Source organism: Microcebus murinus, chromosome 25 (assembly GCF_040939455.1).
Source record: "Microcebus murinus isolate Inina chromosome 25, M.murinus_Inina_mat1.0, whole genome shotgun sequence".
Lineage (NCBI taxonomy): Eukaryota > Metazoa > Chordata > Mammalia > Primates > Cheirogaleidae > Microcebus > Microcebus murinus.
Window position 1 is genome coordinate 16,927,248 of NC_134128.1, and position 132,753 is coordinate 17,060,000.

General features: G+C 41.3%; 2 protein-coding genes across 27 annotated transcripts in view; one reads left to right on the forward strand and one right to left on the reverse strand.

Annotated features, from left to right (window-relative positions):
- Nucleotides 1-10,198: 10,198 nt before the first annotated feature.
- Nucleotides 10,199-83,564, reverse strand: CREM (cAMP responsive element modulator). 24 transcript variants are annotated; one of them, XM_012765664.2, is made up of 10 exons: nucleotides 83,333-83,556; nucleotides 73,453-73,553; nucleotides 65,363-65,486; nucleotides 48,163-48,309; nucleotides 43,766-43,863; nucleotides 43,266-43,408; nucleotides 30,481-30,669; nucleotides 19,301-19,336; nucleotides 15,018-15,174; nucleotides 10,199-11,324 (listed from the first exon to the last, which is right to left on the reverse strand). In XM_012765664.2, exons 2-10 carry the CDS (start codon nucleotides 73,494-73,496, stop codon nucleotides 11,180-11,182), a joined length of 1,083 nt encoding a protein of 360 aa, XP_012621118.1. In that variant the 5' UTR covers nucleotides 73,497-73,553; nucleotides 83,333-83,556; the 3' UTR covers nucleotides 10,199-11,179. The 24 variants fall into 24 exon arrangements, with proteins under 24 accessions (XP_012621118.1, XP_075853633.1, XP_075853637.1 ...); XM_075997516.1 differs by having other exon boundaries at nucleotides 11,103-11,740; nucleotides 83,333-83,547; XM_075997520.1 differs by lacking the exon at nucleotides 10,199-11,324 and adding an exon at nucleotides 11,750-12,786 and having other exon boundaries at nucleotides 83,333-83,564.
- A 27,711-nt stretch (nucleotides 83,565-111,275) lies between these two features.
- CUL2 (cullin 2) overlaps nucleotides 111,276-132,753 on the forward strand; it is a 67,694-nt gene continuing 46,216 nt past the window's right edge. For 2 of the 3 annotated variants that reach the window (XM_075997679.1, XM_012765652.3), the window contains exons 1-3: nucleotides 111,516-111,697; nucleotides 128,829-128,968; nucleotides 132,249-132,351. In XM_075997679.1, the coding sequence (XP_075853794.1) occupies nucleotides 128,850-128,968; nucleotides 132,249-132,351 (222 nt within the window). In that variant the 5' untranslated portion in view covers nucleotides 111,516-111,697; nucleotides 128,829-128,849. Of the gene's footprint in view, nucleotides 111,453-111,515; nucleotides 111,698-128,828; nucleotides 128,969-132,248; nucleotides 132,352-132,753 lie in introns of those variants that run through there. The other variant, XM_075997680.1, reaches the window with a different exon arrangement.

Below are 132,753 nucleotides of genomic sequence, written 5' to 3' on the forward strand. Positions count from 1 at the left end.
AAATGCTGAAAGTATTCAAGTAATTCATGACAGTGAAAATCCCCGAGGACTAAAAAACAGCATGGTGAATCCCAATGTGCTTTAGGGGATGGAGTCTATGGCAGCTGTGGAAGGTTCTGGAGGATTTTCTGCAAAGCCTCCATGGCAACGCAATCTCCCTTCTCTATCATTGCGCTGGGTGTTCCCTGTTACTAAATGTGCGGGCACAACTTCCTCTCCCGACCTCAAACCCCCAGGATCCTGTAAGTTGTCCTGGGGCAACGGCAACCCAGCATTTAATGATGTAAGTCATGGCACCTGACTAGAAAGACTCATGGCTTAAGGCATGCTACACCCTTGATAAAGTAGATTTGTTTCCTACCCTTCAAGGTCCAAATGCCAACAAAATCCAACTGGTTACACCAATTCAGACATTTCAGTGAAAGGATAAATGAAACCATGGAAATAATACGAACCTATATATGCCAGGAAAAAAAAAATTGTACCCCCAAAAAGCTGCAACCTTTTGTGGCATCAAATTTATTTTAATACTGGCTGGTTATGTTTGGAAAAGGATAGCAAAAAAATTCTGGCTGACCAAAGAAGTGTGCATATATGTGTAGTTACTGTTAAACAGATTAATACTGAGATGGATTAATGTTCTAAAATTTGGAATTTCTAAAATTCTCTTATTATTCATAATTTCATATATCAAAAGTCCCTGAATTTTCATTGCTCAAAGGCATACAAAACCTAATTTTCATTATTCTACGTCACTAATCTAACCTCTAAACAATCACCAAATGCCATCAATGCCTTCATCTCTGATGACATTTTCTTGATCTTTCAAGCTAAGACAAATGCTAATCTTGTCATCTTCTAAGCAACAGGATATTTTTGCATTTTTTTTTTTTTTTGAGACAGAGTCTCGCTTGTTGACCAGGCTAGAGTGAGTGACGTGGCGTCAGCCTAGCTCACAGCAACCTCAAACTCCTGGGCTCAAGCAATAATCCTTCTGCCTCAGACTCCCAAGTGGCTGGGACTACAGGCATGCGCCACCATGCCCGGCTAATTTTATATATATATTAGTTGGCCAATTAGTTTCTTTCTATTTATAGTAGAGACAGGGTCTCGCTCTTGCTCAGGCTGGTTTCAAACTCCTGACCTCGAGCAATCCGCCTGCCTCAGCCTCCCAGAGTGCTAGGATTACAGGCGTGAGCCACCGCGCCCGGGTTGCATATTTTTAAAATACGAAAATATTACCGCCCTCCCACAGTTGGATGATATTTATTTTCCAGATATTGTCAATAACTTCTAGTGACATGATGCTCTTCCGATCCCCATGGGGCCAACATTTTGATAACAGGTTAAGAGGAGAACTAAAATGCCATCCATGGCCATGGGTGAGAGACACGCAGAAGTCTTTGACCTTGGTCTCATTTTCCACTGTGTTCTAACCACCTAAAGTAACCAGGCAAAAACAATTAAATCACACTTGCAATTATACTGAAAAAAGAGGGGTTCATTTTAAAGTCACTTATTAAACACATGTAAACCTGGGAGTGATGTGTGAGTCTCCTATATCGAGCAGCTCGTTCTATGTGAGGTAACTGTGTACCTATATCCTTTCAGGGACAAATCTATAGGATCCCCAAATCTTGGCAAAATATGGCCCCTCTCCCATAATACTTTCCCCAAGTCTCCCCAGAGTGACTATGAACGGATTCACTAAACTAGATCAGGGAAAACTGTGCTCACCCCCATATCCCTGTGGGCCTTTGGCATATACTTGGAGATTCCATGGCAGAAAAGAAATAATATCCATCAGTTTTGTTTGTTTTTAAGACAAGACTCTGGCTCTGTGGCCCTGGCTAGAGTGTAATGGCGTCATGACAGCTCACTGCAACCTCCAACTTCTGGGCTCAGGCGATCCTCCTGCCTCAGCCTCCCCGAGTAGCTACAGGTGCATGCCACCATGCCCAACAGGGTCTCGATGTGTTGCTCAGGCTGGTCTCGAACTCCTGACCTCAAGAGATCATCCCACCTCGGCCTCCCAGAGTGATAGGATTACAGGCGTGAGCCACCGCGCCCGGCCCACCCATCAGTTTTGAAGAGTTGTTCATGGACTAATAATGTTTCAAAGACAATAAGAATTTATAGAAAAAAAAACACGTATCGTGGAGGGAGGGCTGCGGTTGTGACATTAGACGCTGCCTTGTGTGCTCAGTACGTGCTGGGCAGGCACAGCCCTTCGAGAGCATCCATGACTTGGGGGAAAACTAGGCGGGGCCCGACCTCAGATCACATAGCTCCAAGTTCTCCAAGATCAGCGTGCTTCAGAAACACAATACAAACACCCATTTGCCTTTGCATGCTTGGTGGTGGGGGGGGAATAAAAATACCCAGACCTACTGAATCTAAACTCCAGATATATGGAATATTAAATAGAATACACAACACGCCTGTAATCCTAGCTCTCTGGGAGGCCGAGGTGGGCGGATTGCTCAAGGTCAGGAGTTCGAAATCAGCCTGAGCAAGAGCGAGACCCCGTCTCTACTATAAATAGAAAGAAATTAATTGGCCAACTAATATATATAGAAAAATATTAGCCGGGCATGGTGGCACATGCCTGTAGTCCCAGCTACTCAAGAGGCTGAGGCAGGAAGATCGCTTGAGCCTAGGAGTGTGAGGTTGCTGTGAGCTAGGCCGATGCCACGGCACTCACTCTAGCCTGGGCAACAAAGCGAGACTCTGTCTCAAAAAATAAATAAATAGAATAGAATAGAATAAACATAAACGCACACTCACGTTAGCCTCTCCCTAAATAACCCATCTTCACTAAGAGCCTCTTTATTTGGGCTACTCACCTCCTCAAAGGCGTAGTAGCAGTTACTATATTTTAAGAGGTAAGAATTTAAAAATTCATTCCTTAGTCCAGCTGAGGTCAGTCTGCCAGAAGTCAGTGCTTTCCCGGGCTCGACAAACCCTACAGGCAAGATAAGCCTTAGGAGCCATCCGTTCTAGAAAACTATTGTACCATACGTAGGGCAAGTATCCTTCGTAAACTGAGGTAGCCGAGATGCATCTGGCAAAGTCCCTGCCCCACAGGGACCAGCTGGAGTTGTGTGTATAGTGAGTGACAGGGTTTTCCTTCCAGAATTTCCAGCTATTCAGATTACAGGGATAAATGCTTCCTCAGCCCTGGTGGCGGAAAAGCTGGTTGCGAATGCAGCTTATAGGAAAACAGAGGCATGATGGTAATATAGAGATACAGGTGCGACTGGTGACACTAGTTTTGAGACCGGAGTATTCCTAGTTTCTCTATGGTCAATACTGTCAGTGTTTTAACCGAATCAACCTGAAATTCGGTCTCCTTGTCGATAAAGTTAAAGGAGTTAAATTACACCTGTGAGACCGCCTTTAGTTTTAAGATTCCATTTCCTTTTATTTTTTGGAGACAGAGTCTCACTCTTGTTGCCCAGGCTAGAGTGCCCTGGCATCAGCCCAGCTCACAGCAACCTCAAACTCCTGGGTTCAAGTGATCCTCCTGCCTCAGCCCCCCAAGTAGCTGGGACTACAGGCATGCGCCACCATGCCCGGCTAATTGTTCTTTTCTATATATTTTTAGTTGGCCCATTAATTTCTCTCTATTTTTAGTAGAGATGGGGTCTCGCTCTTGCTCAGGCTGGTTTCGAACTCTTGACCTTAAGCGATCCTCCCACCTCGGCCTCCCAGAGTGCCAGGATTACAGGCGTGGGCCACTGTGCTTGGTCAAGATTCCATTTCAAAGATTACAGCTGCAGCTTTGGGATCCCAGCAGCTCGCCCTCAAGCTGTGTATCGTTTTCTCCTGATCAGCCTCAGGGATTGGAAAAGCCCGGGAGGAGCTAACAGGTGCTCGTGTGCGTTGGAACAGGAAGGTCTGCGTGTTCCCACGCGTAACCACTGGGAGCCACGGAGGGCTCTCTCCCCAGCTGCCACCTGCTTGGGCCACTGCCAGCAAGCACTTCCTTTGTCACTTCCCTGCCTTTGGGTCCAGGCTGGGCGAGAGCCTCCAGGACGGAGGCCCCGTGCCCCAGTTCTGCTCTTGGTCCTGAGCCCTGTGACATTGGGTGAGTGACTTAGCCTCTCGGAGCCTGTCTCCTTCAGCTGCAAACTGGGAATCACAAAGCGCCGACACTCGTTGGGTTGTCATGGGAATTAAATGTGATAAAGCCCGTTATAGCACGCCATGGGGTGCGGGGCACAGGCAGGCCCGTGGTGGATGGGACCTGTTATTTCCCCTGGCCGTGACGGCATGGCTGTAGCACCCGCCCATGTGGCCCAGCATACAGCTGCAGGAAGCCCCTGAAGGTGCTGGCAAAGTCACAGCACTGCCCCCTCTCCTTCTGGAACTATCCACACTAACGCACTGGCGCTTGACGACTTGAGGGAATGAATGAACGTGCTGACTCCCACGTTTCTATCTAGAAACTCCGCATCACACAGCTCCATAGATGGGACAATTTAAGGAAACAGGTGGCATGATCAATGAATTAAAGGGATCTCTTTTTTTTTTTTTTTGAGACAGAGTCTCACTCTGTTGCCCAGGCTAGAGTGAGTGCCGTGGCGTCAGCCTAGCTCACAGCAACCTCAAACTCCTGGGCTCAAGCAATCCTCCTGCCTCAGCCTCCCGAGTAGCTGGGACTACAGGCATGCACCACCATGCCCGGCTGATTTTTTCTATATATATTAGTTGGCCAATTAATTTCTTTATAATAGAGACGGGGTCTCGCTCTTGCTCAGGTTGGTTTCGAACTCCTGACCTCAAGCAATCCACCCGCCTCGGCCTCCCAGAGTGCTAGGATTACAGGCGTGAGCCACCGCGCCCAGCCTCAAGGGATCTCTTGCACAAAAAAGAAATCAGAGCAGTGGCCGCCCTCCCAGGAGGGACACGTAGGTGACTTGGCTTGTCAAGGATGGGAGACCTACTTTCCACTCCATACCTGTTGTGAGTTTTTGGACTTCAGATATGTCTCGCCTATATCAAAAGTGAAATATTTTTAAACAAGTTAGTTGTTGAAAAAGACACAAGTTGTATTTTACAGTGATGCCCCACCTCGGGAGGGCTGGGGAGCTGACGAGCAGACTTCGCACGCCACGCAGAGCACGTGTGCGCCCCTCGCGGCTTTGTGTGAGCACACCCACGACTGCACGTCCACAACGACAAGGGCGTGGGCAGGAGTTAGAGGACAGAGAGAAAGGGAGGGCGACTCCCTTTGGTTCAAGATTATTCAGGGGACAGGCTCATGCCTGTAATCCTAGCACTCTGGGAGACCGAGGTGGACAGATTGCTCAAGGTCAGGAGTTCAAAACCAGCCTGAGCAAGGGTGAGACCCCCCATCTCTACTAAAAATAGAGAGAAATTAATTGGCCAACTAATATATATAGAAAAAATTAGCCGGGCATGGTAGCACATGCCTGTAGTCCCAGCTACTTGGGAGGCTGAGGCAGGAGGATCGCTTGAGCCCAGGAGTTTGAGGTTGCCATGAGCTAGGCTGATGCCATGGCACTCACTCTAGCCTGGGTAACAAAGTGGGACTCTGTCTCAAAAAAAAAAAAAAAAAAAAAGATTATTCAGGATCTGACTCATTTCTGCACAGAGGAATCAAAGGAATTTCTATTGTAGATTTGCAAAGGATTCATCTGACTCTCATCCCAAACCTTGCCTATAAATTATACACATACTTCATCTTATTGTGCTTTGCCTTATTGCACTTCGCAGATATTATGTTTTTTTATTAATATAACTTGAAGGGTTGTGGCAACGTCAAGCATCAGGCACACGTATCTTCATGTCTCTACTCAGGAGGCTGAGGCAGGAGGATCGCTTGAGCCCAGGAGTTTGAGGTTGCTGTGAGCTAGGCTGATGCCATGGCACTCTAGCCCAGGAAACACAGCAAAACTCTGTCTCATCAACAACAACAACAACAAAAAAACCACTGTTGAAACCTGCTCAAAAGAAAACATTCCTTTCAACATATGACTTACTACATTACTGCTCATGGACAATACACCTGGTCACCTAAGAGCTTGGATGCAGATGTACAAGGAGATTTATGTTGTTTTCATGCTTGCTAACACAGCATCCATCTGAGTCATTTGACTTTTAAGTCTTATTATTGAAGAAATAAATTCATGAGGTCAGGAGTTCGAAACCAGCCTGAGCAAGAGCAAGACCCTGTCTCTACTATATATAGAAAGAAATTAATTGGCCAACTAATATACATAGAAAAAATTAGCTGGGCATGGTGGCACATGCCTGTAGTCCCAGCTACTTGGGAGGCTGAGGCAGGAGGATTGCTTGAGCCCAGGAGTTTGAGGTTGCTGTGAGCTAGGCTGACACCACAGCACTCACTCTAGCCTGGGCAACAAAGTGAGACTCTGTCTCAAAAAAAAAAAAAAAAAAAAAAAGAAAGAAATGTCATAAGCCTATATCTGCCATAGACAGGGATTCCTCTGATGAATCTGGGCAAAGTAAATTGAAAACCTTCTGGAAAGGGTTCACCATTCTAAGTGCCATTACGAACATTCATGATTCATGGGAGGGAGACAAGATGGAAACATTAACAGGAGTTTGGAAGTTGATTCCAACCCTCCCAGGTGACTTTGAGGGGTTCCGGACTTCAGTGGAGGAAGGAACTGCAGATGTGGTGGAAATAGCGAGAGAACTTGAATCAGAAATGGAACTTGAAGATGTCACTGAATTGCTGTAGTCTCATGAGAAAACTTGAATGGATGAGAAGCTGCTTCTTATGTTCGAGCCAAGAAAGTGGTTTCTTGAGATGGAATCCGCTCCTGGTGAGGGATGCTGTGAACGACTGTTGAGATGACAACAAGTGATTCAGAATATTCCATACACTTAGCTGACAAAGCGGTGGCAGGGCTGGGGAGGATTGATTCCAACTGGGAAAGAAGTTGTGTTGTGAGTAAAATGTCATCAAACAGCATCATACGCTACAGAGAAAGCATTCGCGAAAGGAAGAACCAGTTGGTGCAGCAAACCTCATTGCTTTCTTATCTTAGCAACCACCCCCCTGATCGGTCAGTCAGGGTGAAGGGAATGCAATGTCTCAAATGTCACTGTAGGTAAGCTGCCACACAGCACCCTATGGCAAAATGCATCTCTGAAGAACAATCAATACTAGCTTAAAAATGCTTTGTGTTGAAAATGCATTTAAAATTCTAAAACATATAAATAGGAAATGAACTAAGGAGAAAACTGGATTGATGCAGAAAACAGCTACCCACAGAGCATAAAGACTAAAATCCACCATGCTTGAGTAGTTCAGGATCAGGTCAGCGTCTTCTCGATGAACTTAGGAAAAGATGAAGGGCATTTAAGTTTCCTGAAAACCGTAGGATTCTACCATAAAACAAGAGTCAGAGTCATGACGTCGTGGCTAGCCACCTGGCGACAGGTGTGCTTGCCTCACACACATGCCAAAATCGCCTGATTGTCTTTGGTGTAGACGAGAACAAGTGTGCTGGTCTTATAGGTCATCGTATCTTTTCAAGGTGTTCTTTTAGGCGCATAGGAAAGGGCAGGTACTGGATGCTTTATTATAAAACATACAGGCCGGGCGCAGTGGCTCACGCCTGTAATCCTAGCACTCTGGGAGGCCAAGGCGGGAGGATCGCCCCAAGTCAGGAGTTCGAAACCAGCCTGAGCGAAAGCCAGACCCCTGTCTCTACTATAAATAGAAAGAAATTAATTGGCCAACTAATATATATAGAAAAAATTAGCCGGGCATGGTGGCGCATGCCTGTAGTCCCAGCTACTCGGGAGGCTGAGGCAGGAGGATCGCTTGAGCCCAGGAGTTTGAGGTTGCTGTGAGCGAGGCTGACGCCACGGCACTCTAGTCCGGGCAACAGAGTGAGACTCTGTCTCAAAAAAAAAAATCAAAGACACAGACGCAGTGAGGCTCTGGGCTGGGCGCGGCGCTGGCGTGCAGGACGGGTCGATACGACAAATACTCACGCACAGCTTCAGACTCACTGCGCGCTCTGCCGAGTGAGAGGCTGTGGGCAGCGTGCTGTGAGGCTGCGAGGAGAGCTGTCAGATGGTGCTATTTCGGTCCCAAGAGCTTGGTTTCAGGGACAAATTCAACGAGCAAGAGCAAGAGAGTTCCTGTGCATCTCCCCGAGCTTGGCTCAGCCCATGCTCTCCCAAGCTGTCGCCAACTTCCTGAACAGGGTAGCGCTCGCTTGTCACCCCAGTCAGGCATCACAGGTTGCCTACACGCCACTCTTCCAATTTTATCCAGCATCGAAGGCCATCTGCTCCCTAAAAGCCTGGGACCCTCCCCGGCCCCAGGGGTTGAATCCTCATTAGCAACCTGGTGGGGTTTTTTTTGGGTTTTTTTTTTGAGACAAAGTCTTGCTTTGTTGCCCAGGCTAGAGTGAGAGCCGTGGCGTCAGCCTAGCTCACAGCAACCTCAAACTCCTGGGCTCAAGCGATCCTCCTGCCTCAGCCTCCCGAGTAGCTGGGACTATAGGCATGCGCCATCATGCCCGGCTAATTTTTTCTATATATATTTTTAGTTGTCTAGCTAATTTCTTTCTATATTTTTAGTAGAGACGGGGTCTCGCTCTTGCTCAGGCTGGTCTCAAACTCCTGACCTCGAGTGATCCTCCTGCCTCGGCCTCCCAGAGTGCTAGGATTTCAGGCGTGAGCCACCGCGCCCAGCCAGAAGTTTCTTTCTTAATCCCTGCCTGCATCTTTCTAGACTTCTAGAATTCATGTACTGACTGCCTCTGACTTTTTACATCTTGTCTGCTAATTCTGTTAGCTCCCTCTTCATGTCTACCACTCCAAGTGCACAGCTGATTACACTGATGAATGAATGAATGAATGAATGAATGAATGAATGAACAAACGAACGTGCGCGGAGCACTATTGCCCTTCAGCTGAAACCTTGGGGTTTCCTTCCCTGTTTTTCTTCCTCTTGTCTTCTTTCCTCACCTTACTCCTCTGTAGAAGAAAAGACAAAAATTGACCTAAAAGAAATTCAGGGCTCAGACTCCAAAGGAAGAATAAATATTTTTAAGGCAAGCCAAAAATGACACACCCTAGTTCCCGGGAGACACAGAGCAGGGGAAGAATTCCAGCAACCCAGGGCGGCAGCAGCGGTAGGAACCACCTCATTTGGTCCCTCCCTGCACACACTGAGCAGTTCTACTCGTGACACTGGGCGGGGACAGGGGCAGGGGACATGCTTAACAAAGCAGAAGTTACAGTAGAAAGTATAACCCAGTAGGCATTCAAGAAATGTTAGTGGGCCGGGCGCGGTGGCTCATGACTGTCATCCTAGCACTCAGGGAGGCCAAGGTGGGAGGATCACTCAAGGTCAGGAGTTCAAGACCAGCCTGAGCAAGAGCGAGACCCCCGTCTCTACTATAAATAGAAAGAAATTAATTGGCCAACTAATATATATAGAAAAAATTAGCCGGGCGTGGTGGCGCATGGGACCTGTTGTCCCAGCTACTCGGTAGGCTGAGGCAAGGAGGATCACTTGAGCCCTTGAGTTGCTGTGAGCTAGGCTGACGCCACGGCACTCACTCTAGCCTGGGCAATAGAGTGAGACTCTGTCTCAAAAAAAAAAAAAAAAAAAAAGAAATGTTAGTGACTGGGAGGTGACAGAGCATCAAGTGGTTAGGGCTTTGGGCTTATACCTTGAAGCTTTTTATTATAAAACAGGATGAAATGTGAAATGTAGATACCAATAACGACATTGCTGTCTTGATTTTTTTTTTTTTTTTTTTTTTGAGACAGAGTCTCGCTTTGTTGCCCAGGCTAGAGTGAGTGCCGTGGCTTCAGCCTAGCTCACAGCAACCTCCAACTCCTGGCTCAAGTGATCCTCCTGCCTCAGCCTCCCGAGTAGCTGGGACTACAGGCATGCGCCACCATGCCCAGCTAATTTTATATATATATATTAGTTGGCCAATTAATTTCTTTCTATTTATAGTAGAGACGGGGTCTCGCTCTTGCTCAGGCTGGTTTCCAACTCCTGACCTTGAGCAATCCGCCCGCCTCGGCCTCCCAGAGTGCTAGGATTACAGGCGTGAGCCACCTCGCCCGGCCTGCTGTCTTGATTGTAATGAACTTCATCTGAACGTGCTGGCTTGAGAGTAATTTAATCTAATGTGGACTTGAAGCTGTGCTGAAATGAAAAATAAAATTTTGCACTGTTTTTTGTTTTTATTTTAAAATCCCCGTGGGCAGGAGATCTCCAGACCACCTACAGAAAGGCCAAGTCCATTTCCAACGATGCATCTCTGATCACTGCCGTGCTCTGGCGTGCGCAAAGCTCTGGGCCATCCTCCTCACACGGCAAGAAAAGCATTTGCAAGGATCACGACCTGGTAGAGAAATCAGCTTGTACCCTTGAAGGTATTATGCAATACAATTCGAATAGGCTTTTAACTCATTCCAGCTTTTGTCACTTTCGTTAGGTAATATCAAACTGACACTAAGAACTTCTGCAAGATCTTTTATGTTACACAATAGAGTTAAAAACTGTAGCAAATGTTCAGATATTTAAATGAGCACCAAACACTACAAAGTGCAACCAACATGGTTCTATTAAAAACTCTCTTCAACGGTGGCATTCAAGGACAGCAATACAATCTTTTCTTTTACAAAGCAACTAATATAAAAATCCGCAAATGCCATAAATTCATTTCTAAGCTATTATTCTCATATAGGCATGTCATTAGATATACTTTCTTTCAGTTCTTTCCTGAGGTATGTTTTGTGGTTTACTTTTATTGTACTGCTGGATGCATTATTTCTGATCATCCTTCCCTAAAATGATTTTGAAAGACCTGCAAAAAATTTTATTGCATAGGACACTATTCATGACATAGAGGTTGGGAACTGCAAATGGGTGGCATTGGAACAAATCTTACAAATAATTGCATTTTTTAAGAATTTGTTACATACATTTTTTTTTTTTTACAGTTTGTCTCTTTTAAAAAAATTGAAGTTTATAGCTAAGACTTAACTACGTACAGTGAAGCATTTTAGGAATGTTAGAGATTAGAGAATAGATGAATGATAAAAAGGAAAAAAAAATGCCATCATTCTTGCCGGCTATATATTGTATTGCCTTCAAAAGTAACTGTACATGTTGTAATCAGTTCATAGTTAAATATTTCTACTAATCTGTTTTGGGAGAGCAAATGTCTTTCAAGGTTTCAAGTTCCTCTATAAGCTTCTTGTTCTGGACTTCCAGCACGGCCACTCGACTCTCCAGACATTTGACATATTCTTTCTTTCGACGTCGACATTCTTTCGCAGCTTCCCTGAAAAGAGTAGAAGCAAAAGGGCAAACGAAACATTTTTTTTTGCATGCTACTGACAAACAGAGTGAAGTAAGCGTGGTAAATATGATCACGGTTGCATTCCAAATCTTGGAACGACCTTCCCAATTCAATTTCAAACACTAAACCAAACTGGATTCTTAAGGGGTCACAAAGTGTCCCTTCCATAAAAGTCCACATGGCAATTAGTAGAACTGCTGCATCTCCTGCCTTGATTAGAGTTCATAGTAAACAAGGTCCAAGTCAAAGACAGTTACTCTGCTTTATGGCAATAAAGATCTTTGAGGGCCTTGAGTTCCTCAATCAGAGTCTTGTTTTGGTTTTCAAGCACAGCCACACGATTTTCAAGACATTTGACATATTCTTTCTTCTTCCTGCGACACTCCCGGGCAGCTTCCCTGGAACCAACACAAGGCAAATGACTGCAGGAACAACCTTCCAGCACAATCCAGAGTGGCTCAAATGAACTTCTGCCCCCCAGACTCAACAACCACTCGATCCTAGTAGGGTTTGCACAAAGCCACTCAACGAATGTAACCAGGCACGTGCCTTTTTGTAAGACAACAAGAAAGACTTGAGAGCACAATCGGTTTGCTCAACATTCATTGAAAATGGTGTTTTCTTAGCGCACACGGCCCATGATAACAATAACCAGAATTGTTTTTGGTGAACTACAACAATAGGACCACATCCCCAAGTAGAATTTCTACAAAAACATTTACAGATCCTTTTAATTTTCTTAATTATTTCTGTCTGCCAAGAGCCACATATTCCATCATGATGAGTTAATCTGATTTGATCAAAAATGATTGTAAGAATTACTCCTCCAGAAACTTAAATGTCAACATTGGAGATGTTTACTCTTCAAGACTAAGTCTCCGTGAAACAAGATCAATCAGGACTGCAAGACACCGTTTATTGGCTAGAAAGCACAACATGGATAAATTGTGACGATACACAGAAGAGGTACATTTTTATAAACCAAAATGAAATGCACATTGCTTCTGAAAATTAAAAAAGGAAAGAAGGGGGTTACATAACACAACACTCAATAATTCGGACAATTGAAACCCACGAATGTGACAACACCACAATTAAAATTATGAATAGGAAGCTACGGAAGAACTCAGGGGTGTATTTCAATCATCTAATCACATGCATTTAATGTCCAATATACTGAATTGTAAAGCACTGTTAAGCCCAAAGCAAAGAACAGACCAGCAGCCAAAGCAACAACACAAATACATAGATGAGTTGAGTCAGTCGTTTTCAAGCATAACCCACCAAGAACCAGTAAATATAGCCAACATTTTTCTCTTTTTTTTCAGGGTGGGATAACTACTTCAATGAACTCCTCTGTAGAAGATACACTCTGATAACAGCCTTATTTTGAAGTGTTCAATTCCATGCCTATGGGGTATGTCACCCTTCACATCAAAAAAGCCTGTATTGAAAACAGATATTATCATTCAAATATATTTTAACAAAAGTAGTGTTCAATGTCTAAATACCAGTCACTGTAATGTACAGCATTTCTGTAATCCTGAATTAGTGTGCTGCATACAGCAGATCCGGCCAATTGTTTTATTTTTAGGATAGTTGACGCTCACTAACTGGATATCTGTGTTTTCTCTATGTGGAGCAAGAGTCAGCAGAAAAGAAACCTTGAAATCCCAATGAACTGCAGGAAAAGATCCACCCCTACTTCCTAGCCAAGAACAATGCACTCGGCCTGCGAACTCACAAAAGTTCTCAGACTTCTCCACTGGTTAGCAAAACAAATAAAAAAAATGTTAAAGTGAATTGAAATGTGATACTATAGCAATTGATTTAATCTAAATGATGCACAGGGGAGAAGTTCAGAATAAATTCCAACACACCAATTTGCAAGTTTGGGAATGCAATTCGACTCTTTTCCACAAAAGAACTAAAATTCATTTATGAATACCACGGTTTTCATGATTAAATCATCTTAAATTCTAGACCTAGAAGGAAGATTGTCATTTTACAAACAAGTTATCATTCAATAGAAATTTTGCATACCTAATAGCAGTGTTGTGGTGTGTTTAATTTAAAAAATTTTATTTACCAAGATATTTTGTTGTAAATGTCCATACTTCATATTTTACATTTGTGTGTGTGTGTACACGTGTGCATGCGTGTTACCGGAGTCAGAATGTTCCAAGCACAAAGTTTTAGATGATCACATCAGTAGATGGTACATTCCTAGTATTTCTCAGCTATGGAAAACACCTGTTTTTTTCTATTAATAGTTAGCTCACTTTTCAGGCCTTGCATCTGTCTGGATATATCCTCAGCATGCAGAGGAAATACATGACAGGGCCGGGCGCGGTGGCTCACGCCTGTAATCCTAGCACTCTGGGAGGCCGAGGCGGGCAGATTGCTCGAGGTCAGGAGTTCGAGACCAGCCTGAGCAAGAGCGAGACCCCGTCTCTACTATAAATAGAAAGAAATTAATTGGCCAACTAATATATATAGAAAAAATTAGCCGGGCATGGTGGCGCATGCCTGTAGTCCCAGTTACTGGGGAGGCTGAGGCAGGAGGATCGCTTGAGCCCAGGAGTTTGAGGTTGCTGTGAGCTAGGCTGATGCCACGGCACTCACTCTAGCCTGGGCAACAAAGCGAGACTCTGTCTCAAAATAAATAAATAAATACATATATACATACATAAGAAATAAAAAAATTAAAAAAATTAAAATAAATAAAATTACAGAAATATGGGGCAAGAATAAATGAGAGAAGGGCCAGGCATGGTGGCTCACACCTGTAACTCTAGCACTTTGGAAGGCTGAGGCAGGAGGACCACTTGAGGCCAGGAGTTTGAGAATAGCCTGGGCAGCATAGTGAGACCCCATCTCTACAAAAAGTTAAAAAATTAGTTGGGTGTGGTGGCATGTGCCTGTAGTTCTAGCTACTCAGGAGGCTGAGCCAGGAGGATCACTTAAGCCCAGAAGTTCAAGGTTATAGTAAGCTATAACTAAACCACTGCACTGTAGCCTGGGCAACAGAGTGAGACCCTGTCTCCAAAAAAAAAAAAAAAAAGAGTAAGCAAGAGAAAATGAGAGAGTGGAGGTACAGACACTGTAACAGTAGGTATCTCTAAGTGGTGGACAGCCATGGTGATTGTAATTCTTTTTGTTATTATTTCATATTTTGCACTTCACTAAATTTATCAAAATAAATACGTATTTCAGCATAATAAAGAAAAAACAAGATTCCAAAATAGATAAAAGCAAACAACATGTAAAAAGCTTTCAAAATGCTTAACTCACACAGATTTGCATTGCTTATAGAAAAGCTAAAAAAATTATACTTATCGCCTACTTTACAAATACCAAATGCAAGATAAATACTTGTAATGCAGACTTTCCATCATTATTTTAAAAATCAATATATTCTTTGGACATTACCTTTACAATACAGAGGGATGTGCTTGCTGCTGATGAAATGGTTTCATGGCTAGAACTCTTGACTAGACGACAATCTAATTGGCATCACATGCAGAGCACACGCAAACCCACACGAAATGCCACATGACACTCAGCTTGGGAGAAACAGCTTAGGGAGAGTGTAATTTTTTTTTTTTTTAAAGCCCCATAGTAATTAATCGCGTGTCCTAGAAGTGGCTGCTGGCTCCCCGGGAAGCATCTTACCTGTTTTTCATTAGCCTCAGCTCTCGTTTGCGTGTTGCTTCTTCTGCTAGCTGCTGGGGACTGTGCAGGCTTCCTGGCGAGGCAGCCATAACCACTCCCTGGGGCAAAGCAGTAGTAGGAGCTCGGATCTGGTAGGTTGGCATGTCACCAGTGGCGGCTGCAGTGAAACAAAAGATTCCAAGCTTACGTAAACAATTCGCAATTTGACATTCGATACAAAAATTGGCCTGGAAATAATACACTTTTTTACATGTCATCTTATATAAGATGACTATTCTGAGCATTATAGGAATCTTAAGTATCAAAGACTTTGTTCAGTTTTGGGAGCAATGACATTTAAGCATACCCTACACATTTCAGGTAGAAAAATGTCCTAGTGTATTTCGGACAGGTTTCTATCAAAGGCTTAATGGACACAGGCTTTTCAACTGATGGTTTGCTTAGCCTTAAATCAGGGGTGTGCTGATAAATATTTAAGAAACAGCTCTTTTGGGGAGAGGGGAAGCCTTGATCTATAGTGTTTGATGATTCCATGATGTCACCACGTCCACCATGGCTAATTTCAAGCCATGCCAATGTGACTCTCCTGAATGTGGAGCTGGAAAGGGACATTGCACTAAGTAGCACTCCATGCAGACAAAACATGTAAATAACCACAGAAGCACAGATAAAATAATTAGAAATGATGAGTTTTGAGTATTGATGTTGGTTTTAATGTCATTTATTTAAGGGTTTATGTGTGTGTGTGTGTGTGTGTATATATTTAATTTTTAATAATGGTTGTTTTAACAACCAGCTCACAAAGAGGCTGAAAATGTAACAATTGGTTCTAGCAAGCCAGTGCTAGCACAGCACTGCAAAAATTTTAATGAAGCAGAACATCTCCATCCTCTGAATATTTCAGCTAAGAGATTTTTCCTAGACCCTATATCATGTCTGAAATAGTTACTGGGTGTCTTTTTTTTTTTTTGAGACAGAGTCTCACTTTTGTTGCCCTGGCTAGAGTGAGTGCCGTGGCATCAGCCTAGCTCACTGCAACCTCACACTCCTGGGCTCAAGCGATCCTCCTGCCTCAGCCTCCCGAGTAGCTGGGACTACAGGCATGCACTACCATGCCCGGCTAATTTTTTGTATATATATTTTTAGTTGGTCAATTAATTTCTTTCTATTTTTTTAGTAGAGATGGGGTCTCGCTCAGGATGGTTTCGAACTCCCAACCTCGAGCAATCCGCCCGCCTCGGCCTCCCAGAGTGCTAGGATTACAGGTGTGAGCCACCACGCCCGGCCGTTACTGGGTGTCTTTAAGTGCAAGTCCTATTACCAGAAAATGATCGGGGCACTGAGAGGAACCTAGTTCACTATAGTTTCAGTTAAAAAAAAAAAATCCCAAAAAGCAAAAAACAGCAGAGGTCTACTTAAAACTGGTTTCTCTGGGGAAAGAGAATTTTTGTCTTTCTTAGGTTTCTTGGGATAATCATACATTTCTAAATATTCATTTATTAAAAACATTTTCTCAGTATAGTATATTCATACAGTTAAACGATTTAATATTTACTTAGTATTCAGATTGAATACTAAAAGTAAGTTCTCAAAGTTTCCTAAGTTATATCCAAAATGTGTCTCTCTACTGCAATAAACATAGAAAAGACAGATGGATTTGAGTGACGAAACATGTTTCTACCACCAACGCTTCAACTTTGAGAACGTATGGTCGAGAGTTAATTTGACACTCTGATGAGATCGTACAAAATACATGCTCTCCCAACGTTAAATGCAAGAAAAAGGTTTTGTAGAAGTTATTAATCCTATAAAAATTGGTCTGAATCAAATGTCAAGGAAAAGAGGAAATACAGCACTTCCTTATTTCATTAAATTGTGTTTCACCCGTTGAGTAAGGGCTGAAATTTTACCCATGGGAGACAATGACTTTTTCACCTAAATGGGATATTATCACTGAACACAGACAAGCAGTTTAAAAAAATTAAACAAAAATCAACTGATCTATATGCTTCTATTTGGCCACATGCCAGGTTTTTCCTCCCCTAGGGCTCTAGAATTAGGTGAAAGAATAAAACAACAAGAAACATGGTTTGAGGGATACAGAATTGAAAGGTCTTCATAGAATTAATGAAAATACCATTTGTAAGGCTGCAATGCCTCTCCCATCTACATGTAATTAAAAAAAAAAAACAATGGTGATAAATAGTAACTGTGATTAATGATCACCAGCAAAATCTCTATTTAATAAACTTGGGAAAATTCCTCAATTTGTTTTTATGACTATTCAAAATGCTGTATACATCGATGTCTCAATCTATGTCAGGAAATTTCATAGCTTTGAAATATTTACGAAGGTCCTTCTAAAACTGGTTACAAACGAACTCAAGAGCTTTCTTAAATGTCTTGATCATGTTGTCAGAGGAGCTGGAGTGGAACGTGGAATAACACAGTTCTCCCCTCTTTTCTCTTTACCCACATCCAGGGAAGAGGTTATGGGATAATAAAACCTGAAACAATGGAACAGCTGGACGCTATGTGGGCGTTCTAAAATGGGAACAATAGCCAGTGACGAATGAAAAGTTCACGAGTCACTTTGTGGACATGTGCAGGCAGCATGGATGTGGACCTTGGCCCAGGGTTCTTTCCAAACATGCTCACACAGAAGTGCAATAAAATTAATAGAAAGCCACAGAGGGGTTCGTTACAGTCTCTAGTTTTTGTACACAGTTGCCATTTGCCGTAATAATGAAGTCAGAGCAGAATGCTCACATTGTATGCAAAAGCTAGTTTTCTTAAAAAATCTTTTTTTTTTTCTTTAAAAAAGGGGGTGGGTTTGAATACAGATGAAAAATAAAGTCCATTCATTGGCCTTATATTTACCAGAAATGGTTTTAAACAACTTTTGCTGTTTCCAAAAGCCACAACCACCCTCAAAGGACCAAATTAGGCACCATAAAGGATAATGGCAATCCCAAAAGAAACATTTTGAGTGATAGCTCAGAAAAAAAGATCAGTTGAAAATAACTTGGAAGGGGATGATGTATTTGGATGTATTAGTTCTGACATGTTAGATAAACTGGGTTTTATTACAGTTTTTCAGATATATCATATATTCATTTATTTCCTTCAACAAAAGTCAAAGAATACATCTCATTAGTTCCAACCAGAAATATGAATTAGTGTAAATTAGTAGGAATTAGTATAAGTTTCTGTAATATCCCAAAGACTCTACATGAGGGTACCCTACTAATGGTCAATTTGGATAAATTCCATATACTCAAATGTAATCAGATTAGTAAAATACATTAAACAGATATGGGCAAAGAGAATCTCTTGTATTTGAGAAAAATCTAAATGTCAAAAAGTTTTATTTTTGAAACACATTATAAAAAGTGTTTGACTTAATTTAGCTTCAAGTTTCCAATATTATGAATTCAGTGGTAATTCACAGCAGATTAGATGCCAAGGTTCACATTTCAAAGAACTGCTCTGCATTCTTTGATGACATGGTCTTATTCCTGTACGCTTACAAAGGCCAATTCCCGTCCCCATCTAACTACTAAAAGTGTCCAAATTATTTTTTATTCTAGAATTTCATTTTCGTATTCTGAAAACGCATGAGTCATCAGTGAGAGCCTAAAAGTCATGAGTGAAGAAAGATAATAAGAAAAAGATAGTGAATATATTCACTTTATTCTCAGGAGGGCAAAAATTTTAAGTCAGGGATAGCACCTTTTTAACCTTGGTATGCCCTAGAATCTAGCACAGTACTTGGTCTATAAAGGGTGCATCGTAAGTTTAGGTGTGCGTTACAAAATAAATTTTGAGCTTCCTAGGGTTTTGCATAAGTCCACTGTCATTTGGAATATTTAAAATAAGCGGTCCTTCTTATAGACTTGTATTATTACAGCTAAGTCTTTAAATCTTTAACGCTAAGACACAGAAAGCCCTAGAAATACTATGTCTTTAGTCACAGTGGCCTTTCTTGAAAAAGGGCATTATTTCCTAAATCTTTCCTTAGATATACTTTGGACACATCTAACATGGCATTTTAGAAGCAGAGGAGTTCTAATTATAATGTGTTTCCAACCATCTAACTCCTCACATGAATTTTTTTTTTTTTTTTTTTAGGTTCAGTATCAAATATTTCACGGGAAAGAAAATTCCTAGAACTCTCCATTCTGGTCGTTAACTTCATACCTCTCTTTGCAAGCTTTAAACACGATACAGCAGAAAGAGCATGGGATTTGGAGTCTGGGTTCTAGTCCAGCTCTGCCACTTACCGGCCATGTGACTTGGGGCAAGTTCAGTTTCCTCATCTGTAAAATGGGGATACATTATCTCATTTAATACTCACAATAAACCCTGTAATGTATGTCAAAGTGTCTAGCACAGTGCCTGGCACATGGTAGGCATTCAGAAAATGTTAGTTCCCTTCCTCTTCCCTTTCTTAAGTTCTGAAAGACAATGTTCCAAATTATGCGTATACTGTATATTACTTAAAAGGCATATAACTTAGTGTTCAAAATACTCTCAAAAAAAAAAAAGGCATATAACATCCATAAATAATATTTTCCCTGGACTTTCCCTCTTAACCAACCCAGGGAATCAAAATGTATGGCTCTAATTCCTTATTTTGTTAAAAAAAAAAATATGCCTATTAAAAGACTTCCAAAATTTATAATATATTTTGATATACCTTTAGAGAATAAATTATTAAAAGATAACATAAAATGTCCTTTCAATATATATATAATTACTTAAAATAGAACCCCAAAGGTGGAGAAGCACAAATGAATAAATGATACACTCTTTGTCAGACTGGTAATAAGAAAACTAAAAAAACCCCACAAGTTAGAGCAGGAAACAAAGAAATGAGAAACCCAGACCAATGCCTATCTTGATAGCTTCTAAAGTGAAACACGTTATTGACACCCCGAATGATGTTAATTTCATTTGCTTGTTTGGTTATTTATTTATTCACTGAGATAATCTCTAGTACTAAATGAAAACATTTTTATAGAGAGATTTCCTACCTTGAGATGTCATTTCACTATGTACCTCTAATCCTAAGTACACCTAAGTGAGCAACGGAGATAACTCAGAAGTCAGACTTAGCAGTTGGTGGCTTCTTTCCCTTAGCTCCATTAAGCTATGACATCTCCACTTGTTCTGGTTGTCTCGCTCCCCCGCCACTACTGTTCCCAACACCCACTGCCTACTTATCCCCTGCCTGGTGTCCCATACTGTCAAAAAAAAAAAAAAAAAAATTTCCCTTCTCCATTGCTCCATTTTTCCAGGAGAATAAAATCCTACATAAAAACGACTAAGCACTGAACATTTTCAAATTTGTTACAATTACTATAACACATAGACCACATAGAATTAAGTCATCAAAACTTTTTCAGCTTTATTGAGGGATAATTGACAAAACTTGTATATATTCAAGGTGTACAATGGGATGCTCTGATATATGTATACACTGTGAAATGATTACCACAATCAACCCAAGTCAGTTACAAAGAAGGGACCTGCTTAAGTCATTTATTAAGTGAAACTCTTAAGAGTCAAAATCTATATTAAAGATGGGAAATTATGAATACTGAGATTTAGTATTCTGTAGAATAGCAGATATATGCTCTATGGTCCTATGCCAGTAATAACAAATATTCTAGGAAGAAACTTCCATTTTGACTACTTAAAATGATGCTAACTTCACTGTATACATTTTATAGGCGGTGTGTGGCATGCTTTTGTAATTCATGTGACATTAGCATTAATTTATTAATGTCAGGTGAGTTTTGAGGAGCAATGGAATATGATATGAACAGAACCAAGGGTCTTTAGGCTCAAACTGGTTCACTACTTGCTAGATCTGTGAACTTGGGCATCATACGCCCACTCGGACCCGTGTTTAGTTATATGTACAATGAGGGCAACAGTATCTGTCCTCTGTCACCAAAAGTGCATGTAAAGTGCTTCTCCTTTTTCAGCATTTAAATACGGTTTCCTCTGTGAGGCTGACCCTGATCCTTTAACCTGTATTTCCTGCTTCCTGTCCATCACTCACAATCTGATAGCTTCCTTCATAGCACTTTCGCTACGACTTGTATTTATGCTTACTTGTAACATTAAGTGACTTTTTATTTTAAAGTTTACATAAATGCAAAGAATCATCATCATTATTTGATTAGGCAATGTATTCATATAGACAAATAAAGCAGGGCAAAGTGAAATAAATATACCGAATTATATCTCATGAAAACATTTTTCAAAAGTAATAGGAAAACAGTGTAATAGCAACTGTCAATTTCATTCTCTATACAGATTTGGAGTTGTACTGAGACCTAAAGTAGACAAGGGCCTTGTTATTTCCAACACGAATATAACTTGCTCTGCTACCAACTTCAAGAAGCTATCACAACCAAATAGGGGCCATTCTTCCATATGAAAATTTCTAAACAAAAATCATTACTAATAGCCTTCTGTCACAAAGCTGATATATATATCCCTGTTCTCATGTATCAAGTGTTAACTCAGATACTATTTTCCAAGTTTGAATAGTTGGAAAGTTTGTTCTTAACAATTCAGAAATCCAGCCTGAATATAACTTATTAAGACTCAGAGTCTAAGAGATATGAAATTATGCTCCTAGCATAATGAGCTTATGAATAAAAAAAATCTAGTAAAAATTTAAATTATGCCCAACAGAATCAATAAATGAATCCTGTAAGCTACAGATATTTACTTTTTATATTTGATTTCATGATCCTGTAAGTAAATGCTGCTAAAATCTTTTCCAAACAAGTCAGTCATTAGTGTTAGGAGCCCGATTTGGGTCTAGATCAGAGTTTTTCAAACTGTAAGTTGTAGACCACTAGTGGGTCACAAAATCAATTTCATGGGTCAAGAACAGCATTTTTTAAAAAAGAAAGAGGACAGAAAAGGAAATGAGTACATCACATGCAGGAAGTATTATGTTTAAAATTTGTTTCATATAAATGTACACACACATACACCCAAGTCCACTGTGTCATGATATAAAATATGGGTCATGGTCACAAAGTTTGCAAGCGACTGATCTAGATCAATTCACTTGATCTGCCAATCTACACAGTGGACTCAGAACTGAGGATCCAAAGGCCTGGTTCCTAAAGCTGCTTTGCTACACCTTTGAAAAAGTTTCTTAAACCCTGTGTTGTTCTGATTCTTTTAAAAAAAGGGAAATCAAACTTGTTATGTATTTTTTCAAATAGTACTGACTTTGTGAGAACCAACCAGATTTTAAAAAATAATGATTTCCAAAGGCAATCACAATCAGATCTTGTGAAAAAATGCTCTATATTATTTGACATTTTAAAGTTTCAGCATTTTGAAACTTTTAAATTGGAAAAGGCAAATCATATATAAGCATCACTGGTAAAAGTGTGAAAAAAACACTTCAAGGATGGTATGTTTATTCTGTAAAAAGAAATGCATAAAAATGCAACTGCTGTTGGCATGGAAAAAAATGTTCATTTATTTCTAAATGAATGGTTTAACCATTTCTAAATGGTTAAAAACACAGAGTATTTTAAAATCATTTTGTCTTTTTTTTTTTTTGAGACAGAGTCTCGCTTTGTTGCCCAGGCTAGAGTGAGTGCCATGGCTTCAGCCTAGCTCACAGCAACCTCAAACTCCTGGGCTCCAGAGATCCTTCTGTCTCAGCCTCCCGAGTAGCTGGGACTACAGGCATGCGCCACCATGCCCGGCTAATTTTTTATATATATATCAGTTGGCCAATTAGTTTCTTTCTATTTATAGTAGAGACGGGGTCTCGCTCTTGCTCAGGCTGGTTTCGAACTCCCGACCTCGAGCGATCTGCCCGCCTCGGCCTCCCAGAGAGCTAGGATTACAGGCGTGAGCCACCGCGCCCGGCCTATTTTGTCTTTTTGTAATGCTTCTCAGACTTAAGACAAATCAAATGGTGAATATAGGAATGAAAGGTTTAGTAAAGAAAGATATAAACCAGTAACTTTTAGAAAATAAACATGAAATGCACAAAAATGCCTTTTGGTTCTCAGAATCATAGGGCATGCAATGCTTGAGATGATTTTAAGTTCATCTATATTTTATCATACATTTGTCATTTGAGAACCTCTGCAATCCATAGCATCTCTACATAACTTCACAAAAACTTATCTGAGAAAAAAAAAAAAAAAAAGCTCCTCAAGCCCATTTAAAAAAAACAGCTTAATACAGGCTTTGCTTGCTGGCCACAAGCAAAGGTTTCTCTCCAGGAAGAGGGCTGGGACCCGCTCACTTTGAAGAGCTGAACTGTGGTTGGAGCTGTTTATAACCATGCGACCTTTCTGAATTCAACTGCGGACTCCAGTACTGGGTCGCAGACACCACCACTGGGTCAACAACACTGCGAGCAGACAAAGGTCCCAATCGGCAGCCAAGTCTTGCAAAATCACCACTGACTGACCTGCAACTAAGAAAAAGCAAACCCAAGTCCCCAAAATTCCTGGTTGCAAATTGAAACGCCAGAGCCCGGGGGACGCAATGACAAGACAACAGGCACTTCCAGAACCGAGCACTAGAGAGCACTGTGAATCTCAGGTTCCTGCACATCAGAACTTGATTTTTTTTTTTTTTTTTGTTTAACTGTGATGAGGAAAGAAACCCTCCAGCCCACGTAGCGTCCGGGTCCCACCGGGGCCACGTGCAGGGGCGACCCGGGCCGGGGGCTCAGCCTCCCCAGTCGCCGCACGCGAGCCTGCCGGGCAACTCCTCGTCCCGCGCGTGCAGCAAGCCCTGCAGGTTCGGAAAGTGTCCCCCCCCCCCCCCAGCCTTCAGAGCTACCATACTTACCCAACCACGAGGAGCGTCTAAAGTCAGGCGTGCAAAAGAGAAAAAAAAAGGCTGCCCGGGCTTCCAGCGCGACCTTGCGGACGGACGGAGGCGGGCAGGCGGCGGCGCCGAGCTAGTTAACTCTAGATCTGTCACCAGCGCTTGACGAAGCAGAAAGGAACTGACTAAATCACAACATGACTCGGAGCTGACGTCAATGTGCGGCTCGCTTGGAGTTTAACTTTTCCACTTCCCCTGCTGAAACGCGATTCCAGGAAATGCAATGACATCAGCCCTTTGAACTCCGGCGAAGCGGAGGCACAGACCATGCACAGCGCAGGAGGAAAGAAACAAGCGCGAGGCACACAAACATCCAGGCGACACGCAAACGCTTCCTCCTACTCGCCTGCAGCCACGTCTGGACACAGGAATGAAATCGGATGCTTTCGTCTTTGTTTTTTTTTTTTTTTTTTTACAGCGCGAATGTATGTTTAACTTGTGGCGAGACTGAATTTGCAACAGGTTGCAGATGAAGTAATAGCTTATTTTAGTAGGGCAGAATGGTGAAAGGGGGGGAAGGAGGAAGGAGGAAGAAAGAGAGAGAAAAAGAGGAAGGGAGGGAGGATTGCTGCTTTGGGCAATGTAATCCTGAGCAAAGAAACGATCACAGCAAGACGATGCCTTGATAAAGTGAGTTGAATATATAGACATATACTTTTAAAATGTTCTTACTGCTAAATGACTAGGAGAGTAACATTTTGAGATATTCAGATGTCCCTAAATGCTTCCTAAAGTTTCAAAAAAAAAAAAAAAAAAGCCTGCAGAATTAATCAAAGCCCCTCTTTAAAATTCTTACCTGTGTCATCTCCAGTGACAGCCATGACGGATTTCTGCATACAGAACTGTCTTGCTGCCTCTACCACAGTTCAACATAAAGTGTTCCCAACTAGCAAGTGTGTGCAGGGTAAGCAGGAGTACTGACATCACAGTGACATCACTAGCCTATCACTGCCATCAATTTGCTTTGTCACACACCAGCTCAATGAAACCAAAGCCCTATAAAAAAAAAAAAACACAACCTCTTCCTGTAATAAACCATCTTAATGCTCTTGTTTCTCATTTTTACATCAAAATCTGTCGAGATGGGCTCTGGCACACACACACAAAAAAATCTCATTAACCTTTAAAAGTTATAAGCTTGTTTGTATCTTATGAAGCTAGTAGTTCTTTACTGTTGTTGTGTCCAAGGTTTTTAGGTAAACAGAGGGAATAAAACCTATGTATTTTTTAATAACAAATAGGAAAAAAAATACATAGGAATTTAAACTTCGGGGATTAAAAAAAAAATTACATTGACAATCAGTACAGGAAAACTGTATATCATAGACATTTGTAAATTCGCCAAGAAAGAAATATGCAGCCACCTTTGTTCACCTAACACATTTTTTTTATTTGCTGAGCCATTTGCTACACCACCATAAAAGCCAGCTGTTCCTAAGGTGACACAAAATTTGCTAATTTCACTTCAAGGTAGAAGAAACTGAAATTTAAAAAATTTACTGTGCCAATGTAGCAAGTGCTAGATAGCATTCATCCATAACTACTAGACTGAATCATATGAACTTGCTGATATTTGACCTTTTTGGCCCACAAAAATAGCAATTTCACGTGATTCAATCTAATACATTATTTGACCAGATAAAAGCCCCTTGAAAAAAAGTTCTGTGAGTTTTAAAATTCATAAATAAATCAAAATTACTATTTGTCATTTTTTTAAAAAAAAAACATTTCAAATTTTATTTGGGCTACTTGTTCAGGACATGAGGAGCTGAATCATTACAGAAAATTTAATGATTATAAGGCCAGACACAAAACTGGTGAATGTTCAACAGTACAACAGACCATAACCTGGAAGAAAAATTATTTTGCATTTCCACTCACTGCACAAAAATAAGTGACATGTCACTGAGACCTTTTATCTCTATCAGGGTTGTTTCCCTTGTATGACTGGAATTCAACCTGACCTTATGTCAATGAATGCCATTCCACAACAGTTTTAACTTATTCAATTAAGCACCTTTCCCTAAAGGCAAAGACTTTCCACTCAGGTGCCTAGGAGGTACAATGTCAGGGAGTATCCATGTTTCTAGTAATTCTCTAGAGTTCCTAGGATGGGGCCTAGGATTTCAACAGAAGACATCACTTTCATGTGATAAATGCTTTCTGAACATTTATCATATGCCAGGGACTGTGCTAGGTACTAAGGATCCTCATCCAAATGGAACTTACCATCTAGGCAAGACAAAAGAGCCACAAGACAGCGTGACACGTGCCTAAGAAGGGGCGACGGGCACTCATGGGGGGTTGCCTAAGCCAGATTTGGAGGATCAGGGAAGGCTTTCTGGAGGAAGTGTCATCTAAGATGAAACTTGAATAATGCATATGATCGGGGAAAGTGTTCTTGTCATTCAAACACTATGTGTAAAGCCCTAGACAGGAGTCAGGGTATGATCTGTCACAGGAAATGAAAACAGAGCTGCATTATAAAAGAGGAAGACATGGAGAGGTATGTGGCCAATAAAGGAAGCAAGGCTAAGATCCAGCAAAGATGTGGGCCACATGAAGGATTCTTCTGGACTCTGTCTAATAGGTAACAGGCATTCACTGAAGGGTTTTGAGCACATGCTATAGACAGCAAGTGTCCTTCCAAATTTCCTGTGTTGAAATCCTGACCCCGACTGCAATAGTGCTGGGAGGTGGAGCCTTTAGTAGGTGATTAGTAGGTCATGAGGGTGGAGCCCTCAGGAATGGGATTAGTGCCCTTATAAAAGAGGCCACAGAGGCTGGGAGTAGAGGCTCAGGCCTGTAATCCTAGCAGTCTGGGAGGCTGAGGCGGGTGGATTGCTCGAGGTCAGGAGTTCAAACCCAGCCTGACAAAGAGTGAGACCCCGTGTCTACTATAAAAAATATAAAAAAATTAATTGGCCAACTAATATATATAGAAAAAAATTAGCCAGGCATGGTGGCGCATGCCTGTAGTCCCAGCTACTCGGGAGGCTGAGGCAGGAGGATTGCTTGAGCCCAGGAATTTGAGGTTGCTGTGAGCTAGGCTGACGTCATGGCACTCACTCTAGCCTGGGCAACAGAGTGAGACTCTGTCTCAAAAAAAAGAGTGTCATGTAGAAAGGAAAATGTTGAAGGCAGAGACGTTTGAAATATCAGTAGGTCCCAGAATCATTGTAAGGGACGACTAAAGGGTCTAGCTGAATTCTGGGGAACAAGTCCCAAAAAACTGAGCCAAGAAGGAAGCTGCTGCCTCTGGCACGATTAGGAAGATCGGGAAGCTGTTCTGCAGCTACAAGCTGGAGGGCAGCCACCTGGCAGAGACCACAGCCTGCTGTGGTAGCCCCAGTCCCAGGGATGGCACCTGGGCGACAACAGTGGGACAGCTGTTGGAGAGAGGTGAAAGAACATGTGGCTTAGCTAGGGCGCAGAATGCACAAAGTGACTTTGGGTGGAGAGGGAGGGAAGAGTAGGGGATGACACCCAAGTTTATGGAGTAAGGACTCAGGTGAGGCCGGACGGTGGCTCAAGCCTGTAATCCTAGCACACTGGGAGGCCAAGTCGGGAGGATCACTCAAGGTCAGGAGTTTGAAACCAGCCTGAGCAAGAGCGAGACCCTGTCTCTACTAAAAATAGAAAGAAACTAATTGGCCAACTAAAAATATATAGAAAAAATTAGCCGGGCATGGTGGCGCATGCCTGTAGTCCCAGCTACTCGGGAGGCTGAGGCGGGAGGATTGCTTGAGCCCAGGAGTTTGAGGTTGCTGTGAGCTAGGCTGAGGCCAGGGCACTCACTCTAGCCAGGGCAACAGAGTGAGACTCTGTCTCAAAAAAAAAAAAAAAAAAAAATACTCAGGTGAGACTGTAGCAGTCCATCACTGAAATAGGGAAAACAAAAGGAGATTCGGGATGGGAACAATGGAAGTCAAGTTTGGGGTTTGTGGAGTCAGAGACATGTGTGGGGCATCTAAGGAGCCAGGGGGAGGAAGGAGCTCAGTCACAGCAAACTGTAGCCACCAGCACAGAGGAGGTTGCCCAGAGAGAGTGCATAGATCTAACAGCAAGAGGGAAGAATAACACTAGGGAGTGGGGTAGAGGCAGGTTAGCCCAGCAAAGGGGACTGACAGAGAGGGGGACAGAGAAGAAAGAGCAAGGAGAATAATGCCATTTCAGGGAAGAGAAGGAAGCAGAAGCCAACAATGTAAAGTAAGTGGATGGATCAACCCAGATAAGCATTGAGAATTCAGAAAGAAACTGACATGACTTTTCAATGAGTGGGGAGGGTGGAAGGTGGGTAGAGAACATCACCTTTAAGTTCAGGAAGACAAGATAAGAATGCCCACTGACCTTGCTGTTTCTAACACAGAACTGGAGGCTCCTGGCCACTATCATTCAGAAAAAAAAAAAAAATAGAAGGAAAAGGAGAAAAAGAAAAACAAGGAAAAAAGATTGGAAGGAAGGAAAGAAAACATCATTATTTTTACATGGTATAAACGTTCACAGAGTATCACAGGCTGATTCACAAAGAATTAGCATATTGTTAGAAGCAATTACAGTTCCTCGAGGTTAATAGATAAAAGATCAACTTAAAAAAAATTCTCTATACCAGCAACAATTAGAAAATGTAATAGAAAAATAAGGTACCACTTAAAATTGCAAGAAAAACCACAAAGCATTTGGGAACCAACTGAACGAAGAATATACAAGACCTCCTTGGAGAAAAATTCTAAACTGCTAAAAAGTAAAATAAGATCTGAATAAATGAGATATTCTGTGGTTTGGGAGAGGTCAATTTAACAACATTATAAAGTTGGTCAACATTTATAAAGAGGTCAATTTAACAACATTATTAGTTCTCCCTAAATTAATCTAGAAATTAAATGCAATCTCATAATTGGTTTTTATTATTATTAGAAACTCAAACTTATTTCAAATGCACATGAAAGAATAATGGTTCACAAATAGCTACATTAGCACCAAAAAGAGAAAAAAGACAAAGAAGAGGAACTTGTTCTATGAGATAAATAGACCAGTATGATACTGGCAGACAGAAAAAGGAATGGTACTAGCATAAGAATTCCAAGACAGCCTATGGCCTTAGCACCCTGACCACACCCAATCTCATCTGATCTCGGAAGCTAAGCAGGGCCAGGCCTGGTTAGTACTTGGATGGGAGAATTCCCAAAACAGATCCACATATACACAACAACCTACTGTGTAATTAGGGTTTGCCCCATAAGTTAATGAGGAAAGGGCAAATCATTAATAGTAGCTCCGTATATGAAGAAAAAATTAAAAATAGATTCCCACCAAATACCATATAGAGAGGTGGTACCAAAATGTGAAAGGTAAAACTATAGAGCTAAGAGAAGACAATGTAGAAAAAATATCTTTGTGACTTGTGGAAGAGTTCTTAAATAAACCCCCCCCCCCAGCACAAACTCGTGTGTGTGTGTTACGTAAAACATAAAACCTTCTAACTTTTTGTTCAAGTATCAAGTTTGCAGTACATTTTTCCGTGTGACAAAGATAAAATGAGAAGACATGACTATTATTTAAGAGATGAAACACAACAAACAGGTCACTAACTTTACATTTAAAGAAAAACACTAAAGCATTGGGTTAAGTACTATGAATTTTTTACTCCATAAATGCTGCCAGTTTAGTTCTTCGCCCACTTTTATTATGATCCACATTAACCCCCAAAATACAAGAGTATTTATTAAGCTAATTATTAAGGGATTCATCAAATATCTGCTTTTTTCCATACTTGTAAGACTTTCAAACTAAAAGAACTGAAACTACTTTTCTTAAAATTAGTGCTGTATCATGAGTTCTCAGCAAATGGACCAAGAGGAATAGAATTAAATCAAAACACAGGATTCTTGAAAGTTCTATCAGATAGATATATTATAGTTATCATAAGTACAACTGAATGAAATGAAAATAATGTATAACCAAATTCAGTTGAAATCTTAGGTAACCCTAAAAGCTTAAGGCTATATCCCAACTGTTTTATTCTTCCCTAACAGCTAGAATGGATATCTCAGAATTCACATATACTAAAAACAGTCTGGAAAAGAAGAAGAGTGGGAAAAAAACAAAAACAAATCAGCATTTGTTTTGAAATGAATTGCTTAGAAATTAGACTTGAAGGCGACAGCTGGGAGGAAAAAAACCGAAATTCAGGGCAGCATGAACTGAATACTTAAATCCTCAGAGATTTGAGAAAAATATTATAGCATCTGTAACCCCTAAATGAAGGACTTATTAATTAAAAAATTCACTTATGTTTGCAACTCGGTTTTCCTATCATGCTACTCTGAATTTCGCTTTTCTTTAGAGCCAGTCAAACCTGCTCAAAAAAAAAAAAAAAAGTGAAAAACATATCATTTTAACTTGCTGTATTTTAATGTCCTAAAATATTTCTTCTTTAAAGCCTTTTTGAGAGCCTCCCACTCCCCACCGCCCAAATCTATCTTCTGTATATTTCAGAAAACTATAAAATCGCCACTACAGGGTGCGATAATCGGTATTCTAAACGTATTAGATGAATAAAATATACCTTGAACAACAACCTGGCTGCCTGGGACAAAGAACTGCTGTGTGCCATCAGCTGACTGCGCTGCATACTGCACAATTGTAGCACCTGGTGGAGGAGCTCCTGAATTTGTCATTGTTAATGCCTGTAGTCCCTGAACACCATCAGATCCTGGGTTAGAAATCTGGATTGTTCCACCTTGGGCTATAGCAACTTAACAGAAAAAGAAAAGAAATATTAGAGAGTTTCAAGATTTATTTTTGCATAACCCCATATCGGAAGAATATACTCTAGGTCTGTTTATTACCATGGCTTCTCCATTCTCAAGTTACCCTCATTTTCTAGGCTGAATTGATGAAGGGACACGAGACAATACACTAAAAAAATTCATACACACTGGAAAATATTTCATATTCAGAATCATTTGAAATTCACAGAGCCCGTGGAGTTTTCCTCCTCATTAGCACCCATCCAACTAAATTATTTATTTATTATTTATTTTTTTATTACTTTATTTGTTTTTAATTAATTTTTATTCTTTTTTTTAATGTTAGCTGCTTTTTTATTTTAGATCAGTGCCATCAATATAAATATATATGTGTGTGTGTATATATATATATGTATATATTTATTTTTTGAGACAGAGTCTCACTCTGTTGCCTGGGCTAGAGTGCCATGGCGTCAGCCTAGCTCACAGCAACCTCCAACTCCTGGGCTCAAGTGATCCTCCTGCCTCAGCCTCCAGATAGCTGGGACTACAGGCATGTGCCACCATGCCCGGCTAGTTTTTTATATATATTTTTAGTTGTCCAATTAATTTCTTTCTATTTTTAGTAGAGACGGGTCTTGATCTTGCTCAGGCTGGTTTCGAACTCCTGACCTTGAGTGATCCTCCCGCCTTGGCCTCCCAGAGTGCTAGGATTACAGGCGTGAGCCCCTGCGCCCGGCCCAACTAACTTGTGTAAGAGGAAGAGTAGAGAAGCAAACAGACGTGGAGAGAGTCCAGCCTCCTGGTCTTCTCCATTCTCTCAGATGTTTTTAGTTATAAACCACATTCTTTGAACATTTAAGAAATGGTTGCCCGGGTGCAGTGGCTCACGCCTGTAATCCTAGCTCTCTGAGAGGCCGAGGCGGGTGGATCGTTTGAGTTCAGGAGTTCGAGACCAACCTGAGCAAGAGCGAGACCCCTGTCTCTACTAAAAATATAGAAAGAAATTAATTGGCCAACTAATATACATAGAAAAAATTAGCCGGGCGTGGTGGCGCATGCCCGTAGTCCCAGCTACTCGGGAGGCTGAGGCAGGAGGATCACTTGAGCCCAGGAGTTGGAGGTTGCTGTGAGCTAGGCTGACGCCACGGCACTCACTCTAGCCTGGGCAACAAAGTGAGACTCTGTCTCCAAAAAAAAAAAAAAAGAAAAGAAAAGAAATGGTCAGTGAAATTGCCATCGAGTATCACAATTACAATGAATTTGTACCTTTATTTCAGCTAACTGCTTTCCTAAGTTATCAAAAGAAAGTAGCTTTTAAAGAAATATATATTATATATATATATATACACACACATATATATATATATATCATATTTTGGTCTTAACCTTAAGTCTATAAAATTGTACCCTTTACCGTTTTGACTACATCAGGAGAATATATATCCTGAAATATAAAATGTTAAGCCAGAAAGGTCCTTAAACTCTATGGAAAGGATTGTGCTACAATATTTACCTCTACCAAGTGTCTTAAATAACTACAGCTAATGGTGACAAATATGAGGTAGACGTCCTCTAAATGCTTAGACTTGCCAGCATTTATTTAAAATTTAGCTTGAAGTTTCAAAAGAATAATTGGTCAAATGTTTTGTTTTAAAATTTCACTCTAATAGACAAATAAGTACTGTTTAAAATATCTGAGGGGTCTGTGTACTTTGATATAAAGTTTAAACAGTAGATATTAAGTGGAACCAATACTGTTTTGAAAAAAAAAAATCACCTATGAACATAGTTAACTAGACTTCATAATGAAGATTTAAAAACCACATCATCAGAATAACACAACACCTATAAATCAATGTTAATGTCTTACAAGAACGTTGGAGTAGTGTTTAAAATATACTCTGAGTATTTGCAAGTCATTCCCAAACATTTTTAATGGCATCTAAGCAAAAGACCATTTACGTGATAACCTGATAGACAAACCCATCAGAACTATGGAAAGAATAACAACGAGTCTGCAGTTCATTTAAGGTTCTGCTGCCTAACACGGAAAGGTGGATTAACATTTTTAAAAAGATTTCAACCCAGACGCAGTCTCTGTGTTTTAGTTTACCAACAAGCCACTCTTGGAGTCGGTCTGACATAAACTGAAGAATCAGTTACAGAATGTCAACAGCGCTGAGGTTGAGAAACCCTGGTGTAATTATCACTTTGTCTGGCTCATCTAGACTATTATATTCCATACACATTTTCAAAACAGCATATTTTTAAACCACAGCTCTTCCAAGATTCGTGGGTCTCAGGATTCAGCCCTCACGATAAAAGGGTTTGGGAGAGATCTAACTTCTTACGAGAGAAGTATGAAAAAGGCAAGAGATACTGCTTTCTTGGCTCTTCATGGCTGGACATTAGTGCATTTTATATGTTGTCATATATTTAAATGTGTATTTTCAGTTGATAATGAGTTTGATGTCACAGAAACAGCACTTTAGAGAGAACAGCCCCAGTTGGTATAAATAACCACAATGTACTAGAAGCACAGAGCCTAGTGCCAAGCAGCCACCCAATAAATAAATGAATAAATGGCTATCACTTCCCTCATGGCAGACTATTATAAACAACTTGAGCCACTTGTGAATCTAGAAGAGTTACATGAGGTTATGTTTTCAAATCCCAATCACAGAGCTTAATTTTTCAACACCAATACAATTATCGAGCTTTTGGACTGGTTGATCTCAGGTGAGAGTAGTTTCCTCCAAGGTAAGACCCACTAAATAGGTAGATGACAAAGATCTTTCTTTTTTCTCTTCTTACTTTGTTTTTGCTTTTCTTATTTCCTTTTTTTTTTTTTTTTCTGTTTTACTGTTTTTTTTTTTTCTTTTTCAGTAATGCTTCCCCATTGTCCCAACCAAAACTTTGTTGCTTTCAAACTGTGGCCAGCTGAAATACCAAGAATCTGCTTCTCTCGTCATTTTACTTTCTGGTGAAGTCATTATGTAATTAGATGTGGAAAACAAAAGCTAAGTAAACACACACACACACACACACACACACACAAATTGGTTCTAGGGGGAAACTCTTATTCTAACCAGTCTGACACTTTAGCCTAGCTTTCATTTTTCATACCAAAGTGCTTTTGATTGTGGTGTTGTCAAGTGACAAAGGACTTCCCCATTGAAAATGTTCTCTTTTATTTAACAATAAACAAGGGTTCCCAATGCTTGAGGATCCTGGAAATAGGCTTTGTATGTGCCCGTGTGTATTCAAAGATTGGAGAAAGAAACTTACTGGGTTTCAAAATATTTAAGGCTAGCATAACATGTGTTTTCAATCAACATAAATCAAGATAAATTAAACAGTAAAAAAAAAATAAGGTAAGATTAATTGCATGACTTTAGACACATGTTCTATTTTAGCTAATTATATTTCCATGTAAACTAGTTACATTTTCATAAAAACTTACTATGAAAAATTTCCAACAAACCTAAAAGTAGAGAGAATCTTTTGGTCATCCATTTCCCCTGCCCACTCACCCTCCCCCCTTTTTTTAAATGGAATATTTCAAAACAAATCCCAGAGATCATATCTGGCTTATCATTTTGAAATAAAATGATGGGGCCATATCAAGGCCATTAGTGACCAATCAAAATAAAATACCTTTCTATTTCCCACTAATTTTAACCCTGGGAACCTAAGCTTTATGAATGAATCCTTTTCTAGTCTGACACATGCAAGTGAGGAATAAAGGTTGACACCCACGACTGCATACATTTTTGCTGGCAATGATGAAGAGCCCATATTCATACGGTCTATGAATATTAATTGGTACTCAAGCAGCAGAAAAAGTGCCTTTTTTTTTTCTTTTTTTTCTTTTTTTTTTTTTTTGAGACAGAGTCTCACTCTTTTACCCAGGCTATAGTGCCGTGGCATCAGCCTACTCACAGCAACCTCAAACTCCTGAGCTCAAGCGATCCTCCTGCCTCAGCCTCCCGAGTAGCTGGGTCTACAGGCATGAGTCACCATGCCCGGCTAATTTTCTCTATATATTTTTAGTTGGCTAATTTGTTTATTTCTATTTTTCAGTAGAGACGAAGTCTCACTCTTGCTGAGGCTGGTTTCAAACCCATGATCTTGAGCGATCCGCCTGCCTCGGCCTCCCAGAGTGCTAGGATTACAGGCATGAGCCACCACGCCTGGCCGAAAAAGTGCCTTTTAATTTTAGACAATGTGTATACTTCTTTCCACTTGTAAGAATTCTTAAAAACATTACACAAAATAAAAAATAAAATCGTTTCATCAAATAATCTAAAGGAATTAAAATGGAAGAGGTGGATCAATTAAATTCTACTTCAGTTTCCATTATTAATTGATTCAAGCCTGCTGGTAATGCTATCTGCTTAGAGTAGTGGTGGGTGGGGGTTAGGCTCTGTTGTTGTAATTGCTCTAGTAGCTATGTAAACAATTTTTTTTTTTTTTTGCTAAAGTCTCAAGTATGCTATATCGCATAATTCAGTAGGTCACTAAACACCTACTGGTTGAATGTTGGACACAATGACCTTAAATTAAGAAAGATCTTGTCTAGATGGAGTATAATTCATTAGTTTACTAAATATATTTTTACTAACTTCATTTTAGCTAGTTATTAGAAACATCTTTATATACATTCTTTTATAGTCATAATATTAGTTGCAAATCAACATTAACCCAAGTATGGTTTCTCTACCATCCAACTTACCATATTAACATGGTAACCAGGATGGTATTTTCTGAGCAATAAATTCTAAAAAAATTCCTGGCACACAAAATTGTGCTGAGGTTGAGCGCAGTGGCTCACACCTGTAGTCCTAGCAGTCTGGAAGGCCAAGGTGGGAGGATTGCTCAAGGTCAGGAGTTCGAAACCAGCCTGAGCAAGAGCGAGACCCCATCTCTACTATAAATAGAAATAAATTAATTGGCCAACTAATATATATAGAAAAAATTAGCCAGGCATGGTGGCGCATGCCTGTAGTCCCAGCTACTCGGGAGGCTGAGGCAGGAGGATCGCTTGAGCCCAGGAGTTTGAGGTTGCTGTGAGCTAGGCTGATGCCACGGCACTCACTCTGGCCTGGGCAACAAAGCGAGACTCTGTTTCAAAAAAAAAAAAAAAAAATTTGTAAACATAAATATTTAATTAATTATATTTAAAATGACCCTAATTCCAAACTGCAATCAGAATATTCATAAATGAAATCTCACTACATTAACTTTAAAGAGAACAGCAGATGGACTCTTGTTCCAATGAATTCTCAGGTTTAAATTCAAACAGTGACCACAAAAGAGAAACTACGAGTATCTGTGCCTTAAAAACCAAGAGGTGAATACAGCAAAAGGATATAGCATGATGAGAATAGCAACATCATTATAGCATGATGAGAATAGCAACACCAAAGTTAAAAAGCCAGATTTACATTAAGTCGTAATAATTTTGTAACCATTACCTTGGGGAAAAGTAAATAAAGCCACTATTAAGAATAAAAAATGGCCGGGCACGGTGGCTCACGCCTGTAATCCTAGCACTCTGGGAGGCCGAGGCGGGCGGATTGCTCAAGGTCAGGAGTTCAAAACCAGCCTGAGCGAGACCCCGTCTCTACCATAAAAATAGAAAGAAATTAATTGGCCAACTAATATATATAATATAAAAAAAAATCAGCCGGGCATGGTGGCTCGTGCCTGTAGTCCCAGCTACTCGGGAGGCTGAGGCAGGAGGATGGCTTGAGCCCAGGAGTTTGAGGTTGCTGTGAGCTAGGCTGACGCCACGGCACTCACTCTAGCCTAGGCAAGAAAGCGAGACTCTGTCTCAAAAAAAAAAAAAAAAAAAAAAGAATAAAAAATGGCCGGGCACGGTGGCTCACGCCTGTAATCCCTGGCAGTCTGGGAGGCCCAGGCGGGAGGATCCCTCAAGGTCCGGAGTTCGAAACCAGCCTAAGCAAGAGGGAGACCCCGTCTCTACTATAAATAGAAAAAAATTAATTGGCTAACTAAAAAAAAATATATAGAAAAAATTAGCTAGGCATGGTGGCACATGCCTGTAGTCCCAGCTACTCGGGAGGCTGAGGCAGGAGGATTGCTTGAGACCAGGAGTTGGAGGTTGCTGTGAGCTGGGCTGATGCCATGGCACTCTAGCCCAGGCAACAGAGTGAGACTGTCTCAAAAAAAAAAAAAATGCAACTGTGTTTACTCTAGAACGTGTAAGCCTATCATATGCCAATTCCCTTTATGAAGAAATGGAATTGGTTTATTCATGAGTCTCCTGAGAATTCTGAATTCTTTAAACAGTCCACAAAGTTCACATTTATCTTTTCACGATGGTGAATTTTGTATTGACCACTTACCTTCAGTGTATAAGCATTCCAGTAAAGATGAGTTAATAGAGACTCATTCTAGTAAGGTTCCTAATAAAATAAAGTAGGAGCAAGCAGAAACAAGAGACATTTAGAAAAACAAAAACTTGAAGTCTTGGGTGATAGTCCAATTGGTATTGATATACCAATTAATTGGTAAGGGAAGAGGTTGGGCATAGGAGGGTGGGAGATTAAAAAAAACTCTGTCTTAAGAGAAAATTTAATGAATTAAGAAACTTCAAACATTTTTTCTTTAGTTGTTTTTACAAATTCATTCATTTAATGCATATCTTAAATGTCTTATGCAGCAAGTAACATTCTTTTCTAAGTCTATCTCAAGTGCCATCTTTCAAATATATGCTCCTGAGACAAAATAGATTTTCTTTGACCAGAATCACTTAACTATTATGAAGCATACCTATCACTAAGACCTGTACTTCCAGTGAAGGTTTTGCAGATATAGCTCATTTACTTGGTATTGTAATAATGAATTCCTGCCTATTCTAAGTTATTTTTCCTACCCCCCAGGGAGTAGCCCATTCCAACTTTCACTTCATAGTTTTTGCCATAAAAAATAAGTTGAAATACTAAGGCCAACTATGTCAAATACCTTTCAACTATTAAAAATGTAACTGCTTGGCTGGGCACAGTTGGCTGACGCCTGTAATCCTAGTACTCTGGGAGGCTGAGGCAGGACCAGCACTTGAGCTCAGGAGTTCAAGAACAGCCTGAACAAGAGCCAGAGCCCATTTCTCCTAAAAATAGAAAAACTTAGCCAAGCCTGGTGGCGCAAGCCTATAGCCCCAGCTACTAGGGAGGCTGAGGCAGGAAGATCCCTTGAACCTAGGAGTTTGAGGTTGCTGTGAGCTAGGCTGACTTCATGGCACTCTGGCCTGGGTGACAGAGCAAGACTCTGTCTCAAAAATAAATAAAAAGTAACTGCTTGTATATGGGAAAACCTAAGTATACTTTATTTCATTTCTTCAACTTTGACACACATTTGGTTCTTTTTCTTTTTTCACAGCAGCTAACTCATTATACCAAATTAAAAGTAAATAAAATAATAATCTTTTTTTTTTTTGAGACAGAGTCTCACTCTGTTGCCTGGGCTAGAGTGCTGTGGCGTCAGCCTAGCTCACAGCAACCTCAAACTCCTGGGCTCAAGTGATCCTCCTGCCTCAGCCTCCATAGTAGCTGGGACTACAGACATGTGCCACCATGCCCAGCTAATTTTTTCTATATATTTTTAGCTGTCCAATTAACTTCTTTCTATTTTTGATAGAGACGGGATCTCGCTCTTGCTCAGGCTGGTCTCAAAGTCCTGAGCTCAAGCAATCCTCCTGCCTTGTCCTCCCAAAGTGCTAGGATTAGAGGCATCAGCCACTGCGCCCGGCCAATAAAATAATAATCTTTGACAAAACAAAATAAAAGCAAACTTTGGAGGAAAGTCATCCATGGATAAAAGTTGAAGAAAGAATTAAAGCTACAAAAGTTTTTATAACAAAAGGTTATGAAAGGATCTCAAAAAAAAAAAAAAAATACACAGAAGAATCTCCAGAAATTCTACTAAAATAAACTCCTCTATTCTGAAAACCAAAGGATACCAGTAATCATTTCTATTGCTAGATATTTAGATATAACATTAAAATATTAATATCTGTTAAGTTACTCCAGTAAGAAATAGGATTAATAAAAATGGATCTTGTGTTTGTATAAATATATATTTACCCTCCAATTAAAGTACATGTCTTCTAAAAAGTTTAAATGTTAATGTTCACTTCTCAAATGAATTATATGCATAAGCAAGTGTCATTAAATGTTCCAAAAATGTACTTTTTTTTTTAAGACAGGGTTCCGTTCTGTCACTTGGGCTAAAGTGCAATGTTGTCGTCATAGCTCACTGAAACCTCAAACTCCTGGGCTCAAGCAATCCTCTTGCCTCAGCCTCCCAAGAAGCTGGGACTGTAGGCACATGCCACCACACCCAGCTAATTTTTCAATTTTTTGTAGAGACGGGGTCCTGTTCTTGCTCAAGCTGGTCTCGAACTCCTGACCTCCAGTGATCCTCCTACCTCAGCCTCCCAAAATGCTAGGATTATAGGTGTGAGCCACCGCACCCGGCCCCGAAATGCATTTTTAACAAAGGCAATACCACTTTGTGTGAACCAATAAATGGCGATTTTTACCTGCAGATGCACACACAGAACAACTACAATTTCCCATTAAAAGAATTTCCAGGATCATACTGTACAGACCCCAATTAAGAAACCTAAGTAAGAAGCAAGTCCGTGACTCCTTATGACCTCTTATGGCCAAGAGATTAATGTCCAAAACATGCAGTTTTCTAGTTCTCAACCAGAACTCCTGACTCTCCTCCTCCTGTCCCCAAAATACACACAGAGTGAGGGTCAGCGTCCAGCCCCTGCTGCCGGCAGACCCCAAAGGCCCCAGGAATGAAGGCTTTGGAGCTGGTTGGAGGGAAAAGTTCAATGAACACGAATGAGACTCTGCCAGAGCGCTCTCCCTTGTCTGTTTCATGTCAATAGCAGCATGCCTTTCCCTCTACTTTTACTTGTTCTCTCCTTTATCTTCACACTAACCCCAGAGCTTGGCAATGTAGTCCCACTTGAAAGACTAAAACCTGGTATGCAAATTCAATAACGATGATCCAATCTGATCATCGAGTTCGCAAACGGCAGAAGCAGAGTTCCTTCTCCACGCTGTCCCAAGCAGGCGTCCTGCCCAACATCTCTAATCATCAGGGAAACGCAAATCAAAACCACAGTGACATATCACTTAACTCCAGTGAGACTGGCCTTTACCAAAAAGTCCCCAAACAACAAATGCTGGCGTGGATGCGGAGAGAGAGGAACACTCCTACACGGCTGGTGGGACTGCAAATTAGTTCAGCCTCTGTGGAAAGCAATATGCAGATACCTCAAAGCGATACAAATAGATCTACCATTTGATCCAGCAATTCCACTACTGGGCATCTACCCAAAAGATCAAAAGTCACTTTATGAAAAAGACACCTGCACTCGAATGTTTATAGCAGCACAATTCACAATTGCAAAGCTGTGGAAACAACCCAAGTGCCCATCAATTCATGAGTGGATTAATAAAATGTGGTATCATGGAGTACTACTCAGCTTTAAGAAACAACAGTGATATAGCACCTCTTGTATATTCCTGGATAGAGCTGGAACCCATTCTACTAAGTGAAGTATCTCAAGAATGGAAAAACAAGCACCACATGTACTCACCAGCAAATTGGTATTAGCGGACCAACACCTAAGTGGACATATAGGAGTAACATTTATCTGGTGTCGGGAAGGTGGGAGGGGGGAGGAGGGGATGGGTGTATACAACCACAACGAGTAAGATGTGCAATGTTTGGGGGATGGACACGCTTGAAGCTCTTACTCGAGGGGGAAGGGCATGGCAATATATGTAACCTTAACACTTGTACTCCCATAATACGCTAAAAATTAAAAAAAAAAAAAGGTAAATGAAGCAAATGCAAATGAAATATTAAAACAAAAATAGAATACTTGTTTTAATGAAAAAAAAAAAATAAAGCAGGCATCCTCAAAGTACAGCCTGCAGGCCACATGCGGGTGTTTTTTGCTCGTTTGTTTTTTTACTTCAAAATAAGATATGTGCAGTGTGCATAGGAGTTTGTTCATAGTTTTTTTTTTTGAGACAGAGTCTCACTTTGTTGCCCAGGCTAGAGTGCTGTGGCGTCAGCCTAGCTCACAGCAACCTCAAATTCCTGGGCTCAAGCGATCCTCCTGCCTCAGCCTCCCGAGTAGCGCCACCATGCCCGGCTAATTTTTTCTATGGATATATTAGTTGGCCAATTAATTTCTTTCTACTTATAGTAGAGATGGGGTCTTGCTCTTGCTCAGGCTGGTTTCGAACTCCTGACCTCGAGCAATCCTCCCGCCTCGGCCTCCCAGAGTGCTAGGATTACAGGCGTGAGCAACCGCGCCCGGCCTATTCATAGTGTTTTTTAAACTATAGTCCGGCCCTCCAATGGTCTGATGGACAGTGAACTGGCCCCCTGTTTAAAAAGCTTGAGGACCCCTGGTCTACAGCTTCAACAATCACTCAACCCCTAATGTGTTCACAATTTCAAATTTTTAGCCATAATCTAAGCAAATCAACACACAGCCTCCACTGCCCTTATAAAAAGCAACACTGCTTATTCAGAATTCCTAAGCAGCATTAGGATATGCCAGAGAAATGTTAAGGTGACAGCATCTTAGATCGTCCCCAAAACTTTAAGGAATTATTTCGTTAGTCATTTCCAACCGTTTCCCTATCATGGCGCAAACAGCAAACGGTAACAGGTGGACAGCCCACTGGATACATGCATGGAGCTGCTCAGGGCCTTGAGGGGCTGGCTGGCACTCGTGTGACCTGCCTGCTGGCCCGCAGACGCACACCCGCTGGCAAACTTGGACCTACAGTTCCAGAAACCACCATATGTTCCCAGTGGGCCAGACAAAAAAGCATATAAACAAGCGAGAGAATAAAAGAGAAATGACAGTGTAAACCTCAAGGTCTATTTCTTACAGACAAGTAGGGAGTTTTCTTTTCCTTTTTTTTTTTTTTTTTTTGAGACAAGAGTCTCACTTTGTTGCCCAGGCTGGAGTGAGTGCCGTGGCATCAGCCTAGCTCACAGCAACCTCAATCTCCTGGGCTCAAGCGATCCTCCTGCCTCAGCCTCCCGAGTAGCTGGGACTACAGGCATGCGCCACCATGGCCGGCTAATTTTTTCTATATATTTTTAGTTGACCAATTAATTTCTTTCTATTTATAGTAGAGACAGGGTCTCGCTCTTGCTCTGCCTGGTTTCGAACTCCTGACCTCGAGCAATCCGCCTGCCTCGGCCTCCCAGAGTGCTGGGATTACAGGCGTGAGCCACCACGCCTGGCCTGGGAGTTTTCTTTTCCTAACATTGACTTTGGACATGTCAGTGAACTGTAGAAGCTATGAACAAGCTACACCCCAGTTCTACCAGGTATCAGAGTCGGAGACTGCCCAAATAACCAAAGGAGAATTTGTTTAAGACTGCAAATCCACTACTACTATAGGAAAATCTCTAAGAAACTCCAAAAAAACGAATGACCATATAAAGTCTTCCCAAATATTAATGATTATAGCTTGTTTTACTAGCCAGGTATTAGGATTTTTTTTTCTAGGTATTGCTACTTTTTAAAGGAAAAACAGCATATGTCTACAATCTTATTATTGTAGACATCTTACCATCTTATTTGGACTAAAACAGTATTTAATATCATAAATATTCTAATACTTAAGTAGCTTTTTTTTCCTTGTCCTTCCCCCCACCTTTTTCTTTTATTTCTAGCTCTTTGTTATCTTTTGTTGTTGTTGTTTTTTTACTATTTTTATGTAAAACTATCAAACCATCATGATTTGGGAAAAAAATTAGTGCTTTAATTAGAGCAAAAAGCACAGAATTAACAGTTCATTAAAATGCACAAGACTAAATGTGAATGTATCTGTTTATTTACAGCTTTCAGTGCGTAAATTTCAAATAAAATGATCTATTCAATTGCTGTAGTTTTAAAAATGAAATTATTTGTCCATTCTCTTTTAGGAAAAACTGCAGCACAAATTAACACAGTAGAGAGTAGTGAAAACAGAATTACATTTAAAACACAGTTTAGAAAACACATGGACCTCTTTTAGATTAGTAAGTATAATATGTAATTGTTGGTAACAAAAGCCAACAAGAATAAAATACAGACATTATATCTTGCATCATAAAGACAACAAAAACAAAGTCTTAAACGTTTACTAGAGATTCATATAAACATATAAATAGGAGAAACCCTTTTTAAATGTTTACCCCAGAGTTTTCTCTTTTTACTTATTTTTTTAATAAAATTTTTTATTAGAAAAAATTTATTTTTCTTATTTTTTTTCCCCAGCTCCTCACAACTGCAGACCAAAGTTGTCTTTGAGATTCAGCAATAAAAATTTTTACTTTTCAAAAGTCTACACGACAGCTGATCAGTACAAATCTCTCGCTTCTTTAACATGCACTTTCCATTCTAGGATACACAGTTTAGGTATTAATGATGCATCTGAAAGTGGAACAATTTAATGCTCAAACCCGAGTTGCTTCAACTTAACTAGAGGAGACTTAAAGCTAGCACCGTTATCGTATGGAATTGCAGCATACATACTGTATTGCCCCGTGCTAGTCTGATATATGCTAGTCGGTACTGCCATGGTAGCGATGTTAGGTGGGGTTCCTTCTTCCTCTGACTTTTCTTCTTCAATCTTGGGAACACCAGGCACATCCGAGGAAATTTCATTCAGTATTTTTCTAAAATATAATTTAACAACGTAAGTCGCGAAGACATACGAATGAGACTTAAAGCAGAAGAGCTTTGAAGCAGGCGTCCTCAAACTAGGGCCCGTGGGCCACATGCATGCGGGGTGTACTCCTAGCACATTCATCCGGCCCTCTGGGAGTTTTTGCCGCCACTGCCTGTCCTGCTTAGCAGCCGACTCGTCCCGGGCCCACAATGCACACTCTCCAATGGTCCGAGGGACAGTGAACTGGCCCCCTGTTTAAAAAGTTTGAGGACCCCTGCTTTAAAGGAAGCATCGGTTTGATGCACAATTATTCTACCTTTTTTGGAAAAAGGTGCCATGACCGTAGGAAACTTAATTAACTTACCTATAAGAGGGTCTTCGTGAAAGGATTTCTCTACGTTTATGAGAATCAATTACACCTTCTGATTCTGCAGACTCATCTGTCTCTGCAATTGTTGCTACCTATAATACAAGATTTTCTAAAATGCATCATAAAAATATACGATCTTCTCCCTCATTCAAAAAAAACGGTGGTCAAGGGCGCAAGTGTGCAGCACTGAGCCAGGTGCTGTTGGCGGCCACCAAGCAGCGTGACACAGTGAACCTGCACCAGAGCAGCTCACCGCCTGGCTGGGGAGACGAGGCACAGACACAAACATCTGAGCTGGAAAACACGTAAGGGAACAGATGATGCTGCAGAAATGCAATGGCAAGAGTAGCTGGGATGTCACACGAGGCGTCACAGGAAAGGATGAAACGTGAAATATACAAGACCCAAGATCCTAAACCTGGAAGTGGCCTGCAGAGCCAGCAGGGAGAGATCAAGCGAGTTAGATCGCAGCTATCACAGCTGACTTGAGCCGGGTCTTCACTGCTGGCCATCAGACGGGCCCAAAGAAGGAAGATAACCAGGTCAGTAAATGAGCCTGGTGAAAGTCAGGGTTTATATTATAGAAAGTAGGTTAGGGCTTGATGGTGGTGGATCTTGAAGGTCCAGATAAGGAATTTCCCCTTAAAAGAAAGATCATGCTTTGGTTTATGTTTTTGGAATCTAGGTAAAAGAAAAAAAAAATAAAAATAAATAAAAAAAAGAAAGATCAGAGTTTTAAGCATGATTTCATTTTCAAATCAAGCCATAATACACTAATTTGATTATTAAAGAAAGTCCGGAAAACTAAAATAATCTCTTCCACAACATGACTTTTGTCAATATATTCAGTTATTTAAGTTTGAGGGTTTAGCATAGGTGAAGTTTACAAAGCTCACTTTACTTCGTATTGTCATTACATAGGAGATTGATTTGGGCAAAATCAAAAGAGCTTATTAAAATATCAACAATGCAAGCAAGAATATATACTTCTCCAAGCACACGGATGTGTGTAACAATTCACCTACGCAAGGCTATGCGTCTCTGGGTACCCCATGGGTACCCCACACACGAGCACACACTCAACAAAAAGAACTTACTGGAAAAAAGTGTTATTGCATCAGAGAATCATATTATCACCACCAATTACTTATCACTTTCCACTGGTCTTTCACACATCTGTCCTATAGTCACAGCAACTCTCTTACGTGAGGCGGGCTATGATTTTTCCCATTTTAGAGAGGTGAAAACTCAAGTTCATGCAGACAGATGAAGTGACTTGTCCATCGTCTAGCAGGCAGGAATTCTAAGACAAGATCCACCGGCCCCTATCTTTACAAAGACAACTGAATCGTTCATTTAACAAAATCCAAAAACACGAAAAGGCCATTGAATATAAGATAATACTTTCTTGCAATACCAGTCAAGTTAAAACTAAGTAGATCCGGTCTGGAAGACCAAAAAAAGGGATGAGAAGGAGACCTAAGTAGAACTATCTGCACCCCAATAAAATTCATAATACAAGAAAGTGAGTGGGAAGATTTTCTTGTTTTACAATTAGTGTCAGAAAGAGTTAGAAACTCTTGGAATCAAGGGTCATCACCAAAAAAGAAAAGAAAAAAGACAAGGATAAGAATTATTCTTTTTTTTTTTTTTGAGACAGAGTCTCGCTTTGTTGCCCAGGCTAGAGTGAGTGCCGTGGCGTCAGCCTAGCTCACAGCAACCTCAAACTCCTGGGCTTGAGTGATCCTTCTGCCTCAGCCTCCTGAGTAGCTGGGACTACAGGCATGCGCCACCATGCCCGGCTAATTTTTTTTGTATATATATTTTTAGTTGGTCAATTAATTTCTTTCTATATTTTGGTAGAGACGGGGTCTCGCTCTTGCTCAGGCTGGTTTTGAACTCCTGACCTTGAGCAATCCGCCCGCCTCGGCCTCCCAGAGTGCTAGGATTACAGGCGTGAGCCACAGCAGCGCCCGGCCCTCAGGCTGGTTTTGAACTCCTGACCTTGAGCAATCCGCCCGCCTCGGCCTCCCAAGAGCTAGGATTACAGGCGTGAGCCACAGCGCCCGGCCGATAAGAATTATTCTTATTCTTTTGGAGCAACACAGGAAAAGATAAGCATCCTACAAAGATAACAAAGCTTTTTTTTTGAGACAGAGTCTCACTTTCTTGCCCAGGCTAGAGTGAGTGCCGTGGCGTCAGCCTGGCTAACAGCAACCTCAGACTCCTGGGCTCAAGCAATCCTCCTGCCTCAGCCTCCCGAGTAGCTGGGACTACAGGCATGCGCCACCATGCCCGGCTAATTTTTTTTGTATATATATTTTTAGTTGGTCAATTAATTTCTTTCTATATTTTGGTAGAGACGGGGTCTCGCTCTTGCTCAGGCTGGTTTTGAACTCCTGACCTCGAGCAATCCGCCAGCCTCGGCCTCCCAGAGTGCTAGGATTACAGGCGTGAGCCACCGCGCCTGGCTGATAACGAAGCTTTTAATATATGCGGACTGCTCACTTCAAACATCACGTTGCTGTCCTCCTCCTTATTCTGTGATCAACTATACTCAAACACAAAGGAAAGGACAAGACTGAGCAGGTGTACCTCTACTGTCCTCACAGATTTTTTTTTTTTGGGGGGGGTCACTGATTAGGTTCAAATAATTACAGCATTTAAAAGATAATGACTTGGCTCAGTGCAGTGGCTCACGTTGTAATCCTAGCACTCTGGGAGGCTGAGGCGGGAGGATCACTCAAGGTCAGGAGTTCAAAACCAGCCTGAGCAAGAGCCAGACCCCCATCTCTATTATAAATAGAAAGAAATTAATTGGCCAACTAATATATATAGAAAAAATTAGCCGGGCATGGTGGCGCATGCCTGTAGTCCCAGCTACTCAGGAGGCTGAGGCAGAAGGATTGCTTGAGCCTGGGAATTTGGGGTTGCTGTGAGCTAGGCTGACACCACAGCACTCTAGCCCTGGCAACAGAGTGAGACTCTGTCTCAAAAAAAAAAAAAAAAAAGATAATGACTTGGTCAAGTGTGGTGGCTCACACCTGTAATCTTAGCACTCTGGGAGGCCGAGGCGGGCAGATCGAGCAAGGTCAGGAGTTCCAAACCAGCCTGAGCAAGAGCGAGACCCTGTCTCTACTAAAAATACAAAGAAATTAATTGGTCAACTAAAAAAAAAAAAAGATAATGACTTTTACTTGTAAGATTGGGTGGTAAAAAAGAAAAAAAGAGAAACGAAATATAACAATATTTTTTAAAAAAAAGATAATGACAAACTGACCTCAAAAAAGAATAGAACTAGGCTGAGCATGGTGGCTCACGCCTGTAATCCTAGCACTCTGGGAGGCCGAGGCAGGCAGATTGCTTGAGGTCAGGAGTTCGAAACCAGCCTGAGCGAGACCCCATCTCTACTAAAAATAGAAAGAAATTAATTGAGCAACTAAAAATACATATACAAAAAAAATTAGCCGGGCATGGTGGCACATGCCTGTAGTCTCAGCTACTCGGGAGGCTGAGGCAGGAGGATTGCTTGAGCCCAGGAGTCTGAGGTTGCTGTGAGCTAGGCTGACCCCACGGCACTCACTCTAGCCTGGGCAACAAAGTGAGACTCTGTCTCAAAAAAAAAAAAAAAAAAGAACAGAACTAAATTCAAAAAGAAAAGTATGCTTTAAAAAATGCCTGCTTAATAATTTACATCTATTGATGAAAAAATTGCTTTACCTTCAAGATATGTCAAAGGTTGATGACCAACCTTGAAAATAATGACTAATAAAATACAGCTCTGAGTCACAACCACAATAATAATCCTGTCTACAAAAGCCAAGGCATCATCTGAGATATATGACATACAAACATAACACCAAAGTGGCAAGAATGTCATTTTACTTTCTAGAGATTATATATACTGAATTTAAAATAAACTTATGCTTCTGTCTACCTCATGGGAATACTCACTCATGTGAGTATTCATGAGAACAGCATCGCTACTATAATAATCTTTATATTACTGTGTTTATCAGACATCTTCTCCAAAGAACCCTTCACATATTTTTGAGCACCACTGGGGAGCCTGGCTAAATAAATCGGATTTTGAGTAAAGAACAACTTGAAGAAGACAGGAACTGCCCATCGGACGACCACCCATTCTGCAAAGTAAGAACCGATAACAAAATTGCACAAAATTGCAACTCACGTCAAATCTACGTGCCAAGCAGAGCACGATGCACTTGATACTTAAAAAAGAAATTCTCCCAAATATCTAATAAAAAGATTTGAGCATAAAAGCTGCATAAAGACAAAATGATGAAAAATGAAGTAGTAAAATAAAATTAAAAAAAAAAAAAAAAAGGCTTGAGAAAGTCAAGGACAAATGACCCAGGGAGGAAGCTAACCTGAACAGTTTGTATTTGTGGTGACTGAATGACCGATGGCTGTGGTGTCTGAATTACTCCCTGGACATGTACAGTTTGGCCCGAAGGTAACTGCACTAGAGTTACAGCAGGGGAGCCTCTTCCGGTGCCTGATCCAGCTACAGAAACCTGCAAAAATGATCGGCATTGAGGATTAAAGCTGGACCTTCTTTTTTTTTTTTTTTTTTTTGGTTGTTTTTGTTTATTCTTCAGAAATACCACTTACTACGATGACTGGCCTGTTTCTCTTTTCTTTTTCCTGCTTCTGAGAAATGACAAACGAGCCCGGGGTACTTACCATTAGGAGGTGGTTACTGTCCTGGAACAGTCATTCTCTGATGTGATAGATATGAAAGAACACATGCTCCTCACTCCCATGCCCATGCTTCGTTGGCTGAGAATGTTCTAAGCACGAAGTTCCAAAGCAGTTAAACTACCTCACTACGACCTCACGGCTCCTAACAGTGAGGCCTTTTTTAGGCCAGAGTATAAACTACCCTCTCTAACTTCTTAAGAGAAAGTGGAGGTAGAACTTAAATATGGTGAATTATTTTTCAGTAACTGAAACGTTTGACATGTGATACTCTAGTCATTAGTCTAGGGCTGAGTGGATGCTTTTCTCTGTACTGATAAACATCGCAGCTGCTTTTATACCCTAATCATCACAGGCCAAAGAAATTCCAGCACCCTTCAAGCCCTTAGTGTCTCTGATCCAAAAAGAGCACATGCCTCGGAGCTGGTGAGGTCTCCGAAGTCTTTTCATCTCCTCTAGAAGCACCCTCCAGAGAAAGGGCCACAACTGTCACTTAGCCTGGGCAGAGAGAAGAGCCATTCCCCCACCAACTTCGAGAACTTTCAACAGACAGTAAAAAAAATAATACCTCTACTCTACTCCCCTGCACTCAAAACCTGCTCAATTTTCTCACTAGCAAGCAACTCTGTCCTGTAAGTTAGTATAATTTTGGAAACTTCGCCTCATGTTACTAAGATTCACTATTCACTATGACTTACTCAAAACTAAGACCTTGGAAATGAAACAAACCCCCGGTTTCTGTTACGAGTGGTAGCAGAACCACAGGGTCTAAAACAGTTTTTGAAGGAAGTCTCTGTGTGTGACCTCACTTTAAGGAACACCAATGATTTTCAATCTACTTAGACTAATCCTTCAAAAGAATGATTAGAAACTGGGTTTATAACAAATCACTGGAAGATTTATTGACATTGTTCTTCCCTTGGAAAGCAAACTTCTCTGGCCATCCAAAAGTTAAACATCTTTTACCCCTGCAAGAGAACCTATGTGTTGAGCACTGTCTTAGGTACACCCGGGTAGAAAGAATTAATAAAACTGACACCTAAAAAACAACAGCACATCAAACCGTATAGAACTAACTGCTCCATTTTATAGCCTTGAATGTCACAGGAGTACAGAATAGAAAGATCAGGACGGGCCTGAATGACAAGGGAAGGCTTTGTGCAAAAGTCAGAGCTTGGACCAGGCCTTGATCTGAACCTGGATAACAGCTGGACAGAAAGCGAGAAACCAGGGCAGAGGAAACCAATACGCGGCCCAAGGGGCACATTCAGCCCGCTTACCCCTAGAGTATTATTGTTCACCTTAAAAGAGTTTCAGGGAAAAGAAAAAGTCCACCTCCTATGGAACCAGTAGATTTAACAGCTACAAGTTAAAAAGCACTGGATTGGCCAGGCGCAGTGGCTCACGCCTGTAATCCTAGCACTCTGGGAGGCCGAGGCGGGCGGATTGCTCGAGGTCAGGAGTTCGAAGCCAGCCTGAACAAGAGCGAGACCCCGTCTCTACTATAAATAGAAAGATATTAATTGGCCAACTAATATATATAGAAAAAATTAGCAAGGCATGGTGGCGCATGCCTGTAGTCCCAGCTACTCGGAAGGCTGAGGCAGGAGGATCGCTTGAGCCCAAGAGTTTGAGGTTGCTGTGTGCTAGGCTGACGCCACGGCACTCACTCTAACCTGGGTAACAAAGCGGGACTCTGTCTCAAAAAAAAAAAAAAGAAGTAAAAAAAGCACTGGATTGGAGGCCGAGGTGGGAGGATGGCTTGAGCTCAGCGAGACCCCGTCTCTAATAAAATTAGAAAAATCAGCCAGGCATCTTGGTGTGCACCTGTAGTCCCAGCTACTCGGGAGGCTGAGGCAGGAGTATTGCTTGAGCCCAGGAGTCTGAGGTTGCTGTGAGCTAGGCTGACTACAGGACACTCTAGTTTAGGTGACAGATGAGAGTATGTCTCAAAAAACAAAACAACAGGCCGGGCGTGGTGGCTCATGCCTATAATCCTAACACTCTGGGAGGCCAAGGCGGCAGATTGCTGGAGGTCAGGAGTTCAAAACCAGCCTTAACAAGAGCGAGACCCTGTCTCTACCATAAATAGAAATTAATTAATTGGCCAACTAATATATATAGAGTGAGTACCGTGGCGTCAGCCTAACTCACAGCAACCTCAATCTCCTGGACTCAAGCGATCCTCATGCCTCAGCCTCTTGAGTAGCTGGGACTACAGGCATGCGCCACCATGCCTGGCTGATTTTTTCTATATATATTAGTTGGCCAATTAATTTCTTTCTATTTATGGTAGAGACGGGGTCTCGCTCTTGCTCAGGCTGGTTTCGAACTCCTGACCTCGAGTGATTGCCCACCTCAGCCTCCCAGAATGCTAGGATTACAGGCGTGAGCCACCGTGCCCGGCCTGCTGATAAACATTTTAATAACCAGATCTTGGGAGAGGCAACCCTGATTGGTAGCTTTTGCTGATGGTTGGGGTGTGAACATTCCTCTTATGGCTGATGTCAAGCTACCAATGGATGACACAGCACACAACTCTGGGAAAGTATGTACACAATCGGCTGTCACAAGCCAGCACAAGCCAGTTTTAGCACACCACTATAATCTGTTGATGTTTACCATGTTAGACACTAAAACTGAGAAATTTTTAAAATAGTAACTCATTTAAAAATAATAACAATGAATCTATTATATGCTAACATAAATAATATTTTATGAAAACTAATTATTTTCGGCCGGACGGGGCAGCTCACACCTGTAATCCTAGCACTCGGGGAGGCTGAGGCGGGAGGATTGCTTGAGCTTACAAGTTTGAGACCAGCCTGAGTAAGACTCTGTCTCTACTATAAATAGAAAGAAATTAGCCAAAACAACTTAAAATAGAAAAAATTAGCCAGGCACAGTGGAGCTTGCCTGTAGTCCCAGCTACTTGGGAGGCTGAGGCAGGAGGATCACTTAGGTTGCTGGCACTCTAGCCCAAGCAAGAGAGTGAGACTCCATCTCAAAAAAAAAAAAAAAAAAAAAGAATTATTTTCAAAACAAAAAATATTTAATTAGAAGAATGGCATCATTTTCATCATTTTACATTTTTACAAATTCTTTTAATGTCTGGTTTCACTGAAGACAGCTAGATTCTCATGTCTACTTCTGTACTGAATCTGTTGCAGTCTGTTGTTTTAGTTGATATATTAAGAAAATTTGGGCCTCACACATATATGTGATTAGAAAAGACAGGAGTATTATAATAGCTTCTTTGGAAAAACCTGAATATTCTTTTTTGATACTACACCAAAACTCAACAGATGGTTTCTTTTTTTATATATTTTCTCTTCCTTCCTTCCTTCCTTCCTTCCTTCCTTCCTTCCTTCCTTCCTTCCTTCCTTCCTTCCTTCCTTCCTTCCTTCCTCCCTCCCTCCCTCCCTCCCTCTCTCTCTCTCTCTCTCTCTCTCTCTCTCTTTCTTTCTTTCTTTTTTTGAGATAGGGTCTCACTCTGTTGCCTGGGCTAGAGTGCAGTGGTTCGATCATAGCTCACAGCAACCTCCAACTCCTGGGCTCAAGCGACCCTCCTGCTTCAGCCTCCGAAGCATCTGGGACTACAGACACGTGTCACCACACCCAGACAATTTTTTTATTTTTTTGTAGAGATGGGGGTCTTGCTATGTTACCCAGGCTGATCTCAAACTTCTGGCCTCAAGCAATCCTCTGACCTCAGCTTCCCAAAGTGCTGGGGCTACCAGCATGATCACACATGCCTGACAAGTAGTTGTTTTTCTTTTTTATTGATGTTATTGTTTTGTTTTGTTTTTAGAGACCAGGTCTCACTCTGTTGCCGGGCTGGAGTGCTGCAGTGCAATCATACCTCACTATAACCTTGAACTCTTGGGGTCAAGTAATCCCCCTGCCTCAACCTCCCATGAAGACAGGACTACAGGCTTGCCCCACCATGCCCAGCTAATCTTTTTATTTTTTGTAGAGGCGGGGTCTCACTATGTTGCCCAGGCTGGTCTTGAACTCCTGGCCTCAAGTGATCCTCCCACCTTGGCCTCCCAAAGTGCTGGGATTACAGGCATAAACCACCAACCTTGGCCAAGTGGATGTTTCATAAAGATAAGTTTCGATGTGGAATCTGAAATCATATCACTTACATTAAAATGCACTTATCCATTTTGGACTTTGGATGGATCTTTTACACATGCAAAACTTTGTAACATCAGGGAGTAGTCATTTCGGAAAATATTGGTTCTCTGAGCTAAGTAGATCTTCCAAATACTGATACATTTCATGACACACTGCCACATTCGCTAAATCACCACCAACCTCATCAGAAAGTTCTATAAGTATTGCCAAGCTCACAAGGGCAGAAGCAGGTTTTCCAAAATTCAAATTTTTGGCTTACAAGCTTGAATTATATCATTGACAACAAACGCTGTCAGTTGTTTTCTTTGAAGTCACGGGCTCACTTCATTTGTTTTGGAGAAAATGTCAAGTTTGAATAGCCATAGTTTGGCAATTAGTCATTCTTTTGCGAAAAAACGATGTCCTGTGGAAAAACACCCAGCTGGTTTGCCTTCCACTCAGACAATAACGCAAGTGCTTTTCCTCAAGAACACCATGGTTCTTCAGCACAGTGCACAAATGCCTTTTCTGAACATCCCACTTCATGACACAGAATATTAAGACATGTACTCAGGGTTGAGATTTAATGCAATTGATAATTTAAATTTTTTTTTTTTTTTTGAAACAGAGTCTCACTGTGTTGCCCAGGCTAGAGTGCTGTGGCATCAGCCTAGCTCACAGCAACCTCAGACTCCTGGGCTCAAGCGATCCTCCTGCCTCAGCCTCCTAAGTAGCTGGGACTACAGGCATGCGCCACCATGCCCGGCTAATTTTTTCTGGATATATATTTTTAGTTGGCCAATTAATTTCTATTTATAGTAGAGACGGGGTCTCGCTCTTGCTCAGGCTGGTTTCAAACTCCTGACCTTGAGCAATCCACCTGCCTGGGCCTCCCAGAGTGTTAGGATTACAAGTGTGGATAATTTAATTTTTACTGCTTCATCAAGGTTAGTCTTAAGAGAAACTGACTTTTTTTTTTTTTTTTTAGTTAACTGCAAGTGAATGGCAGTGAAGAATACGATAGTACAGTTTGGTGCCACTAATTTGATTTGGGATAAGCCACCACCAAAAGTTTATCACACACACACACACACGCCGTTGCTTTTGCACAACCCGTGCAAACGTCAACACAGAGAAAAAGGAAAGTAACATCTTAGCATGATTGCCAAAATAGTTTTGTCCCGGCAAACTTCCTGAAAGGGTCCTCAGGGTCTCGCTCAGGGTTCTGCGTCCCACACTTGGAAAACAGCTGCTGTAGCCCCTACCCCCTCAATGTCAGCTTTGAGAGCAGAGACAGATTTCAGCTCCAACGCAGCAGCACCGCCAAATCACCACACTTAGTGGCCCTGACAGCGCGTGCCTAGGACAGGCGAAATAGAAATGAGACTTTTTTAACTTATATAAAACAAAAGGAAAAAAGGCCCCAAATTTTTAACACAAACACAAAACGTGACTGCCCGGCTTCCATCCCATCAGTTCAGGAAAGTGAGATACAAACTTTACAACCAGACTTGTGCCCTCACTTGCCCGAAGATGCAGTGACCTGTCCCATTGCACTGTCCTTTACCTTCCAGTGTGGGCACGGATCAGCTGGAGGAAAGTAAGAAGGGTACAGATACCTGATTTCCTTTCCTCTTTATTTTATTTTATTTTATTTTATTTTATTTTATTTTATTTTATTTTATTTTATTTTATTTTTTGAGACAGAGTCTCACTTTTGTTGCCCAGGCTAGAGTGCTGTGGCGTCAGCCTAGCTCACAGCAACATCCAACTACTGGGCTCGCTCTTGCTTAGGCTGGTCTCGAACTCCTGACCTTGAGTGATTCGCCCTCCTCGGCTTCTCAGAGTGCTGGGATTACAGGCGTGAGCCACTGCGTCGGGCCAAGACTTTATTTTTTACAATTAAGGAACCCAAAGAGATACCTTGTCAGTGGCTCTCAATGTTTTACTTAAAAAAAACAGTACCCCCATAATATGCTATAATAAAAAAACAACAAAAACAAACAAAAAAAACATAGAGAAAGACAGTCAGATTCTGGAGACAATGAACTTGAAACCGTAGGAGGTAAATCCAAGAGCACTACAAGTATTCTCACTAACTAGACCTGTGGACCAAGAAGGCAGGTACCACTCACGTTTACTTTCTATGGGGAAAAGCTCTGGCTTCAAAAATTTTAGATTGTTTTGAAGAACTGAGAAACAAGTTGACAAAGGTTCACAGGTTCAAATCATGTTTAAGTTGCTTTAACTATCTTTTGCGTAAATTATTAAGCAATAGCTCTATCAAAAATGGCTTAGTGTGGGCCGGCACGGCTGTAATCCTAGCACTCTGGGAGGCTGAGGCAGGCGGATTGCTTGAGGTCAGGAGTTCGAAACCAGCCTGAACAAGAGTGAGACCCCATCTCCACTATAGATAGAAAGAAATTAATTGGCCAACTAATATATATAGAAAAAATTAGCCGGGCATGGTGGCACATGCCTGTAGTCCCAGCTACTCGGGAGGCTGAGGCAGGAGGATTGCTTGAGCCCAGGAGATTGAGGTTGCTGTGAGCTAGGCTGACACCACGGCACTCACTCTAGCCTGGGCAACAAAGTGAGACTCTGTCTCAAAAAAAAAAAAAAAAAAATGGCTTAGTGTGAACAATACCTGCTACGGAAAGGGAGCTGTACCTACTAACACAAAGTGTAGTCCTACAATTCTGGAGATGATTTCTATTCTAAAACTACAATGAAATTTCCCTATATCCAAACTCTGGGCAGTGCAAAAAAGCTCATGACACAACTCTTTCACTAAACTGCTAAAATGAAGGCTGAGTGTAGGGGGAGAAAGGGCATTTATCGAAACCTTAAAATCTGTACCCTTATAATATGCCGAAATAAAATAAATAAATAAATAAAAAATAAAATAAAATAAAATGAAGGCTGAGAACCTGCAAAAATGACATATCCTAGAGTTAGAATTCACACGTATCCTTTTAAAGAAAGCCCTCAGATCTGGAGAACCGTCATTCTATATTCGCTCTCCTTTTGCCACAAAACTGGTAAGCGACTAGCATTAACCCTGTAACTACACTGGTAGAGGTAACAAGTTAAGCTTTGCCATTATTATTCATTTAGAAAGATTCATATGGCTCCCTCCCCTTAACATCTTAGCATCAATATTATATTATCATACTGATTGCATGGGTACAACTAAATACATGGCTGCCCACAAAGTATTGTAAACAGATGGCACAGAAAGAACAAAGACAATGATTCAACTGCATGCACAGTGTTCCCCAAAATGGGCCAATAAAGAAGCATCTTTGTGCTTTTCGTAAGGTGATGGGTTCAGTTTCAGGCAGGCTGGGTTTGAAGTGATGGCAGCCAGGCAGAAATGTAACAGGCAAGGAGAATTATGAAACTGATCATGGGGTTAGAACCCAGACAGGAAATAAAAGATCCAAGTAACATTAACAAAGAAGAATCTATAAAGATATTACAGTGACTTTATTTGTAATAAAAGAACAAGCAGGGTTCTAACAAAAAGCTCTGGAAACAGAAGGGAATTGGCTAAAAAGTCTTTCCTAAAAGACACTACACTTACAAGGAGATGAAGGGAAGTTCACTTGAACTAAAATATGAATGTCACATTTGTGAATTAACTCATTCTTTCCTTCGCTGAACAAATATCTACCAGGAGCCTGACGTGGACCAGTCTAGACAGTGGCAATAGAGCAGCGAACAAGGAAAAGTCCCTGCCCTTCTAGATCAGAAGGAAACAGAGACTAGAAGAAGAAACAAATACATGATTTTAGGTGGTGCTCAATTCTCAAAAGAAAAATAAAAGCAGGACGAGGGACTCCAGAGTGACAAGGAAGGGGGAGTGTGGACGGAAGCTATTTCTGTTACGGACAGCTCAGAGGAGGAGACATTTGTGCGAAAAGCCTAAAATGAAGAGAGGAAGAAAATCATAGGAAGAGCTACAAATACACTCATCACATTCCAATAATCAAGTAAGGGAACTGCGCAAAAAACAAATTACAAACATCAACTGGATGTATTTTTATGAAATTTTGAAAGTGTGTAGGATGAACTCACAGTAGACGTAATTTACCTTTTTTTCCAGATCCCCTGAAGAATAATCCTCTTCTATAGGATGCCTGAAACATAGATTATGCTGATGCCACCACATCCACTGAAAACGCCACTATAGACAGTAGTTAATCTGAAGAAATAAGTTACGATGATGCAACCGACAGCCTCCCTTGGCTTTGCAATTCAAAAAAAAATCCTATAATGACACTTGTAACTGGGAAAACCTCACAATGTTGTGACACAGCGTTTGATGAGCACCTAGTAGACTAGCTCCAATCCGTAGCCAGGTTCCCTGACGATGGCGTTTATGATGTCACAGTACAGCTGCAATGTCACAGAGCTGCCAGGCCTGCGTCCAAGACATTTCATAAAGGAATAAAAAATGTGAATTCACAATATAGCAGATCTCTGCTGCCCGAGAAATCAAATCTCTGTATTACCTAGTTTAATTTCAAGGACGACGGTGAAAATCCGCTAACAGGCTAAGCAGGAAGTTGAAAACCATCTTGATTTCTGTGTAGTAAGACAGGATTCTCAAAAGAGTCTGTTCCCTTCTATAGGGGAAAAAGTGTTTAAAGGATACTTCAAATATTTTAAGGTTGAAAACAAGAAAATAAGAGTACTGTAGGCCGGGCATGGTAGCTCACGCCTGTAATCCTAGTACTCTGGAAGGCCGAGCTGGGCGGATCGTTTGAGCTCAGGAGTTCGAGGCCAGCCTGAGCAAGAGCGAGAACCTGTCTATATTTAAAAAATCGAAAGAAATTAGCTGGACAACTAAAAATATAAAGAGAAAAAATTAGCCGGGCATGGTGGCGCATGCCTGTAGTCCCAGCTACTCAGGAGGCTGAGGCAGAAGGATCGCTTGAGCCCAGGAGTTTGAGGTTGCTGTGAGCTAGGCTGATGCCATGGCACTCTAGCATGGGCAACAGAGTGAGACTCTGTCTCAAGAAAAAGAAAAAAAGCCTAATTACGACCATGTTAAGATTGAGGCAGGCTGCTACAATGATAAATGCAAACATTTATTGCACATCAACCGTGTGCCAAACTCTGTGCTTGTGCTTCACATAAATCATCTCATGACATTAGTATTTTCTATTTTTTAGGTAAAGAAAGCAAAGATCAAATAATTAGTCTTAACACTTAAAACTATGCATGAAAATTAAAAACATTAATTTTTAATCTAATATAAAGCATCATATTAAAAATATCTCACACCACTACTTTTTTTTTTTTTTTTTGAGACAGAGTCTGGCTTTGTTGCCCAGGCTAGAGTGAGTGCCATGGCGTCAGCCTAGCTCACAGCAACCTCCAACTCCTGGGCTCAAGCTATCCTCCTGCCTCAACCTCCCAAGTAGCTGGGACTACAGGCATGCGCCACTATGCCCAGCTAATTTTTTCTATATATATTAGTTGGCCAATTAATTTCTTTCTACTTTTTAGTAGAGACGGGGTCTCGCTCTTGCTCAGGCTGGTTTCGAACTCCTGACCTTGGGCGATCCACCCATCTCAGCTTCCCAGAGTGCTAGGATTACAGGCGTGAGCCACCGGGCCCAGCCTCCATGTATAAATTAAGGTTGCTTTTTCTAAGTACAAAGCAGTAAACAAGTCCTTAGAGAAAATAAAACGAGAAAGTTCCAAACACAAAAGGCCTGGGAAACCATCTTACACTGGCAGTACCTACCATGGTCTATTTATTAACTTATCCAACAGCAAACGTACATGTTATTACTATTTGGTATTTGATTTTACTTCCTGGGGGCTGTCATTTGCCGACGCCCTCAGCAAATATGATGTTGCTGAACTGGGAACAACAGCAAATGCTGCTTAAGGTTTTTGCCTGTTCATTTTTTGTTTTGTGATAGCCATCTACATCCTTCCTGGCCCTATTTAAGCTCAAAATGATGGATTTTTGGCATTGCTGGCGAAAACAATGAGAAATGCCATTCCAGTTTTCCACCAGATTGAAAAAGGAAATTTACAACTCATACGTTACAGCGTTTCCAAGTACCGCTTGTTAAATCATCCTCCCCGTGTCCATCCCTCACTGTCCGGGGGGCCTGCTTTATTCTGAGGTGCTCCTTGTACCCCGTGTGCATTTAGAATGCAGAGGATGAGAAAGATTAGCAGAGTATAATCTCTGAGCGACATTTCCTAGTGGCTTTCGCTGCATCCCCGGCGGCTCTTTAGTTTCCAAAAATACACGGGTCCTTGGAGAGGTTAAATTTTATATTAGAACCCATTCTCTCAAGGCAGTATTCTGACCCTGACGGTCTCCAGAGTTCTCATCCAGCTCTGTGACTCCTCTGATTCTGCTCCTTTCATCTCTCCCTTCTATCCCTGCACAAACCTTGAGACCTGGTCACTCACAAAGCAGAGGCTGACAGAGTCGAGGTGTCATGCTCAGGTCTGGAGGCCTCGTCAGAGGCTATAAGGAATTATGCTTCAGAAAGTCAGGTTTTGGGGCTTTTTGGAGACAGAGTCTCGCTCTGTCGCTCAGGTTAGAGTGCCGTGGCGTCAGCCTAGCTCACAGCAACCTCAAACTCCTGGGCTCAAGCAATCCTGCTGCCTCAGTCTCCCGAGTAGCTGGGACTACAGGCATGCGCCACCGTGCCCGGCTAATTTTTTCTATATATATTAGTTGGCCAATTCGTTTATTTCTATTTTTAGTAGAGACGGGGGTCTCGCTCTTGCTCAGGCTGGTCTCGAACTCATGACCTTGAGCGATCCTCCCGCCTCAGCCTCAGAAAATCAGTGTTAAAGTACATCCTTTCTAACGGCTCCTTTGAATGACCTCACCCACCTAGATCTTCATGACAGCGTCATCAATTCCCAAGAGACTTGGAACAAGAAGAGTTCAAAATGTCTACCCTGCTGCTTTGAGAGTAGATCACATATTGGTGAGATAAACGGGGAGATAGGGGTAGGGGTAGCATATTCCACTGAGGAATTACATTTGATTTTTATTAGGTATGATAATAACATTCGGTTATATAAGAAAATGTCCATAATTTTTTAAAAGTTGCATTCCCAGAAGTAAGTAGGAGTAAAATGACATGATGTCTGAGATCTGCAGAGCTGCTTAAAATACTTCAACGAAAAGAAGAAAAAAAGAAGATAGATAAGGCAAATGCTAACAGTTTTTTTTTTTTTTCTTTTTTTTAGAGACGAGGTCTTGCTATGTTGCTCAAGCTAGAGTGCAATGGCTGTTCACAAGCACAATCATAGCACACTACAAACTCGAATTCCTGGGCTCAAGCAATCCTGCTGCCTCAGTCTCCCAGATAGCTGGGACTACAGGCGTACACCATGGCAAAATTCGTGATAATTATTAAGTTTATAGATATAAATGGGCCCATTATTCTACCCTTGTATATGCTTGAAATCTTTCATACAAAAGAAGTCTTGACTTCCCTTTACCCATCTAAAAATTATATTATTTCCGGAGGAAGTAAGTATCCTTAATTTTAAAACTATTGGTATATTATAGTATTTTTGTTTTTCACCATTTTGGCTTCTGGAAAGGGTTTCTTCTGGGCCTGGTTATTTAAAATAGACTCTCTGGGCCAGGCGCAGTGGCTCACGCCTGTAATCCTAGCACTCTGGGAGGCTGAGGCAGGCAGATCATTTAAGCTTAGGAGTTCGAGACCAGCTGGAGCAAGAGCGAGACCCCGTCTCTACTAACAAAAATACAAAGAAATTAGCTGGACAACCAAAAAAAAAAAAAATATATATATATAAAATTAGCCGGGCATGGTGGCGCATGCCTGTAGTCCCAGCTACTCAGGAGGCTGAGGCAGGTGGATCGCTTGAGCCCAGGAGTCTGAGGTTGCTGTGAGCTAGGCTGACACCACGGCACTCTAGCCCTGGCAACAGAGTGAGACTCTGTCTCAAAAAATAAAAATAAAAATAAATTAAGATAGACTCTCTGGTTTATTACCAAGAATTTTTCCAGGGTCAAGTGCAATCTAGTCTTCTATATCAACACATATGCTTACTAAAGATACCAACTTCAATTAAAAATAAATCAATACAAAAAACAATTCAGGCAAGAATAAATCGAAGTCACAATATTAAACCCCTAAGTATTTGCCACCCCAGGGTTTAGCCATGGCAACTCCTGCCTCCAACTTTTTGACATTATTATCACTGTGATTTTACTTGCAAACACAGATAGATAGAAAGGCTCTGTTTATAAGCGGGAAGTTATAAAATAGAAAAATGTAAAACTCCAATCTCTCTGGGTACTCCTTCACCTCCCCTCAATTCACCTGCAGAACAGAGGCTTGAGAGCCAAGAGCAAGGTCAATAGTTTTCAGGTCTCTGATGATTTTCGGAGTGTACCTGCTTAGGTAGAACCTTGGGAAGGCCAGGGCAGTCAAAACCTCTAATATCAAATGATACTGGATGCAAAGAAATCAAATCCACTGAATCTTTTGGTCATACCTTTGTTCCCACACTGTGTAATGATAATCTGACCATATAAGCAAGGAAAGGAGTGTTAGAAATTCCTCTTTATACACAACTGAATTTAAATCTAAAACATCTGGGAATTTGCAATAGCCAAGTTTGAAGATATGAGACAAATGGCAAGTAAATATGACACCATAAGGAATCATTCAGAAGAGTTAGTGACTTTTGGCATACGTGGTAAGGTTAATGAAGATTTCAGTTTGACTTCCTAATACTTCTAGTTATATAATATTGTACAATAACAAATACTCAGAAATGAATAGCTTTAGGTATCACAAGAACCTAAATTAGTAATCAAGTTTGGAAAATAGTGACTGCTATGAATTGTGTTCTAATTGTCCAAAAAATCATGATCTGTGCAAGGCATGGAGGATAATTCTTAGTAAACTAAAATAATCCATGAATCAGCAGATAGATTACTTCTTTTTTTTTTTTTTTTTTTGAGACAGAGTCTCGCTTTGTTGTCCAGGCTAGAGTGAGTGCCGTGGCGTCAGCCTAGCTCACAGCAACCTCAAACTCCTGGGCTCAAGCAATCCTCCTGCCTCAGCCTCCCGAGTAGCTGGGACTACAGGCATGCGCCACCATGCCCGGCTAATTTTTTCTATATATATTAGTTGGCCAATTAATTTCTTTCTATTTATAGTAGAGACGGGGTCTCGCTCTTGCTCAGGCTGGTTTCAAACTCCTGACCTCGAGCAATCCGCCCGCCTCAGCCTGGTCCCAGAGTGCTAGGATTACAGGCGTGAGCCACCACGCCCGGCCGATAGATTACTTCTTAATCTCTTTACATTTCTAGTACGAGGAAGATAAAAACTATAGATTATTTTTATTTTTCCCATAGGACTCTGCTTGATAGTTTGTATTTGATCAAACACTTCAAACATATAGAAAACAGAAAAATAGCAAAAATCCATAAACTTGTTATCTAAATTTTATAAATATCAACATTTATTAACATACATTAATTGAAATTTTTAAAGAAGCATTATAAAAGCAAACAGGCTTTTTCTAGTTCTTCCATTCAGCCTTGTCACAAGGCCCTAGTCTATACTCTCTTCTCTTTTATTCAAAACATTCCCAACCTTCCCACACCCCACTTGCCACCCCTTTGTCTCCCAAACCTATCTTTCTCTATTATTTCACAGAAAAACTTCTTAAAGAATCTATACTTCCAATTTCCATTCTTGTCCTTTCATTTGTTCTCTACCCTACTAAAACCTAGTGTCTGTCCACCAGTCTCCTATGCAATTCCAAAACCTCATAAACTACTTTTCAGACTTCATATTTCTTGATCTCTTGGCAACTTCAGACTGAGGCTTACAGACGTGGGTGAAGGTCCCAGCCTGAAGGGCCTCAGAATTACAGATTGTCATCTTAGACAACAGGGGTCTTTTTTTCTGAATATGTGGGGCCCAGAAGTCTTGGGGCAAAAGTTGTGTGCAGAAGTTAGTAAGCCAGAGCTAAACAGGGAAGTGAAGGCAGAAAGAGCAAAATGTGCTTTCAACTACAACTTCAACAAAGAGAGGCACAAGTATCAACCAGAAATCATAGCTATAAAAATTCTGCAAGATCTCAAATTCATGAACAAATATATATCTATTCTATTTGCACAAAGTACTGAAGAATATACACCAAGATGTTAACAACAATGAAATCTGTGGATGTTAAGATTATGAATAATTTTTATTCTTCCTTTGAATAATAATTATTTTGTTAATTTTCTACAGTGAACGTGCATTTTTTTTTTTTAACAAGAAAAAGGTTGCGTTTTCATTTTCTTAAAGCAAAAGGCCAGCACGCCTGTCTTCCAAGCGTAACAAAGAAAGGGGGTTGCCAGGGAGATGCCACTCTGCAGAATACTTGCAGAAAAGCTCCAGGGAATGAGTGGGTGTTGGCAGCTTGAAAGGGGAAAGACAAGCAGGCTGGGTGCATGGGGCCCAGTCTCGGGAAATTAGAGCTCTCGCAGGAATAGCCTGACCCAACGCAACCCAAGCAGTGCCTAGTGTTTCCTGGGGCCTTCCAGCCAGCCATCGGGTCCTATCTACCTGCCTGCCTGCCTGCCTGTCTATCTATCTTTATTTAGAGACAGGGTCTTGCTCTGTCGCCCAGGCTGGAGTGCGGTGGCACTCTTGTTGCTCACTGCAGCCTCAAACTCCCAGGCTTAAGCGATCCTCCTGTCTCAGCCTCCCAGTAGCCGGGACTACAGGCACGTGTCACCATCCCCAGCTAATTTAAACATTTTTTGTAGAGATAAAGTTTCACTGTGTTTCCCAAGCTGGTCTCAAACTCCTGGCCTCAAGCGATCCTCCCACTCCCAGCCTCCTGCTGGGACTACAGGCGTGAGCCACCATGCCCCAGCCTCCAGGTCTTCTTTGTTCTCCCTTTAAGATGCCACTAAAATCTCACTACTACTCGGTACCCAACACTCACTCCACCAGGCAGCCTCATGTTGTCCCCACTGCTGGCTCACTGACTTCCAATCCCACCTCCACAAGGCCACTAGGGCCTAAACACAGTGAGCATAATGAAAATATTTCAAGAACATGTAGCACACAGGGTACTCTGAACTCTCAAATGTGTACAATCCTCTACTTACCTTCACCAGCTCAACTTCCCAGCCCAGACCCTAGGATCTGGTTAAATTCAATTCCTGTAGGTGCCTGGACACCTCAGAGTGTGGCTTTGTGCTTCTATACACATTATTCCTTCTGCCTAGAGTTTGCTTCCCTGCCCTTTACCTACCAGTAGACTCCTAATCACCCTTCATGTCTAGCTCAGATGAAAAATCCTCTGCAAAGCACCCCTGGTCAACTGGCTGCTCCCTCCTCGTACACCTTGTTCATTTTGTACATGACATTTTACAGCACTCCTTACACTATTGGAATTATTGCTAAAATATATCTGTCTACCCACTAAACCATGAGATATTTAAGGCCAGGAACTACATCTCTCCATGCATCTAGATTAGTGCCTATACGTAGTAGGTATTCAATAAATATTTGATGAACTAATAAACAAATAAATGTCTTTGATTTTACTACGTATTTTTATAGACAGACCAGAAATAAATGTTAGGATCTGGAAAACAGGTACTAACCAATACTGGTGCTCTCTGAATGAAACCAATTCAAAAGTTTAAGACCTAAATAAGGCCAAGCATGGTGGGTCACACCTGTTAATCCCAGCACTTTGGGAGGCCAATTTGGGAGGCCAGGAGTCTGAGATCAGCTTGGCCAACATAGCAAGACCTCATCTTTACAAATATTTTAAAAAATTAGCCAGGCATGGTGGCGCATGCATGTAATTAATCCCAGCTACTCAGGAGGCTGAGGTGGACTGCTTGAGTTCAAGGCTGCAGTGAATTGCAGTAGTTCAAGACTGCAGTGAACTGTGATTGTGCCACTGCACTCCTACCTAGAGACAGAGAAAGACCCTGTCTCTGGAAACCAAAAATTGAGAAATAAATTAAAACTAAATAATTTTTTTAAAAGGACCTAACCGAAAAGAAAGTAAAGATCAAGCCAAATATATACAGGGCAAATGATAAGACTTCTGCCCTCTATTAACAGCTAAGAATATTAGGACAATATCAAAGAGTAAAAATTTGGAATAAGCACACCTCAGAAATAATAGTTTGAGGATTACATATTATGTCTTTTTTTTTTTTCCTTTTTTTTAGAGATAAGAGTCTCACTCTGTTGCCTGGCTAGAGTGCCGTGGCGTCAGCCTAGCTCACAGCAACCTCAAACTCCTAGACTCAAGCGATCCTCCTGCCTCAGCCTCCCAAGTAGCTGGGACTACAGGCACATGCCACCAAGCCTGGCTAATTTTTTTTATTTTAGTAGAGACAGGCTCTCGCTCTTGCTCAGACTGATCTCAAGCTCCTGACTTCAAGCAATCCTTTTGCCTTGGCATCCCAGAGTGCTAAGATTACAGGCATGAGCTACTGCACCCAGCCAAGGATTACATATGATGGTTTTTTTTTCCCCTTTGCCTAATGGAGGTGGGGGCACTGCAGAGTGTCTGTTACAATGCAAAAGTAATTAAGAGTTACATGTAGCTTCTCTTCAAAATCAAATCAGCAAGAATGGCTGATAACCAGGGAACATGGAAAATTTAAGATCAACAGTAAGAAAACAGAAACTGCACATAATTCTCATTTCCGAATATATTAACTTCCATCAATTCCTGCCTGTTGCCTACCTGAGCTAAAGTAGGGATTGAATTTTGACCAGTCTGAGTCTGCATATGGGCAGATTTGCTTTCTGCCACAGAATCTCTTACACTTCCATCCTGCCGGGACTCAATTGTTTCCATGGTCATTTGTCTGAAAAGACAATAAAAAGGAAGAAGTATTAAGGGCCTAGCTGAAGTATTTGGAAGTACAGGTTCAGCATCCTTAATCCAAAACTCCAAAATCCTCCAAAATCTGAAACCATTTCAGTATCCAGATGACGTCAACTGGTAGAAAATTCCCCATTGGACTTCATGGGATGGGTCACAGTCAACACGCAGTCAAATCTTTGTTTCCTGCACAAAATTATTAACCCTTTGCACTCAGATGTCGAGTGTGGATAATGTCGAGTGGATAATGAGAAAAAGCAAGCGAGTGCAAAGGGTTAAAGATATTGTATAAAATTACCTTCAGGCTATGAGTAAAAGGTGCACATGAAACATGAGTGAATCTTGTGTTTAGACTTGGGTCCCATCCCTGGGGTATCTCATTATGTATATGGAAATATTCCAAAATCTGAAAAAAATCCAAAATTCTAGTCGCAAGCATTTTGGATAAAGGATGCTCAATCTGAATTGTGTTTACCTAGCTATCTGAAATTTATTTCTGACATCCAATTGCACTATCTTATTTTTTCAAGAAGCGGGTTCAATAGTAGCGTCCTAACTCTTCAAACCTAAGCCACTTTTTCTGCTCAGTGAATATGATCATTCCCAAGGGAGTACTGTAAAATGTTGGGTGGGAACTAGCTTATTTTAAAACTTAAAAAAAAAAATTATAATGAAGTCTCCTTGATAATTATTTTAAGTCTTCTGATTAGTATGAATGAGTGGTAAAATTAGCTTTTCTATTTTATATGAAAAGCATAAATATGCTATGATTCTCAAAGCCCAACATGCCTGCTTTATATTATGATGTAGTGTGAAAGAATTTCCCTGTTGTCTCAATTAATGTGTCATAATATACAAATGTGTCTTGCTTTGTTAGCACTAAGTAGTTTCTGATAAACAAGCCCTAGTTATTAAATATTTAAAGACGAGAATCTAATTTTTCCAGGAAAAACTTTTGATATGATGGTAGTTTCCCTATGAATTCAATTTAAGTTCATGATTTCTATATAGAGTCTTTCTAAAAGGTAAATCATATTATAATAAATCCTTTCCTACTAAGAGAAAATAGAAAGTTCAAACAAAATTAAAAATACTTACTTATAGGAGCTACTCTATGCTATTGTACATCTTTGTAATTGTCAATAATACAATATGTTCTTTTCACCTTAGTCTAACTAAATATCCAAAATGTATGAAGCCCATTTAGAACTTTGAATTAAAATGTCCAAATCATTTTCCAGATTTTATTAGTTGCCAGATCCTACAAATCCTTCATCTACTATTTTTCGCTCAATACCTTCTTTTGCATTTCAGTAGCCATTATCTGAATTGCAATTTTCCATTCTCAAACTTTTCTTCTATAGTCTATACTACAAAGTTATTTTAATACTCATTTCTGACCATAACAATTTGCAGCAATTATACCAAAATAAAAAACCAATAGCCTACCATGGAAAAATGTATTTCCCTTAATATTCCCTAATTCTTTATCTCTTTTCTTATTAATTCCCAGTATGGCCTTTCCAATTCTAGGTAAGCATAGGTCATGATCATGCATACACTGCTAATTCCTACTGTTCTACTTTTGCTTATGTGAGAATACCTCAGAACATATGTGTGGGACATGAAAAGATATTAACTAGAAAAAGAGAGCAGGGAAAATGCTTGGTCAAAATATTTTAAATATCAGTGATTAAAAGAGAACATCTGAGAAGCTTGAATATGTATGTCTCAAGACAGATCCAACAGGCAGCATTTTCCAGAAGTATATGATCACCAACAAACCCCTTTCCCACAAAGCATGCCCCAGCAGAGTATTTTGGAAAGAATCTTGGAAATTTTTTATAACTTTGTTGAAAGCTCTCTTAAGCTTCTGCCAACAATGTGAGTTTCAACTCAAAAATTACATGCTTCTGCTCATTCTTAGCAAACCTGGGCTGCAAAAAGAAGAATAAGGGAGAAAAAAAAAAAAAATTACATACTGCTTGGCACTCTGGGAGGCCAAGGCGGGAGGATCGCTCGGCGGCAGGAGTTCGAAACCAGCCTGAGCAAGAGTGAGACCCCGTCTCTACTAAAAATAGAAAGAAATTAATTGGCCAACTAAAAATATATATACAAAAAATTAGCCAGGCATGGTGGCGCATGCCTGTAGTCCCAGCTACTGGGGGGGGGGGGGGGCTGAGGCAGGAGGATCGCTTGAGCCCAGGAGTTTGAGGTTGCTGTGAGCTAGGCTGACGCCACGGCACTCACTCTAGCCTGGGCAACAAAGTGAGACTCTGTCTCAAAAAAAAAAAAAAAAAAAAATTACATGCCGAAAAGCCTTAGCCAATAAACTCTTGTTATTTTAGAAACCTTCATTTAGCATCATCTATATGACAGGGCCTGAAAATACAAAAGTGAGTAAGTCATGGCCCTTGCTCTGCAGGAATCCATTAACTAGATGGTCCTTGATTTCTCGAACTATGGTCCTTGGACAAGCTGTGTCAGAATTAACTAAAGTACTTCTTGTAAAAAAAAAAAAAATGCAGATTCCCAGACTCAACCCCAAACTTACTGAATCAAACTTTCTGGAGGATCTAATTTTTATATCTAAGTGATTCCAATATATGTCAAAAATTTGACAAACAGTTTATTGATAGACCAGTAATGAACAAGTAAAGTAACTTCCTAAATTGTGTGAAGCATGTTATACACCAAAAGCTCTGGAAAACACAGGAGGGAATGATTAAGTCTGCCTGAGGATAGGGACCAGGTGAGTTGTGATTTGAAGGATGAGTAGGATTTCAGCAGGTAGAAAAGGACAGGTGAACTATGAGAAGAAGGAAAGTAAAGAGTATGGTGGGTGACGGAACAGTTGGTTGGAATAGAAAATCTGGGTGAGAGGTGGGGAACCTAATTAGATGCAATGGGGAGGAGACAGGGTAGAACTAATAGAAGCAGGGCTGCAAAGGTTGGATAGAACCAGTTTAGGAATAGCTTTTAGTAAGCTTTTAATAAATACTAATACATAAAATATTAAAATAGCTTTTAATAAATACTAATTATTTATTAGTAAATAAATATTTACTTATTTTAAAGCAGAGTCTCACTCCGTTGCCCTGGCTAGAGTACTGTGGCATCAGCTTAACTCACAGCAACCTCAAAATCCCAGGCTCAAGCAATCCTCCTGCCTCAGCCTCTCGAGTAGCTGGGACTACAGGCATGCACCACCATGCCCAGCTAAGTTTTTCTATATATTTTTAGTTGGCCAATTAATTTCTTTCTATTTTTAGTAGAGACGGGTCTCACTCTTGCTCAGGCTGCTTTCGAACTCCTGACCTTGAGTGATCTGCTGGCCTCGGCCTCCCAGAGTTAGGAATACCTTTTAAAAGCTTATTCTTTCAAAAAGCTTATTCTAATAGCTTTGGGCAGAATTAGTTACTTTCTTTTGCATTCTCAAAGCATTCAATGCATTACCTCCATTGCAGCACTCGCTGAGCATACAACGAATGCATCTGTTCACGCAGTACTAACCAGTGTGAGCAATTTGGGAGGCAGGGGAGACGACATCTTAGATTTCTATGTATTCCCAGTGCCTAGTACAGTAGCTACCATAAACGTTAAATAAACCAATTAATCAGTTATTCTGGTAGACTGTCAAATGTTACTTTGTAATAAAAATAAGGTTCAGAGTGACTAAGTGACTCTCTACAGGGCACATAATAGGTAGCATGACCTATAGGGTAGGGGATGGAAAAGTGGTCTTGAGACTACAATAACTCCAGGGTTCCTTCCCTGGCCAGCCCTGAGTATTCCCGTTCAGAGAACATTTTATGTTTTTTTGTTGTTGTTTCTTTGAGACAAAGTCTCACTCTGTTGCCCTGGCTAGAGTGCCATGAGGTCAGCCTAGCTCACAGCAACCTCAAACTCCTGGGCTCAAGCGATCCTCCTGCCTCAGCCTCCCGAGTAGCTGGGACTACAGGCATGTGCCACCATGCCCGGCTAATTTTTTCTATATATATTTTTAGTTGTCTAGCTAATTTCAATTTTTTTAGTAGAGATGGGGTCTTGCTCTTGCTCAGGCTGGTCTCGAACTCCTGAGCTCAAAGGATCTGCCCACCTAAGCCTCCCAGAGTGCTGGGATTACAGGCGTGAGCCACCATGCCCGGCCAATAATGTGTTTTTTTGGTTTTTTGGTTTTTCTGAGACAGAGTCTCACTTTGTTGCCCAGGCTAGAGTGAGTGCTGTGGCATCAGCCTAGCTCACAGCAATCTCCAACTCCTGGGCTCAAGCGATCCTCCTGCCTCAGCCTCCCGAGTAGCTGGGACTACAGGCACACGCCACCATGCCCGGCTAATTTTTTCTATATATATTAGTTGGTCAATTAATTTATTTCTATTTATAGTAGAAATGGGGTCTCGCTCTTGCTCAGGCTGGTTTCGAACTCCTGACCTCAAGCAATCTGCCCGCCTCGGCCTCCCAGAGTGCTAATAATGTGTTTTTGAATATGCTGCAGCTATCGTCACAGTCTCGTTCAGGCATGCTTTGTCTTTCACACTCTACTTTCATCCCATTTGTACTCTTCCAGAGTACCGAGTAAGGTGCTCAGTACGTGTCATTCAGTACAAGTTTGAAACTAAAATCAGTTTATTGGAAGGTAAAAATCACCTACAGAAAAGTAAGCTCAACATTAGCAATTTAAATTATACACTTTCATTTTCAAGCAAGTTTCTTCTACAGATCTATATCCAACTACTCTCTAGTACAACTTCCTAAACCTACTAAAAACCAACCCCAGCACAGGGCCCAAGACAGAAGATTCAACTAACATCAAAGTGTTCAACATGGATCATGCACTGTACAAGGCATTTTTTTTTTCTTCTGAGACACAGTCTCACTCTGTTGCCCGGGCTAGAATGCCATGGCATCAGCCCAGCTCACAGCAACCTCAAACTCCTGGGCTCAAGCCATCCTCCTGCCTCAGCCTCCCGAGCAGCTGGGACTACAGGCATGCGCCACCATGCCCAGCTAATTTTTTCTATATATTTTTAGTTGGCCAATTCATTTCTTTTTATTTTTAGTAGAGACGGGGTCTCGCTCTTGCTCAGGCTGGTTTCGAACTCCTGACCTTGAGCGATCCTCCCGCCTTGGCCTCCTACAGTGCTAGGATTACAGGCGTGAGCCACCGCGCCCAGCCTGGACGAGGCATTTTTAAGTACTATCTCAGCAGAAAAGGGATTAATAGGATCTATAAATCAGCTATAAATGATGTACATACAATATTAAAAGCTATAAATCAGCCTCAGCCGCTCCAGATAGAATTTATTTATAAAATGTAAGAGTCCATAAACCTGCATTGTTCACTATATATTTTATAGCTAAATATACTAAAACTGAAGAGATGTATCATAGAATGTATTTCCCAAAAATCTCACTTTTTGTAACAGCCAAATATTAAATATAGTTGTACTAAAACTAATAGTTTTTAAATTAATTAATTATATAGTATTTTAATCTTAAATAATAATCTTTATTAGCGGGGAAAAGGACCAATTAGCAATTATGAATAACAGGACATTTTAAAATAAAAAAAAAAACAGTAAAAAACTAGAATGAATAAGTCCATTAAGCACGATAAATTAACAGCAAGCAAATACTAGCAAATATTTGGTTCCACAATTCTAAACGACAGATAAGAATTTGCTAAAGTGGGGATGCTTAAACTTACAAATGACTAAGAGCAGTAGCAATATTCTTTTCTCTTGAGGTTACATATTCCTTCTGAAATCTCCTTTATGTTATTTAGCGAGCCTTTTTCTCCTTTGATAGAAAAGCAAATATTATCCCAACCTGTTCTGAATATATTTGGACCCACTTTAATAGAATGCTAGTTTCCTGTTTTTTTTTAAAAAATAGGACCCTCCACGGCCCGGGCACAGTGGGTCACGTCTGTAATCCTAGCACTCTGGGAGGCCAAGGCAGTATTGCTTGAGCTCAGGAGTTCAAGACCAGCCTGAACAAGAGTGAGACTTCGGTCTCTACTATAAATAGAAAGAAATGAGCCCAAAACAACTAAAAATAGAAAAAATTAGCAGGGCACGGTGGCACATGCCTGTAGTGCCGGCTACTTGGGATGCTGTGGCAGGAGGATCGCTTAAGCCAGGAGATTTGAGGTTGCTGTGAGCTAGGCTGATGCCACGGCACTATAACCTAGGCAAGAAAGTGAGACTCTGTCTCAAAAAAAAAAAAAAAAAAAAAATAGGACCCTCCATTAAAACAATTTTCAAAGACTTCTAGGATGGACTACTTTTTTCTGTTATTTTCTAGGACTTATTCTGTTACTTTCTGGGACTATAATAAAACATCTGTATCTACTATAGTAACTCCCCAAAATACTATACTATTATATACAAATAGTACAGTAATATTTATACAGTAAAATATAAACAATAGGAAGACCTATAACATACTTTTGAGAAATGTACACAAAGGAATATATTCATAAAACATATTTATTACAAGGATAGAAACCAAGACAATTAATCACTAGCTATTTAGGCATACCATAAATCAGGAACAGATATATAAGCAGGAAGATAAATGAGAGGAAAAAGGAAACATTTTAAAGGAATGCTATCTTGAGTACCTAGGAAAGTTTTAAAAGATAAGTCAGCAGCAAAAAAGGGAAGAGGAAATACAGGCCAAATATATATATATATACATATATATATATATATATATATTTTTTTTTTTAGACAGAGTCTCACTCTTTGCCCAGGATAGAGTGCCGTGGCGTCAGCCTAGCTCACAGCAACCTCCAACTCCTGGGGTCAAGCGATCCTCCTGCCTCAGCCTCTCACTTTGTTGCCCAGGCTAGAGTGAGTGCCATGGCGTCAGCCTAGCTCACAGCAACCTCAAACTCCTGGGCTCAAGCAATCCTCCCGAGTAGCTGGGACTACAGGCATGCACCACCATGCCTGGCTAATTTTTTTCTATATATATTTGTTGGCCAATTAATTTCTTTCTATTTATAGTAGAGACGGGTCTCACTCTTGCTCAGGCTGGTTTCAAACTCCTGAGCTCAAAGGATCCACCCGCTTCGGCCTCCCAGAGAGCTAGGATTACAGCCGTGAGCCACCACGCCTGGCCCTCAGGCTGGTTTCAAACTCCTGACCTTGAGCGATCCTCTCGCCTCAGCTTCCCGGAGTGCTAGGATTACAGGCGTGAGCCACCACACCAGGCCCAGGCCAAAAATATTTAACAGAAAATAAGACAAAGGCAGTTTCTTAATTATAATTAACGTGTTCAATTGACTAATATACAATCTAAGTTGTATTCAATTTGCAAAGACAAAGTCCACTGCAGAGCAATTTGATTACTCTTGCAACATTTTTTCACCTCTTCTAAAAATAGAATCCAATTGGCAAAGGAAAAATTATGAAATGTGTTTCTCTTATTTTTAAATAGCTTCACAAAAAATGTCATAGAAAATTCATTTTCTCTTTAGAGCTAGAGCCAACTGATGAAACACTCTGAAAGTAATTAAAAGAAAACTTGAAAAATTCTATTTGCATTTCTGTAAAATGTTGATAGAGACTTTCTTCTGTTTTGTAAAGTTAGGTAAAGTATAGCCTAAAGGCCAAGAGGAAGAATAAAACTCTAGGGACTCTTCTGATTCTACAATTCCACTGAATTGCCCACGTACTTAAATATGATCTTCTTTCTAACTTGAAAAGGCCAGCACTTGGCATAAGCCAGATGTGGATATCCACGCAGTCCCTGCAGTGCCTAACGGAGTACATAGTGGAAGATGAATGCCTTAACTGAATGGCTGAAAAATGTGAGTACATAGTATGAAAAATACATATACACATATATGTGTGTGTACATATATACATCAATTCATTCATCATTTTAACTTTAAGCTAAGAAGAACTTTCAAAAGAACAGAAGAACATTTATCTACCTACCTTAGATTTGTCTTAATATATTTTTTCCTGCCACATTTGCTCATTATTAAGACATTTGTAATCAATGCTTTGCTCCTTTCCCGTTTTCTTCTTTGTTTATCCTGCAGTAAAATTATAATGTTGAATTGGGAGACCATAACATTTTATTTAAAAAAAATCAAAACCTCTCAAAACTAGGCTAGGAAGAATATTCTAATTTCTATAAAACTAAAAAGATTAGAAAGCTAAAAAAAATAAATCTCAGTATTGATTTTTTAAAATTTTACTTCTATATTCTTATTTTCCTAGAGAAAAAAATTTAAATGATGTACTATTTCTCAGATTATTTTCTATTAAAGAGAAAGTAGTGCTGTCTAAATCATCTAATATACACTAAATATAACTCATAGTTATCAGCCTATTATTTAAAGATAATGATCATCTAATGAACTTAATGAATTTGTCATTTTCTTAAATTTCACTCCATTGCAACAAAATTTTCAACCATCTTTCATTTACAGTCAATTCAAACTTGGGTTTTGTCAAGCATTTTAACTCCAAACGAAATATCAGCAGTTTATTCAAAACCTCCTTCTGATAGTGTTCAATCCGTTTGAAAAGCTGGTTCAGGCGCTGTAGCAATTAAACTCCCTTTTTTTTACTAATAGCTTTTTAAAATATATATTTGACATGCAGAATTCGAGGTAAAATTGGCAAAGGGGAAAAAAAACACAACTAAAGAATATCTGAGAGTCCTTAATTTATTTTGGAGGTGGAAAGAACAATCGAGCCCATCACTGAGTACCTTCTAGGCGTCTGTTCCAGCAACAGTGGTGCTCTGTCCCCTCTATATTAAGTGTCCCCTCTAAAATGGTTTCACACCATCCCAGTCAATTATGAAACTGCAGACAGCAGGCACGTTTGCCACACCTCACTAAGGGCACTACAGGTGATAGTTACTGCTGCTGCCACCTGTCCCCAGCATAGGGCTGAAAGATGGTAGGACACTTGAGCCAGGCTACGTGAGCAGAGCGCAAGGGTGGTGACATCCGCTGTGATCGAATCTTATTCTGTGATCATGCTAGCATTTTACACAGGGACATCTTATATGCCTTAGAAATTGTACGACCAAGAGTGCAGGGACCACTTACTTATTAAACAGTGACCTGCACCCAGTGTATGCCAGGCCCTCGTGCCAGGCGCTGGGCCACAGAGAGTGACTGACAGTGCTCCCCTAGGAGGCTGCAATCTAAGGAGGGGGACAGATGTGTAAACACTAATAAAGACCACAGCATCGTAGCACAGAAATACCTGCTCGTTTTTACATTTCTCTTGGGAATAGTCTCAGGTTCACTTGTTGAATAAGTAATATAACACATTCTTATGGTTCAAAATGTTAAGAGGAGAAAAAAGATATTCAATGAAGTCCAGGAACGGCCACTAGCTTCCTCTTCCCAGAGTCACCAGCACTGCACCAGCTTCCTGCCACCATGGCCACAGAATGTCAAGAGAAAAACTAGCCACATGCCAGAATGACGAAGGTAAACTTGCGCCTGACTCAGAATTATCAGAAAATGATTGCATTCCAACTTCTCTCTTAGGAAGTCATTGATGATTGCCTGCCAAATCTAAAAGGATGCTTCTGAGTCCCCATCTTCCTGAACATCTCTACGGCATTTCCTGCCCACCCTGAAATGCTGTGCTCCTTGAATTCTTTGACATCACATTCATGCTCTTCTTCCAGATGGTCTAGCCCTTCGTTCTGTCTCCTCTCTCTGTGGCCCAGCCTTTAATAAAGGTTGGTATTCCGCAGGTCACAATGATCTCCTCCACCCCATTCTCCCTGGGCTACCTCATCCTTATTTGCCGACTCTCAAATTTCATCTCCAGCCTAAGCCTCACTCCTGAGCTCGAAACCTGCACGTGTGTATCTGCCTATTAGATGTTTCCTAACGGTCTGCTCACAGATCCTCAAATCCAAAATGTTCAAAGCTAGACTAAACTGAACCTCCCTTCCTTGGCAGCTAGCTCTCTTCCTGCTGTGCTCTTATCTCAGGGACTGACACCACCGCTGACTGAGCCACCCTATCTGGCTGGGGGAGGACGACTCTGACTACATTCCCCATGTCCCTGGTCCCCAATATCTGTAGTGGCAACGTGGTCTAATAGTAACAGCAAAGTAGTGGTGTGATGTAAACAGCGCTGGCATCAGTGGCTGATCTGGGTGTGAACTTGAGTTCTATCACTTGCTAGCTTGTGTGATCTCAATGATTTAATTTCTCCAGGCATTCTTTCCTGTCAAGGGAGATGACACCAATCATGTCGTGAGGAGGAAGTGCAGTAATGAATGCAAAAAGTCTCGCTGTGCTTGCAATATAGGCTGGGAACACTGGCCTACTCAATCTCAACAATTCTACCTCCTAAATGTCTCTCAATTCTGCTCCATTCTCTCCATCCTCACTGCCACAGGGTTGACTCTGATCATCTCTTGGCACAACTAAAGCAATAATGGTCTCTATCCTTAATTACTTTACCTTGCTCAAACCTCATCGCAACCTCTTATAGTCCACTCTACTAGACCACAGCACTCTATGTGAAATGCAAATCCAAACATGTTATTTTCTCATTTATGTGCACATATGGAAATAACATTCACCGGAAATCAAGGTGAGAGGGGGAGGAAGGAATGGGTAAATGGGCAAATTCACACCTAACCGGTACAATGCACACTGTCTGGGGGAGGGTCACACTTTGACTCAAAGGGTACAAAAGCAATGTATGTAACCAAAACATTTACACAATATATGCATAATATTCTGGAAAAAGAAAAGAATTATCCTCCCACGGTTCCCCTTGCCTTAAGGATAAATATCCTAAGTTCTAAGTATTCTAATTTGACATACTTGGTAGAGGTATAATAGTTTGTTGTAAAAGCATTCAGATTTTAAGTTATGCCTTTCCTTTTTATTAATATAATTTCCCAGGATCAAAATTACATTGTGTGGATTAAAGCAGGGGTCCCAGTTTACTACAGTATCAACTATGTATAATTTGAAAATCTCAACTTTCTATATTATTGATCTCATCCAAAATCTGCTTTCATGAGCAGCCAAGGGCTGAATCTAGCACCCTCCTCCCCCACATGCACAAACACCTGAATGGTAAGAGCTCAAATGTCTTTATTATGTTCTTATGATGGGCTTAATACACTATGAAAATATTCTATTTAGCCTAAAACATCATTATCATGTTCATGATACAGTCTGATGTTACTATATCTCCTTATACCTAAATTCACAAAGGATATTGATATAATGCCCCATATACTACCAATTTTCTACAAAAATAATTTAAAAGTCCTATCTGCCAAGGGACTCCTAAGCTTTATCTTTTAGAGCCAAAAGACATATTTTAGACTAGTTTATCATAGGCAAATAATAGCTTATACTAAGTGAGAAGAAATGAGTTCAAAAATTATTTTGCCTGGATATGAATGTCTTTGCCATATTTGGAGGAGGGCCATCTATCGTACTAACAAAAACATTCTATCACCCATTAGGTTTGATTACAAAAATAACATTTGGCATTCACCTTACTTTTTCACCAGTATGTTGTTCTATTCACACTCTGGTGTTAACAACTGCAATTAATTTCATTGCTATCAGCATTCTTCAATATACAGCTTTCTATACAGATTATATTTTAAATATGTTGATTATTCCACAAAGGACACTTTGGGGACAAATGGTGAAATCTGAACATGGACTGTATATTAAAAAGATAAGGCAAATGTTGCAAAATGCTAATATAACAATAAGTAAATAAAATATACTGATTAAAGAGAGTATAAAATTTATACTTACTTTGATTGTTGGTAAGATTCTTTAAAAAGGAAGAAAAAATAAATCTATATCTAGAAAAATTTGAACACCTACTCTGCTGTGGTTATTTTTTGGAAAAATTAGGTATATATTAGAATTAAACTTCTTGGGTAGCTTTGCTAAAATACAAAAGCTTACTTAACCAATTTCCAGCTCACCAACCAACTTTCCACATTAACCTACGTTCTCTACTTGTTCTGTAAAACCTACACTTTAGCTAATGCCCACCGAAGTTTTCTAGTGTGCTCAAGCACTTGTGTTCTAAAAGGGATGTATGTTTACCAAGAGTTAGGTGTGTTTATCACCAAAACTGATTATGCCAGCCATGCCTGTTGCAATTTGGTAATTTGTTAAATAGTAGATTAGATGAAATGATTAAATAGGTTAAATGATTAAATGATTAAAAAGAGACCTGTTCTGAAAACTAAGTCCAATGCTTTGGAAAGACAACAAAGGCAATTTTTTTTTTTCTTAAAAAAAAAACTCCTGCCTCTGGATTAGATATTACAGTTGGAGAGAACTATAAAATATAAGGGAAATATTATAAAAATGAAGGGTTCTTATGAGACACTTGCAATACAAACTAAGTTCTTGCTGCACTTTCAAAAACCCATAAATGGAAACTCCAAGAAAGGTTTAAAAAAAAAAAAAAGAAGAAAAAAACCTACTCCAAAACACTGCCATGAGCATAGCCAAAATAAAAAGAAAAGAATGTGGAATAAAAGGCATTGCATTTCTTATGGAAGCAGGAAAAGGAAGAGAACACAGAAAAGTACAATCTGTTTCTTTGGTTCTGTGATGAAGCAAGATTTTAGGTCTTTAGGAAAGTACATTTTCATAGGTTAATTATAATTTAAGTAGCAACAGCAAGTAAAGAAGGCTCTGAATCTCACATTATAAAGCTGGTCCTTCTCAACCAAGTTGATTAAAATGTTGTGAGAAGGCGGGCCTCGTTAAAAGAGAGAATTCCAAACACCCATACACCTGAAATTGACAGGGATGAGTCTATGGTTATTTATTATGTATTTCAGGTGAAGGAGATGGGTATAAGCAAAACAAAGATAGCAGTAATAGGAAATTATGCCACTTTTAAAGTCTTGCTTGCACTCTTTGTGGACCAAAGTTACAATAGTTCAAATAACAATCTATACACTTTTATGTAAAAACAGAAGTGGCCAGGAGGAATACTTGTAAATAAATATTTCAAACACCAGTAAGCAATGTCTTTAATGTTTCAAACATGAATTATACATACAATCAGGAGGCTAATATAGATTTAAGGCTACTCCAACTTAATTGCTTGAGACACCTGTCATTATTTAAGAAACCTTAACTCTTTGCTCAAATTACCAAAGGATTAACTAGTCAAGCACCTCTTTCTTTTTCAATTCATTTCCCACCTGCTGCCTTGCTTTTGGCTACTTCACAATGAACTGAAGAGTCAGCTGCAAAGGAGGAAATGAAAAATGAAATTCAAATGATGGTGGTCTATCTCCAGCCTTTCAACCACCATCACCACTTGATGAATGGAAACCGAATTTTTAAATTTTGGGGGAGGTCACTTGCTTGACTAGATTCACTGTAAGGCTTTTCTTTGCAATGGCATGCTTCTCTACTACACATTAAGTACAGTTCAAAACACTTTTCTACACATTAAGTACAAACGCATTTGACTGCTAGTTAGTAAATCTGGGAACGTAGATAAGACATTTGAATTAACTAAAGTTCAGAGAAAAGAATTTCAACGTTATTTTACTTACCCAGATTGGTACCCAGATTGGTCCTATCTTGTCTATCTGAACAAAACTGGTATCTTTCTAAGTTTAGAAACATGCCTAATTAAACTTAACTCCTCCAGTAATTTTAAGAAAGCATTCTAAGCATCCATATATTAATACAATAACATGGGTCTTTATGCATGATATAGTTACCCCAATTCCAGAACTAGAAGTTTTCATGATAATCAATGCTAGGCTATAAACTCCAGTTAAAAAACATTTCTAAGCCAAAAGAAAAGTAGTCAAAAAATACAAAGAAAAAAATAAAACATAATCATTTTTTGTGCTGTCAATGAAAAAAACTGAGGCTGAGATTATGAACAAAACTGTCTGACATTTTGTCATTCTGGGATAGGATGACCTAATTTTAAGTTTGCTGTGTTAAAAATAAAAAAGCTTGGGGGGAGGAGGGAATGGGCAATATACATAACCTTAACATTTGTACCCTCATAATATGCTGAAATAAAAAAATTAAATTAAAAACTTAAAATAAGAAAGCTTTACTAGGATAACTTTGAAGAAACTGAGTTTATTTTGTGAAATCCTCAAGTAAAATATTAGAATCACATTAGCCCCACTCTTAAATTTTAACAGGATTTTATTCTGACATTTCATCAGCCTGGTTATACCACTGTTTATAATAAAACACAGGAAGATGCTTCCCATCTCGGGAGAACTGGAAGGCTCCTAAGCCTTCCAGGAAGGCTTCTTCCTGATAAGGAAGAGCTACTAAGGTTTCCTTAGAGCAAGCATCCTTCCTGACCAATGAGAGAGTTATTTAAACAGTCTTTAAGCAAAAATATCCTGTAACTTCATTGCTTATGTATTTCCTCTGCTTATAAAAATTGTTTCACATATACCTTGCCAGTAATTTCCAATAACACTCCTAGGAAGGCCAGTCACAAGATGTGCAAATAGATTCGATTTTATTTTTTAGAACCTTGCTACAACTACAGTCATATGTTGCGTTATGATGGGGGGGAGACGCATGCGTTCTGAGCAATATGTCATCAGATTTCATCTTTGTGCAAATATCACAGCGGTGTGGTTATACAAATTTAGATGGTATAGTCTACTACACACCTAGGCTACAAACCTACAGCATGTTACACTGTACTGAATACTGGAGGCAACCGGAACACAGCAGTATTTGTGTATCTAGACATAAATAAACATAGAATAGGTAATGCATGGCCCGGTGACGTTTCTATGGCTAGAACGTCACTAGGCAATAGGAATTTCTCAGCTCCATTAGAATCTCATGGGACCACTGTCATACATGTGGTCCACCATTGACTGAAATGTCACTATGTGGTAGATGACTGTATACTAATAAGGCTTAAGGTGTTTTCATGAGTAAAATCAAGGTAATTCCCACGAATGTTATTTTTAGGTTTTCTTCTTTGTCCTTATTTGCTACTGGATATCATACAGCATCAGAAAATGAAAGCCCAGGAGTAAAAACATATACTCTTAAGAACAGCACTCTTTATTATGTAGATTCCTATGGAAAAAAGTATTTCAAATACCTTACATATTCTTTAAAACAAAATTAACATAATTATTTAAAATGTTCATTTCTACCTCATATATAACAGATGAGATACATTTTTCCTGAAATCTGTATTTTTAAGTTCCTGCATTGATAATAATAAAATGCTATTCAATGTACAACAATTTTTAAAACTGACTTTTACATACAGAATCCATCAGTTCAATAATGTAGAAGCATTTAACAAAATTCAGACAGTGCAGGGTGATATTTCCTTATCAACTACTTGATTTCACATCAAAATATGGGAGGCGGGGGAGGGGGGTCACTTGAGCTCAGGAGTTTGAGACCACCCTGAGCAAGAGACCCCATCTTTACAAAAAAAAAAAAAAAAAAATTACATAAAAAAAAAAAAAAAAAAAAAAAAAACCTGCCGGGCGTGGTGGCTCACACCTGTAATCCTAGCACTTTGGGAGGCTCAGGCGGGCAAATTTCTCAAGGTCAGGAGTTCGAAACCAGCCTGAGCGAGACCCCCCATCTCTACCAAAAATAGAAATAAATTAATTGAGCAACTAAAAATATATATACAAAAAAAAAAAAAATTAGCCGGGCATGGTGGTGCATGCCTGTAGTCCCAGCTACTCAGGAGGCTGAGGCAGTAGGATCGCTGAGCCCCGGAGATTGAGGTTGCTGTGAGCCAGGCTGACGCCACGGCACTCACTCTAGCCTGGGCAACAAAGCGAGACTCTGTCTCAAAAAAAAAAAAAAAAAAAAAAAAAACCCCAATGGCTCTAAAAAACAAAGTCTCTCAATGGTTCAGCTGTCCAGTGTTTGTATTGTTCACTTTTAAGGAATTTATCTAAATGGAACAGGATGTTTAAAAGCTTTCCAATAGACTACTCCTTTCAATAATAAACCTAGCTCAATTTTCTGGCCCAATACTTGTAGAGAATATCAACTTGGGAAAACGAGGATCAGAAATATGTCTATACTGGTGCAGATTCAGTCAAGATTCCTTATATATGTTAACAAGCTGCAACCCTTCCTTACTGTTTAAGAAATGCTCATAATTCTAAACAAGACTTCATATTTTACTCATGCAGTGAGTGACTCACCTCATAGGAAACTAGAATACAGTCTACTAACCTGTGGAATCTGGAGTTTGTTAAAATTCATCAGCAGAAGTCAATTTCATTAACTTTTGGGGACCATGCAAAAACAAAGACTAAAAAGCTCCTCTTTGTTTATACATTCAATAAAAATTTATTCATATGCTCTTAACCAAAATATGTACACAAAACATCAGTGCAATTACAACTTCACACTCACCAACACGCGATTGCATACCCACCACTAAGGAACTGGGAAAGGATTTGTTAATTGATCTATTTACAGACTCATGAAAACTGTGCAATTAACAACACTTCTTATTGACAATGCCTTAAGTGTTTACTCATCCAGGATCCAAACCGTCTCAATATCGCTTTAAGTTAGTTGCGTTTGCATCAATCAGTAATAGTGCTTGAAACATCAGTTTTGACACTTAGCATTTATTGGCCAAAACATTGTTTTCAATTTGCCTTCCTTTGGTAAAAGAAAATTTCCTTCAGGTTCAGTTAAAGACTACTATGACTTATGAAGGGAAACAAGTTTGTCATCCAAAAACCGGATCGAGATGAGGAGGAAAATGTGGTACCCAATGGAAAAAAATAGAGAGAGAACCTAATACAATGTTCGTACTGGACCTCTTTCACTGTGCATCCAGGTTTTTATTTGTTTCAAGGGAAGGTGGTTGCACTCCCATCCGCGGGGCAAATTAAGTAAGAAAGGAAGAAAACTTAGGTCCCTACGCTACCTGCACTGTAAAAAGCGGATCTTTCAGTCTTAAGCGAGACTGAAATTCAGGCTGGTCCTGTCACTCAAAATTCCTGAAAATTTGACAACGAACCGATCAACTGAGAGCTAGCTGCTTTACCGAGCAGCAGCGTGCAGGAAACGCCTGGTTTCAAACTTAGGGGTGCAACAGACAAGTAACAGACCAGAGGGTGAAGAACCGTGGTACAGGACGTGTTTATTCCCTACTCCGCAGGTTCCAGGAACCTGAACCAGATGACTCTAAAAAAAGGCAAAAATCAAGAGGAAAACCATAAGAGAAACTGCGGTTTCTATCAGCTGTCACGGATTTGTCCCTTCTTCGCAGGCTTCATAGAAATAGTCTTTGCATCCTATCTGATCACATCTACCGTGTATCTGGGGACCACAACGACTCGACAGCGACGTCCCCTCCGACTGCCACGCCGGGGAAGAACCGGGCCACGTTAATTCACAGCTAAACTGGGGCAGAGGTGCCGTCAGTCGTCGGCCGCGGCACACAAGGCCAACGTCCTCACTCCGGGGCTCCTTTTCCTTTCCAGAGAGTGAGGACCGCACTCGTCGGGGCAGGAGGGCCTTCTCCGACGCGAACCGGGCTCAAGGGAGGCGGGGGTCTGCGGCGCGGAGCCCGCCCGGCGCCCGGGCTGCGGGCTGGCGAGGTGAGCGGCCGCCGCTGCGCCGGGGGAGGCCCAGGGGCCGGCGGCGGCCTCGGGGGCGGGCGGGCGGCGTCCGGGGGCCGCTCGCTGCCCCGGGCCCGGGGCCCCGCCGCCCCCGGCCCCGGCCCGCCGCCCCCGGCTCCGCTCCGCCTCCTGCCTCCGCCTCCCGCGTCGCGTCGCCGGCTCCTAGGTCTCTGGGTCCGGGGCCGGCGCGCCACTTACCCGCCGCGATGGCGTTTACGTAGCGGACCTCGTCACTGATTACGGACGGGAGGAGGTGGAGACCGCCAGCCCGGCCGCCGCTCAGCAGCGGCGCCGCCGCCCAGCAACCCCGCGCCGGCGCCGGCGACGGCCCCACGTCGTCCCCACGTCAGCTCTGATGCGGCAGCCGCGGCCTCCCAGCCGAGCCCGGACCAAAAGCAGCGCAGCCGCCGACGGAACCGCGTCCTCGCGCCCCGCCCGCCCCGCCCCCACTCGGCCGCCGCCTCCCGGGGGACTCCCGGAGGAGCAATCCAAGCCCGAACTCCGCCCCCTGCCGGCCGCCGGCGGGAGTGCGGCGCTGACAATCCAACAATTAAATGGAACGGGAGGAGGGGGACACGGGAGCTGTTGGGGGGGGGAAAGAGTGAGCCAAGGGGCGGGGCCGGGAGGAGGAACTACCCCGCGGGGGCGGGGCGGAAGTCCCAGTCGGGGGCGGGGCTGGAAGCCGGAAGCTGCGCTCACCCCGCAGGATTGCACACTGGGCTAACTGCCCGCGCCCGCCTGGGGGTCTCCAGGTCGCTGCTTTCCCAGGCGGCGTGCTGGGGCGGCCCCAGCCCTAAACAGAACCTCGCGGGCGTCGCGGCTCGGTCCCAGCGGGGGTCACATCCTGGGGGCTTAGGGTCCTCAGGAGCGTCCCCACCCCCTAAGCCTAGCCCGGGCCGCCGTCCTGAGAAGCGCCCCCGAGCCCGGGGTGCCCTCCTGGGCCGCCCGGCTCCCCATGACCGTGTCCGTGCGTGACCGTGTCCGTGCGTCATCGTCGCGGGGGAGCGGCGATAGTGCCCACTTTGAAATGGGACGCGGGGGAGCGAGGCTGTTTGGCAACCAGCAAAAACCCTTCCTAGAAGGGAGGAGAGTTTAGTTTTCATCCAGCTGGAAAACGTGGGCTCTCGGGTCAGAGGAACATTTCTGGCGTGTGAACCAGTCACCCATTTAGGCATACTTAGGCATACTAACCCGGGGGGAGGCGCCTCAAAAAAGCAGGGCTTTTAGCCTCAAAATAAGCCTCTTTTACGTTCAGGAAAAAAGGAGATTACAAACAATCAACTAGAACCCAACCTTAGGGTACTCAGGAATGTGTCACTTCGGAAACCACTGTTTCCAAGGGCACTCCTTGAAAAGTTGCTGAGAAAAAAATAAAAGCATATGTCAGCGTAGCACAGGTCGAGAAGAGATGCCTGTGAAATATTGGAGTCCTGTAGAGTGAGAAAATCCTCAGTGCTACTCTTTGAAGAGTAATAGACGTTACCTGTCTCCACCTTTTTGAAATTAATCTCTCACTGAGGAACATTAACAAATTAATTAAAGGTTAAAATAAAAAATTAACGAAGTACTTAGATAATGCTGGCACTTTGTTAGACAAGGCAAGAATATTTACCCATAATTAATACAGTGCATTTTAGCTTAGAAAAGGGGGCCATTAGAAAGAGAAGAAAATAGGATTTCTTTTTTTTTTTTTTTTTTGAGACAGAGTCTCGCTTTGTTGCCCAGGCTAGAGTGAGTGCCATGGTGTCAGCCTAGCTCACAGCAACCTCAAACTCCTGGGCTCAAGCAATCTTCCTGCCTCAGCCTCCCGAGTAGCTGGGACTACAGGCATTCGCCACCATGCCCGGCTAATTTTTTGTATATATATTAGTTGGCCAATTAATTTCTTTCTATTTATAGTAGAGACGGGTCTCGCTCTTGCTCAGGCTGGTTTCGAACTCCTGACCTTGAGCAATCCACCCGCCTGGGCCTCCCAGAGAGCTAGGATTACAGGCAGAAAATAGGATTTCTAACCCCAGGAAAATCTGTTCATTGTGGTTAAGGTTGACCATGTGCTAGATGAGTAGATTTTCAGTTACCAGGGATTTGAGGGACTACTTAGAACCAAAGTTAAATAATGAATATTATAATAAAAACTCAAGCCACTGAATAAAACTATGAGATTGGTATCACTCATTAAACTATCATCTCTCATTTTTAAAATCATAAAAATATAATGAAAATCTGCTTTCAAATGTTTTTCTATGTGTTTTTGTGTTTTTAACTGACAATATATTCAGTTGCCTGCCAAATTCAGTGTTTTCCATACATAATTGGCACTGTAGCTATTGCCATAGAGAACTTTAAGAACTGGAAAGTATGAAGCTTGGCTCAGATTGGCCTCTGTTCAAGCCTGAGAATTACAGGATTTGAGAGAATTAATGTAGACACTTGGTTCTGTTTTGTAAATATTTTTTGGTAGAATAATGTTAGTAATTAGCATTTTGTTTATTTTTATATTTTTAAGTACTTAGCTGAGATGCCAGAGGAACACCAGCATGGTAAAGACACCAATGATAATTCATGGAGCATATGAGCTGCTTTTTAAGTTTATTAATCACTTTAATAATAATAAAAACCTTGTAAATGGTCCCAGAATTAAATCTGATGACTATTAAATAAAACCCTTTAAAAGAATCCAACCCCATTTTACAATAAAAGGATTAGAAGGTTACTGGATTTTTTTGGGTTTTTTGTGTTTTTTTTTTTTTTGAGATAGAGTCTCACTGTGTTGCCTGGGCCAGAGTGCCATGGCATCAGCCTAGCTCATAGTAACCTCCTTCCTGGGCTCAAGCGATCCTCCTGCCTCAGCCTCCCGAGTAGCTAGGACTACAGGCATGCGCCACCATGCCCAGCTATTTTTTTCTCTATATATATTTTTTAGTTGGACAATTAATTTCTTTTTTATTTTTAGTAGAGACGGGGGTCTCGCTCTTGCTCAGGCTGGTTTCAAACTCCTGACCTTGAGCGATCCACGCGCCTCAGCCTCCCAGCCACCACGCCCAGCCTAGGTTACTGGATTAAAGTACAACAGCACGTCCCATACCAAAGAGGGCTCATTCCAACAACTGGTCAGAGACTAAGGAAGAAGGAAGGGAAGACCATGTTCCCTTGGAATGGCAGGTGTCAAAACTTAGGCATGCATCCAATTGTCAGAAAAAGGAGAAATCAAGATGAATGCAACTGGGGCCAGGCATGGGGGCTCACGCCTATAATCCTAGCACTCTAGGAGGCCGAGGAGGGAGGATCACTCAAGGTTAGGAGTTTGAAACCAGCTTGAGCAAGAGCGAGACCCTATCTCTACTAAAAATAGAAAGAAATTAATTGGCCAACTAAAAATACATAGAAAAAATTAGCCGGGCATGGTAGCATGTGCCTGTAATCTCAGCTATTTGGGAGGCTGAGGCAGCAGGATCTCTTGAACCCAGGAGTTTGAGGTTGCTGTAAGCTAGGCTGATGGCACAGCACTCAAGCTGGGACAACAGAGTGAGACTCTGTCTCAAAAAAAAAAAAAAAAGATGAATGAAACTGGAAATACACACCACAAGCTAGTAAAAGATAAAAAGCACCAGGTTAGATGACACGGGCAACTGATCAGACCAAAAAGAGGAGACACAGAACTCGGTTAACTTATATCCCCACGGGGTACTATACCCAGCACCCTCATGCCCCTAAGACCTAGAGCAAGGGGCGAGGCATGAAGAAAAGAGAGAGATTGTCACTATTAATATATGAATATTTCATATTAGAAAAGGGCTCTGTGTCACATTTTTGCTTTGTGGCTTTAGTCCCTCTCTCAGCCCTGGTTTTCTTTATCTTTGGAATAGGGGTTCTAGTCCTGGCCCCTAAAGTGTCTATGAAAAATACATTAGTTCAGGGCCGGGCGCGGTGGCTCACGCCTGTAATCCTAGCTCTTGGGAGGCCGAGGCGGGCGGATTGCTCAAGGTCAGGAGTTCAAAACCAGCCTGAGCAAGAGCGAGACCCCGTCTCTACTATAAATAGAAAGAAATTAATTGGCCAACTGATATATATATAAAAAATTAGCCGGGCATGGTGGCGCATGCCTGTAGTCCCAGCTACTCGGGAGGCTGAGGCAGAAGGATCACTGGAGCCCAGGAGTTTGAGGTTGCTGTGAGCTAGGCTGACGCCACGGCACTCACTCTAGCCTGGACAACAAAGCGAGACTCTGTCTCAAAAAAAAAAAAAAATACATTAGTTCAGATATGAATGCTTGTATAGAGATGAAAAATAATAATTTAAAAAAAGAGAAGAAAAAAGAAAAATACATTAGCTAACAAATACTGTAAAGACTTTAGGGGGGAGGGTTACAGTTTGGTCTTATATACATTTTAGGAAAAAAGGAATTACAGGGTAAAGTCATAAATCAATACATGGAAGGCATACATTGGTTTGGCCTGAAAAGGTGGGACATTTCAAAGCGGGGGTTTACAAGTCATAGGTGGATTTAGGGATTCTTTAGTTGACAAATTGCTGAAAGAGTTAGGCTTTGTCCGAAAAACCAGGAATCAGCGGAAGGAATGCTTGAGTTAAGATAAGAGTCTTTTATCTTTCATGTGATGCTATACCGGAACCTGGTTGGGAAGTAAACCACATCATAAAAACCTGTTTACTGAGATTTTATCATTTGTAGGCATGACTCACCAGGCCCCCCTTTAGAAAGGAATTTGTGCAAAAGAAAAAGATCAGACTTTAGTCCTCCGGCAACATAGCAAGGGCCCCTCTCTCCAAGAAACAGAAAAAGGCCCGGCATGGTGGCTCACACCTATAATCCTAGTACTCAGGGAGACTGAGGTGAGCGGATTGCTCAAGGGCATGGTGGCTCACACCTATAATCCTAGTACTCTGGGAGGCTGAGGTGGGCGGATTGCTCAAGGTCAGGTGTTTGAAACCAGCCTGAGCAAGAGCAAGACTACGACTCTACTTATAAATAGAAAGAAATTAATTGGCCAACTAATATATATAGAAAAAATTAGCTGGGCATGGCCTGTAGTCCCAGCTACTCAAGAGGCTGAGGCAGTAGGATGGCTTGAGCCCAGGAGTTTGAGGTGGCTGTGAGCTAGGCTGATGCCATGGCACTCACTCTAGCCTGGGCAACAAAGTGAGAAGAGAAGAGAAGAGAAGAGAAGAGAAGAGAAGAGGAGGGGAGGGGAGGGGAGGGGAGGGGAGGGGAGGGGAGGGGAGGGGAGGGGAGGGGAGGGGAGGGGAGGGGAGGGGAGGGGAGGGGAGGGGAGGGGAGGGGAGGGGAGGGGAGGGGAGGGGAGGGGAGGGGAGGAGAGGGGAGGAGAGGAGAGGAGAGGAGAGGAGAGGAGAGGAGAGGAGAGGAGAGGAGAGGAGAGGAGAGGAGAGGAGAGGAGAGGAGAGGAGAGGAGAGGAGAGGAGAGGAGGGGAGGGGAGGAGAGGCCAACTAAAAACATATATAGAAAAACGGGCATGGTGACACATGCCTGTAGTCCCAGCTACTTGGGAGGCTGAGGCAGGAGGATCACTTGGGCCCAGGAGTTGAGGTTGCTGTGAGCTAAGTTGATGCCAGGGTATTCTACCCCAGGCAAGAGTGAGACTCTGTCTCAAAAAAAAAAAAAGAAAAGAAAGAAAGAAACAGAAAAATTACCTGAGTGTGGTGGTGCATGCCTGTAGTCCCAGCTACTCAGGAGGTTGAGGCTGGAGGATTGCTTGAGCCCAGAAGTTAGAGGTTGCAGTAAGCTAAGATGACACTATTGCACTTCAGCCCGGTTGGCAGATTGCGACCCTGTCTCCAAAAAATAAAGAAAGAAAGAAAGAAAAAGAGTCAATAATGCCATCAACCTCTAAAGAACTCTTTCATGTGCATAGAAATTCTATTTAGAATTTACACAAAGTCTTCATTGATGATCTAAATCTTTCTCTCATTAAACTGTCCTCCATCTTCAGTGTATAAAATAAAACTAAAAATTGCTTGTACTTTATCTTGCTTGCATTTGATAATTACTTATAATGCAGAAGTATATTTCATGCATTAAAAAATATTCATTAAGGACGTACTTCAATCAAGGAGAGCAGTAAGAGTACTGAGATAGACATCGAGGATACAGTGGTTACATTTTGGCTTAAATGGTCTTCATGGTACTATTATTTATTTTTGCCATAGAAAAAAATGATTTTCCTCCTAAACAGTTAACTTTTTCACCAAACTTTTAGAATACAGTTCATCTGTAAATTGGTTATGGTGTTCAAATTCTGAGAATAATAAATGGGTCATAAAATATTCTGAAGTAAAGTTTGGCTTGTGAAAATCAAGATGGGATGGATTTTTCATGGTCTCAATTCCTGAAACCTGCTACCTCAGGCCCTTTGCTCATGCCATTAACTTTGAGTGTAATGCTTTTCCCTTTATGTTTTTATTTCAAAGTAGTCATTAATGGGGTACAAGTGTTTTATTTCATGGATATCTTGTATAATGTTTAAGTTGGGGCCTTTGGTATGCCCATCCTTAGAATAGTATTCATTGTGCCGAGTGGATAAATTTTTATCTCACATTTATCCTCCTGCCTGCCCCTCTTGTTGGTCTCTTACGTCCTTTATTATTTTTTTTCTATATATTTTTAGTTGTCCAACTAATTTCTTTCTATTTTTAGTAGAGACAGACTCTCACTCTTGCTCGGGCTGGTCTTGAACTCCTGACTTGGAGTGATCCGCCCGCCTCGGCCTCCCAGAGTGCTAGGATTTACAGGTGTGAGTCAACGCACCCAGCCTCTTATGTCCTTTATATTGCTTTTTGCCCATGTGTACCCATCCATTAGCTCCCACTTAGTGAGAACATAGGGTGTTTGGTTTTCCATTCCTGAAATACTTAGGATAATGGTCTCCAGTTCCATCCAAGTTGCTGCAAATGACATTATTTCATTCCTTTTTATGGCTAAGTAGTAATCCATGATATACATATGCCACATTTTCTTTTTCTTTTCTTTTCTTTTTTTCTTTTTCTTTTTTTATTTTTTGAGAGAATCTAGTTTTGTTGCCCAGGCTAGAGTGAGTGCCGTGGCATCAGCCTAGCTCACAGCAACCTCAAACTCCTGGGCTCAAGTAATCCTCCTGCCTCAGCCTCCTGAGTAGCTGGGACTACAGGCATGTGCCACCATGCCCAGCTAATTTTTTCTGTATATATTAGTTGGCCAATTGATTTCTTTCTATTTATAGTAGAGACGGGGTCTCGCTCTTGCTCAGGCTGGTTTCAAACTCCTGACTTCGAGCAATCTGCTCGCCTCGGCCTCCCAGAGTGCTAGGATTACAGGCGTGAGCCACCGCACTCGGCCAACACATTTTCTTTTTCCACTCACGAACTGGAAGGCCCTTAGGTTGATTCCACATGTTTGCAATTGTTAATTGTGCTGCTACTTTTCCCTTTTTTTGCCTAGTTCATTTTCTATTCATACTTCAGAGTCTGGCTTCTCCAATGAAGCTTCCCTGTATTTGCCAGGCTAGATTAAGCTCCTTTAATCACTTACTTTTATTTTTTTATTTTTTACTTTTTGTTTTTTTTGAGACAGATTCTCACTCTGTTGCCCGGGCTAGAGTACAGTAGCATCAGCCTAGCTCACAGCAACTTCAAACTCCTGGGCTCAAGCCATCCTCCTGCCTCAGCCTCCCGAGTAGCTGGGACTACAGGCATGCGCTACCATGCCCGGGTAATTTTTTCTATATATTTTTAGTTGGCCAATTAATTTCTATTTTTAGTAGAGATGGGGGTCTCACTCTTGCTCAGGCTGGTTTCGAACTCCTGATCTTGAGCGATCCTCCCACCTTGGCCTCCCAGAGTGCTAGGATTATAGGCGTGAGCCACCACGCCCGGCCATTTTTAAGGATTCTTTATCAATAATTAGTACTCTAACTAGAATTTATCAAGTACTTGGTCTTCATAAATTGACAACCTCAGCACAGCGAGGTGGCTCATGCCTGTAATCCTAGTACTCTGAGAGCCTGGGGCAGGAGCATCCTTTGAGGTCAGGAGTTCGAGACCAGCCTTAGCAACAGTGAGATTCCCGTTTCTACCTCAAGTAGAAAAATTAGCCAGGCAATTAGCCATGGGCACCTGTAGTCCCAGCTACTCAGGAAGCTGAGGCAGGAGGATTGCTTGAGCCCAGGAATTTGAGGTTGCAGTGAGCTCTGATGATGCCATGGCACTCTACTCAGGGCAACAGAGTGAGATTCTGAGATTCTGTCTCAAAAAAACGAAACAAAACAAAATCGACAACCTCTTATTTTGTAGGTTATAGTGCCATCATGTGGATATTTTGTTTTTCTCAAATAAAATGAATCATGTTTATAATAGAAACTAGAAAACTATGATTGGGAAACCAAGCCTCCCCACACCCAAGCATAACAATTTACAATTTAGTATTGGCTGTGTATAGAATCACAAGTTTAGGGACTTCTAAATCTGAGTTTTTATTGAAAGTATACAGGATTTGGAAACAGTCACTTAGATGATAAAAGAAACCTAAATACCCCAGCTGGAAGATACACTGGGTCCCTATAGATGATCAGCTGTCTTTTTTTTTTGAGACAGAGTCTCCCTTTGTTGCCCAGGCTAGACTGAGTGTCATGGCGTCAGCCTAGCTCACAGCAACCTCAAACTTCTGGGCTCAAGCAATCCTCCTGCCTCAGCCTCCTGAGTAGCTGGGACTACAGGCATGCACCACCATGCCTGGCTAATTTTTTCTCTCTATATATTAGTTGGCCAATTAATTTCTTTCTATTTTTATAGTAGAGACGGGGTCTCGCTCTTGCTCAGGCTGGTTTCGAACTCCCGAGCTCAAACGATCCACCCGCCTTGGCCTCCCAGAGAGCTAGAATTACAGGCGTGAGCCACCGCGCCCGGCCGATCAACTGTCTTTATTTCTGGATACTAGGCTGTGGAAAAGAAATTGGGGCCAAATATTTATTTTTATTGTTTGCAATTTTCTGAAAACGTAAGAGTTAAAAATGCGTATTAATGGAAACAGCCTGGCTGGGCGAAGTGGCTCACGCCTGTAATCCTAGCACTCTGGGAGGCCAAGGTGGGCGGATCGCTCAAGGTCAGGAGTTCGAAACCAGCCTGAGCAAGAGCAAGACCCCGTCTCTACTATAAATAGAATGAAATTAATTTGCCAATTCTCTCTATATAGAGAGAAAATCAGCCGGGCATGGTGGCGAATGCCTGTAGTCCCAGCTACTTGGTAGGCTGAGGCAGGAGGATCGCTGAGCCCCGGAGATTGAGGTTGCTGTGAGCCAGGCTGACGCCACGGCACTCACTCTAGCCTGGGCAACAAAGTGAGACTCTGTCTCAAAAAAAAAAAAAAAACAATGTAAACAGCCAACAAGCTCGGGAGACCAATATAGTCTAGTGAAAAGAGTTTCAAAAAATAAGCTTCCTGAAAATTCTAGTGAACCCAGAAATATGAATATGAAATATTTGTGTGAAAGGCTGGGGGCAGGCATTGAGTTTTACGGAGAGGTAACAATTAGTTTGCAAACCCATCCAGTGTTAAACTGGCGGCCCCCAGAGGACTAAACAAGCAACAGCACAGTCCAAATGTGGAGCCACAGACGTTAAGAATTGCAAGGAACTTTAGAATTCTTCCATTTTCAAACTGTTTAGCATTTAATTCCTTTTTGAGATAAAATAACTGAACTGATGAAAACAAGTAATTTATTTAAAGCTGAAACGGAACCCTACTTCCTCCAAGAATGAAGATGTAGTTGAGGCCGGGCGCGGTGGCTCACGCCTGTAATCCTGGCTCTCTGGGAGGCCGAGGCGGGAGGATCGTTTGAGTTCAGGAGTTCGAAACCAGCCTGAGCAAGAGGGAGACCCCATCTCTACTATATAAATAGAAAGAAATTAGTTGGCCAACTAATATATATACAAAAAATTAGCCGGACGTGGTGGCGCATGCCTGTAGTCCCAGCTACTCGGGAGGCTGAGGCAGGAGGATCACTTGAGCCCAGGAGTTTGAGGTTGCTGTGAGCCAGGCTGACACCACGGCACTCACTCTAGCCTGGGCAACAAAGTGAGACTCTGTCTCAAAAAATAAATAAATAAATAAATAAAAAGAAAGAAGATGTAGTTGAAAATGTCCTTTGTTTTTTCCCAGTTAGACGATCATTTAACATTGGATGTCACTCTGCGCAGGCACTGTGTGTGGGCAGTGAAAATGTGAGCCCGAGAGACCTGTCCAGTGTAGAGAGAAGGGAAAGTGCAAGGAGCTTCGGAAAATGTCATGGTTTACAGGGTAGGTAGCAAAACAATGAACCAGCCAAGACATTTGCAAGTGTGATCTGAGAATGGATTGGCCAACCTATGCCTGAGCTCCCTTCCTCTACCCTTTCCTTTTCCCTCCCACCCCCTTCCCCTGTCTCCCCCACCCCCATCAGTAGAAGCTACTAGAGTAGAGGAATTGTGAGATACCCTGGACAGATGATGCCTAAAGTGGACAACACAGGGAATGCTTGAACCAGATTATCCTAGAAGCGTTTCAGCATGAGATGTACCTTTTCTCAAGTCCTAAACTCTTTGGAACAGCACAAACCAGCATCTGTTAATAGGCTTCTCCACCTTTCTCTCCGGTGTATGTTGCAGCCAAGGCAGCTGATTGTCCCAAGGAATGCATGTGAGCACAGGAAACTCACAAAACATCTGCGACACAAGAGAACTGTTAAAGTAAAATAATACATACAGCTACTTTTATCAGAGAAAGTCTAATGGATCAGACAGAATAAGACTTTTATTTTTATTTTATTTTATTTATTTATTTTTTTTTTGAGATAGTCTCGCTTTGTTGCCCAGGCTAGAGTGAGTGCCATGGCATCAGCATGGCTCACAGCAACCTCAAACTCCTGGGCTCAAGCAATCCTCCTGCCTCAGCCTCCAGAGTAGCTGGGACTACAGGCATGTACCACCATACCTGGCTAATTTTTTCTATATATTTTCAGTTGGCCAATTCATTTCTTTCTATTCTTAGTAGAGATGTGGTCTCGCTCTTGCTCAGGCTGGTTTCCAACTCCTGACCTTGAGCGATCCTCCTGCCTCAGCCTCCCAGAGTGCTAGGATTACAGGCGTGAGCCACCACACCCGGCCAGAATAAGACTTTTAAATAAGCTTAATAAAAAGCTGCAGAGAAAGAAGGGAGAATGTTTGAAACACAAAGCACCAACAAGCATTTCCGAATTGGATGTTGGATGTGACAAGTATTTATGAAATAAAGAAAGCAGTGGATGGGTTGAATAGCAAAACGATATAGCTGGAGAGTTCATTGATGAACTGGAAAACCAGAGCAAGGAAGGGATTAAGAAATAGAAAACATGAGAGGAAAGTTGAGCAATATGGGAGATAGAAATATAAATATTTTTTTTCTACTGGAAATCCCCGAAGAAAAAATAAGAGTAATAACAGGTGAAAGAATGATTGCTGAGAATTTCCGAGAATTGAAGACATTACACTTCAGAGTGAAAGGGGTTGATTCTATTATAGCTCTGGGATTTCCAGGTTTGGAGCACAGAAGATTTAAAACTACCAAGTGGAGGCCGGGCATGGTGGCTCCCGCCTGTAATCCTAGCACTGTAGGAGGCCAAGGCAGGTGTATTGCTCGAGGTCAGGAGATAGAGGTTGCTGTGAGCTAGGCTAACACCAGGGCACTTGCTCTAGCCTGGGCAACAAAGAGAGGCTCTGTCTCAATAAATAAATAAATAAATAAATAAATAAATAAATAAAACTACCAAGTGGAGCATGCAGAATTTTTAGGGCAGCGAAACTGTTCCGTATGCTACCACAATGGTGGATGTGTGTTATTACACATTTGTCAAAACCCACTGAATGTACGGCACGAAGAATGAACCCGAATGTAAACTACAAGCTCTGGGTGATGATGATGTGTCAATGTAGGTTCATTGATTGTAAAAAATGTACCAATCTGGTGCAGGATGTTGAAAGTGGAGGAGTCAGTGCATATGTAGGGGTAGGGGAAAATGAGAACTCTCTGAACTTTCTGCCCAATTTTGCTGTGAACATAAAATTGCTAAAAAAAAAATTAATGTATTAAAAAAGAACAGAAATGTTTAAAACCTAAGAGCTTATTCATTATTATAAATATACATAGAGTGCAATGCAATTTTGGTGGAATTCAAGGTTGCATATTTCTGTAATATTTTTTTTCCTTCCATGCCTACTTACTTGATGGAATGGTGCACACACAGTTAATAGGAGCCTCCAGGCCAGGCAAAGTGGCTCACACCTGTAATCCTAGCACTTTGGGAGGCTGAGGGAGGCTTGAGGATTACTCAAGGTCAGGAGTTCGAAACCAGCCTGAGCAAGAGCGAGACCCCGTCTCTACTATAAATAGAAAGAAATTAATTGGCCAACTAATATATAGAGAAAAAATTAGCTGGACATGGTGGCGCATGCCTGTAGTCCCAGCTACTCGGGAGGCTGAGGCAGCAGGATTGCTTGAGCCCAGGAGTTTGAGGTTGCTGTGAGCTAGGCTGGCACCATGGCACTCACTCTAGCCTGGGCAACAAAGCGAGACTCTGTCTCAAAAAAAAAAAAAAAATAGGAGCCTCCAGTAGTATACCACTCCACATGTAGTGTATGGACTTTAAAAGACTGTATTTGCAATTCTTCCCTTACATCCATTGTGCTATTGTTGTCATACATTTTACTTTTACATACATTTATTATTTTTTTATTTTGTTTTATTTATTTATTTATTTATTTATTTATTTATTTATTTATTTTGAGACAGAGTCTCGCTTTGTTGTCCAGGCTAGAGTGAGTGCCGTGGCGTCAGCCTAGCTCACAGCAACCTCAAACTCCTGGGCTCAAGCGATCCTTCTGCCTCAGCCTCCCGAGTAGCTGGGACTACAGGCATGCGCCACCATGCCCGGCTAATTTTATATATATATATCAGTTGGCCAATTAATTTCTTTCTATTTATAGTAGAGACGGGGTCTCGCTCTTGCTCAGGCTGGTTTTGAACTCCTGACCTTGAGCAATCCGCCCGTCTCGGCCTCCCAAGAGCTAGGATTACAGGCGTGAGCCACTGCGCCCGGCCTTACATACATTTAAACACAATATTTGCACTACTTTTGCTTTGGCAGTTATCTTTTATAGCAATTAAAAATAAAGAAAAAATGTTTTTAAATTTTACTTGTGTTTATTCCATATTATTCTTCATTTCTTGTTTAGATCCATGTTTCAGTCTAATATCATACCCCACCTCCTGAAAAATTTTCTTTAACATTCCTTGTGGAGTACATCTGGTGGCAATGAATTTTCTCAGTTCTTGTTTGTCTGAGGAAGTCTTTATTTGGCTTTCATTTTTGAAATATATTGCTAAAGGGTATAGATTTCTGGGTTGTTGGGGTCTTTTTCCCCAGCACTTTAAAGATACTACTCCATTGTCTTTTGGTTGCCTGGTTTCTAACAAGAACTCTGCCATAATCCTGATGTTTTGCCCTCTGTATGTAACGTGTCTTTTTCTTCTAGCTTCTTTCAAGATTTTCTCTGTGTCTTTTGCTTTTAGCAGTTTGAATATGGTATGCCAGTGTTTGTGTGGTGTACGGGTTGTATGTGTGTGTGTATTATTTGTCTTATGTGTATTTGTCTTTTAAATTTCTCTTGCTTGATATTCTCTGAGTTTCTTGGATCTGCGGTTTGGTGTCTGTCATTAATTTTGGAAAATTGTCAACTGTTGTTTCTTCTGTGCCCATATTCTTTTCTCTTTCTGGGATTCTAATTATGCAGATGTTAATGGAGCAGATGTTAAACTGTTTGGCCTTCCACAGCTCTTGGATGTTCCCTTCTGTTTTTTTTTTTTTTTTTTTTTTTTTTGAGACAGAGTCTCACTTTGTTGCCCGGGCTAGAGTGAGTGCCGTGGCGTCAGCCTAGCTCACAGCAACCTCAATCTCCTGGGCTCAAGCGATCCTCCTGCCTCAGCCTCCCGGGTAGCTGGGACTACAGGCATGCGCCACCATGCCCGGCTAATTTTTTATATATATATCAGTTGGCCAATTAATTTCTTTCTATTTATAGTAGAGACGGGGTCTCGCTCAGGCTGGTTTTGAACTCCTGACCTTGAGCAATCCGCCCGCCTCGGCCTCCCAAGAGCTAGGATTACAGGCGTGAGCCACAGCGCCCGGCCCTTCCCTTCTGTTTTGTTTCACTTGTTTCTCTTTCTGTTTCAGTTTGGGTAATTTCTATTTTTTTTTTTTTTTTTTTTTTTGAGACAGAGTCTCACTTTGTTGCCCAGGCTGGAGTGAGTGCCATGGCGTCAGCCTAGCTCACAGCAACCTCAATCTCCTGGGCTCAAACAATCCTCTTGCCTCAGCCTCCCGAGTAGCTGGGACTATAGCCATGTGCCACCATGCCTGGCTGGCTAATTTTTTGTATATATATATTTTTAGTTGGTCAATTAATTTCTTTCTATTTTTAGTAGAAACGAGGTCTCACTCAGGCTGGTTTTGAACTCCTGACCTAGAGCAATCCGTCCACCTCTGCCTCCCAGAGTGCTAGGATTACAGGCGTGAGCCACCACGCCCAGCCAGTTGATTTCTATTGTGAACTAAAAATCCTAAACCCTCCTCCCCCCACTGGTTGACTAAACAGACCCTCCTAGGCCAAGGGGACCCCATAGAGTCCCCTTAAAACTGAGTTCAGCTGGGTATGGTGGCTCACACCTGTAATCCTAGCACTCTGGGGGGGGGGGGCTGAGGCAGGTGGATCGCTCAAGATCAGGAGTTCGAAACTAACCTGAGCAAGAGCGAGACCCCGTCTCTACTATTAATAGAAAGAAATTAATTGGCCAACTAAAAATATATATAAAAAGTTAGCTGGGCATGGTGGCACATACCTGTAGTCCTAGCTACTCCGGAGGCTAAGGCAGAAGGATTGCTTGAGTCCAGGGGTTTGAGGTTGCTGTGAGCTAGGCTGATGCCATGGCACTCTAGCCCGGGCAACAGAGTGAGACTCTGTCTGAAAAAAAAAAACAAAAAAAAAAAACACAAGAAATTGAGTTCCTAGCCATGATGGGATGGGAGGTATAAAGCACAATTGCACATCTGCATGTTTTCTCTTTTCATAAAGATTCATGACTTCTCCTATAGCTTGTTAAATATGTATATTTAATCACCCCACTCAGTATGAAATCCTGTTCCCTTTGTTAATGGAAAACAAGCCAAAACCTGTAAAATAGTTTAAAGAGGTTTATTTTGAGTCAAATTTGAGGACCCTGACACAGAGCCATGCCCAAGAGGCGTTGAGCAAGTGGACTTTCTGAAGCTAGGTTACAGTTTGGTTTTATACATTTGGGCAGGGGATAGGGGAACACAAATTACAGGTAAAGTCATAAATCAATATATGGAAGGCATATATTGGTTTGGCCCAAAAAGGTGGGCCATCTCCAAGCCGGGGCTTACAGGTTATAGGTGGGTTTAAAGACTCTTGACTTGTAATTCGTTCCAGAAATGAAGCTTTCTTTAGGCTGGGCTTGGTGGCTCAGGCCTGTAATCCTAGCACTCTGGGAGACCGAGGCAGGAGGATTGCTCAAGGTCAGGAGTTTGAAACCAGCCTGAGCAAGACCCCATCTCTACTATAAATAGAAAGAAATTAATTGGCCAACTAAAAATATATATAGAAAAAATTAGCCGGGCATGGTGGCACATGCCTGTAGTCCCAGCTACTCAGGAGGCTGAGGCAGCAGGATTGCTTGAGCCCAGGAGATTGAGGTTGCTGTGAGCTAGGCTGACGCCATGGCGCTCACTCTAGCCTGGGCAACAAAGTGAGACTCTGTCTCAAAAAAAAAAAAAAAAAATTGAAGCTTTCCCTAAGGGCTTGGAATGTTTTAAGACAAGGAGGTCCATTAATGAGAGATAAGCCATCAGACATACATTTGTTGTGTAAATTGAGGACCTGTAGGTTCATCTTGCAAAGCCTTAGGCTTGTTAATGAGAGTTACAAAGGATGTCCCCAGAAGGAAGGGGGGAATGATGACACATGTCTGACCTCCCTGTTTGTGGCAAGCAATTTAGGTTTAGGACATCCCCTTGGCCAGGAGGGGGGTTGTCCATTCAGTTAGCCAGTGTTGGGGGAGCCTTAAGATTTTATTTTAGTTCACACATTTGTTGGCCCTTGAAGCACGTGCTCCTGGCTTGTGGCTAGGAACCCTGTTTCCCAGCCTGCCAGAATGACCAATGTGGGCTATAAACCCTTTAAGAGAAATAAAGCTCTCCTTTTCTAAATTGAAAACTGTTAGGCTTAAAGAATTCACCCTCCCCGAACTTCCTTCCAAACCTCCGATAAAACCCACCAATTTCCCCTTCCTTGGCTTGTATTAGGCATGTAGCCTAAAATGCAAAAGGGGAGCTTAACTTTTCCTACCCCTCCTGATTGCTTGAAAAAGATTTATTTACTCCTCCCCCAAAAAACCCTCTATAAAATCCAAGGCTCTTCCCTTTTCTCTGGTGGATGCCTTTTTCAGCCTCCACCCATCTGAACCCAGATGTTCAAAATAAACAGCATTTCCCTACATATACAGCTTCCTGTGTCTCCCTCTGAGCTCAGGATCCAACAAAAACCTTGTTATTTTTTATGGTCAACACTATCAACTCATCTACAAGTTGACTAATTCTTTGGTCAATTGTGTCAAGTCTACTGATGAGTACATTGAAGATATTTTCCATATCTGTTATTGTGTTTTTATTTTCTAGCATTTCCATTAGATTTTTCCTTATAGTTTCCATCTTGCTAAAAGTATCTATCTGATATTGCATGTTTCCCACCTTTTCCATTACAGTCTTTATTTTATTTTATTTTTTTCCAGTATATTGTGACGGTATAAATGTTAAGGATACGTATGTTGCCCTTCCCCCTCTACCCCCCATTACAGTCTTTATTTTATTTATTTATTTTTGAGACAGAGTCTCACTTTGTTGCCCAGGCTAGAGTGAGTGCCGTGGCATCAGCCTAGCTCACAGCAACCTCCAACTCCTGGGCTAAAGCAATCCTCCTGCCTCAGCCTCCCGAGTGGCTGGGACTACGGGAATGTGCCACCATGCCTGGCTAATTTTTTCTATATATATTAGTTGGCCAATTAATTTCTTTATATTTATAGTAGAGACGGGGTCTTGCTCTTGCTCAGGCTGCTTTGGAACTCTTGACCTCGAGCAATCCTCCCTCCTCGGCCTCCCAGAGTGCTAGGATTACAGGCATGAGCCACCACGCTGGGCCTACAGTCTTTAAATATTAATTGTAATTATTTAAATTCCCCAGTCAGATAGTCCCAACCTCTGCGTCATATCTGAATCTGGTTCTAATGACTGCTTTGTCTCTTGGGAGTGTATTTTTCTTGTCTTTTTTGTATGCCTTGTATGATTTGGTTCAAAGCCAGACTTCTTATGTAGGACAGTAGAATCTTTTTTTTTTGGGGGGGGGGCAGAGTCTCGCTTTTGTTGCCTAAGCTAGAGTGAGTGGCATGGCATCAGCCTAGCTCACAGCAACCTCAAACTCCTGGGCTCAAGCTATCCTCCTGCCTCAGCCTCCCGAGTAGCTGGGACTACAGGCATGCGACACCATGCCCAGCTAATTTTTTCTGTATATATTAGTTGGCCAATTAAATTTTTTTTCTCTCTTTATAGTAGAGATGGGTCTCACTCTTGCTCAGGCTGGTTTCAAACTCCTGACCTTGAGCAATCACTGGCCTTGGCCTCCCAGAGTGCTAGGATTACAGGCGTGAGCCACCACGCCCAGCCTAGAATAATTTTTGTACCTGGAAATGGGTATACCTTCCCTCCCACTAGGACTTTTTATTTTTTTATTTTTTAGAGACAGAGTCTCACTTTGTTGCCCAGGCTAGAGTGAGTGCCTTGGCATCAGCCTAGCTCACAGCAACCTCAATCTCCTGGGCTCAAGCGATCCTACTGCCTTAGCCTCCCAAGTAGCTGGGACTACAGGCATGTGCCACTATGCCCGGCTAATTTTTTTTTTTGTGTGTATATATATATATATATATATATATATATATATATAGTTGGTCAATTAATTTCTTTCTATATTTATAGTAGAGACGGGGTCTTGCTCAGGCTGGTTTCAAACTCCTGACCTTGAGCAATCCACCCGCCTCAGCCTCCCAGAGTGCTAGGATTACAGGCATGAGCCACCATGCCATGCCTAGAATCGTTTTTTTATACCTGAAAGTGGGTATACCTTCCCTCCCACTAGGACTTTAGATGGGTTCGGGAGAGGGTAATCTGGACAAGATTTAGGTTGGGTTTAGCATACAAATTGCTGTAGCTGTATCTTATGTTTAGGGCAGGGATGGGCTGTTGGGGTCATGTCTGCTCCACCCTGAGTTTTAAGTATTTCTTTTATTCTGTGCCTCTAAGAGGTTCTCTTTGCACACATTTGTTCCTCTCCCATTGCCTCCCAGAAGTATTCAGCTGTCACTAGTTCTTCCAAGCTCACTGACTTGGACATTGGGAACAGAGCTGGATGGGGCAGGGAGAAGTGATTGGTCGTGCTGTCTCTGTTGTTCTCATTAAGTCTTAGTCTGAAGCAGGATCTGTGGATGCCCAGATGTCTAGGGGTGTGGCCTTCACACTTCTCCTGCCCCTCCTCCAGGAGTGGGACTCTCCCCTCTGCTCCTTCCTTCCTGCAATGACTTTTCACCAGCACCCTAAGTGCAATGGCACTTTGAGTGCCATTTCCTCTCTGAGTAAGGCATTTGTTCCGTAGGGGATAAAAGTAGGAGGAGACGTTGCCTTTCCCAAGATTTGCACCACAGTGAACACTTATTCTTCAGTTATTCTAGCTCAATTCATCTTACTAGTATCTGGTTGTGTCGGTTGCAAGTAAGCTAGTGCTAGTACATCTCTTCTCTTCCTGCAGCCGCCTGTCACTCCCCATTTTGGACTGGTTGGTTGTTCTATGACCTCAGCTCTTTGGTAGGTTCAAAAAGAGTTGGGAATTTGAAATGAGTTCACCTATTTTTCATTGTAAAGGTAGAAGAAATGCTCCTTCTTGATCTCTACATCCTGAAGCAAGCTGGAAGTCAGCTCTGGGGGATTTTTAAATATAAAGATGCTTGACCTCAATCAAAGGCACAATATTTGTGAGCACGGTAACTGGCTCCATGAACCACTATATGTTTTTACTTTTTTTGAGACAGAGTCTCACTCTGTTGCCCAGGCTAGAGTGCTGTGGCATCAGCCCAGCTCACAGCAACCTCAAACTCCTGGGCTCAAGCAATCCTCCTGCCTCAGCCTCCTGAGTAGCTGGGACTACAGGCATGTGTCACCATACCCAGCTAATTTTTTCTATATATTATCAGTTGGCCAATTAATTTCTTTCTATTTTTAGTAGAGACAGGGTCTCACTCTTGCTCAGGCTGGTCTCGAACTCCTGACCTCGAGCAATCCACCCGCCTCGGCCTCCCAGAGTGCTAGGATTAGAGGTGTGAGCCACCGCGCCATGCCAAGAAGTATACTTTCACCCCAATAAAATAAAGCTTATAGAGTACTTTCATTCTTCCCTATTCCCTTTTTCTTCCCTCTGGCCCATGAGAGCTCTCCCCTCCTTATTTGACTAACCCTCCTTTTTCTTGTGGTTATTTTTTTTGTTGTTTTTTGTTTTGAGACAGTCTCACTCTGTCACCCAGGCTAGAGTGCCATGACATCACCCTAGCTCACTGCAACCTCAAACTCCTGTGCTCCAGCGATCCTCCTGCCTCAGCCTCTCCTGAGTAGCTGGGACTATGGGCGTGCACCACAACGTCCAGCTATTTTTATAATTCTGACCAAAAACTTGCTTGGTCTGGCCTGTACAGGCATCAAACCCACAACCTTAGCATTATTAGCACCATGCCTCACCAACTAAGCCAACCAGCCACCTGGCTTCCTTCTTCTCTTTAAGTTCTCAACTTCATAGACTTTACTACCGTAATTTAACCATTTACCCATTGAAAGACGTCTGTGTTGTTTCTCATTTGGGGTTATTACAAAATAAAGCTGCTGTGAACATTTGTGTACAGTTTTTAGTGTGAATATAAGCTTTCATTTTTCTGGGATAAATGCCCAGGAGTGTAATTGCTAGGTTGTACGATAGTTGCATGTTTACTTTTTAAAGAAACTACCAAACTGTTTTCCAGAGTAACTGAACAATGTTATATCCCCACCAGCAATGTGTGAGTGATTGTTTCTCTGCATTCTCACCAGCACTTCGTGTTATCACTAATTTTTGATATCTCATTGTGGTTTTAATTTGCATTTCCCTTATAGCTAATGATGTTGAGCATCTTATTGTTTTATTATTATTATTTTATTTTTTTGAGACAGAGTCTCGCTTTGTTGCCCAGGCTAGAGTGAGTGCCGTGGCGTCAGCAACCTCAAACTCCTGGGCTCAAGCAATCCTCCTGCCTCAGCCTCCCGAGTAGCTGGGACTACAGGCATGCACCATCATACCCGGCTAATTTTTTCTATATAGATTAGTTGGCCAATTAATTTCTTTCTATTTATAGTAGAGACTGGGTCTCGCTCTTGCTCAGGCTGGTTTCGAACTCCTGACCTCGAGCAATCCGCCCACCTTAGCCTCCTAGAGTGCTAGGATGACAGGCATCAGCCACCGCGCCAGGCCTGATGTTGAGCATCTTTCATGTGCTTATTTTCCTGCTGTGTGTCCTCTTAGATAAACTGTCTCTTCATGTCTTTTGTCCACTTTCTAATCGGACTTCATGGTTTTCAACTGTTAAGTTTTCAGAGTTCTTTATATATACTAGATACAAGCCTTTGTCAGACGGGTAGTGCACAAGTATTTTTTCCCACTCTGTAGCTTGTCTCTTCATAGTGTCCAAAGAGTTTTGAATTTTGATGAAGTTCGTTTAGCATTTTCAATCAAAGAACTCTGCCTCGCCCTAGATCTTGTAGATTTTCTCCTGTGTTTTTTTTCCTAAAAGTTTTATGTTTTAAGATTGCGATCCATGTTTGAGTTAATCTTTGTATAAGATATGAAATTTACATTAAAGTTCATTGTTATTTTTGTCTGTAAGTATCTGGCTCATCCAGTGCCATTTATTGAAAAGATCTACTGAAATCTTTAATTAAAAAATTATTTTTCAGTGCTATACTTGAATCTCTTTAACTGCTTTTATTTGGTTGTTTCTTTATTATTTTATATTCAGATTTTTATCTGTCTTTTCCAGCAGTTTACTTTTTATCATTATAAAATCTTTTTGTTCTGCCTGACCTTTTTCTCTCTGGGTACCTTAGAAGTTTATATTTGTTTGTTTATTTGGTTTTTGAGACAGAGTCTTGTTCTCTCGCCCAGGCTAGAGTGCTGTGGCATTGGCCTAGCTCACAGCAACCTCAAACTCCTGGGCTCAAGCAATCTTCCTGCCTCAGCCTCCTGAATAATTGGGACTACAGGTGCATGCCACCATGCCTGGCTTATTTTTTGTTTCTTTGTGCTTATTTAGCTCACGACGTATTCTATTTATTTAAAAAGGCATTAATACCTAGATAAGGCTCTTAACTGTGCTATACATAAGTATGCTATTTTAGAAATATACTGCATAATATATATATATTTTAGTAACAAGGCCCAGGCTGGAGTACAGTGACTTGGTCATAGCTCCCGGTGGCCTGCCTCAGTCTCCCAGAGTGATGGCTGCATAATCGTGCGTAGTTCCTATTTGTAACATTGATGTCGAGCATACTTCAGTACTTGGAACCACTTGGTACAAGTTAATGCTGTTGACTGACTGCCCTCGTTGGCCCAGAAACTATACCTTTAGCCCAGTCACCCTTTCTCTGAATTAGCTTCCTTTCAGGTTTGCCACATTTGACTTTGTCCTGCTATATTTGTCCCTGTCTCTTCCAATGGAATGGCTTATGTTACTTATTTTTTTTTTTTTTTTTTTTTTTTGAGACAGAGTCTCGCTTTGTTGTCCAGGCTAGAGTGAGTGCCGTGGCGTCAGCCTGGCTCACAGTAACCTCAAACTCCTGGGCTCGAACGATCCTTCTGCCTCAGCCTCCCTGGTAGCTGGGACTACAGGCATATGCCACCATGCCCGGCTAATTTTTTATATATATATATCAGTTGGCCAATTGATTTCTTTCTATTTATAGTAGAGACGGGGTCTCGCTCTTGCTCAGGCTGGTTTTGAACTCCTGACCTTGAGCAATCCGCCCGCCTCGGCCTCCCAAGAGCTAGGATTATAGGCGTGAGCCACAGCACCCGGCCTATGTTACTTATTTTTATTAAGTCACAAGTTCCTCCATCTTCTGCTATCATCCTCGCCCGGGTTGATCTTGATTCATATTTTACTCTTGGTGACACATGTATTTTTTTTTTTTTTTTTTTTTGAGACAGAGTCTCACTCTGTTGCCTGGGCTAGAGTGCCATGGTGTCAGCCTAGCTCACAGCAACCTCAAACTCCTGGGCTCAAGCGATCCTCCTGCCTCAGCCTCCCGAGTAGCTGGGACTACAGGCATGCGCCACCATGCCCGGCTCATTTTTTCTATATATTTTTAGTTGGCCAATTAATTTCTTTCTATTTATAGTAGAGACGGGTCTCGCTCTTGCTCAGGCTGGTTTCAAACTCCTGATCTTGAGCGATCCTCCCACCTCGGCCTCCCAGAGTGCTAGGATTACAGGTGTGAGCCAACGCACCCGGCCAACATATGTATTTTTAATACGATGTAACACTTCAGAAAAAAGACATCTTTCCTTCTTTCACATATCAAATATTATTTCTTAAAATCCATTACTCAGATTCCTTCTCTATTCCCCATTCTGAGAGATCATGCATTATCTATCTCAAATAATGAAAGTTATATGGGTTTTGCTTTAAAACGAGCTCTCTTCCAACACAGCTTTGATCTTATTAAATTACCTGTCTCAATGTGACTGCAAAGAAATATAAAGGATTTACAGGTAATTTCTTTTTATCAGAAAAGAATACCTTTTTCTTTTCTTTTTAAATAGCTTTTACCAGAATTGTCTGGGAGAGGCAAAGATATATAACCTAAGGTGCCACCTTCCCGTACAGGAAATGTTATGGGCCTCTAGCTTTTCAAATTAGAGACTGTGTACTTTTTCTTCTATTAAGTGTAAATACAGGCTGGGCGCAGTGGCTCACTCCTGTAATCCTAGCACTCTGGGAGGCCGAGGCGGGAGGATTGCTCAAGGTAAGGAGTTCGAAACCAGCCTGAGCAAGAGCAAGGCCCCCATCTCTACTAAAAATAGAAAGAAATTAATTGGCTAACTAATATATATAGAAAAAATTAGTTGGGCATGGTGGCACACACCTGTAGTCCCAGCTACTCAGGAGGCTGAGGCAGGAGGATCGCTTGAGCCCAGGAGTTTGAGGTTGCTGTGAGCTAGGCTGACGCCACGGCACTCACTCTAGCCTGGGCAACAAAGCGAGACTCTGTCTCAAAAAAAAAAAAAAAAAGTGAGAATCTGTCTCAAAAAAAAAAAAAAAATTAATCAGGTAATAGAGAGTTCTCTTATACCCCCCAAATTCCCCTGTTATTAACATCTTACATTACTATGGTACACCTGCTACAATAGATGAACCAATATCAATGCATCACTATTAAGTAAAATCCATATGATTCAGATTTCCATAGTTTTTTACCTAGTGTCCTTTTTCTGTCCCAGGATCCCACTCAGGACACCATATTCCAGTTAACAGTTGTGTTTTCTTAGGTTCCTGTTGGCTGTGACAGTTTCTCAGTCCTGTCTTGTTTCCAAAGATCTTAATAGTTTTGAGGAGTACTGGCCAGGTATTTTGTAGAACATTCCTTTATTGGAATTCATCTAATATTTTTCCCATGACACCCTGGAGTTAGAGTTTTTTTTTTTTTTTTTTTAGAGACGGGGTCTCGCTCTTGCTCAGGCTGGTTTCGAACTCCTGACCTCGAGCAATCCGCCCGCCTCAGCCTCCCAGAGAGCTAGGATTACAGGCGTGAGCCACCGCGCCCGGCTTGAGTTAGGGGTTTTTGAGAAGACGATCACAGGGGTAAAGTTCCATTCTCATCACATCGTATCAAAGATACATTACTATCACCATGACTTATCATTGTTTTTTTTTTCTATTTCTTATTTTATTATACTTTCAAATTTTTACTTTTTTTTTCCCATTTTTAACATATACTTAAATGCATAAAGACTTATCATTGTTAATGTTGACCTTGATCACCTGGCCAAGGAATACATCACATTTCTCCCCTGTGAAGGTATGCTTTTGAAATTCCCTTTCCATATCTTACTCTTTGGAAGAAAGTTACAATTTTCAGCCTACACTTAAGGATTGAGGAGTTACATTTGCCCTCATTTAGGGTGCAGTATCTCCATAATTAATTTGGAATTCTTCTGGATAAGAGATTGTCTCTTCCCTCCCATTCATTAATTTAGTAAATCGTTCATATTAGTATGGACTCATGGATATTTATTTCTTACTTTGGGTTATAATCCAGCACTATTTCATTTTGTTGCTAGAATTGTTCTAGCTTTGGCCACCGGGAACTCTTTCCTTTGTTCCTGAGCCCCTGTGACATACTCCCATCAATGTGGGTTTTTATTGGTTTTTGTTTTTGTTTTGAGCACTTCCTTACTTTCTTACACTACAAGGTATTCCAGGCTCATTTTGTATATTTCCTGCCCTGGTCCTATATTCAGCCACTTCTTTAAAGAGGAAACTTGCATCTTTTATAAGCTCAGAATAGCTCCTTAAGGAGCTACTCCAAACATGAAAACTGTCCTGCCATATCTATTTTTTCTTTTAGTTTACCAAAAACAAAAGGTGAAAAAATGCTTAAAAAATGATATAGCCAGGAAATGCAAATTCCCAGTAAAAATTTAAGAAAATATAATTCATATTTATTATATGGAGTATAACAATGAGACAAATGATTGGAAATCGTAAATGTCCTGGAAAATCAGAGTTCTTTGGATTTCATGTCTATAAAGGGAACTTATAATGACAGAAAATGATTTTGGTTGAGCTCTTCAAATAGTAGGTGAAAGGGAGATTACGAAATGAATTTGGCCAGTTTATGAATTTATCAATTACTTTGGCCAACTAAGCGTTCTCACGAAGATCAAAATCAGAAAGATTTTCTAGTGAAAATAGCTGACTACAAAATATATATATATATAAAGTATGATCTGATTTGTATAAAAATATTTAATCATATTCATAGAAAAAAGTCTTGAAGTATATACATCAACCTAAATATGGCTATCTATTTCTGTAAGAGTGGTAACTTTTCAAAAAGCATTTATTACTTTTGAAATCAGAAAAAAGTTATAAAGGAATTCAATAAACATTATAGAGGGCCAAAAGCTATTTTTAAATGGAGTGTTTGCTAAAAAGTAAAACAAGGAAAGGGTTCATAGATGAACTAGCATTTGAGGTTTGGTTTGGGTATATAGGTCCAACTATTGCTTAAAATGGTGGCTTGAAGAGTTGGCAAGAGAGGGAATATTTTTCTTTTTCTGGAAGGAAGAAGCCATTTCAATTTAATATTAAGGGTTTGCATGCTAATAACCTTTATAGAAACATAATTTACTTATTATAATGTATAGATTAGGTAAGCTATGAAGGAATGGGAAGTCTCTGGAATTTAGAAATAGAGGGGTGTTATAGCAATTCATATCTGGCATCCTCCATGTTAGTCTACATCTTTAACCAGAGTTTTAAAGGAATGGGACAAGAACAGAGGAATTTCATGAGTTAGAGTAGCAGTTCCCAAACTTTTTGGTCTCTGGACCACTTTACACTCTTAAAAATTAGTGAGGACCTCATATGAGTTTATGTTTATGTGGGTTATATCTGTAACTAGTTACCATATTAGAACTTTAAAAGAGAAATTCAAAAACTATTAATTGTTTAATTTAAAAATAATAAACCTAAACACATTTTAACATAAATTGTATGTTTTCATGAAAAATAACCATGTTTTCCAAAATAAAAAATTTTACTGAAAAGAATAGCATTGCTTTTACATTTTACAAATCTCCAAATATTTGGTTTTATAGAAGATATCTCTATGGCTGATGTATACAAAGAAACTCAGGCCTTAAAAGATGAATTTATAGTCCTTTTGAATAATTGTGGATTTTCTTTTTTGACACTACAGTGATATTCAACAAGTGGTACTTTCTTAAAGGTTAATTACAGTGATGAATCTGAAACCATATTAATGAATCTTTCAAACTCTGTTTTTAAGTATATACACCCACACACATACACAAATATATCCATTCATTGGTCTATCTTACACTTTGAATGAATCTTTTATTGATGCATGATTTTGTAACACTTTTCATTGGTTATCTGAAGAATATTGGTTCACTGTGTCATGTAGTTCTTCCATGCGATGACATATTTTATCATAAAACATCAAAAAGTCACGTTCATTTTTAGTACCACAGTGGCATCAGAAAAATCTTTAAATGTTGCCAAGCTGTCAAGCTCATGGTGTTGAACACAAGTTTTCCAAATTTTCAAATTTCACTGAAAGCTAAATTTTATCATTGGCAATGAATACTGTCAGCTGTTTGCTCGAAGTGTTAGGCTTACTTTGTTTATTGTGGAGAAAATATTTGTGAATTCCCAAGTTAGAATTACACGTTTGTCTGTCAATTGTTCTTTCAAGTAAAAATGGTGTGCCATGAAAAATGCACCCAGTCCAGCTTGTGACTCAACCACACGAGTGCTTTTCTTCAAGACAACCATCCTACTTTGGCATACATACAGCAGAGGTGCATGTGTAGTTCTCATTTCTTCAAACAGAATAGTAGAAAGATTGGTATGCAAGAGTCAAAATTGAATAGAATTAATACTTTTTACTACTTCATTAAGGATGTCCCTAAGTCATTATTTTTAAAAAACTGGGAGTGTGTGTGGCAGGGAAGAATACAAGGATCCAATGACAGCTGGGACAGGTTCGTGCCACTGTCTTGATTCCTGCTAATGTTACTATCTATTGCTTTGTACCGGCAGTGCAAATCTAAACCCAGCAAAAAAGACAAAGAACATTTTTTTTTAAAAAATCCTCCTCCTCCTCCCAGAACATGTTGTATTGTTACAAAAACAGTTTTTAACCTTGAGACCTCTGAAAAGGTCTCAGGGATTTCCTGAAATCTGGAGACCACACTTTGAGAGTCGCTGGATTAAAAGAGGGAGAACACAGGAGGGGAAAAAAGGTCACATAATGGAAACAAACTGTTGAATTTAGTGTATAATAACTCTTTCTTAAAACAAAGAGTATAGACTTCAAGTGTCATGAGAAGCAGGTTAGAAGGGGAGAGTGATTGGTGGGATTTATCAGGTCAGGAGATAGGATTTTAAATGGGCCTTGAAGGATTGGCACAGTTTGGAAGAAAGGGATGTTAAGGAAAAAGCTTGCTCGGAAGGTACAGATGTACAAGACCCTGACCACGAGATCTTGTTGATACGTAAGGCAAATAAGAAACAAAGCCCGGCTTTTGTTCCCTTATGGCCCTGTGTATAAGAGGAGGTGATGAGTGATTCTACATTTTTGTCAACATTACTGTTTAAAACTCTAAGGGAGGAAAACCCTTCAGATCAACGTGGTCGGAGGTTGGGGAAGGTGGGAAGTTAGGTGATCAAGGCTGCGAAAAGAAGTTCCTTCATTGAAAATACACTTATGTCCCAGAATCTGTCTATAACTAAACACCCACTAGAAAAGGAGTTTGTCAGAGGGAAAACTAGCTTTGCTGATATGTTGTTGATCATTTGCAAAGCCCAGGCAGGCGTGTGGCAAGAGGACTGTGGTGTCTTAGAACATTCCCATAGGTCTGAGACAACTCAAGGAAAAAACCCTCCTGTTGACAACACCATTCCGAGGTATTGTTACTAGCAGTCCCCAAACTCGGTGGGGACTGTGCGTCCTGAAGTCGGCGGCGTGCCGCGGTTGCCTCACTGACAGGCAGCCCAGCAGGGAATCACTTCCAACAGCGATTTCCGTGGCCTTTCGCAATCGCACTAAGCAGGGCTCCTTGCGCTTGCCGTAGCGCGGACTCTACCATCGCCGCCCGAGGGGGGTTTGGCGGCGGCGGAAGAAGGAGACCGGAGGGTGTGTGTTGGGCAAAGCCGGGCGCCCCGGAGCACGGTTGTTCTGCGGCTCCCGTAGTCGGCCCGTCCTTCTCCCCTTTCCCCCCCTCCCCACCGCCCCTGTCCCGCCCGGGAGCGGCGGCGGCCTCGGGCTGCGCTTCATTTCCCCGCGGAGGCAGGTGAGCGTCGGCGCGCGGGCTCCCCGGGCTGCGTCCCCACCCCCCGCGTCTCCTGGGCCGGTGGCGGCGGCCGGCCGGGGAGGCGGCCTCGGCGCACAGTAATGGCAGCGCTGTGATCAGAGGAACGCGAGCTGACAGCCACCGCCGCCGCCGCCCACCTTCCTCGCCGGGGGCTTCGTCCTTCACTCTGTCGGGCTGCCTCCCCCTCCCCTTGTCCCCTGCCCCTTGTCCCGCTTCTGCAGAAGGTAACCGCGCCGAGGGTCGCGGAGTCGGGCTGCAGGCGCCGGGAAACTTCCCTTCTCGGTTAATGGGTGGCGGGGATGGGGCAGAGGAGAGGAGTTGGGGGCGAGGAGGGGGGAGGGGAGGGGGACGGAGGGGGAGGCCAGGGAGGGTGGTGTCCTATAAGTGACCTCGGCTCCCCAGAGCGCTGACCCCTAAGCCCAGACACCCCCTGGACTGGATCCTGGGCCTCCCCAACCCGATCTTGGCCGCCCCTCCCTCGGCCCCATTTTCCTCCCAGGGAGGGAAGGTGAGAGTGCGTGGACTCCTGCTTATTTACGTGCTCACGCGGGGAGACAACTCTGTGTGTTGAGGGCAGCTATCTCATACATCCTTACCAAGAGTATTTTCACTTTTGTTTCCGCAGACAGGGAAGATTGATAGCTTTGGGGAGGAGTATCCTACGTGCATGCTAGACCTCCTCCTGTCTCAACACTTAGGGGTCTGATGAAATAAGATCCTCAGACTCCAACACTTGCTTACACGCTACGGAGTCTGGACCATTCCCTACCATTACATGTATGCAAATAAAACATCTGTGAATTGCACACTGTTATTATTGTTAAGTCCACTCCTTACCCCCATGGATTACTGTGACCAGTTGAAGGGCAGTACCCTGGAAGTTTAAATTTTGAAGATAAGGTATAGACTGTTAACATTTGCTCCTATGCTCTGACTTTTCAATATAAAAATCTTTGAGTTGGACCTGTTCCAAATCTACATTCGTAGAAAAGTATGGGAAATAATCACTTTGTTCTGATTGAGTACTGACTACATAATAAACATTTAAAAACATTCAAAACACTGTTCCCTGCCCTTTAGAATCTCATATTCCTTTTCAAGACAGACAAATGAACAAATTAGTTATACTTTGCCTCTTTTGCCCATATACAGTATTTGGAAGACCCTTCCAAAAGTGTCACATGAAATAACAAAGGTACACAGTGTTTTGAATTACCCTTTTTTTCAGTTGCTGTTTATCAGTTTGGGGGACATTTCTCCAGTGTGCATGCACATAGTTTGTGAAAAATACCTATTCTGTTACCTTTTGAATGTTTGGATGATCACATGCATCTGAAATATTCTTCATTGGCCTTCCTCTCTGGCGATTTTCTGTGTTCTCTATAAATGTGGAGGTAGTTTATCCATGTCTTCCTATTATCACCAGTTTGTCACTAAATTAACTGTTATGGACCTTCTCTAAGGTCATTTTTGCCTTATCTGTCAGTTGACAGATATTTATTAAGCACGTGGTTTATTTGCCAAATAATATTGCAGGCATTTGGGATACAGCGATAAACAAGACACATGACATATCTGTCCCTTCTGTCCTCTTGGAGCTTTAGTTTTGTTTGGGGAGGGAGAGACAGACAATAAATGAGAAATAAAAATAATTTCAGAGAGTAAGTACTATGAAGGAAATAAAATAGGGAGAGTGGGAATGTCTGGGAGAAGACTTTCAGATGCTGTGGTCAGGAAAGGCCTTTCTGAGGTAACCTTTGACCTGAGACCTGAGAAATGAGAAGGGTGTAGGTAGCCTTAGAAAGTTCTGAGGTTAGGCTGGAATGCAACAGCCTGAGGTGGTATCTAGCAAACTGAAGGTAGCTCAGTGAAGGGGGACCCTCAGGAGAGAGAAGAGGTTAGATCCTAGCCAGGGGCAAGATCCTGTGAGGTCCTATTGTCCAGAGGAGTTTGGCTTTTATTCTTATAATACATTGAAAAGCTATTGGAATTCTGTTTTAAACTGGGAGTGATATGGTCTGATTTACAATCTGACTATAGATGGGAGAAAAAAAAGGGAGACCAGTGAGAAGAGTAGTGGTTATGGAGTGTTAAGGAACAAGTAAAAAGGTTTTGGGATGTATTTTGGAGTTAAAGGCATTTATTGACCTTGTGGTTTGGGTGAGTGTGCTGTTGATTGGGACAGGAGTGACTTCTGGGTTTTTGGCTTCCAGTGGAGGATGGTGGTGGTGTCATGGGGAAGAGGTGAGGGGGGCATATTGCTACATGGGATGGGGTCAGATTGGACATGTTAAGCTGGATCTAGTTGTTCCAATGGAGGTGAGAAAGAAGTAGACAATTGAATATACAAGTCTAGAATTAGTGGAGAGGTCAAGGAAGTCATTCAGCAAATGTTCTCAAGCATCAGGGTTAGACCAGACAGTGTGGATATGGTGGTGAAAAAATGGACAAAAACCTCTGCCTTCATGGAACTTAAATTCTAGTGGGGAGAGAAAGATGGAGATGGGGAGTCATCACACTTATTTATTGATATATTTTGAATAAAAACTATATTCACATGGTTCAAAACTTAAAGTGTCCAATAGGGAATAGAATTTAAAAAAAAAATCTCCCTCCACTTATTGTCTGCTTGTCACCCAGTTTTCCTTGGAGCCAGTGTTAGCTCTTTCTTGCCTATCCTTCTAAAGAAATGTTTTGTGCACATAAAAGCAAGTGTATTTATATTATTCTTCCCATTTTGCAGAAATAGTAGCATACTTTACCTGCTTTGTTACCTTGTATTTTTCAGGGTATTATGTAGTATTTAAGTTGTGAAACAGGATGAGAACACCTAAAGAGAGAATGTAGAAAGAAGAGAAACCGATGGAGTACTGTAGCATCTTCTGATTTGGCTCTGCCCTCTGAGTTTTGTTTTTTTTTGAGACAGAGTCTCACTCTGTTGCCAGGGTTAGAGTGCCCTGCCATCAGCCGAGCTCACAGCAACCTCACACTCCTGGGCTCAAGCAATCCTTCTGCCTCAGCCTCCCAAGTAACTGGGTGCCCTCTGAGTTTTTGATCTACAGATGTGGAGTTGTTTAAAGAGTTGTTTCTTTTTGTGAGACTTTTTACAAAAGTTTGCACTGTTTCTTTTGTGTTTCATCTTATCTGCCTGTTCTCTGTATATGCTGGAAAAATGTTTGGTTATGATTTCTTTCTTTTTTTTTTTTTTTTTTTTGAGACAGTCTCACTCTGTTGCCCAGGCTAGCTCACAGCAACCTCAGACTCCTGGGCTAAGGTGATCCTCCTGCCTCAGCCTCCCAGTAGCTGGGACTATAGGCATGCACCACCATGCCCGACTAATTTTTTTCTATATATTTTTAGTTGGCCAATTAATTTCTTTCTATTTTTTTTTTTTTTTAGTAGAGACAGGGTCTCGCTCTTGCTCAGGCTGGTTTGGAACTCCTTAAGTAATCCGCCCACTTCGGCCTCCCAGAGTGCTAGGATTACAGGTGTGAACCACCACGCCCAGCCATGTTTGGTTATGATTGAAAGCAATATTTTCATGTATGTACTATCAGTTAAATTTAATAAATTGGTGACAGAATCAGCCCTCGAATCTGAATATTATAACGCTTATGACTGGCTAATGTTAAATCTTGGAAAAACAAGCAGAAATTTGGAATGTTATCTTGAGATTTATAACAAGTTATTGATACTAGAGATGTGTGACGAATCCTCTCTTAGTGATCAGTTAATCAAAATATCCGTTCAGAGGGATCTGGCTCTTTGCCTGGGTTTGAATCTTAATAATGTAGCTGTTAAATTGCAGATGTTAGCATAATCCTTGTGTTACTATCTTTAAGAATATATAGATTCGTCTAGTTTGTATTTGTCTTTTAATTAGGAAAGACTTATTGGAGATACTCCTTTGTTTCTTTTTTCTTTTTTTTTTTTTTGAGACAGAGTCTCACTTTGTTGCCCAGGCTAGAGTGAGTGCCATGGCTTCAGCCTAGCTCACAGCAACCTCAAACTCCTGGGCTCAAGCAATCCTCCTGCCTCAGCCTCCCGAGTACCTGGGATTACAGGCATGTGCCACCATGCCCGGCTGGCTAATTTTTTTATATATTTTTAGTTGGTCAATTAATTTCTATTTTTAGTAGAGATGGGGTCTCCCTCAGGCTGGTTTCGAACTCCTGACCTTGAGCAATCCACCCGCCTCTGCCTCCCAGAGTGCTAGGATGACAGGCATGAGCCACCACACCTGGCCACTCCTTTGTTTCTTAAAAGTTTTTTGAGACTTTTGAGTAGTGTTATGATGTTAGAAGCCTGCAATGACTTTTAGGGTGCAGTTGAACTCTGCTGGTTGAGTCATTTGGAGGTAAGGAGGTGGAATATTTTTTCTTGCTTTAAGCTTTATTATTTTGAAGAATTAAAAATCCAGGCTTGCATTGTAATTTCTACTGAATTTGTAATACATTCGATAGTGGTTGACATTTTGATTTTTCATTAGCTATCTTTAGCCAGATACTTTCTATGTAAATTGATCTACCTGTTTTTTGATCTATCTGTTTTTTGAGATTTTTTTTTAAGGCATACACGAAAATGATTGAGGAGAGAAAGATAGGGTAACAGCAAGATATAGGTTTACAGGCCATGGTACACATGCCACAGATGACGACCGGACTCATTGTTGCAGCAAAGGGAGAGCAAAAAAAGGGACCAAAAAGGGGAGATTATTCTTGATTAAGAACTGTTTAGTTCTGTTTGAGTTTTTGTTAAGTTTGTTATCATTATCTCTCTTTTGTAAAATTCTTTTTTGCCTGAGATTAAAGTAAGCAGCTGGTTTCCAGATCAGAGAAATATAATCTTTGATAGAAAATATTTAATAGAACTTTGTGAAGTGTTAGACACTAATTACTTCTTGTAAGACTACCATATAAGGCTGGACGTGGTGGCTCACGCCTGTAATCCTAGCATTCTGGGAGGCTGAGGCGGGAGGATTGGTGGAGGTCAGGAGTTTGAAACCAGCCTGAGCAAGAGTGAGACCCCATCTCTACTATAAATAGAAAGAAATTAATTGGCCAACTAATACATATGAAAAAAATTAGCCGGACATGGTGGTACATGACTATAGTCCCAGCTATCTGGGAGGCTGAGGCAGGAGGATCGCTTGAGCCCAGGAGTTTGAGGTTGCTGTGAGCTAGGCTGACGCCACCACACTCACTCTAGCCTGAGCAACAAAGTGAGACTCTATCTCAAAAAAAACAAAAAAAAAAGACTACCATATGAAATATATGTAGTATGTGAGTTTTATATAAACTCTGTAAGTATGCAGGTATAAATGTTCTACTTGCAGATTTTAGTTATCTAAAGGATTTTCTTTTATATACTTTAACATTATAAATGATGTCACTGTTATTTAATCATTGGATTACAGCTTAATTGTGTGTGTCAGAATTTTTCATCAATCAGATTGACAGTGTATCATTTTTGTTTTTCTTATCAGCCATAAGCTTCTTTATTATTATTTATTTATTTATGTATTTATTTTTGAGACAGGGTCTCACTCTGTTGCCTGGGCTAGAGTGCCATGGCATCAGCCTAGTTCACAGCAACCTCAAACTCCTGGGCTCCAGTGATCCTCCTGCCTCAGCCTCCAGAGTAGCTGGGACCACAGGCATGTGCCACTATGCCCAGATGATGATTTATATATATATATATATATTTTTTTTTTTTTTTGAGACAGAGTCTTGCTTTATTGCTCAGGCTAGAGTGAGTGCCGTGGCGTCAGCCTAGCTCACAGCAACCTCCAACTCCTGGGCTCAAGCAATCCTCTTGCCTCAGCCTCCGGAATAGCTGGGACAATCAATAGGCATGTGCCACCATGCCCGGCTAATTTGTTTTTTCTATATATATGTTAGTTGGCCAATTAATTTCTTGCTATTTATAGTACAGGTGGGTCTTGCTCTTGCTCAGGCTGGTTTTGAACTCGTGACCTAGAGCATTCCTCCTGCCTCAGCCTCCCAGAGTGCTAGGATTACAGGCGTGGCAATCTGCCCACCTCAGCCTCCCAGAGTGTTAGGATTACAGGCTCCCAAACTGTTAGGATTACAGGCGTGAGCCACCACGCCCAAGCCTCTACTCTATATATTTTTAGTTGGCCAATTTACTTCATTCTAGCTTTAGTAGAGACGGCGTCTTGCTCTTGCTCAGGCTGGTTTTGAACTCCTGAGCTCAAACAACCCATCCGCCTCAGCCTCCGAGAGTGTTAGGAATACAGGGGTGAGAGCCACTGCGCCCGGACAGCTGTAAGCTTCTTGAAGGTAACATCTCTGGCACCTGGTAGAGATCTAGAATATAGTAAATGTTTAATAAGTATCTAGTGACTCAATGATTTAAGTATTGTTTTAATGTAGGTTGCTTTTCAAAGAATGAAATGTTAGATTTACCCTATGTAAATATTTGAGTTTCTTAGCTTTGGTTTAATTTGGTTGAAGGAGAGAAGGCATCGAATACTTAATTTTTAAAAAAATTTTGAAATACAAAAGACTTACAGAAAAATTGTAAGAAGAAAGCTTGGGTATACCCTTCATCCAGCTTTTCCTAATGTTAACAGCTTAGGTAAGCATAAGATGATGATGAAAACCAGGAAACTAACATAGGTTTGATACTTTAAACTACAGACTTGTTTGAATATCACTGGTTTTTCCGCTAATGTCCTTTTTCCGTTTAAGATTCTGTTCAGGATCAGACATTGCATTTACTTTCATTTATTTTTTTCTTTTCAATAGCCAGCTACTAGAGACATTGCATTTAGTTGTTGTATCTCCTTAGTCACTTCTTTTTTTTTTTTTTTGAGACAGAGTCTCACTCTGTTGCCCAGGCTAGAGTGCTGTGGCATCAGCCTAGCTCACAGCAACCTCAAACTCCAGGGCTCAAGCGATCCTCCTGCCTCAGCCTGCAGAGTAGCTGGGAACACAGGCATGTGCCACCATGCCCGGCTAATATATATATATTTCTTTTTTTGAGACAATCTTGCTTTGTTGCCCAGGCTAGAGTGAGTGCCGTGGCATCAGCCTAGCTCACAGCAACCTCCAATTCCTGGGCTCAAGTGATCCTCTTGCCTCAGCCTCCCGAATAGCTGGGACGACAGGCATGCGCCACCATGCCCGGCTAATTTTCTCTATATATTAGTTGGCCAATTAATTTCTTTCTATTTATAGTAGAGACAGTCTCCCTCTTGCCCAGGCTGGTTTTAAACTCCTGACCTGGAGCAATCCTCTTGCCTCAGCCTCCCGTGTAGCTGGGACTACAGGCATGCGCCACCATGCCCGGCTAATTTTTTCTGTACCTTTTTAGTTGTCTAATTGACTTCTGTGTTTAGTAGAGACGGGGTCTCGCTCTTGCTCAGGCTGGTTTTGAACTCCTGACCTAGAGCATTCCTCTTGCCTCAGCCTCCCAGAGTGCTAGGATTACAGGCGTGGCAATCTGCCCACCTTAGCCTCCCAGAGTGTTAGGATTACAGGCTCCCAGACTGTTAGGATTACAGGCGTGAGCCACCACGCCCAAGCCTCTACTCTATATATTTTTAGTTGGCCAATTTACTTCATTCTAGCTTTAGTAGAGACGGCGTCTTGCTCTTGCTCAGGCTGGTTTTGAACTCCTGAGCTCAAACAACCCATCCGCCTCAGCCTCCGAGAGTGTTAGGAATACAGGGGTGAGCCACTGTGCCCGGACAACTGTAAGCTTCTTGAAGGTAACATCTCTAGTGCCTGGTAGAGATCTAGAATACAGTAAATGTTTAATAAGTATCTAGTGACTCAATGATTTAAATCTTGTTTTAATGTAGGTTGTTTTTCAAAGAATGAAATGTTAGATTTACCCTATGTAAATATTTGAGTTTCTTAGCTTTGGTTTAATTTGGTTGAAGGAGAGAAGGCATCGAATACTTAATTTTTAAAAAAATTTTGAAATACAAAAGACTTACAGAAAAATTGTAAGAAGAAAGCTTGGGTATACCCTTCATCCAGCTTTTCCTAATGTTAACAGCTTAGGTAAGCATAAGATGATGATGAAAACCAGGAAACTAACATAGGTTTGATACTTTTAACTAAACTACAGACCTTGTTTGAATTTCACTAGTTTTTCCGCTAATGTCTTTTTTCTGTTTAAGATTCTGTCCAGGATCAGACATTGCATTTACTTTCATTTATTTTCCTTTTCAGTAGCCAGCTACTAGAGACATTGCATTTAGTTGTTGTATCTCCTTAGTCACTTCTTTTTTTTTTTTTTTTGAGACAGAGTCTCACTCTGTTGCCCAGGCTAGAGTGCTGTGGTGTCAGCCTAGCTCACAGCAACCTCAAACTCCAGGGCTCAAGCGATCCTCCTGCCTCAGCCTGCAAAGTAGCTGGGAACACAGGCATGTGCCACCATGCCCGGCTAATATATATATATTTCTTTTTTTGAGACAATCTTGCTTTGTTGCCCAGGCTAGAGTGAGTGCCGTGGCATCAGCCTAGCTCACAGCAACCTCAAACTCCTGGGCTCAAGCGATCCTCTTGCCTCAGCCTCCCAAGTAGCTTGGACTACAGGCATGCGCCACCATGCCCGGCTAATTTTTTCCATATATATATTTAGTTGGCCAATTAATTTCTTTCTATTTTTAGTAGAGATGGGGTCTCTCTCTTGCTCATGATGGTTTTGAACTCCTGACCTTGAGCGATCCTCTTGCCTCAGCCTCCCAGAGTGCTAGGATTACAGGCCTGAGCCACCATGCCCAGCCACATTCAAGTCTTTAATCCATCTTGAGTGGGTTTTTATATGTCATGTGAGATAGGGATCCAATTTCATTTTTCTGCATATGGCAATGCATTTCCCAGCATTATATATTGAAAAGTGTACTTTCTTTGGCGTATGTTCTTGTCGACCTTGTCAAAGATCACTTGGTTGTAGGTATGTGATTGTATTTCTGGGTTGTCTATTGTGTTCCATTGATCTATATGTTTATTTTTATACCAGTACCATGCTGTTTTGGCTACTATAGTCTTGTAGTATAATTTGAAGTAAGGCAATGTGATGCCTCCAGCTTTGCTGTTTTTGCTTAGGATTGGGTTGGCTATTCGGCCTCTTTTTTGGTTCCATATGAACTTTAGTATTGTTTCTTCTAATTCTGTGAAAAATGATGTTGATATTTTGATAGGGATTACATTGAACCCCTAGATTGCTTTAGACAGTATGGTCATTTTAATGATATTAATTCTTCTGATCAGTGAGCATGGGATGTTTTCCCATTTGTTTGTGTTGTCTACAATTTTTTTTTCATCAGTGTTTTGTACTTCTTCTTGTAGAGATCCTTTAACTCCTTGGTTATATTCCTAGGTATTTCATTTATAACTCTTGTAAACGGGATTGCCTTCTTGATTTGGTTCTTAACTAGATTGTTATTAGTATATAGAAATGCTACTGATTTTTGTAAATTGATTTTGTATCCTGAAGCTTTCCTGAATTCATTTATCAAATCTAAGTTTTTTGGTGGAGTTTTCAAGGTTTTTTAGACATATCAGTAAACAGGGACAACTTGACTTCCTCTTTTCCAATTTGAATGCCGTTTATTTATTTCTCTTCCCTGTTTGCTCTGGTAAGGACTTCCGGCACTTTGTTGAATGAGAGTTGTTAAAGTGGGCATCTTTGTCTTTTTCCAGGCTCTTAGGGGGAATTATTGCCTTGAATTTTTCTTCATTGTTCATGTTGGCTGTGGGTTTGTCATATATGGCCTTTGTCTCCCTGGCTAGAGTGCAGTGGCTTCATCATAGCTCACTGCAACCTCAAACTCCTGTCTTAAGAGATCCTCCTGCCTCAGCCACTATAGTAGCTGGGACTACTGGCATGTACTACCACGCTCAACTATTTTCTATTTTTTTTTGAGACAGAGTTTCACTCTGTTGCCCTGGCTAGAGTGCCCTGGCGTCAGCCTAGCTCACAGCAACCTCAAACTCCTGGGCTCAAGCGATCCTAGTGCCTCAGCCTCCCGAGTAGTTGGGACTACAGGCATGGGCCACCATGCCCAGCTAATTTTTTGTATATATTTTTAGTTGGCCAATTAATTTCTTTCTATTTATAGTAGAGATGGAGTCTCTTGCTCAGCCTGATTTCGAACTCCTGACCTCAAGCAATCCACCAGCCTCGGCCTCCCAGAGTGCTAGGATTACAGGCCCTGCCGTGAGAAAAGATTTAAATTCAAGGTTTTAACACATCTATGATTTAGATTTGCTCCCTTAACAATAGAATAGGATAGGCCGGCTGGTGTCTCACACCTGTAATCCTAGCACCTGGAAGGCCTAGGTGGAAGGATCCCTTGAGGCCAGGAGTTTGAGACCAGCCTGAGCAACATAAGGAGACTCCATCTCTACAAAAAAAAAAAAAAAGAAAAAAAGAAAAGAACAAAAAAATTAGCTGGACAGAGTGGCACATGACCGTAGTCCCAGCTACTCAGACTACTCAGGAGGCTAAGGCAGGAGGATCCCTTGAGCCCAGGAGTTTGAGGTTACATGAGGTTGCAGTGAGCTATGATGACACCACTGAATACTAACCCACTGAATACTAACCCAGGCAACAGAGTGAGACCCTGTCTGAGAAACTGAACAAAAACAGAATAACAAATATTTTGAGTCATGGAGTAGTGCAAAGAGAGGTTACTTATAATAACACTTTGTAATTGAAGATCAGACCTAGAAAAATGGGCTTTTAATGTATTGATAATTTGTGTAAAGGCTGGTAGGTTGTACCTGCCTAGTGTGAATACAAAAATGGGCTTGTCTACTGATGAGGGACTCACAAGTTCTCTAATTTACCTGAGATCTAAGATATATGAGTGTAATATTTATTTATTAATTATTTTTAGAGACAGGGTCTCGCTCTGTCTTCCAGGCTAGAGTGCAATAGGTTGATGATAGCTCACTGTAACCTTGAATGCCTGGGCTCAAGTGATCCTCCCACCTCAGCCTCCCAAGTAGCTGAGACACTAAACAGGCATCTCCAAATCTGGCTAATTTTAAAATTTTTTATAGACACAGGGAGTCTATTTTGCTTAGGCTGGCCTCAAGCAGTCTTACCACCTTGTGAGCACCCAAAGTGCTGGGATTACAAGCGTGAGCACCCAGGTGACAATAGGTTTTTTTGAAAGACCAGTTGGTTTCTTAAATTTCTTTTCTTTTTTTTTTTTTTTTTTTTTTTTTTGAGACAGTCTCACTCTGTTGCCCGGACTAGAGTGCCGTAGCATCAGGCTAGCTCACAGCAACCTCAAACTCCTGGGCTCAAGTGATCCTCCTGCCTCAGCCTCCAAGTAGCTGGGACTACAGGCATGCGCCACCATGGCATGCGCCACCATGCCCAGCTAATTTTTTCTATATATATTAGTTGGCCAATTAATTTCTTTGTATTTATAGTAGAGACGGGGTCTCACTTTTGCTCAGGCTGGTTTTGAACTCCTGACCTCGAGCAATCCGCCCGCCTCGGCCTCCAATAGTGCTAGGATTACAGGCGTGAGCCACCGCGCCCGGCCAGTTTCTTAAATTACTTGACTGGATTATTATTTTTTTTTTGAAAATGAGAAAGCAAGGGAAAAAGACATTAAACTTCAAGTTGGTAAGAGTAGTGTGAGAACTTGATCTGATAAACAAAATTGCTGCTAAAGCGGGTGGTGTGGACAGTCAAGGCATAGAATATTTCCTCACCCCACAAGTTTCCTAGTGTTCCTTTGTAGTCGTGTCCTCCACCCATCCTGAGCCTCTGACAACCAATGCTATTTTTTGCCTTTTCCAGAAAGTCATATAAATTGAATCATGGAATATGTAGCTAATGAGTCTGTCTTCTTTCACTTAGAGTCGTGCTTTTGAGAGTCATTCATAGTGTTCCGGGTGTCAGTCATTTGTTCCATTTTATTGCTGAGCAGTACACCATTGTGTGAATGTACCACGCTTTGTTTTTCTTTGCTTAATCCCGTTCACCAGCTGGTGGGCATTTGGGTTGTTTCCAGTTTTTTTTTTGAGACAGAGTCTTGGTCTATCACCCAGGCTACAGTGCGGTGGTGTCAGCCTAGCTCACCAGAACCTCACATTCCTGGGCTCAAGTGATCCTCCTGCCTCAGCCTCCCCAAATGCTGGGATTACAGCTGTGACCTACCGTGCCTGGCCTATATATGAGTTTGAGAAAGTGTTTAAATCTGGATTCAAATAAGCTGAATTTTTGGTAGGACTTTTATAATTCACTTTTTAAATGTGTAGCAGCTTTATTGAGATCTACTTCATATACCATTCAGTTTACCCATTTGAAGTGTACAGTTCAGCGGTTTTTAGTGTATTCACAGAGTTGTGCGACTATCATGACAATCAGTTTTAGAACATTTTCATCCATTAGCAGTCACTTCTCGTTTCCCTCCCAAGTTCCCTAGGCAACCACTAATCTACTTTCTGTCTCGATAGATTTGCTTATTCTGGGTATTCCATATAAAGAGAATCCTACAACATGTGGTCTTTTGTGACCTACTTCATTCACTTAGTATAATGTTTTTGAGGTTCATTCTTGTATATCAGTACTTCATTTCCTTGTGTTGCTGAGTAATAATTCATTATAAGGCTATAATGCATTTTATTTGTTCATTTATCAGGTGATAGGTACTTGAGTTTTTCTACTTTTTGGCTTTTATGAATAATGCTTCTATGAACATTTGTGAACCAGTTTTTGTGTGGGCATATTTTCATTTCTCTTGGGTACATACTTAGGAATGGAATTGCTGGGTTGTATGATAACTCTGTTTATATAGTTCACTTTTATAATTATTTAATTTACTATTATTGACAGTCACACATTTAGAAATGGTGCTGTGAGAAAATCTAATGTATGAGTGTTCTCATATGTAATGAAAATTTGACAAATGTATTATTAATGTTGATAGTGTTTTCTGTAAACAGGCAATTAAATATTAATTTTTAGCTTGAAATTTTTTAAAAATTTGGAGCCTATATTTTATTTTTGGAGCCTGTAATTCTCAGGGGCCCTAGACACTATATCTATGTACCTAAGTGCTAAAAGCCTCATCATTGCAAAAGTGGAACTCCAAAGAAAGCTAAAGGTGATTTTGGTAATGTGAGGTTTGAACTTTGCAGATAATTGATGGAATACAATCTCATAGAGGGGTGATGGGAATCCCTAGGGATGTGCAGGAATGAAGAACAAAAAGTCATCTTTTTTTTTTTTTTGAGACAGAGTCTCACTTTGTTGTCCAGGCTAGAGTGAGTACCATGGCGTCAGTCTAGCTCACAGCAACCTCAGACTCCTGGGCTCAAGCAATCCTGCTGCCTCAGCCTCCCGAGTAGCTGGGACTACAGGCATGCACCACCATGCCCTGCTAATATTTTCTATATATTTTTAGTTGGCCAATTCATTTATTTCTATTTTTCAGTAGAGACGGGGTCTCGCTCTTGCTCAGGCTAGTCTTGAACTCCTGAGCTCAAACCATCCACCTGTCTCGGCCTCCCAGAGTGCTAGGATTACAGGCGTGAGCCACCGCGCCCAGCCAACTCATCTATTTTTATGAGTTGTTTGGCAGTTTGGGAGGTAGAAAACAGTATAGTAGTCGTGGTCCTGTTTCTTTCTTTGCCCTGTCTCACGTCTTAAGTAAACCCTCCATGAATATGTTATCATTTAAACAATTTCCAGAAAATGAAGACACTTAAGTTTTTTATTAATAGTTACATGAGCTTTCTAATGGGCAAGCAGAGAATGTAATAGACCATTTCAGCATACTTTCTGCATTGGTTTGTAAGGTTTTAGTGTGTTTTTCTAGGCCAGCATATCTCTGGCTTTGGTTTCTGGATTTTCCGTCCATCCAAACTGGGATTATCACTGCATTTGTATCCATCCTATCATAAATCTATTGGTCTCAGCAGAGAAGTCGTTGTCAGTATGATTCCATAAAGCTAAAAGACAGTCTATGCAACCACTAAACTAATTTACAAGTGTGTGTATAATATGATTCCAGCTTCCTAAGAGGAGAAAACAAATGGGAAGTGATATTGCCAGCTCTTTGGTATACAGTTATAAAATAGTCCTCACTCTCAAGAAACAGATAATTCCAGTTCAGAGTGATTAAATGCTTTAATAGAGGTAAGCATGGAGTTCTAGGGTAATACCTAAGACAGGGCATCTCACCTAGCTTAAATGGGTCCAAGAGAGTTTCTTAAAAGCAGGTGTATCTGGACCAAGGCTACATCAGTAGGAGTTTGGTAAATGGGTGGGAGGGGCAGTTAAGGAAAAGAGAAGCATTTTAGGCAGAGAAAACAATAACGCTAAAAGGCAGATGTAGGAATCAGGCTGCTGTGTTTAGCGAGCTCCAAGCAGAGAGAAGTTACTGGATTATGAGGTCAAAGAAGGGAGACCATGAAGAGAGGAAGCCAGAGAAGTGCTTTCGTCTGTTGCCACGTTGTGAATGATCCTAAACTGAATGCTATCTGCGGTAGGAAACAGCACCTGGCTTTAAAATGCAAGAGTGACGTGGTCAACTTTTTGATTTTCCCTTATCAAAGGATATTAATCTTAATCATTTGATAAGGGTAAGATCCAGGATTCTGATTTTGAGGTCAAGAACTTTGTTTTTTGGCCATTGTATCTGAACCTAGAACGGTGCCTGGCAAAGAGTAAAAAGTCACTGAAAATGTTAGCAGGGCAGAGCACTTGCACATAGCAGTAGAGCACAGGCTCTGCATGGCTCTCAGTCCTGAGGCCACCATTGCGTGGCTCCATGACCTTAAGCAAGTTTCTTTCTCCCCCCCCCCAGATATGGAAGCAAAGAACATCTTAATTTTCTTTCTTTCTTTTTTTTTTTTTTCTATTGCATCTTCTCAGAAGAAACATTGTTATTTCATTTTACTTTTTTGAGACTGTTTTGTTTCTTTGGACACAAATTCTTTCTTCCCCTGAAAATTACAACTGCTGCATTCATTCATTCAATAAGTACTTATTTATTTTACTTATATATATTTTAGAGACAGGGTCTCACTCTCTTGCCTGGACTAGTGTACAGTGGTGGTGTCGTCATAGCTCACTGCGTGCTGACACTCCTGGCCTCAAGTGGTCCTCCTGCCTCAGCCTCCCGAGTATCTGCTACTACAGGCTTGAGCCACTGTGCCTGGCTAATTTTTTTTTTTAGTTTTTGTAGAGACTCACTGTGCTGCTCAGGCTGGTCTCAAGTAAGCTCAAGGGAGGCCTAAGAGCTGAGATTACAAGCATGAGCCACCACACCCGGCCTAAGCAAGTTTCTTAATCACCCTGTGACTTGGTTTTCTTATCTAGAAAATGGGGAGAACAGTGGGACCTGCCTATCAGGTTGCTGGGAGGATTAAATGACCTTACACGTTGCACTTAGAGTAGCACTTGACCTATAATAAGCACTGTATGAATGTAACAGCTGTCATTTCTGCTGAGAGCCTGAACCCAGAGCATTCATGGGGTCACACAGGAATGGATGGATTCAGTCTTTCCTAAAAGACTTCAGGAAAGACTCACGAGCAAAGTAGTTGGATAGGAGATGGTGGATAAGGGAGAGAAGGAGTTACAGTTAATTCCTGATTTAGAGCTAAAGAAAATTTATAGGTACTCTTCCCTCCACACTCCTTAGCCTTTGCACAGAGAAATCACTGCTAATCCATTCTAGATAGTTCTGGAAGGAGTTGAAGGTCAGAGGTGGAGCCTTTGGTATGTTGAGGAAAGAGTGTTGATTCAGTGTGGCATGCCCTTATTTGGATATTTGACTGTTTTTTTTATTATTTTTTTTTTCCTTTTTTTCCATGGAGGCTATTCCTGGAGCCCCTCTTGAGTTCTCAGGACTGAAAGACCTCTGGTGTTTTGTAGCTGGCAGGGTAGCTGCCTGTCTCCTTTGCTCTTAATGCCTCATTCCCTCCTCCCCATTGTTTTGCCCCCTTTGTTCCCCATTGTGGGAGACAAGAGAAAAGAGATTCCATCCTTGCTTGGCCTTGGCTACAGACTAGGTTGGTGCTTCGCAGTCCTGGAATAAGGGGAGACTTTGTGGAAGATGTTAAAACATTTGCCAGAAAAACATTCCCTTGTGCAATTCAATTTAACTTAGAACGTTTCTCTTTTAATTCTATTCCAATATGTGATGTTGAGAAAGATTTAGAAGCTAGCTTGAACCAAGTTTCATGACCTTGGGGACCCTTTGGTTCTGAAAACCAGCTAACTACTAAGTGGAGCTTGTCTGCTAGGAAGGAGGAGTCTCTTAGCTCCCATAAAATCCCATCAAGTTCAGTGGCATGGGGGTTCAATGCTAGAGCTGTGCTTCTCGTTAGAGAGTTGGGTTGCATATACCCCAAGAATCTGAGAAGGAGCCTAAAGCTCTATGCTGTGAACCAGACATTTCTTTGATGTCTTTCATTTTTTATCTTAAGGTCGTGTGAATTTTGTGTTTGACTCACATTCACCATTTATTTTAACATAAATGTAAATTTCCTCCCTGATCTTTTACCATAACTGATGCTCCAGGAAGATAAACCCTTTCATTTTCTTGTGTCTTTTCTTATTCCTCTGCTCTTTCTCCAGTTTAAGGAGTACCAGTGACAAGGATTTGAAACCAAAACCTTTTGTTGAGTGTCCTGCATATTTCCCATGGTGGGATTTGGCTCTTTGGTTAGCTGGGTCCCTGCTGCTTTCCCTCACCATACTAAGTGTGGCTTATAAATCTTTGAAATGACACCCTTGATCATAAATAATTTTACTAAAAGCTTTCCATTTCCTGGAATTTGTAATGATTGTAAATAGTCTATGAAATGTCTTGTCCAGATAGTTATGAAAAGATGATCAGTGTTTATTGTGTTTTTAGTATGTGCTAGGTTTTGTTCTTATTCCTTTCATATGTCGTGCTGTTTAAGTTCATGATGCTTTTTTTTTTTTTTTTTTTTTTTTTTGAGACAGAGTCTCGCTTTCTTGCCTAGGCTAGAGTGAGTGCCGTGGCGTCAGCCTAGCTCACAGCAACCTCAAACTCCTGGGCTCAAGCCATCCACCTGCCTCAGCCTCCCGAGTAGCTGGGACTACAGGCACGAGCCAACATGCCTGGCTGATTTATATATATATATATATATATATTAGTTGGCCAATTAATTTCTTTCTATTTATAGTAGAGACAGGGTCTCACTCTTGCTCAGGCTGGTTTTGAACTCCGGACCTCGAGCAATCCGCCCGCTTTGGCCTCCCAGAGTGCTAGGATTACAGGCGTGAGCCACTGCGCCCGGCCTACATGATGCTTTAAAAGCAATTAACCAAGCTTGTGGAATTCATGCTAACGTTGTTATTGTTTTTGATTGACAGATTCAACACTAACCCTGCACAATGTCTTTGAAACCAAGAGTAGTAGATTTTGATGAAACATGGAACAAACTATTAACTACTATTAAAGCTGTCGTCATGTTGGAATACGTTGAAAGAGCAACATGGAATGATCGATTCTCGTATCCTTTTAGTTACAGCTTGGGTCGTTGTTCTAGAATTGATAAACTTGTTGAAAAGTACAGGTTTAAGCTTGTATAAATGTAAGAACTTTCAAGCGTAAGTATTTTCAAATATATTATTATTTACATATCCAAGTCCATCACCTCTTGTGGCAGTCAAGTTTTGATAACTTCATTCAACAAATATGTGTTGAGTACTTAGTATCTGTCAGGTACTACTTTAGGATTTGGGAATACAGTTGTGAACCAAAAAAAAAAAAAACCCTCCTTTCTGTCATAATAAGGGAAACATAATAAACAGATAAAAGAATCTAATGTTATTGCTTCTAAAACAGCAATAACGATAAATATCATAGAGAAAATTAAAGCAGGGCCAGGGTATGGTGAAAGTTTAGAGAACATGTGTGCAGTCAGTCAAGGAAGGCAACCCTGAGAGTGGTGACATTTGAGCAGAGACTGGAACCAGGTGAGGGAACAGACCCTGCAGATTGTGGGGGCAGAGTGCTCTAAGGTGAACAGCAAGTTCAATGACTGGGATGGAATCATGCTTTTTAATTAGATTGTCTGTAAAATTTGGCTATTTGATATAAAAATGCAGATTTGTGCTTTCTCTGGGATGTTCTGAAGCCTGGTATCCATCATTCTTACAGTCTGCTAGACCTAACTACCGCTGCCCTCTTCTAGCAATCTTCTGGGGCTAAAGAAGGATTGCCTTCATTGTGTAGGGCGTGCATTCTTTAGAAATGCTCTGATTTCATAAGACAGTGATTCAACTTGTTCTCAGTGCCTAACTCAGTTGTTAATACTACACTGAGTGTTGATGCCAGAACAGTGAAGTTCTTTTAGACCAACAGGGAACCACTTAACCGATCTCAACTGCAGTTGTCAGTGTGAAACAATTGTTAGGCTACCTATGTTCTGGGCACTGAAGATACATAAACTAATGGTAACATTTTTGAAGGCTTCATAATTTGCAAATGTCTTTTACATTTTTTATGTTATTTGATACATCAGATAAGCCTATCAGATCATTGGGACAGATAATTCCTTGTCTTTATGTAACTATGAGGAAACTGATCCCAGAGGTAAATGGACTTGCCCAGCTTCATGCAGGTAGTAATTGATGGAGCAGAGACATGAATACAAGACTTTAAACATCTAATCCTAATCCCTGTGCTTCCCAGTCTATGCAGAGGATAATAGATATGGATTCTGCCTTTGAAGAACTTAGTATTGAATTAGTCTTTTAAATTAGATAGCTTATTTTTCTGTGGGACACTATGGATTGATTTGAGGCAGGAATCTTAATAAGTTGAGGAAGTGTTAAAGGCTCCTTGTTCATGAATGAGGTTAGGCTAGGCAAGTACTTAGGTGCTTTTAAGAATATTTTACCTAATCGGAGAGGGAAGCAAAAAGCAAAGGAGTTCATTATAGAAGTTTACAAGAAGATGGAAAATGAGCACGAGGTAGAAAAAAAGAAATGGTTAATACATTCCTTTTTTTTTTTTTGAGACAGAGTCTTGCTTTGTTGCCCAGGCTAGAGTGCCGTAGCGTTAGCCTCGCTCATAGCAACCTTAAACTCCTGGGCTCAAGCAATCCTTCTGCCTCAACCTCCCGTGTAGCTGGGACTACAGGCATGTGCCACCATGCCCGGCTAAGTTTTTCTATATAGATTTTTAGTTGGCCAGTTAATTTCTTTCTATTTATAGTAGAGACGGGGTCTCACTCTTGCTCAGGCTGGTTTCAAACTCCTGACCTCGAGCAATCCACCCACTTAGGCCTCCCAGAGTGCTAGGATTACAGGCGTGAGCCACCGCGCCCGGCCCTCAAGGAGTTCTTGACCTAGATAGTGTTCAGGTGTCAGTGTTCATGGGGGCAAATGAGCTGTTACTTCCAGAACGCTTTTGATATTTGTTGGAGACAGCATATCGAACAGTCTCCAGAATCCTATCTACTGTGTCTGGTCCCAAGATCATAAAGTGGTGTTGCCTTAAGTCTCTCTCTTTTTTTTTTTTTTTTTTTTTTTTTTGAGACAGTCTCACTTTGTTGCCCAGGCTAGAGTGAGTGCCGTGGCGTCAGCCTAGCTCACAGCAACCTCAAACTCCTGGGCTCAGGCGATCCTCCTGCCTCAGCCTCCTGAGTAGCTGGGACTACAGGCATGCACCACCATGCCCGGCTAATTTTTTGTTTATATATCTTAGTTAGCCAATTAATTTCTTTCTATTTATAGTAGAGATGGGGTCTTGCTCTTGCTCAGGCTGGTTTCGAACTCCTGACCTTGAGCAATCCTCCCGCCTCAGCCTCCCAGAGTGCTAGGATGACAGGCGTGAGCCACCGCACCCGGCCCTTAAGTCTCTTTTTATCCTTAGCATAATGTTTTTAATCTTTGTAGGTATTAAAAGGATTTAATAAAGCACAGGATACTAAAAAAAAAAAAAAAAAGGAAAATGATACCCCAGAGAGGGTAAGAGACTTGGTTAAGATCCCTGGTTATGGCTGAGTGCAGTGGCTCACGCCTATAATCCCAGTACTTTGGGAGGCCAAGGCAGGAGAATTGCTTGAGGCCAGTAGCTTGAGACCAGCCTGAGCAACTAGGGAGACCCTGTCTCTACAAAACAAAAGGTCAGTGGCTAGTAAAATGTAAACTCTCAGTTAGGTCTCATTTCTTCCAACTCCTGTTAGAGTTTGTTTGCCACTGGTGATGGTATCCAAAAACTTAATTGATTAGTTGATGTCACTATTATTATTCATACTACATTTCTTCTAATAGAATAAGTGCTGAAGGACAGTGGATAGGTTGTAGAATATCTTAAGTACTATGACGTGGGAGAATGTGTCAAGTGAGTAATTTTTCTGTTTTGTTTTTCAGAATTGCTTAGACATATCTGCTTCTTTTGATGTTCCTTAGCCGTTTGTTGGTACCATGCCTATATCCATTCTTACATAAACCTTATTTTGTAGGTTTCTGGGTAATTTGATTTTTCCAGAAACCCCCTCTGGATTTTAACCTCTCTAACCGGTACCATTTTCCTCACAGTGTCCTCAAATAATTTTCAGTGAATACTGTTGAATGAATAAATGCATGAATCTTATTGTGCTTTTTAAAGTTTGCATGGTTACATATTTCCCTTTTGTCATATATATAAGACAATAGTATGTATATTAGAAGCCTAAAGCCCAAAATGAAATGATTTTTTCATTTAATGTTAAATGAGTTAAATCTTATTATGTTTTAAAATTATATCACCAATGAATATGAAAACCTTAATAATATAAATAGAGATATCTATGCTTTATGTGTGGCCTATCCTGAACCCCTTGGAGAAAGACTTTATACAGAAACTAAGGTTTTTTTGGAAAATCACGTTCGGCATTTGCACAAGGTAAGAAATGATATATACATGATATGAATACGTTTATAGCTGCATAGTTATTTAGTAGTTCACTGTTTTCCAGTGTAGACTCCTCTTGTATCCTCTATGGTATTTATAAATGTCTATCTTTATTATTTTTAGTCTTTCAGCTGTCTTCTCATATGCTATATAAAGGCTTCCAAAAACCTAAAATTAAAAAGGGAAATGGTAAATGATGATAAAAGTGGTCTCTGTAACCAGTTATTTTGATCAATATGCCATGTATTTAAAGGCAACATCACAAACTTGATCTGTGTATGGATTTTGCAGTGCAGGCAGTCCCTGGGTTACGGGCGACCCAACTTAGGGTGTTCCATACTTACACATACAGGCTCCCAAGGCTCCCTATAAGGATGATTTATTATTAAACAA

What these genes read in the sequence shown, in the direction of transcription:
- CREM (XM_012765664.2), bottom strand. Translation starts at nt 73,496, where the DNA reads ATGAGCAAATGTGGCAGGAAAAAATATATTAAGACAAATCTAAG. An exon ending in TATATTAAGACAAATCTAAG is followed by an intron (nt 65,487 to 73,452) that starts GTAGGTAGATAA and finishes TTGTCTTTTCAG; the next exon opens with ACAAATGACCATGGAAACAA. An exon ending in TGCCCCAAGTCACATGGCCG is followed by an intron (nt 15,175 to 19,300) that starts GTAAGTGGCAGA and finishes GTTTCACTGCAG; the next exon opens with CCGCCACTGGTGACATGCCA.